This window comes from Pagrus pagrus, assembly GCF_965226575.1.
Source record: "Pagrus pagrus genome assembly, chromosome: 15".
Lineage (NCBI taxonomy): Eukaryota > Metazoa > Chordata > Actinopteri > Spariformes > Sparidae > Pagrus > Pagrus pagrus.
This window is the reverse complement of record NC_140199.1, coordinates 27,079,243-27,223,421: the sequence shown is the minus strand read 5'-3', so window position 1 is coordinate 27,223,421 and position 144,179 is coordinate 27,079,243. Positions and strand designations below refer to the sequence as shown.

The 144,179-nt window shown below is 41.4% G+C and overlaps 4 protein-coding genes and 1 long non-coding RNA gene across 8 annotated transcripts; all 5 read left to right on the top strand.

Moving 5' to 3' along the window:
• Positions 1–4,722: 4,722 nt before the first annotated feature.
• Positions 4,723–50,146, top strand: zswim8 (zinc finger, SWIM-type containing 8). Of its 3 annotated transcripts, none has more exons than XM_084375213.1 (26): positions 4,723–6,408; positions 18,435–18,588; positions 21,442–21,536; positions 21,867–22,039; positions 23,003–23,110; positions 23,235–23,316; positions 23,846–23,966; positions 24,952–25,153; positions 26,792–26,967; positions 27,178–28,477; positions 29,688–29,819; positions 30,129–30,308; positions 30,678–30,861; positions 35,241–35,339; positions 35,540–35,664; positions 35,795–36,116; positions 39,360–39,515; positions 39,759–39,981; positions 43,670–43,959; positions 44,079–44,302; positions 44,493–44,990; positions 45,442–45,619; positions 45,776–45,949; positions 46,049–46,168; positions 46,355–46,533; positions 46,843–50,146. In XM_084375213.1, the coding sequence occupies exons 1-26, from the start codon at positions 6,231–6,233 to the stop codon at positions 47,044–47,046; spliced, it is 5,877 nt and encodes a 1,958-aa protein (XP_084231339.1). In that variant the 5' UTR covers positions 4,723–6,230; the 3' UTR covers positions 47,047–50,146. The 3 variants fall into 3 exon arrangements, with proteins under 3 accessions (XP_084231339.1, XP_084231337.1, XP_084231338.1); XM_084375211.1 differs by having other exon boundaries at positions 44,448–44,990; XM_084375212.1 differs by having other exon boundaries at positions 35,232–35,339.
• A 19,334-nt stretch (positions 50,147–69,480) lies between these two features.
• On the top strand, positions 69,481–111,178 carry ndst2a (N-deacetylase/N-sulfotransferase (heparan glucosaminyl) 2a). The gene is made up of 16 exons (XM_084376076.1): positions 69,481–69,684; positions 86,862–86,923; positions 92,835–92,884; positions 93,172–94,821; positions 95,504–95,591; positions 96,078–96,232; positions 96,628–96,813; positions 99,208–99,336; positions 100,719–100,901; positions 101,179–101,275; positions 101,772–101,895; positions 103,670–103,844; positions 104,611–104,781; positions 105,357–105,466; positions 105,587–105,689; positions 108,486–111,178. The coding sequence occupies exons 4-16, from the start codon at positions 93,748–93,750 to the stop codon at positions 108,609–108,611; spliced, it is 2,721 nt and encodes a 906-aa protein (XP_084232202.1). The 5' UTR covers positions 69,481–69,684; positions 86,862–86,923; positions 92,835–92,884; positions 93,172–93,747; the 3' UTR covers positions 108,612–111,178.
• Positions 111,179–111,893: 715 nt separating this feature from the next.
• Positions 111,894–115,019, top strand: LOC311270427. The gene is made up of 3 exons (XR_014624257.1): positions 111,894–112,061; positions 114,535–114,666; positions 114,765–115,019. It is a non-coding gene; the product is annotated as an uncharacterized lncRNA (long non-coding RNA).
• A 4,111-nt stretch (positions 115,020–119,130) lies between these two features.
• Positions 119,131–126,836, top strand: LOC311270087 (uncharacterized protein). Of its 2 annotated transcripts, XM_084374737.1 has the most exons (3): positions 119,131–119,697; positions 121,636–121,711; positions 122,114–126,836. In XM_084374737.1, exon 3 carries the CDS (start codon positions 122,121–122,123, stop codon positions 123,651–123,653), a length of 1,533 nt encoding a protein of 510 aa, XP_084230863.1. In that variant the 5' UTR covers positions 119,131–119,697; positions 121,636–121,711; positions 122,114–122,120; the 3' UTR covers positions 123,654–126,836. The 2 variants fall into 2 exon arrangements, with proteins under 2 accessions (XP_084230863.1, XP_084230862.1); XM_084374736.1 differs by lacking the exon at positions 121,636–121,711.
• A 4,037-nt stretch (positions 126,837–130,873) lies between these two features.
• polr1c (RNA polymerase I and III subunit C) lies at positions 130,874–143,848 on the top strand. Its single transcript, XM_084375173.1, has 9 exons — positions 130,874–130,987; positions 133,055–133,126; positions 133,768–133,875; positions 134,112–134,244; positions 141,369–141,500; positions 141,678–141,830; positions 142,046–142,195; positions 142,619–142,735; positions 143,445–143,848. The coding sequence occupies exons 1-9, from the start codon at positions 130,916–130,918 to the stop codon at positions 143,561–143,563; spliced, it is 1,056 nt and encodes a 351-aa protein (XP_084231299.1). The 5' UTR covers positions 130,874–130,915; the 3' UTR covers positions 143,564–143,848.
• The last annotated feature ends 331 nt before the right edge of the window (positions 143,849–144,179 follow it).

Here is a 144,179-nt window from a genome sequence, read left to right as displayed (position 1 = left end):
TTACAAAAGACAGTAGTGCCAAGCTCGCCATACAGTCAAACAGGGCAAACAATTAGTTTCTGACCACTAGTTAGTTTCTATATATCTGTCTTTAACACGACCACACAACTGAAGCGCACTGGCAACCATGGTTTAAGCTTGTAAAAAGTGAAATATCAGTTTGTTTGGGCCTATATTATACAGCTCAGCCTTAATATCCATGTACCATTTTAAATTATTTAATGTAGGCGTACACATGAACTAATTTCATGTTAAATTGAAAACTGACACGTATACTCACTTATCCAATTTATAGTGTGCACACACTCACAATTCCAACATGTTCAGCAACAGTGTAGCCTGTCATTACAGTAGGCTTGTAAAATGAATCCTCCACACCGCTGTTACTCTGGAAGTGGCCGCATGCAAAACAGAAGACGGCATCCTTTCACATTATATTCCAGCCAAGACTACTTGTAATCAATTTTGAGGGGTATTCAGATAAAGCTTGCTGCTTGGGACTGCAGTGTTTTTCACCAAGATCATAATTTATCACTAGTGGCTCTGTTGTAGAGCTAACTGACGGCCCCAGCAGCAGTGGTGGCTCTGGACTGAGCTGACGACTGTGGTATCCTAACATTTACACTGTTAAATCCTAATTATAATATATTTCAATTATAAAATTACCCGGATCTTCCACGTTGTGTGGCTCATAGAGTGTGCACACAAGACTTCCGCTGACCAACCTGGCTAACTTCCGATTTAGCGCCCTGCTAACTTGAATAGAGATAAAATGACTTGATCTTGTGGCTCTTTTAGACTTTACAAATTTGATTGGACCGAATGATTCAAATTATGACAATCAAACAAGTAATTTCACAGGGTTGTGCCTGTTAAGGAATGTCAATAAGTTAAGTCTTGTAGGGTAGGGGTAGGCAGATCAATCCAAAAATATCGATACTACCAATACTACGTACTCCTTTTGTAGATGGATTCAAGCGTCGATTGGATCGATACAAAGGGATCAGTTTCACTTTTCTGCGTTGTGCTCATTTATTTATATTTCATCAACAAGTAGAGCTGCCTTTATACGTTCCTCCGCGTGAACATGTAAGCTTTCTCTTTGCTCCACTGCTCCGCTGTCGTCCTGTTGTGTCTTTTCAGAGAGGCAGGGAATAACAGGCATATACAGTAAAATAAATGTTTTAGTCAAACTGCTTAAAAATAGCATACAATGTTCAGACGTCCAAATAATATATTGAGCCCATTGGAACTTGTTATCCAAATGAATTGTTTTAATGAAATTGAAAAAATAATATATATCTCAAACCTAAAGTATGAAAATGGCTGAATATAGTAACCTTTTTAAATACAGTATAAAACCTTTTTTGTATGTATGCACTTTCACTTTACTAAACTAAATTTTGTTATTTGCCCTTAAAAACTGTCCTGTTTTCATAATAAAACGTATTTGTATCGGTATCAGCGATATTGGATTTGAATCACTTGCCATTGGAACACAACAAAATTTTGTGGTATCACCCACCCCATTGTAGTGGCATAGTCATAAATTTGCCTATATACTCCGCTCACCCAGGAGGTAGAGTTGCCCTGAGTTGACAGTGAGCAGCTGTAGAGATAAGATGCTGCCTCCCAGACAACCAAGGTCACATTCTGTTCCTTTAGCATTTTAGTCTTCACTATATCTCATACGAGAGACACACTGGCGCCAAGATAGAACATACTTGATATTCTCCATCAAATGCAATGTGACTTAGGTAAGCATGTTTCCGTAGCAGGTTAAATAGTCACAGACCAGGAAGTGTCCTTCAGCAAGCATTCCATTGTGACTACATGTACTCTTGAGCTATGTTCTCCTCCTCATCGAGCTTCATTAAATACTTCAACGTAAGGCATCACGTCTCCTGATTTACTTTTGCTCTGTTTATTCTAAAACATTCCCTTGCCTCCTCCCTCAAATATATTCTAAAAGTTAAGGAAACGATTCATATATTTCTTGGGAATAACAAACGACCCCGGTTGCGCTTATCCCTGCTGTACTTGTGACAGAGCGGGGCTCATCAGACCTTGCACAGCAAGAAAAGCACTGTTCAACATTTGGATTACAACCTTCTCCTGCTTTGCTCATCAGCCAAGGAACTCACCAGTACCTTTCCTTCAAAGACTGGTAACACTGAACCGGGCCTAGATAGCACACAGCATAGCATGGCACGGCTAAGCACAGGACTTTTTAACTCTGGTTGATGTAATGCACATGTGTTCAAGTTATGTTTTTGTTCACTGTTTGGGTGTTATTGTGATCTCAGGTCAGGTTATTGGTAGTTTGCTTTGCTACACGGCTAATCTAACATTAGTTGAAGTATGCTTCACACAGACTCATGGTCTTTGCATGCAGCTAACCATCTTCTCTAACCTGGCAGCACATCACACACACACACTCCTTCAGCATGGACCTTATCACACCTACGTGTGATATCAGTGAGCTAATGGTGTGAGCACCACCATTGTTTCTTTGTTTCTTTCCTATCAAAGCAACAAGTGGTGATCCACCATCTTGGACCTGAGTCCAACCTTTCGATCAGCCATCTTGTTGTCCCCTTTTGATCAGACATTTTGTTTGTAGTCTTTCTTTGTCCATGCCAGGTGATGTGGCACTTTGAACCCTAGCTACCATTTTGGTTCTGTTCTTCCACACACACACACACACACACACACACACACACCCACACACACACACACACACATCTGTATATAGTACGTTAGTTAGATTACGTGTACTCGTTTTGTGTTAAATAAGACTTTTGAACCTACATGCGGTCTATTTAATATTGTACAAGACTGAATGTCGCCAACCTCTACTCTCAAGGACTCCAAATTCCTTCAACCATTACTAGCTGTTATGGTAATTTTGGTGTAGTTATTAAGTTAATAAGTTAGTTACAAACTGACAGTTTAGTACCTTTTTATGAAACTGATCTGTTCCCTTCTTCAAGGGTGGTGCCCCTGAGGTGATCTAATGTAAATTGGATCTTATTATTTATCATAATTTATAATTGATTGATCATTCAGTCCATTGATCATTAATTATTATTGATAGCTGAATTTAACCCAAAATTCACTATTGATGATGCATGAAGCACTAAATCTTCAAAATCTCCATTACAAAAAAAATGTCTCAAGGGGCTGCACAGGGAAAAAAAACAATAGCTAGATTTTATGACCTTCTTGTATCTGGTCCCTTGAAACAGGAAGGAATTTCACTTACTGAGTGGCAGGATGCTTGTAGGAAAGCTCATAACATCAAAAGCAAATACCTAACTCAAGCTTCTACAATTTTAATTGGCTTATGCGCACAGTATATTACTCCAGAAAAGTTGAACACATTTAATAGTAATATACCTGACCTGTGTTTCAGGGGGACTTTTTTCCATTGTGTTTGGGAATGTAATGATATAAGAAAATTTTGGGGAGAGGTAAAATATATGATGGAAGAAATTGTATCTATACAAATAACTTTGGAACCCATGCTTTTCTTATTAGGGTGTTAACCAAAAGCACATAATTTTAGGAAAAATGAGCAAATCTGTTTAACTTTATGTTTGCCATAGGCAAAACGGATGATAGCACTATCATGGAAAAATTTGAATAAATCAAGAATGGGAAATGGTTAACAGAGCTGTCAACATGTATATCCTTAAAAAAGATTACGTATTCTCTTAAAGGCAAATAGATATTTTTTTTAAAGTCTGGGGCCCTGTTATTCATTATCTTGAGCATTCAGACCTGCAAAGTATTTTGGGCCATCAGTGTGAACCTGAAGATGACTGAAATGCCTCTCTGTTAGAATGCAAGCCTGCCATGCCTGGCATTATAGTGACTTTACTGACAACTATTTTTTTTTAAATAATTATAATTTTCCTATTTCCTGACTATGGAATTTGTAAAAATGTTGTACATGTTTCTTTCTTGAAAAGACAATAAAAAAATAATAATGCAGACATTTGTGTTCACACATACAGCTCCTCTAGGTAAACTTTGGCTAAATCCAGAGTTACAGTGCATGTGAAAGGGCCTTTAGTGGTGTTCTGTCTCTGAGGCTCAAAACAAAGTTAGCCGGTTGGCTATCCTGAGGAAGCTAAGATAAGAAAACAATAGTGCAAATAACATTGGCACGCTAACATTGGCCTGCAAAAAATGAACACTGCTGTCATAAATGTAACCAAGCATCTTAGGTTCACCTTCTTGGGTGGGAATGTTTCCCATAGGCTAAATTTGCAATTCCCATATCCCGTCTTAGGTTTGCCTTACTGGGTAAAGTGACTAGGATGAGCATTCGGTAAGATAATAACAGAAAAAAACACAGACACACATAGTGAACACAGGACAGTCTGTTACTTCACCATGAGTATACCGTTCATGCTGTGTGCTTAAGTAAGTAGCTAGAAGCTCAAATTAACAAAAACAAGGGGGACTTTTGAGGTCAGCTTGGGGCATGTTCATGCAGTAAAATAACATCAGTAAATTAAATGTCAATTCCCAATATGATGTTTGAACAGTTCGTTTGCTCTACATGACAATATGCGTAAGCTAGGTTTGTTGACACATCTCCTGTCTGCGTTCTTCTCCAGCCGAGCACAAGACCATCTGAACCGCTGCCTGTGTGGAGCTGGCAGCCGGAAGCTGTGATCAGCTGATGGAGGAGGTGCTGTTGGAGAGGTGAGCCATCTTCCCCCGGCAGACTGATACTCTGATAGAGCCTGGACGAGAGCGATACGGGGAACATTCTGGGGATCCCGGTGTCATTTGGAAGTAGAGACGATTATAAGACACCAGGACAGCCGTTGTCAGTCGGGAAGGACGATACCTATGGACTGATTCGAATTTCTGCACCAGAGCTGACTGAGGAATATACGAGCTTTTATCGTCAGGCAGAAGGCTCTTATACTAATACAAAGAACGGAAAACATTGAGCTAGGAGCGGGGATTAATATCGAATTATGAACCGTATGTAACCGATGAAAATGTAAAACTCCAGAAGATCTGCGATACAAATGAGCATGTAGTTATTACATTGCGGCAGGTATATGGCTTCACCAGTAAATGTAAACAAACAGCTATTTAAGCTAGTTGAAGTTAGCCGTTTGGAGGTTAGCTTTCTCGTGCTAGTACCTATAGCTAACGTAAGGTAGTTGGACCAGAACTAAGGTAAACCAACGCCTGTCGTCGTGTTCAAAACCAAATTGAACCTTAGTATAATCGTCTGCAACCGATGACAGCTTTTTGTGCTATCTCAGTTTGCAGTTATTAGCATAATTAGCCTTTCAGCTAACGTCGGCTAAATGTTATTTGTACTAGCAGCCCAGCATAATAACATCAAACTAGCACACTAAATGTACAATAAGCAACACATTTGGCAACAGTATGTGTGTATTTGACATCGACTGATTAACAATGTTTTTCTGAGAGAGATTTAACTTTCAGGATTGGGCTAAAGCTACAATAGATGATCGAGATATCGACTATAGTCCAGTTGATTGGCTGAAAAGAGCAGGACGGGATGAAAGAAAACAACTTAATGACTTCTTAAACATTTAATCACATTGGTGCTCCGAACCAGCGTCGTTGCAGAGCAATATGTTTAAGCATTCTTAGTTGCATATTGTAGGCGGAATTTCACAGTTTTGCATTTATACTCTTCGGTTTGTTTGACAGGAACAATACTTAGCTGCTGTGTTTGGCTCGTTCCTCCTCTCAGAGGCAGCAGTCGGCAGTAGTGCATTAAAACAGACGACAGACTTTCTAGTCAAAGTACTGGACTGTAAAGGGAGACACAAGTCAGCCAGGCGGCATGGAGTGGATTGATAAATCGATTTAAATGACCAGTAGTTTGATTTGAATATATTAAACAATACATCTAAAACTCATGCGAATTTAAATATAAACGTTGTGCGATTATAGTTTTGTTGTCTATCTTCTTACAGACTGTTTAAAGGAGAACACAGCCTTGTGAGAGTTTGTATTATGTAGCTGTGTTTGAGGGCCCAGCGGTAAGCCTCTCAGCTGTGTTTTGGTTGCTAGTGGCCTCCCCTCCCCCAGTCTTGAGACTCCCGATTCCTCCCGACTGTTGGACACTGTTCGCCGGGTTTCCTCTTGGTTTGTTAAGACCGAAGAAAGGCCGTGGCCCCGAGTCGCAGTCCTCTGGACTCGGAAGCAGTTAAAAAGTGGATGTAATGGAACTTATGTTTGCCGAGTGGGAGGATGGGGAGAGGTTCTCCTTCGAAGACTCGGACCGGTTCGAGGAAGACTCTCTGTGCTCCTTCATCTCAGAGGCAGAGAGTCTCTGTCAAAACTGGAGGGGATGGAGGAAGCAGTCTGCCGGACCCAACTCCCCAACTGTCAAGATTAAAGGTTGGAGAACACTGACACACACACACACACACACACACTTATTCATACGTTTTCATTCAACATGAATTTCCATAGTGAGTGTGAATGTCTTTACTTTGCTGGATTACAACAATCACCAATATTATCTGTTGCTCTAAAACCTTTTATGTGATATATCTATTATAAAATATACTATTAGTTAGTTTAATGTACACGTAAATTGGAGTGATACATTATAGAAACGTACTTGTTAGTTCAGTGACATTCTAAACACTGTAGCTGTCACTGATATTATTCAGTTAAGTAAGCGAGTCCAGCATCCTGTCAGCTCCACTGGCTCTGCATATACAGGACTAACATATAAGTCACTGATTTTTGTGGATTTAGCAGAAATATAGTGGCAGTTTCTCACAAGTTAGTCAGCAAACTGCTACTTCAGTCATCTCAAAGCCCTTCCGAAGACTGTTTGTACGGTGTATATAAATCATTGTATGGACTGTAATGTGATGGATGTTTCCTGGGAATGTGGCGCTCACTGGCTACAGAACCCACAGCCTGGGTCCAGAGAAGAGCCTACCCTAGATTTCTCTGGGGTTACTCTCCAGAGACTCCTCCATGTTCCTGTTTACAAAAGCCATCAACAAGCAGAAAGCCATGTGCTACAGGAACAACAGTCAGTGCTAGTGAATGACACCAGTTGCCTTCACATGCAGCAGTTTACTTTCAGAGTAAGAGTTTAGTAAGCCTTAAGTGAGTCAGCGAGAGCAAACTGATTTACTCTGAATTTCATTCAATGTATTTGACAGATTGGCTTCAACTTCTCATAATTTGTCCCAAAGATAAAGACGTGTCTTGTTAATTCTTCTCTTATCTGTGCTGTATGTCTTTGCTCGCCCACATGATTTTTAGTGGTTCTCAAAATCCATGTGCCACAAATGGCTTGCCTTCAGTCGTTTCATAACGTTAATGAAAGAGTTTCTTTAAAATATAATGGAACAGTATTCCATTAACAAATGTGCCAAGTGAAGCAGCTCCAGAAGTGGGACCCAAGTGGTTCAAAAGGCTAATAATTATATCCAATATTTTAGAATATGTTTTGCATTGACCTAATGCTCTGTACATTTCTGTAGGTTAACAACTGTTATTGCAATAAATCTGTGTGGTAAGACATTCCAGTTCACCTGCAGTTCTGACTTTGCCCACTGCACCATTATTCTTTCACCTCATCTAACAGATCATTGTGGCTACTTTCTGTTTTAACCTTCTTCCCTGCAATATTTAAAACTCACCCCTGACAGATGTCCTTATCCTTATCCTTATCTTCCTGTTTACACAAGGGAGGGCTGTAAGTTGCCAACCTCTGTGGCAGATAAGGATGTACTTTAAATTTTCTGTTTTTGAGATGGCCATGTGTGTAAAAGTGTCAGGTTTGAGAAGATGGAAACACTGTCTGTTGTAAACACTGCTTTATCCTACACAGGCTGCAGTAATAAAGGCAGATTTGATTGTTCTAAAGCATCACAGCTCTCCTTCTTAATCAAAGCCTTAAAGGGTAATTACAATATTTTAAAACTGAGGCCCTGTATTTACATGTTTTGGTGTGTAAATAAATTATACTTACCAAAAGCTTTAGAATCAATCCAGTAGATTGCGTCTGCTGGCAGCCATGACATGGTCGCAATGTAATCCTTTGGTACAACTCCAACTGTCAAAGTTGCGTCCACTAAAAGTGCTTGTTTTTTCACTGAAAGGTTGAGGTTGTTATTTTATGTGTCTGACAATATTACAGAATCAATTCTTTTTTGTTTAATAATAAGATCCTTTTTATAGAGAGAAACACAAGTCTTCCTTAAGGAGAAGTCTTGCTCTGAAATCGCGCAACATTAGTTGTTGCCTCATCTAGATTGTCAAAATCGGTCAGCCATGATTTCGTGAATAAAGTGTTGCTTGCAGTTCCTCTAGGTAAACTCAAAACCTCCCTCTCCAGCTCTGACCCACCTTTCCACTGTAGTCTTCGTACAACGACTCAGCTTATGAGATTTCAGAGTGAAACTTCTTCTTGAACGATGTAAACATGTAAATATAGGGCCCAAGTTTAAAAATACCAGAATTTCCTTTTAACTTGAGCATAAAACTTTAAGGCAGCTCAGCTCAGGCTTTACCACTGCCTACCAATAAAAGTTCACCAATATATGCACAATAGACAGAAAAAAAAGGGGAGACAGGTAAACATTCACAATGTCTTATTTATATAAACCCGTTTCCATCAGGTTGTAACATGTGATCTGACTGTATCCCGATATCTGATATTGATCAGAAAAAACATCAATGCAGGTGGAAATGCACACAGCAAGCATTGTGGTCTGAATGTGACGGGCTAGGACTTCAGCCTATTATTAAGGCTGATGTCCTAGTAGCCTATAGACGCTGTCTGATGCATGTATTCTCTGTCACATGACCTTCGCTTTCCATGTCGTTGCAGGTACTCTATCAAGAGTATCACGGATCACTTTCCTTGACCTGAAATCTCCTGTCCCTGTTAACAAATGTGCTAGCTACAATCACCATTCGGGATGTGAAAATGAGAACATTTGTTAATCTCAGTCAATCAAGGCGTAAAACTAAAGACTTGTCATTATCAAGATAATGTATCCAGACAGTAATCCTATCACTACCGAAGAAGAATGATTGCTGCAATGCAAGAGCTAATGGGGATCCTAATAAACTAAACTAAACCAGGTGGATGGGCCATTAAGTTGTGGTTGCTAACATGTTAACAGTAGCCTGCTTACACATTTTACAGACACGAGTCAATCTTGTATTCCCATTGGAGAGTCGTGTTTGTGTCCACCTAATGAATTTAAGTTCAATAGCTTTGTTTTTAGCTCTGATTTGGTCTCAACCAACGTGTGACAAAAATATTAAGCTCTTTGGCTTGTAAATGATTCACTGTGTTCACCAGCTAGTAGCTAACATTGTTAGCAGCAGTGGTTTTGTCAGAGTAAAAGCTGCCTGCTGCTGCTAGGAGAAGGGTTGATAACGGCAGAGACTGAATCACACAGTCAGACCAATGGTCTAAAAGAAATGTTTGTGTGTTTGCCCTTTCCATTACATGTAATCATTTGATTCAGTGTTACAACAATATTAGTGAAGTTTGGAGTTATTGTGTCCCTTCGGATATGTGTCAGCCGCAAGCCAGCAACTTACAAGAATAACTATGTTTCTCTGTTTTTCTTCTCGGTGAGTTCCATCAGTCACAAATGCACACACAAAGTCAGCAAAGCCAAATCGAACTTAAGTTTGATCTTCTCAACAGCCAGACATAAAAACATAAAAAAGACAAGAGAATAGTCCCTCCATATGATATGTTTTTGATTCTTATAAAGTATAAGGAGCATAACATGCACAACATAACAGGGACAGGTGTGTGCAAAACCTGTTGACCATCTGCCGAGCAGCTGAAAAAACACTTGGGGGAGGGGAATGGTAACAAGTATGTTATGGGCAGGTACATGATGTGGGTTTTCATCCTGTCAAATGCATTGCATGTTGAAGTAAAGGTTAAAATTAATTGCTCACCGATAAAATTGGTTAACTTCTTGTGTAATTATGTAATATATTTGTGTAATGATTTTCATGTTCACTACTTTTTCAGTTCCAAATTTTGAATCAGTATAGTTTAAGATAGTATGGAGGTCATCATACATTATATTATTATTATTATTATTATTATTATTATTTAAGAAATATAGCCCAGTCATGGATTTTTGAGGCCTGTATTGATATTTGAAAGCTGTATCAAAACAGAACAGTCATTTAAAAGAAAATTAAATAAATAAATAATTTAAATTAAAATACAGTTTGTGTGTGTAGTGGGCACTACATTCTCTTTACAATCTTTCATCCATTCTTTTCAGACTTCCTACTTATTTGTAAAGTAAAGCTTCTTCAAGAGTCTGAATTACAATGTCCTAGAATGTCTGTATTTGTATACATGACCAGAAAATATATGAGTGATTGGCATTAGTCTGACCACATTCAGTACGTTTGCATGCACACACACACTTAAGTCAAGGTACGGTCATAGGCCATTTAATTGGACTGCTGCCATTGTCCCAGTATACAAGCACCAGGAGAGAATCAATTTATTGACAGAAGTATGTCTGACTTCACCACGGTAGGTGGCGGTATGCACCGTTTCAGCTAGTTGCTACTGGACCCTCATCAGGTTGACCTATTACGTCACATACCAAACAAGTTAAGAAGCAGCAAATGGGCTGCACTGCAAATGGTGAAAACATGGATAAAAATGTATTTCTTGCTTTAGCACTTGCCTTGTTGATACCTTCGTTGCCATCGTCTTCTTTTGTTTTTCCCGGCTTCTTGCTATGGAACTATGATTTCCGGGTCAATGCCCAGCGCGGGGAATGTGGTACATGTGCAGAAGGCTGAGGCCAGTTCAGATCCAACTAAGGAGTATACATGAAATGGTAAATTGACTTCCAACCGCATTATCTGGGTTTGTTAGTACAACTTTGAGAAATTTGATTTAATATGATTTCAGTTGGACTAACATGTTTACATGGACTTTAAAAGTCTGGTTTAAATATACAGTTGGGGAAACTGCAGCAATGCTGGAAACAGTCACTACGTTTACTATACTTAAATTGCCCCCCGGGGACAAATAAAGTTTTCTGAATTGAATTGAATTTACATGATGTTAGAAAAAGTCTATTAATCTCGCCTATACACTAAGGGGGTTACTATTTATGTGAGGTGTAACAAAAACAAAAAAATTCTTCCATACGAATTCCCTCCATCTTTTAGAGCTAGTTGAAGACTGCCAGTCACTCTCTGACCGTTTAATTTTCATTTCCTGTTCTCATTTCACTTTTACATAGAGCGAGTTTCTAACATTTAATTTTCCGTAAACTCCTATACACTTTAGAAACAAACTCGAGGGAGTTTGACAAATGTCTTAGTTTGTAAATATCTGAACAGGTCCCCATTTTCTAAATAAAAAAAAAACTGATTGTAGTGATTGCTTAAAATGTCATATGAAGTGAGTGAACCAATCACAAGCCTCCACTGATTATGCATTGTCTCTACTTATGTCCAGTTCAGCATCCAATGCTTTTTTAATGTTCCTCTTAATGTATTAAATGCGTGTTTCTGTGAGTAGATCTCACAAGAAAACATTACCTGTCTTGCATCGAGACGTCTTCTGCTGTGTGCACGCACATCCGGCCTCATATCTTTTTCTTCCATTGAGTTTGTTATGGTGGTCGCATCCATAAATATTGCATTGCCATCTGCTCTACTGTTTCTTGCTCCATCTATTCCGGTATTGCCATGGCATGTGTGAAAAGGCACCAGACAGAAATGTTCCTGAATGTAGCTGCATGTGTGAGTAGTGTAAAATCACCTACAGGCTGCCTAAAAGGTTATCCCAGTAATTTACTGGGAACTGTGTGTGGAATAGTGGGATTGATTGATTGATTGATTGATTGATTGATTGATTGATGGATGGATGAATAGGCAGAATGGTACAGTCAGCAAAACTGCCACACTTATTCAGTGAGCTACTTGTTGCAGTAATTGTTCCAGCTCCACAAGAGAAACAGATAATCCTTCTTATCTTTTCATTTATTTAAATTCACAGAACACTATTAAGATGCACCAGTCAAACTTAATCAAACGAGGATGGCTTTTTTAGAGTGACCAATACCTAACCTGTTTGTAACAGCTGAGGATCCAGTGTGTATAACAGCAGAGGCTTGTAAATAGGGAGGAGAATACTCCACCCGGCGCACCATAGGTGTATGTCAGTGTACTAATGGAGTGCAGTGGAGAGAAATGGACAGAGGGAGGAAATGAGAAAGGCAGTGAGACAACAAGTGACCCAATGAAAACACTGAATCAGTCCTTAGCTCTTCACCAGCTAGCTACAAAGGAACAGCTGTTGAAGCGGCTTCCCTCTGTGCTTGCAGCTGATTGGTGGACAGCTTGCTGTCATTCACCTGCCACAGCCAATGATAGGCTGGCAGCATGAACTCTGTTACTACCCAGCCACCCCCTTCTCTCTGTAGCTCTTTACTGTTGCAGTTGCACCGTCACAGTTTCTTACTATATACTAATACTGTAATGTATGCACAACATGCAGATGTTAATAGCACACTTTACTCATTTTAGATGGATGGTTTTGTAGTAATTAAGACATCTGGTAAATAAATCAGTCAGGCTGCAGTTTTACAAGATTACTTACATTTCAAAAGACCATGACATAATGTAATCCTAAAGATTTAGTAGTTTACCTTTCATTCTTGGGCTTTTGCACCAGTATTTAGTAGAAAGATGAGCAATTATGTAACAGTAATAGTATTATTAATGACATGAGAAGTAATAAAAGTCAGTGGTAGTTTTAGTTTTTAAAAATTTGCATCATTTAAAAAATGCTATTTTGCAAGAAAGTCAATAATTGTTGCAGACTTTTATTTTTTAATTACTTACTGTACATTTTTACTACTTCAGCATTACAAGGATGTAGCACTAATTCTAGTGAGGCTGAAACAGCATTTGCAGCATCATCAGTAATGCTGGACCTGTGACACAAAAACTCAAAAAACACAAGGTCACAGAGTATAAAAAGTTTAACTACCTAATGAGATCATATTATGTGAAAAACTCAAATAAGAACACATACACAAATTGTTTTGAAATGCGACACTTGCTAAATGTTCTGGTGAAAGGCAAGCCATTAGTTTTGCTTGGGACTCACTAAAGTTTGTACTAAAGCTCTTGGAAAAGTGCATCAACAGAATGCCAGTCTGGACTGTCTTTCAGACTGAGCTCTCTCTGACTTCACACAGAATTCTCCTCCTGAATGTCACACTCAGACTTTTCCTCATCCTTGGTTGTTTTGTCACTCAGCCTTCTGCTACTACACTCTTATCACCAAAACATAAAGTTTAAAGTCCTGGCTTTTTAACCTACATTAATTATTGAAAATATGTGTTGAGCTTCTTCCCAGTTTGCATGACACTTCTGACAGGAATCTATGGGGGTCAGTTAATGCCCGAAGTAGTAAGCAAGACGTGATGTAAAAAAATGTGTATTTATCAGCCAGTATATTGATATGGGAATTTTTTACTCCCTTATATCTGTATCTGCATAAATCAGGTATCAGTAGTGCTCTAGTTTTTAACACACAGCACACTGGCCTAATGTTTATCTTTTGATAACAATCTCAAATGTTATGCCCTTGATGTTGTGTAAATTTTCCCCTGTAGTATCAAACATGGTGTTGAATATCAATATTTTTCAAGGTATCGTGTCAAAGTTGGAAATTCCAGTACGGTGACAGCACTACTGTATAGTAGTAATGAATAGTCAACCAGTTCAAAGACAATATTAACATTCAGTAGAACTAGGACTAATGATGCATGAATTAGTTTCTAGACAAGTTCAGAACTTTAATGAGAGCAGTCTCATTACAGTGTTGAAAAGACAAAGAAGAAAGACTAGATTTGCTTGGATACACTCTAATCATTTCTTAATTCACACAGGATCAAATACTAAGCAGCAAATGCTACAATATTTTCATGAAGCAGATTTGTGCTTCAGCTACTTTGTATTCTGTAATAGAATAAAAGGCCAAGTCTGTGACAGTGAATGCACATAATGGTTAAATGTTTATATTTACCTTGGTTCACTTTTGGTGTCCTTGTTCTTAGCAGGATGTCTATTTCTGCATAAGTACATTGAGAGCAGCAGAAAACTGGAGTTAAATTGCTTGCATGTGTTCACATACTAGGCCAATAAAGCTGATTCTGATTTCCACCACCTGGTTTTCAACTTTTCTTTGCTTTTTGTCACACAATGGCTTAGCTCACTGATTTACACCCACATAAGATTTGAGTGATGATAGTCTGCTCATCTTGACGGGGTTCCCATGGCTTGTAACCACGAGCCTCTGAGTTTTTACCCCAAGGATGGCATTATATGAACGGAGTGCTTTCCTCCATATATGGTAAACAGAAGCACAAGCAGTGGCTTGGAAATGAGGTCTGTAATCTGAGACCTATCACTTTTTTTGCTCTCAGTGGCAAACTGTGCTCTCAATAAGACTTCTGTCATTGTGCTTATGCTGCCCTTTCTTCAGAAGACACACACGCAAACACACACACACACTGCTTTGATTCCTTCATTGGTCACAGTTTTTGAATCATCAAAAATATATAAATGAACAAATGATTTGTCATGGCCCTGAGAGTTTGCTAGGCTCATTACACCCCACTCCTGTGAATTTTTGGATAAAAAGAAAACCATACTGATGAGTTTGCTGTTGTTTGGGCCTTGCCAGTATGAGACTAGTTTATCATAGCCCAATGTCATTCTGATAAAATGGGTGGAAAAAATTGATCACTTGGTGAAATCCATCATTGATAAAGTTATGCTCACAGGCTTTCATAGAAGTTTTGTTGCAGTTTGTGCTTTGGTCCACTTCCCCAGCCATCATTTCAAGGTGGGGATTGGTGTAGAAACTTTCAAACTTGATTTGCCATTTTAATGTTTACAATCACATTCAACCAAGGCTGGTCCAAGACGAAGGACTGTGAGTGTCGTTAAAATCGAATGGACGTTTTTCTGAGAGGTCTTCGGACCCAATCTGAAACAGAAATGTGGAAAATCTTTTGTGCATATTAATAAAAACATTTTTATTTTTCTAATCTAGTTTCAAGAAACGCACATTGTTATTGTACTCAATAAACTTTGTCGCAGTCTGCTTGGTAGATTTTAATATTACTTTCTTAGGAGAGGTTCAGCTGCTGGATGTATCATTTTTGCTGACCTCCAGTGGTTTGACTTCTCACCTTGATACAGTTATGTAAAAATCATGGAATCCTTGGTAAATAACCTACTCAAATAATAAAGCATAACTACTAGAGCTCCAGTCTGATTACTTGCCAGTAACAAAAGGTGTTCCACAAGGTTCAGTTTCGGGTCCTCTCCTCTTTCACCACCTACATTAATGACATTGGGCCCTATTTAAACAATCTTTGGTGCATGGTCTAAAGCATGTGACACAACTGTGGTTAGGTGGTGTCCAACTCCCATTTGCTAGTTAAACAGTGGATGATCTGGGCGCAGAATAAGGCACACAGTGCAAAGGGGGCAAATACTCTGAATTAGTCATCGGTGTGTTTTGAGCAAAACATACATTAAACCAATCAGAGTCATCTGCCATTCTCTTTAATAGCCAGGTGTGCCAGGACCTGGAGCATTGCAATTAAACAGTGGCACTCATCTTTACTGAGGGAAAGGTATGTGGTTTGTGGCTGCTGGACCTTCTGCCTCTGACGTTTTACAATCATCTGTGCCATTAACAACTCTCTTTGACTGCATATGAAAAAATACACTGATATTCAACTGAGAAGGAGAAAAATTATAATTTTAAACAATAGCGGCTAGGATACAGGTGGATGAAAGTCTTTAATGAGGAAAATATTACTGACATTGGCCGCGTTTCCCAGATTCGATCGTTCTTAAGGACTTAAGAAGGCTCTTAAGAAGGGTTCGGCTAAGAAGGAGCGCTAAGATACGGGTGTTTCCCAGATGCGTTCTTAACTGCCTTCTTAGGAGAACCTTAAGATCAAGCCAAAGAAGCTTTTGAAGAAGCTCTTAGTGGGAGCTGTCCACCGCGCTGCTGCTGTGCTGAATCAATCGATGCCAGGCAGATCGATCACCCACCTCTTTATCAGCGCATAAGTGCGTGTGTGTGTGCGCATGCTGTCAGACCGGGCTGTCCAGGCAAAGAGATCCAACGGCCGTTGGATCTCCGCACGGGGCAGCCGGTACTTTGCCTGGACAGCCCGGTCTGACAGCACGTCCAGTGGGGAGAAGTGCTGACGCACGTATGCATTTATGTAAACCGTCTGGCTTCGCGCACGGCGACGCTGTTGGTTCACAGCGAGAATGTGCTGTATTGCAGCCGTGGTTTCTCACACGCGCGGACTTTGGCAACGCATTTATATACTGTAGAGTAGCAGGTGAAGCCTCTCTGGATGAGGTTCAGCTGAGTTTAATACACCTGTTCCCTTGATATCTGTGAAATGCCACAGGGTTGTTGTTTTTTTTATGTGTAGCCTAGTACTATAAACTCATATATGCAGATGTTGTGGAAAAGTTAAACGTGTAATTCAATAAAAAGGGTTTTTTTTCATCTACCATTTTCTTATATTTTTTTTCTTGCGCCAGTGGTCCGCAGCTATGAGCGCATTTCAACATTGAGCATTGTTTTATTATTTCGCAGAGTGGAGGATATAAATTTCCCTGACGCGCTTGATCACTGAGCATTTGGTCGCTAAGAAGGCTGTTAAGAGTGGGTCAGCTCGATCTTACATTTCCTTCTTAGTGAAAGATCTTCTTAAGCTAAGAGCGACTCTGGGAAACACATCCTTCTTTCACAGCGTTCTTAAGAGCGCTCCTAAGAAGATCTTAGCACTTAAGAGCTTCTTAACGAATCTGGGAAACGCGGCCATTACCTGCAGTGATCCTCCTGCAGCAGAAACAATGTGCATCTTTCCTAATGGGAACAGCGAGGAACAGTGGATAAACTTCACTATTTAAAACTCGCCAACAGGATCAGTTAATATTTCATGTTAGCTAATGTTCTGTGCTATTCTACACATCAAAAGGTCACACACTGTAAAGATTCATACAGTAAAATAGTTGGCCGTGAATTAGCCGCTCTCCAGATAAATCTTGAGATTCTTTCTAAAAATATGTATTTCAGAAAATAAAAGTTCAATTCTGTTTCCTCTATTACAGTGACATTACTGCATGCATGGAAACATTATCAAGGACTGAAAGTAGCCTCTCTAATCCAAAAATCTGTGTAAACACAAATTGAACCAGCCTGTGTGGTGCATGTTAATCAAAAATAATGCACCCTTTAAATAGCAGCAAACACACTGCGCCATTGACTTTAGACCAGCTCTGTGGTGCAGTCACTTTCTGCTGCCAATGTGTCATCAATGCACCTGACCACACCTCACCAACACGCCCAGAAGTGCACAGGTGGGCACAAGTACATTTGCTATTTACACATATTGGGTGCTGGATGTGAAATGACAACTGCACTGGTCCTAAACTAGTAAAGATACTTGCACTGCGCTGTGCGCCACCTTGCGCCAGATCTAAGATAGAGCCTATATTTCTCTTTATCGTTATGCTGATGACACTTGTGTATTGTATCACTGATTCTGTACAACAAGCCACAGAAAACCTGCAACTTTCCATTAATCCTCTACGAGATGCTCTGATTGATCTTAAACTAGTACTAAATGCAGGTAAAACAAAATTCATGCGAGATGTTTACTGTAGTAATTTGCATACATCCACTACAAATGGATCAAACATTGAGTTACTGGAATATAAATACCTTGGCATCTGGCTTGATGAGAAATTCACATTCAAACAACATATAGACAACAGTGTTTCCAACAAAATCAGACTTTAATTGTGGCGGTGGCTGCCATAGGGCGTGTTCTTCGATTTTAAATAAATGACATTTTGAATGAAGGTGTACTCCAGGTGTGTCAGTTCAAGGTGACATCTGTAGGACTAGCTTGAATGCTTTAAAGTTTCTGTCTCTGCCATGGTAATCAATGTCCACATCTCTATTGTATCTTTTGTTGTTTTTAATTTAAAAGTGGAGGAAGACGTTACAGCTTTCCTTTAGCATTTAAATAGTTTCAAATGGCATGTGATACGCATGCACAGAATAGTATCCACAAGTGGTAAACCATCCTCGTGAGGGAGCATTTGTTTCAGAGGTGAAACAGGTTCCACAGAAGGCTGAGAAACACCCTACTGTTGAGTTACTCTTTAATATTTATGTCAGGTAGTTGTTGTCATTCAGCCTGCAGCTCTCAGTAATGTGATACTAGAGTAAGGGAACAAAAATGCACACACACTATCTAAAGTCTTTCTTCTCCATTCCGACTCACTGAGCTAATCTTCCTCTCTTCTGTGGTCTTCCCCAGATGGCCAGGTGATTCCTCTGGTGGAGTTGTCAGCAAAGCAGGTAGCCTTCCACATCCCGTTTGAGGTTGTGGAGAAGGTTTACCCCCCTGTCCCAGAACAGCTCCAGCTCCGCATTGCCTACTGGAGCTTTCCCGAGAATGAGGAGGACATCAGGTGAGAGTACTGATAACCTGGAATTCTTTTCTTCACCTTTCAGGGATGGATGTGTTGGTAATCCTGTCAGCTACTGACAGTTGAAGACACAAGTGCAATCTGCTGATGTCCTGCCAACTGTGAGATTGTTTCCCCATAAGAGAGTAGGAGTATAATAATAAGAGAAGAGAGCTCTTTTAAAACTTTAAGTCTCCTGTGATAATCAATGGAAAAAAGTCTGCACACTGACTCCAAACCACAAACGTTATATTATTATAGTTGTTATAGTTATATATTTTAAAAAATCTGTTCTCACTTCAGAAGCAGACAGTATGTGGACTGCTATGTAGTCAGTCTGCATTTATTTTCCTGTATCAAGATATGGTTTAAAAAAAAAATAAAGTTGATCTTGTCATAGTTGCAGTTGATTTATGTGATTGTTGAGGCCAATACCAGCAAACCACATGGTGAAAGAACTTGAGATTTTGGAAATGTGCTGTTCATTTTGTCAGTGGGAAACCCCTTATGCAGTGGAATTACTTGAGCTGATTTCCCTACTGTTGGGATCTTAGCAGTAATAAATGTTAAATTAGATATGTATGTGTAGCACAGATGGGAGACACAAGACACAAGAGGTAAGGATCCAGGCATCGCTGTTCAGTGCCATCATTTCTCTTAATAAGTTACATTTTTAGCTTTAATTTGTAACATTTGCAAGTGTCAATACATAGAAACAACTAAAACACATGAAATAATTAAAATCTCTAACCCTAGCTTTTAACTGTTTTAACTTGCAGCCTAATTAATGTTGACAGCAGCCAAAACATAATTTTGCCTCTTGTGAAGTCACTTAAATCATGAATATTTACTAGTGACAACTGGGGATGTCAGCACAAACTAAAACTTAGGAGCCTGATGCGAGTATTTTTTAGGTGTCTGAGCTTATCAAAATGTTTTGCCAAACTGCATTTTCACTGCAGAAAGTACCCCTAAATGCAGGCGGGGTCAATAATGGCCGGGCTTTGGAGTGAACCCCCTTTTACTTTTCTAGCGGTTGGGAAACAACAGAGGAGACTGATCTTGATGCTTGATCAGCTGCTGCCTTCATTAACTGACACACTGTGACCTATTCTCTACATTACTGCCCAATTGGCAACTTATACAAACTGCTAACCTTGATTTCCTTCTTTCCTTCTTTTCTGCTGCTCTCTCTCTCTCTTAAACATGGTCCCTATGCACAACACACATGTTGTGTGTTCTTTCTTCTCAGTTTGTGGTTGCTTGTTATAACAAGGAAACAAACTTTGGGAAAAGCTACAGGCAGCAAGACAAAAGACTGCTAAAAATACATTGGTTTGGGAAATCCTACATTAGAGCAAAGGCGATGAGACAATTCTGGTTGATCCGACTGACCAGTCAGTGGGCTGCAGTGTTTTAACTAAGGCTGCTCCGATTGATAGGCACCGATCGTTATCGACCAAATGTGTTGTAAAAAGTTTGATCGGAGGTCTCTATAGAGCCTGATTAGAATAGCCGATCAGATAAACACACGAGACAGTTTGTCTATCCGCCGCTTAAATGCCACACACAGCGCAGGATTCTGCTGCTTGCCTGCTGCCAACAGCTTACCAGCTATCCTTTTGCCAATATCGATACAGATTTCCGCGCACTCTTGTTTTAAGCAGTGTAATGTAATCGCAAGGCCCCTGCGGGGAATAGGTGGACCGGTACTGGGGAACAACTCTCATAACGTTAGGTCTCATGCTGAGAGGCCAGCCAATGATTATAACTAGTACTGACACAGTGCTGTGAAGAGAGATAACTATGGTAACAGCAGGAGAAGACGCGGCTTGTTGGAGTCAGAAGTAGTCCTTTCAATTTATTATTTGGCATTGTCTGTTTATATTTTCTGTTGTCCTGAGTGGGGGGACAGTGTAACGTCGTTTGTTTTGTGCCCTGCAGCATGAGAGCTAACAGCAACCAGAGCTAACAGCTGACTGAGCTAACAACTTGCAGCTGACAGCAGAGCTAAACACAACAGAACTGTTCAGAGGAACATAAAGTGTTAAACTGTGAACTGTTTGATGTAGTTTAATGTGACAACACAGCAAGGTAACACTAAATAAATGTACTGAAGTACTTTAGCTGAGTACAGTTTGTAGGTGAATGTACTTTGGAGTTACGGACACTTTCCATCTGTGTACATTTTATCAATCTGAATTAACAAGGTACAAGCGGTGACCAGGTGGTGGAGTCGTGGCTTCAGGGCACAAAGACTGAGACAACTGAGACTGCCTTTTTATCACACACACTTGACAGAGTCACAAACCTAGACAGAGTGACTCAATTTTAGAGGTCACCACAGAAAAATTATTGTCAGCACTTGCTGTAGCTTAAAATAGGGTGTTTCAAAAAGTGACAGGTGGAATCTCTAGTTAGGAAGCTGACATTTTTAGATTGTGCAATTGTCCAGAAGTATTATAGGAAGCTTCCACCTTTAGGCCAACTTAGATTGAGGCACACAGTGGTTCCCTAGACAGAGGACATCCTTACAGCATTCACTAACAAGTGGAAGAAGAACATGGATCTCAGTATCTCAGCACCTTGGCATCGTATGTCTTCTTATGTCTTCGTGAAAAAGTTATCTAAAAATTATTTCTGCCTTTTAGAAATAAACTCAACACAGATAGACTCCTGACATGGATGGATGGATAAACAGGACTCACCAGTGTAGATACACTCAGTTTTGTGATTCAGTGATTACTAATTTGTTTCTCTTTATCTTTCTTCTATCATTTTTCCTCTTCTTGTTCTCTTCTTGTCTGACCTCTATGGTTCTTCTGTCCCGTGTCTGTCTCTGTCCTCCTGCTGCAGGTTATATTCCTGCCTGGCTAATGGAAGTCCAGATGAATTCCAACGTGGAGAGCAGCTATACAGGATCCGAGCTGTCAAAGACCCCCTGCAGATTGGTGGGTTGAGTTGTCGCACTTACTATACCGAGACTCAAAGAGGCATTTATCATTCCTATCGTAAACTATAACAGTATGCACTATAGTTTGCGCAGAATGGTATAAAAATCAGCTAGACTTAAGTTTATAATGATGGCATGTACAGCTTGAGTAAACCATGTGATTCTAAGGAACTCCATTCACTTACATTGTCGCTATAAATCACCAAATTATTACATTAAAAATTCCTTTCATAGCTTCACTTTTTAATGAGTGAGTCAGATAAAATATGTATCGTGCTTAGTAATTGTTGTTGTCTCTTGTCCTTCTGTGACTGTCTCCTCTCACCAGGTTTCCATCTCAGTGCTACAGTGGTGTCCAGTCAGGCCGGTCAGTCTAAAGGAGCTTACAACGTGGCGGTCATGTTTGATCGCTGTCGCATCACTTCCTGCAGCTGCACCTGTGGAGCTGGAGCCAAATGGTGTGCTCATGTGGTGGCCCTCTGCCTCTTCAGGATCCATAATGTGAGTTTGTGTGTACCCTAGGGAATTCTATCAAACTGTATCACATCATCAAATCAGTTGGCCTCCTTTTATCAACAGAAAACCAAACAAAAAGTATTCATTCGGGCACGACATCCTTATCAGATGGGGGATGGGGAAGTGGGTCAAACCCAAAATGATTAGTCAAGTCCCAATAATCAGTCTCAACACAAAATTAATTTTTAATTGTTGTTAATTGTAATTAAAAGTTATTTTTTAGGATGAAAAGCAGCATGACATGCAGCAAAGAGCCACAGGTCAGACTCAAAGCCTGGGCCACTGCAGCGAGGGCTTGACTACAGCATTTTTAATGCAAATGCTAAAGATGCTAAAATCATAACAATATCCCATTCATGTATTAATTGTTAGATTTTAACCACAAATCTCTGAAAACTTTTAATTTAATTCTTAATGAAAAACATTAATATTTTTAATAATGTAGCAGGTAAGAGGGTTCCTTGTACTATTTACATCTTTAATACTTTCTTTCATTTAAGAAGCAAATTTGGCACTGTAACTGAATAATCCCTAACTGAATCAACATTGACTTGAATAGGAAATTAAATCAATCGCGACATCAGTGGTGATACCCAGCTGGAGTCAAATACACTACACCTTACCTTCCTGGAAAGGATGTACGATTGGTTGACAGGAAGTTACAGTTTGTACCAACATGATGTAGAGGGGATGCTCAACTAGCAAAATGAATCTTTAGTCTACCTGTCATCAACTGTGTTGTCCTGTGTGCTTTTTAGTACACCATTTGTATCAGGCATTTTAAAATATTTTTTCAACACGTAAAAAAAATGATGTTTCTGGAAATGCGTGTCTTCTGTAATCTAAGGTGTATTTTTAAGTTTGGATTTTGTGAGTGCTACATAGCTTGTTAACTGAGGTTGTTGGGTGTTGGTTTGTCTCTATATATGTGTCTGTGTGTGTCTTCAGGCATCAGCAGTGTGTCTGAGGGCTCCAGTCTCTGAATCTCTGTCAAGGCTGCAGAGGGACCAGCTCCAAAAGTTTGCTCAGTACCTAATCAGTGAGCTGCCTCAGCAGGTAATATCCAGTTCCCAAACCAGTTGTTCTCTATAGAACAAAGTATTGAACAAAATGTATCTCTGCATATGTAATTTATATATGAAAAAGAAAGTTTGGTATTCATTCAGTTTTGTGTCCCCAGATCCTACCAACAGCTCAGCGGCTGCTGGATGAGCTGCTGTCCTCTCAGTCTACTGCCATCAACACTGTGTGTGGAGCTCCAGGTACAGTACAAGAAATGAAAATATAGATTGTTTATAACATACAGTACAGCAAGAGAACAATGTGGAACAGTCCTAATGTGCACTGTCTGATATTCAAACCAGGGGAGAACTTTTAATTGTTTCATTCAACCTTTTGTCTGCATATAATAATGTGAACCAGTTTCAGCCTACATTATCGCAGATTTCTGTAGCCAGATGGCAGTAATGTTACCTATAGCATTGGCTGAGGATATAGGAGATATATCCTGTATGGGGTCTCCCTGAAGTGAAGAGTAGGAGTATTCGTGGACAGAGGAGTGTTTTTGTCACGGAAGAAAGGTTTAAAGGGAATTGTGCTGTCAAACCACAGATGCTCTACATTTTTTTTTCAACTCAGCACTGTAACATAGGAAAAGGAAAGTCCTTAAAATGTAATTTAAAACAGTACAGTTACTGGTCTTTGTAATGCATGACAATTTTCTCTGGGGGGCTTTCTAAGGGAAAGATCAGATTATCTGTATAATGTGTATGTGTGTGTATATGTGTGTAGACCCCACAGCAGGCCCTTCAGCATCTGACCAGAGCACCTGGTATTTGGATGAGTCGACCCTCAGCGACAACATCAAAAAGACTCTGCACAAGTTCTGTGGGCCTTCACCTGTAGTCTTCAGGTACACACTGCTTATCTCACTTAATGGTCCTGAGAGGGGCTGTATGTAAGATATGGCCCCAATATAAAAAACAATCAAGAAATTAACTAACATTATCAACAGAGTGTGAAGTAACAACAGTGTTGATGTTGTATTGTGTTGCAGACATGCTGCTAAGTTAGCATGCTAACCAGCTAGCCCTGACCTTTCCTGTCCCTTGATACCACTTTGTAGTGCAATAGGCCGATAGCACCATAGTTTTTTAGTAGGAAGTTGTATGAGTATCAAGGCCACTGCTCATTAAGAAAATGTCGAGGAGGAGATATTTTGATCAGTATTTTTCTTACTAAACAGAAAAGAAAAAAAAACCCTTCCAAATTCAAATTTCTCTTTTTTAGTGAACTAAGATGAGCTTAATTGCCTCATAAACTCACTGTAAAACTCTTCATTCAAACATTAACAAAATAAAAGTCACCAAAACAGTCTTGGTTTTTCTTTCCACAATCACCTCTGATTTGGTAGAAATAATCCTTAATCTACCAAGTAAGATGTCAAAATATTCTGGCTCTATACGCCGTTTAAGCCCGCTGTTGATGTCCAACTCTTTCTCTGAGTCCTTCACGCCTCCACTGACCTTGTAGTCATAGTACTCCACTTCTCCAACCCTGTTCACACATGCACTTCACTATATAAATGTGGTGCCAATTTTACATTTCAGCTTTTTTTATTTGAAAAAATCACAAATCCAGAATTAACGCAACATGGAAATCTGTTAATTGGACCATGAAACATTTCCTCTTCACTTATCACAGTCTGAATTGAATCTAGTCATATTGAGGGAACACTACTGTAACTAGTAGTGTGTGTGTGTGTGTGTGTGTGTGTGTGTGTGTGTGTGTGTGTGTGTGTGTGTTTGTGTGTGTGTGTGTGTGTGTGTGTGTGTGTGTGTGTGTGTGTGTGTGTGTGTGTGTGTGTGTGTGTGTGTGTGTGTGTGTGTGATCCACAGTGATGTAAACTCCATGTACCTGTCGTCCACTGAGCCACCAGCCGCTGCTGAATGGGCATGTCTGCTGCGACCTCTGAGAGGCCGAGAGCCAGAAGGTATCTGGAACCTCCTGTCCATTGTCAGGGAGATGTTCAAGAGACGAGACAGCAATGCAGCCCCACTGCTTGAGATCCTGACCGAGCAGTGCCTCACCTACGAACAGGTACGTCCTCAACATTGACACAGGCTCCAGGTGCTGAAAGTAAACCAGTGCAAAAATTAAAAACTACACTCATGTGCATGTTAGTGATAATGTTGGAGTTAATAGCCGGGGAAGTCAAAAATGTAAAGGAAATAAAAATGTGCTATCTTTGTTGTGATTTTTTTTCTTTGAGGTAGCTCTCAGAAATCTCAAGGCTGTGGGGAGATATTGCAAATGCTCATAAAACCAAACTAGAGAGTCTTTATGATATTTTGTATCTGCCAATATCACATACTTTGCTAATTTACCCCTCCATCAATGTACTCACTGGCTCAATCCCATTTCCAATTTCTAACCTTACCCCAAGTTTTCAGGTCCCCCCTTACCCCTCAGAACAGAGTTACAAGGGGTAGTAGTTTAAATCTCCACCTATGAAATTTGGATGATCTTTCAAGACCTTCATACATCATCAGTTGTTGTTGATGGCGTTTATTAAGAGACGCAGTGGATATTTCCAATATGCTGTCCAGGCTTGCCTTGGTAGTCTGTGTTCCCTGTGTTACACAGTGTTCAGGCATACACCAATTACACCATACAGCAGGAGTCGCATTCACTTATCACATAACAAGAGTGAGGTGAGTTTACTGACAAGACGATGGAGGATTTGTTGTCGAAGAGACAAGCAAAAGTGCCTATTTTGCAAAATGTCAGATTTAAACTCAATGCTAATAGAGAACCCGATAACGTTAATGAGGGAAAAGGTATTGGTTACCTCAGTGAGAAATTGGAGATGTGCAGCCTGTCACCTGCAGCTCTTCATCTAACTGCTCCTTCTTGTTCAATTACACCCTGACATATTTCAAATTGATCCTCTGTCAAAAAAATTCCAAAATAACTGTTGTTTTGCTCTCTAGATGCATTTTTGATGAACGATAGTGGTGTTCATTCACTGAACACATTGCATTTCCTGTGCGCCTACTTCAAAATAAGTCAACTCGTGTTTAATGCTTTTAATGTGAAGATGCTGCAGTAGGAAATACCAGGTAACACTGGTGTTGTCACAAGCTTATTAGCTGGTAGGAAAATTTGGACACTGCAGCAACCCCAATGCCATTTCCAGCTGTTGTGATTTCTCTTGTGTTGCTGGTATTATCACAATGTTATTTGCAACATTAAAATACATCAAAATTTGGCACCGTCATGCACAAATCAGGAATAAGTTTTAGCTAGCTACCAAGACATCAGCAGTAGTAGTGATTGTTTAATGCTTGTTATAAAGAAAAAGGTGAAACAAAACAGAGGGGTAGGGCTTAGTGTGTTGGGATCAGGCCATTATTCACTCACAAGCCCACTAATTTAAATGCCTTCTTTGATTCCACCAATTATATTTCTGAATGGAAGTATTGATTGAAGGGTTTATTTACAGGGTTAATTCAGTTTGGTCCAGACCACCTGTCACTTACTCAGTTAGTTGTTTTTATGACATTACGGAGAACTTAATGACTTTTATTCATGTTGGTGCGCTGTGCTGGCAATTTTCCAGACCTCTAACCTTTTAATATATATGAAATGCTAAAGATAGACATGAAATTCGTATGTTGACCTTGAATTAAAAAGAAAGTTGAAGTACATGTTGCTCACTGAATTGTGTGTGTTCAGATCATCAGCTGGTGGTACAGTGTTCGGACCTCCGCATCGCACAGCAGTGCCAGTGGCCACACCGGACGCAGCAATGGCCAATCAGAGGTGGCAGCTCACGCCTGTGCCAGTATGTGTGATGAGATGGTGGTGCTATGGCGGCTGGCAGTGCTTGACCCCACTATGAGCCCCTGCAGGTGAGACCATTGGCACCAGGCAACACACTGCTTATAGTCTTGTTAAATTGTCACTGAGTTTGGTCATGAAATATGATATATCCCACGGAGAAGTTGTGTAATATCAGCACACTTTTCACTTAAGGATTGCATCAGACAACATATTTAAGTTGGGGGCAAGTCGTAAATAGGGACCATAATTAACAGCAAACCGTGTATGCTCTCCTCTAGGCGTCTGGAGCTGGCAGGCCAGCTGAAGCAGTGGCACCTGAAAGTGATAGAGATAGTGAAGAGGGGACAGCATCGTAAGTCTCTGGATAAACTGTTCCAGGGCTTCAAGCCCGCTGTGGAGTCCTGCTATTTCAACTGGGAGGTGGCCTACCCACTTGATGGCATCACCTACTGCAGTGCTGATAAGAAGAGTGCCACATTCTGCTGGTCCAGGGCAGTGCAGCTCCAAAGAGGAGCCAAAGCTGCTGCAGGAGGAGGTGGAGAAACTTCCGAAACCGGTGGTGTAGTGCGAGGGGAAAGTGGAGCTGGAGATTTTAAAGGAAGAGGAAGTGGGCACTCATCCCAACAGGAGGTGGCAGTGCGACCCAAGGAAACTATACTGACCAAGAGGAAAGGTCTGTCAGTGAGTGGTGGGGGAGGGATGCTGGTCCGTCTGGGAGGGAGCGTCTCTCTGTCCTTGGAAGATGGAGGAGGGAAGTGCATGTACAAAGGACCGGGCTCCTCCTCTGGAGGTAAGCTGAAACTGACACAGGGAGGTGGGAAGGGGGCAGCTGTAGGAGGTCCTGGAGGAAGTGGAGGGTTAGGAGGGGGTAAGCATGCCAGTGCCAAGAGAAGAACCAGCAGTGAGGACAGCTCCCTGGAGCCGGACCTGGCTGAACTCAGCCTGGACGACGGCTGCAGTCTGGCTCTGGGGGCTGAGGCCAGCAACACTTTTGAGTTTCTCCCCCCACCCCCAGAGATGCTGCCCTCCCCGAGCCCACTGCTTAGAGACTCACGCAAGTACAGCAGCGGCAGCGGAGGGAGCAAGATGTTTGAAACAAAGCGTGTCAGCCAAGCCTCAGCTACACTTCCTGCTGCAGAGCCTGCTCCACCTTGCTTCCCTCCCAAAGAGACTGTGGTGGTTGTTATGGACTTGCCCAATGCTACAGAGAAGGAAGCAGAGCTGGAGGTGGAGCCTGTCCAAAACAGAGATGAAGATGCAGATTCAGCTGGCAGTAACCAGCCTTCCACCTCCACCACAACAGCAAGATCAGGTATCACTGAAAAGGCTGCCAAACCACCACAGGGTGGCAAAGAGGCAGCATTAGCTGGATCAGCTACAGGTGCACAAGCTAACCAGGCAGCAGAAGCAGCAGGTGGAGATGCAGGAGAGGCTGTAGGTGAGGATGACTATCAGGCATACTACCTGAATGTTGCCTCAGAGGAGGGAGCAGACAGACAGCTGGCTGACAACCACCAGGAGGAGGAGCCAGACATCTTTGCAGGGATGAAACCTCTGGAGCAGGAGGGGCGCATGGAGGTGAGGAAGGAGCACAAGTGTTGTGCTGGTTACATTGTTCACAGCCAGAGCTTTACAGGAATGGATGTAAAGATTCAAACACATTCTGACCTCATCCATAAAGGTCACGTCACACACATAACGCACCTTCAAACAATTTGGTCAAAATTGTATTTACCAGAAGACATTTGAATTTGATTATCTTTCAGCTGTAACAGTAACATCTATATTGGTGTTCTCCAGTGGGCATGAATGTTTGGTACACACTGACAGTGTCAATACAGCAGTTTGATTGAGGCAATACCTGTGTGAATGGGCACAAAAAATAGGCCAACCATAGCTGATATTACCTCTATTATTCATCTCAAATCAGAGTAGTGGACACTTACCTGTTGGTAAGCTGTGAGTTAAGTCTGGTCACCTGGCATGACCACATCTGGACCGGTGGAAGAGAGACTGCTCTTTCGCTAGCAGATTACATGCTGCCACAGCTTCCTATCATGGACCACTGACTGACTATAAAATGTGGACTCAGCTTCCGGGTCTGAAAAGTGTTGCCAATGTAGAGGTGCCTTTTACAGTACCTGCGTTGTGTTAATGGCCAGCAGAGGGCAATTCCACTGGTTTAAAAAAAGTCTTACTGTACATGAACGTATGAGAAAATGACCCTGCTTCTCACTTAATTTATAACCTCAGTAAACTGTATTCCTAATGAGCTTATGGTCTCAGTCTTGAACCACACTGCCAGTAAGAACATGGCAATTTGGATTTTCGTTGTTGCCTGCAGCTGCCTTAACTTTCACTTCCAAATAAGTGGTAATTGAGTTAAATGCTATCAGTCTGATAGCGGTCAATCTGGCTGATTGCATGCTGCTTGCTCTTAATTGTGTAAGTGTCCAGCTGTCTTTACAGCACATTGTGAATAAAACGTTATTTTAAGTAATAGAAAGAATTCTCAACTCAATTTCAAAAGTAAGATCTGGGTTGTAAAAAATACAGGAATTTCCATTAGTGAAAAGAATGCATGACTTTCGAATCAAGCTAATGAAGATGTCTTGACCAAAGGAGAATGATTATTTTGCTCATTATTGTTCTACTGGTTGTTTTAATTTTCAGCTGTGTTTACACCTGACTGGACCTAATGCCATTAGACAAAAAACATCCAGACTCAGCGGCATAGATGAGAAAACCCCTGTGCTCCTCTGAATACTGTTGCTGTGTGTGTGTACAGGTGCTGTTTGCATGTGCAGAGGCTCTCCATGCTCATGGATACAGTAATGAGGCGTGCCGGCTTGCTGTGGAGCTGGCCAGAGACCTGTTAGCCAACCCTCCAGACCTGAAAGTGGAACAACCACAGACTAAGGTAAATCCAGTCCTAGCAGTGTCAAAACACATTCTCCTGTGTCCTTTGACTTCTCTTCTCTCCTTTTAGTCAATCTTCCAAACTCATCAGTCATCATCTTAAACTATGTAGCAGGAGGAAAGCAATCAGATTTTTCTAATATCTGTGTTATATTGGCATTGTTACTCTCCCAAATTGTTACTGTGCCAATTTCTAGTCATGCAACAAATATAAACTAGTCATTAAAGTTAGAAAATACAGATGTTGAGTGTGGTAAAGTGTTGTTTCATGTTCTAACATCGTTATTATTTCCCTGGATGTTGGATGTAGGGTAAGAAGAGCAAGGTGTCAACCAGTCGTCAGACGCAGGTAGCCACTAACACGCTGTCAAAAGCTGCCTTCCTCCTCACTGTTCTCAGTGAACGACTGGAGCTACACAACCTAGCCTTCAGCACCGGCATGTTCTCCCTGGAACTCCAGAGACCACCGGCATCTACCAAAGCTCTGGAGGTCTCTCACTCTCACACAAATCACACACAAATCCTGAAAGTTAATACTATTGAATGGTTGTTGAGTTATGTTTATTCAATGTTAACAGTTCCTTTTCCTAAAACACTGTGTTTTAATTATTTATTTATCACATAATCATATCTAGATGAAGCAGGAGTGTGAGTGAAGGAAAGTGAAATCATCTGTATGCCAAACATTGTAAAAGGTTGTACCATCCATTAGCTTCATTAGCATTTAAAGGCAGAAACTGGCTACTTGTCCTTGTATAAACTGTATTGTATATGGTGTCTCCAAACTATGCTTATAGAATGTGGAGACATGAACGTGTATCACACATACTGACAGAGTGTATGTTTGTGTGTTGACCAGGTGAAGCTGGCCTACCAGGAGTCGGAGGTGGTAGCGCTGTTGAAGAAGATTCCGCTGGGCCTGGTGGAGATGTCGGCCATCAGAGAGAGAGGCGAGCAGCTCCGAGACGGAAACTTCTGTGATTACAGACCTGTGCTGCCTCTCATGTTAGCTAGCTTCATCTTTGATGTACTGTGTACCCCAGGTAAGCACCAATTATTGTTTGATTGTTGGACATTTGTATGGTCAGTAGTTTATATTGCTTTTCTTTCAAACAGAACAGAACAAAACAACACAACACATCAGATACAACAAGAGATGAGAGACGGGGCACTTGGAATAGAAACAAGGTTACACAATTATAAGACTGAGCAAAAGACAACACTGTAACTGAGAGTGGATAAACAAAATTCAAATGAACAGAAAATAAATAACTTAATTGGTGAGCACAACACAGATCATTGGAAATTCAGAGTATAAGATTTTAAAAGTTGAACTTGACTTGCTGGATATGTAATTTTTTGCTGTGAGTACTGTGTCTTTTTAAAACAAAAAACATACTTTTAATATTGTTTTTGTCTCACATAGTTCTAGTTTGGTCTGATTGTTGAAATAAGCAAAGCCAACTAGTTTTCTCTTTATAGATATAGAAACATGACATGCCCAGGCTCAATCAGGAGTTTCTGCTCTGACATTTTCAGTGGCAAAAATATTCACAGTGGGTCAAGCATTATGTCAAAAGTAACAGCAGCAGCTTTAAAAAAACCATCAGCTTACCTGCTGCAGTTGTTGTCACCAACTCCAAAAGGTTCCCGCGCCAGGCTTTCCGTGAGGTACACAGTGATGAATATGGAAGCCCATTACTGCCAGTTAAAGAAAAGGATAAGATGAAAACTAAGCTTAATGGAAAAATATTCCCATTTTACGCAAATCATCATTTTCAGAGAAAAAGCAATAACCATGCGATGAGCGAGGTAGAAATTATCAGATACAAAATTATAATAATATGGGACTTTAAAATGTTGGAATGTTGAAATTATGTAAGTATTATGAAGTATGAGTTGAAGTCATAACTATGAGTTTTAAATGTATTAATTTAATTACCGGCCGACCTAAGCCGGCCAAAATGAAAGTCACACACACTGATGTTTCGTTGGACCGCCTTTAACTTTGGCTACGGCACGCATTCGCCAAGATCTTGTATTGATGATGGGAGAGTCTGGCTGCTGTCTCTTCTCCAGCACATCCCAAAGAGTCTCATTGGGGTTCAGGTCTGGACTCTGTGGTGGCCAATCCATGTGTGAAAATGATGTCTCATGCTGGAGTATGCCCATGCCATCAGGGAAGAAAAAGTCTGTTGATGGAAAAACCTGGTCATTCAGTATATTCAGGTAGTCAGCTGACCTCATATTTAGGCCATGTAAAGTTGCTGAACCTAGACCTGACCAACTGAATCAACCCCAGATCATTACACTGCCCCCACAGGCTTGTATGGTAGGCACTAGGCATGATGGCTGCATCACTTCATCCGCTTCTCTTCTTACCCTGATGAACCCATCACTCTGGAACAGGGTAAATCTGGACTCATCAGACCACATGACCTTTTTTCCATTGCTCCAGAGTCTTATCTTTATGCTTGCTGCCAAATTGAAGCCTTATTTCCCGATTAGCCTCACTGATAAGTGGTTTTCTTCAGGCTAAACAGCTGTTTAGTCCCAGTCCCTTGAGTTCTCTTCACATGGTGTGTGTGTGTGAGATGTTCTTACTTTCACTATTAAACATAGCCGTGAGTTCTACTGTTGATTTTTTTACCATTTGATTTCAGCAAACGTTTAAGTGATCTCTGACCACGATCATTCAAGATTTTTTCCAATCACATTTGGTCAGAAGATGATGGTTCACCACTATCCCTCCAGGTTTTAATAATGCGTTGGGCAGTTCTTAACCCAATTTTAGTAGTTTCAGTAATCTCCTTAGTTGTTTTCTTTGCTTGATGCAGGCCAGTAGTTTGACCCTTCTGAAACAGAGTAACATATTTTCTACGACCACAGGATATGTCTTCTGACATGGTTGGTTAAGAAATGAGAAGCTACTCACTGCATCAGTTAGGGTTAAATAAGTTGATAGTATCCAATGGAAGGTGTTTACCTGTTTGCTTAGTTAATTCCAGTTGGTGACACACAGTGCATTCAGAAATTATTCAGACCCCATTGTTAAAATTATTTTTTACCCTTATCAATCTAGACTCAATACACTATAATCAGAAAGCAGAAACCGAATTTTTGTAATTTTTCAAAATGTATTAAAAAAGAAAAAATTGGCATAAGTATTCATTTACTAGGTACTTAGTTGAAGCACCTTTGGCAGCGATTACAGCATTGAGTCTTCTTGGGCATGGCGCGACAAGCTTTGCACACCTGGATTTGGGGATTTTCTGCCATTCTTCTCTGCAGATCATCTCAAGCTCTGTCAGGTTGGACGGGGACTGTGGGTGGACAGTCATTTTCACATCTCTGTGAGATGTTCCATTGGGTTCAAGTCAGGGCTGTGGCTGGGCCACTCAAGAACATTCAGAGTTGTCACTTAGCCACTCCTGTGTTGTTTTGGGTGTGTGCTTAGGGTCATTGTCCTGTTGGAAGGTGAACCTTCCTGAGGTCCTGAGCGCTCTGGACCAGGTTTTCACTAAGAATATCTCTGAACTTTGCTCCGTTCAGCTTTCCCTCAACCCTAACCAGGCGCCCAGTCCCTCCCACTGAAAACACCCCCAAAGCATGATTCTGCCACCACCATGATTCACTGTTGGGATGATACTGGGCAGGTGATGAGCGGCGCCTGGTTTCCTCCAGACATGACACACCAGACAGTTCAATCTTGGTTTCATCAGACCAGAGAATCTTGTTTCTCACAGTCTGAGTGTTCTTTAGGTACTTTTTTACTCCAAGCGGGCTTTCATGTGTATTTCACTGAGGAGAGGCTTCCTTCTGGCTTCTCTGCTGTAAAGCCCAAATCGGTGGAGTGTTGCAGGGATGGTTGTCCTTCTGGAAGTTTCTCCCATCCAGAGTGACCATCCGGGTCTTGGTCACCTCTCTTACTAAAGCCCTTCTGCTCTTGGAGACCTTCAAGGCGGCGGCAAGCAAGAAACTATTCCACTTTAAAAGATGCCGGTAGTCTTTGTGAACTGATTTTCCCCAGTTTATAGCTCAATAACACTAAGTAGTAAGGATGAAGGCAGAAAACTTTCCTTTCATTTTTTGGAATAGCTTAAAAGGTAAAAAGTTCACAATGTTGTTAAAAAAAATAACGTTAACCGTGTGTGTGTGTGCACGCCAGCACGCACCGCATGTGCGCGTGCACACACAAGAGTGCAATCTTTTTTGTTTTGCTTTGTTTTATTTTTTTTAGGATTAGTTTCATGACATTTTTGCTTTTTTTTTGGCAGCTGAGATACAGACAGGAAATGTAGGCACAAGGAGAGGTCTGACATCCAACAGACCCTCAGCCGAAATCAAGCCAGAGACATTACAGTAAATGGTTTGTGTTAAAGACCTATTCAAATGGCGGCCGTGGCCCAAATGTGGCCCTTTAACCAGGACCTCATTCCGGTCTTTTGATCATTTTGTTCGTAGGCTGGTTAGTCCATTCAAAAATTCAAAAATATTCTTATTTCATTAAACCAACACGAATCAGAATAGACTCATTAGATTTTCACTTGGAACGACAAATGAACAAAGCGGAGGAAAAAAAATAGCATTTTTTAAATATGGCCCTTCAAAAAAAATAGTTGAATTAGAGTCCTGCGCCGGAGCCCGAGGCCCGAGGGGCCCGACAGCCCGAGGGCCGGGCTTCGGGCCAATTACCACATCACTACCTCGGACACGGGCCGAGCTTGGGCTTGAACGCAGTTAGACCTGCCGCCCACAATTGCTGCGATATCAGATCAATAATCACTTCAAAAAACAAAATAATCAATTAAACAACCCCAAAAATGCTTCAAACACTTTTCTAAATAATCTTAATATTGAAAGGAAACGAAATATACCCACTTATGCCATTAAAAGTGCTCAGATAAGGTCGGAGGTCTACAACTGCACATATGTATGTGCAGACCTGTAGACCTCCGACCTTATTTCGTTTCCTTTCAATATTAAGATAAAGATATAATGAATATAGCTTAATACCACGCTAGAAACCCCAATTAAACTATTTTAATGTCTGCAACATTAACAGCCTACAGGTTGTTATGGGAGGTTTTTAAAAAAAAAAAAAAGAAAAGTCGGGCTTTTTTTCGGGTCCGGGCCTGAGAATTCTGAAAACCTGTCAGGTCGGGCCGGGCTGGGGCTCCACCCCCTCGGGCCAGGGCCGTCAGGGCACTAAGTTGAATAGGTCTGGTTTAAAATATTATCACTTTCTTGAATAGATTTTTATTTTCTCAGTGTAATACCCAACCATTGTCCACCTCATAATTTAGGAGTTAGAGTGACTGAAGAAGTTCCAGCTTTATTTTTTAAAACCCACGTTAAGTCATTTAAATGGGAACTTCAAGAATTAACATCCCTTTCACTTTTCTCCAAATTGTTTGTGCAGTCGTGTCCCCAACGGGTTCCCGTCCCCCAAGCCGCAACCGCAACAATGAGATGCCTGGTGATGAGGAGCTGGGCTTCGAGGCTGCTGTTGCTGCACTCGGTAAATTCATTCTTGTCCTTTTCCTTCATTTCTGTCTGGATTAGATTCAGTCACCGTTTCTGTTTCTAAACATCTCTTTTTCTCTCCTCACTTCTTCTCTGGCGTCCCCTACCTTTGTGTCCACTGTCCACTTCATCCCGTCTCCCTGTCACTTCCTGCTGTAATCCTTCTATTTGTCTCCGTTCTCTATGTGTCTCCAGGTATGAAGACCACAGTAAGTGAAGCAGAGCATCCTCTGCTATGTGAAGGAACCAGACGAGTGAAAGGTGACCTGGCCCTGGCCCTTATGATCACCTATAAGGATGACCAGAGCAAGCTCAAAAAGGTAGCCATCACTACTGTGACCATTCTCACCATTTGATAAGAAAATGGCACGAATTTCTGATATGCCACAAAACCTTTTCAACAGAGAAAGCCAGCTAATATCTTCCTTTCCTCTGCCCCCAAACCCCCAGATACTGGATAAGTTGTTGGACAGGGAGAGTCAAACCCACAAGCCCCAGACCCTGAGCTCCTTCTACTCCAGCAAGCCAGCAGCTGGCAGCCAGCGCAGCCCGTCAAAGCATACTGCCGCCAGCCACAGTGGGGTGAGTGGGGCCACAGGCGGTGTTTCCAAACATGCACCCTCATCTTCATCTGCAACCAGCGTGGCAGCCTCTTCTTCCAGCTCTTCCTCTGCTGTAGCATTGGCTGGTGAGGAGTTGGCTCATCAGGCTGAACTGAACCCGGTGCAGAACAATTCAGCAGGGGAGAGCACTGCTGAGACCAGGGAGCATGGTGAGAACCTCCACCCCCTCTATGGGTGCCCTATCTTATTGTACTGTAGAGCATCTGCAGCAGCTTCATCTTTAAAAAATAGTAATTGCAATTGCTATGTTTCGCTATACAGTACAATTCTCAAAATAAGTTAGGTAAATTGAGATATGGGTGCATATATTTTGCCAGTGTATACAGTATATATACAGTATATTTGTTGCTTTAATAGTTATAGGAGAGTCATGTGTCAAAAACAAAAAAATGGTTTGGTTTGTTTGTGGAACTGCTTCAGCTCAGTTGTGGCTATAACTTGAATGAGGGGTCAAACTCAAAACTCACACAAATATAGTAGAAGCTGTTATTGAACAAAATGTTTGTTTGGGGGCTATAAAAGGCACTGGATAATGAGTGTGTGTCCATTGTGGCCATTTGAAATTGTCATGGTCAACTGACGTAACCTGACTGAGCAGGAGCGCCACCTGGCTTTGGCCCATATCCAGACAGGGAGTAGGCAAATTGATTTTGCTAATGGACAAGTGTCTCAGTGTCATTAGCAGACTGGTCTCTCAACATCGTAACACCAGTTCAGTGCGTGAAAGGCCTCGTAGTGGTGCCACTACAACACAACTACAAAGACGTTTGAGGGCTATCAGAGGAACCAATGTGTCTGATCAGACCATCCGGAACAGGCTACACCACTATGTACTGAACGCCAAACGACCGTTGCATGTGACACTGTTGAGCACGTCTGCAGTGGGCCAGGCAACATGTTGGTTGGACCATCCAGCAGTTGTTGTCAGTGGTGTCCACTGTTGAGAGCAGGATCACCCTGCATCGGAATGATGGGTGGCAACGCGTTTGGAGGTGTAGAGGTGAGCACTGTGCAGCAGTCAACATGGTCCCCAATCCTTGAGCTGGAGGAGGTGGTGCAACAGTGTTCTGGAAAATCCATGGACAGAAAAACTGATCTGGTGTTTGTCAATGGAACAGTCACAGGTCAGTCATACCTGCTGGACATCATTGAGCCCATCATCATCCCCCAGAGGCGCCAGTACGCCCTGAACTTCGTGTTCATGGATGACACCGCAGCCTGACATTGTGTTCATGTGGTCATCATGCATCTCCAGTAGGCTGGTGTCCCTCACGCAGAATGGCCGGCCATGTCACCCTACCTGAACCCCATAGAGCATCTCTGGGACCGGTTGAAGCATTGCGTCTATGCCCTTGACCCACCACCACGTGACCTCCAGGAAGTCTGAGTTGCTGCAGAATGGAGCGCCATACTGCAAAACAATATTTGACATCTAGTGAGAATTATAAACCAAAGGTGTAAGGCTGTCATCGATGCACATGGTGTGAATACCCGTTCTGACTATGTGCTAATTATCCAGCGTGAGGTATGTGTCCACAGTTGGATAGTAGATGTCTGATAACAGGTAAATGAAATGTGTTGCATTGTTTTGGGGGACCAAAAATATTCCCCAAATAAAAACACTAAAATATCCCAAAATACCTAACTAATATTGAGTGGTGTAATAGGTGTCTCTACACTGCATGTTAAGTCTTTGGTTAAAAACATACAGCATTAATGAAAAACACAATGGAGTTTAAATCCGCAATTTATGTGTATTCACTCAGTTGGGCTTGTGCACTAGTTTAAAGCCATAATGATAGGCCCCACATCCTGGTTAGTTTTTTATGTATTCATTTGTTTATTTTAATCTGTGGATGCGCACTATAGGACCGACATGCCAAATTACAAATCGTACGATGCGTAGCGAAGGCATGACCTGCAGATCTGAGGCAGAGTAGGACAGGTCAGTCGTGGCTTAATGCTACCAGGGGAGCACAGTGAATATTTCTTTGTATGACCTTATGCTTCACTTGTGTTCACTTAACGCAGTCTCTTTTTTTTTACCAGTTTAAAAACCACGTTTATGATAAACAGTCGTGGTCAAAAGTTTACATACACTGTAAAGAACACGTATATCATGGCAGTCTTGAGCTTCAATGATTTCTACAACTCTCATGTTTCTGTGATGGAATGAGTGAACACAAACTACTTGGTTACAAAAACATTCATGAAGTTTAGTTCAATAATAAATTTATTATAGCTCTTTTGTAAATATGACCAAAGCTGTTGGGTCTAAAAAATTTACAAACAGTAATTGTAATATTTGGTTAAATGTCTCTTGGTCATTTTCACCTCAGTTAGGTGCTTTTGATATCCATCGATGTGTGTTTGGGATCATTGTCCTGTTGGAACACCCAACTGCACCCAAGAGCCAATCTTCTGCTGATGATTTTAGGTTTTCCTGAAGAATTTGGAGATAATCCTCCTTCTTCATTATTCCATTTACTTTCTTTAGAGCACAAGATCCACTGGCAGCAAAACAGCCCCACAGCATAATACTACCAGCACCATGCTTGACAGCAGGTATGGTGTTCTTGGGTTTAAAGGCCTCACCTTCTCCCCTCCAACATCATCAGCAAACTTCAGTCAAGCTTTAAGGTGCCTCGTCTGAAGCGAGGGCTTCTTTATTGCACGGCAGCCTCTCAGCCCATGTTGATGTAACTTGACTGTGTGACACCTGTCTTCCAGCAGCTTCTAATCCATTGCAGACTTGCTTTTTGGTGGTTTTTGGTTGATTTTTGACCATCCTGACCAGTTTTCTCTCAGCAGCAGGTGATAGTTTGTGTTTTCTTCCTGATGGTGGCAGTGACACAACTGTGCCATGCACTTTATACTTACAAACAGTTGTTTGCACAGTTGATCTTGGGACCTGTAACTTCTTTGAAATGGCTCCAAGTATTTTAGCAACATACTAGCTCAGGCTTTGTTGGGTACATTAAGTTCACAAAATTATGGAGACACTCCTACACCACCCCACAAGCCTGCAACTCCTGATTCTTTGTGAATACAGCCTAAGGATCTAAGGCTACATTCTGGCTTGTTTGGGAGCAGCACTGGCAATAGGAGCCAGCCCGATAAGTCTTTAAAAGTTCGGTAAAATCTTAAAATCAAATCGAAAATTGACAGGTAATGAGCAAAGAGAGGCCAACACAGGGCTGAAACAATCCTATCTTTTTGAATTTATTAATATCACCTCATGACCAAGATTGCTATTGATTTCTTCCAGCCGAGCAAAATTCCGATTTTTGACATTTCTGAAACCCAGATACTCCGTCCTACCTTACATAAGGCAAATACCATGGTGACACAGTATTCTTTGATGGACCTCTGTTTGTTTTCTCTTTTTGCAGTATCAGATGGGCCTCCACCATCAACTGAGCAGCAGAATGAAACGGCTCCATTTAAACTGGAGGCCACAGTGCCCAGTCGGCTGGCACTCGGGGCACGCTGTGGATACAGCCAACGCTGCTGGGGCTCACCTGTCCGCCAGAAGAAGAAACACACCGGTACAAACTTTTGCATTAATGTCAATATTTTTTACCCAGGATGTCACTCCCTCCAGTCTTTCAGAGAATCAACATAACTTCTATCCACATTGTCAGACAGTGCTGATTTTTAGAGTCATATATGTGGTATATCTGATTGTTTACCTACAGTTTGTATTTAGAAATGAACTAAAACCACTTCAGATCAAAAATAAATTAACAAATATTGGTGATGTGAGTTTGATGTGGATGTTGTTTGGACAGGCATGGCGAGTATCGACAGCAGTGCTCCGGAGACAACCTCAGACAGCTCTCCCACCCTCAGCCGACGGCCACTCCGGGGCAGCTGGGCAGCAACGTCTTGGGGGCGGGGCCAGGACAGTGACAGCATCAGCAGTTCATCGTCTGATTCGCTGGGCTCCTCCTCCTCCAGCGGATCTCGCAGGGCAGGGGGCGGAGCCAGGGCCAAGAGCACCGACACCAGCAGGTAAACAGTCTTCCTCCACATCAGGTCACTAAGGCTATGTTCAGACAGCAGGCAAATCCGATTTGTTTCTCAAATCAGATCTGAAAGACGGATGGATGCCCACAATATCAGGCTTGTTGCAGATTATTGTTGCTCTCCACCGACTGCGAACACCTGGCTGTCACCTGACCTAAAACCTGACTGGTTTAGATTTTGACTCAGCAATGTGACGTTTTATGAGACCTTTTTATTTTTGCTGAATTGAAGAGATTTTTAAGTTATTGGACGGATTTGAAGATTTATTCTGTTAACAGAACACATGTTGTGTGGCTGAGGTTTAGTAGTGTTGTGCTTTTACGCAATTCTTACGAATTTGAGTTAAATTCTCAATAATTATTCATGATTATCAAGGACAATTATTAATCATGATAAATAATAAGATCTAATTTACATTAGATCGTATCAGGAGCACCACCCTTGAAGAAGGGAAACGATAGTCAATTCAATAATTCAGTCTCATAAAAGGTACTAGAATGTCACTTTGTAGCTCTGATTGAGAATTAACTTATAATTAAAAAATATAACCAAAATTACCATAACAGCTGGTAATGGTCCTTGACAGAGTAGAGGTTGGCAACATTAACCCCATTCAAACTGCCCTTTCAAGGCAGGAATCATGTGCCGATACAGATGTGGAGAGGGAGGACAGTTTCGTTCTGCCTCTGATCCGCTACGGGAGGTAGTATCAGAGCTGCAGAGGCGAGACGGCATCTGATGGTGTTTATGTAATTATGTTACTTAGAGCAAATAATGTAACTTTGTCACTTTCCAGGATGTATGGTGGGCAGGATCTCAATCACAACACATTATAACAGCATCCATATGATTATAAACAGACGGCAGATACATGTTTAGATTAACAGGAGGACACCGGGGGAAACACGTTGGAAAAAAAAGACACACAGATGTCAACGTCATGTGTACCGTCACGCGTCTTTTGGTCCGCAATGCCGACATGCTGTATAAATGACACACTGGAGCGGCTTTATGCCGGTGCTACTCGGTTCAGTGTGAACAAACAAAGGCAGCGTAAAGGCAAGCCTTCGTTTCAGCAATGATGCAGAGTGTGTGTCCGGAAGAACCAAGCAAAATTCGTCAAATTGCCATGTAGCAAAGCAAACTACCAATAACCTAACCTGAGATCACAATAACACCCGGACAGTGAACAAACAGATAGATTCAGCACGTGCATTACCTCAACCAGAATTAAACAGTCCTGTGCTTAGCCGTGCTATGCTATGCTGTGTGCTATCTAGGCAGTGAACAGTGCTGAGAAACAATACAACAAGGAGGGCATAACATTTTATATTTTGGATAAAAGATAAATATAACAAGGTTGTAAAATGACAACAAAGTGTGTCTTTACTCGGCTAGTATAGAACAGCAGAGTGAACATTACCAAGAATTGAAATATGTGTACACAAACAAAAACAATATTCTTTTTGAGGTACGTTAAGATTGATTGCATGTCGTTTTCGTTGCAGGTCGACTTTCCTCAGCTTCTCTCTGCTACTATAAGTGAAATATCACACCTTTAGAAGCATTTGTTATTTTCTTTCAGGCCTTTAAAAATAACAACATTTTCTGATTAACTAATCTTAGAAATTAGGTAAAGTTAAAGCCTCCCCAGCTTTCCTCTTAAAGAGAAATATTACACTTACAATGGTTCTTTTCTTTAGATCAGGCCATTTCAAAGAACTCTTGACTCTAAGTAGTCTTACAAATTAACTAAAGTTAATAGTACTGTGAGTGTGTTTTTGTGGTTAAGCACAACTTCCTTGTTCGTTTGCCTAGAATGTGAAGTATTTCCAAACGGCACTCCTGCTGTTTTCTGTCTCAGCCAAAAGTGCTGACGGAGGCTCTGAACTCACCATTTGTGATACGCTAACATCAATGAATTTTTGAAAATGACAGTCTTCATTCTGGTAAAAAATGACTTTGTTAATGACCCGTTATTAATTTGATTACTGTAACCGTTCAGCAGCAGCTATTTAAATGAAAATTTCAACCTAATCCAGTGAAAAATAAGCGATTGGTGAGGTTTACAATTCACATACAGGGAATCACTAAAATGCTGAAATTTAGCTCAGAGGGCCAAACTTTAAAAATTCAAAACTTAAAAAGTATTTGTACAGTTATAGGATTTTGCAAGATCCCATGTATTTAATAGACGTTTTTTCAAGAAAATCCATGACATGAAAATGGTTGATCCATGAAGAGAAATAACAGATCGCCTGTGTAGCGTTTTAATGGGCTACCCTGTCATAATTAACAACAATCAAAGAGTGCGTTCAAACTGATAATGGAGTCTGAACATGTTTGTTTCTGTGACTTCCTGTACCGACTGAAGGCTGCTGGAAAAACTGTCAAACCACCTACAAATATAGTTTGGATCTGATTAGCAAGAATCACATTTCATGTGGTTTTATGCTGTTCAGACCTTTTAAAATGAATCTGGATACTATTTGGATATGCCTAAAACCAGATTTGGATAGTTGCGTGAACATAGCCATAGACAAGTATAAGGACAGTAGCTAGATTATTGAAAGACTAAAAAATAAGATGAGTTCACAACAAAACAGCCTGTTATCAAGTTTGATATCGAGTGGGCTATGAATGTACTTACAGAACAAGAGTCACATCCAGGTTACTTTCTCCTTGTCTCATTACTGCTTTCTTTCACTGTGATAGAGAGCAGGGGTCTCAGTGAGAAGAATGGGAAATGTGATGGAATTGTATTATTTAAAAGTGTGTTAGTTACTGAAAAAGAAAATATAACTGGGCTTTTTTCAACTTCCTTAACATTGTCTTGATTCTCAACATCTCCTCCAGCCTCAAAAACTTGACACAGAACACAGAAATAGCCCAAGCTGAGCAGTCACAGCTCTGTTTGTATCTGTTTGCAGTTGCCTGCAACAAAAGCTTGATTCAGTACAGTCAGATGGCTAAGGTCATTACTGTTCTGAATGCAATAACCAAGAATATAATAAATCACCAGTCATTGCTAAAAGAAATTGGAAGCTTAGCATCAAAATGCCTAACAGTGGTTCCAAAACTTTTTCTGCGGGGAAAAGTTGTGTTGGTTGCTTGGTTGATCCGCAAGTAAACTGGTTCATGGCGCTAATTCAGAACTGTATAAACAGTCGAGATAACTACATGTTAACAAACAGGTGTCAGATCACGTCAGTTCACAATGAAGGCACACATTAAACATTTATTATCAAAGAGAAACTGATAGTAACATGATGTGCTGCTATACAAGTGACTTTCATATGATGAAAATTATTTGAAATAAAAATTGGCAGTCTGATGCTCTTATACTTTCAGTAAATCGTTGAATTTGATGTCCAGTTATTTACCTGAAATCTAAAAGGAGAGCAAATGAAAATACTACTTTTTCTTACCAATCAAAAGACACAGATAATGTAACAAACGAGAGGGCCACAGAATATACAAACTGTACAGTTTAATCAGAGTATAGATCAAAGATGGCGTAAAGCTGAGTTATGTAGGACCAGACATGCCTGGAGAGATCATTATACTTTGTTGAATGGATTTTTTCTTGAAAACAAACCAGACTGACAGTAACTCTGTTTGTGTCTTCATTCTAACTTATTCTAATTAGCATGTTGTGTGTCCCTGTGTTCAGGTACAAAGGGCGACGTCCAGAGTGCCATGCGCCCCATGTGCCCAACCAGCCATCGGAGGCAGCAGCTCATTTTTACTTTGAACTGGCCAAGACGGTGCTGATCAAAGCTGGAGGAAACTCCTCCACCTCCATTTTCACCCAGCCCTCAGCCAGCGGGGGCCACCAGGGGCCCCACAGAAACCTGCACCTGTGTGCCTTTGAGATTGGCCTGTATGCTCTTGGCCTTCACAACTTTGTCTCACCCAACTGGCTGTCCAGGACCTACTCCTCCCATGTATCCTGGATCACTGGTGAGGGGGATTGTTGTGTGAAAAACAATTCGACAGAAACATAAAGATTTTTAAATCCAGTGTTGTTATTCGTTACTTGTCTTCCTGCCCAAATACTTCATCCTCTCTCTTTGTCTCAGGTCAGGCCATGGAGATCGGCAGCGCTGCCCTAAACATTCTGGTGGAGTGTTGGGACGGTCACCTCACCCCTCCAGAGGTGGCATCCTTGGCTGACCGAGCGTCTCGAGCAAGGGACCCCAACATGGTGAGAGCGGCGGCAGAGCTGGCCCTGAGCTGCCTGCCTCACGCTCATGCCCTCAATCCTAATGAGATCCAGAGAGCCCTGGTGCAGTGCAAAGAGCAGGTACTGTACAGTTCAGAGTGACCTGTTGTTCATTGTCTTGAGATCAGTGAAAGTAAAAAAAAGACAAAACAGTGAATAAAAACCATACATGATGTATTGTGGTAAATAAATCCATCCATAGTTATCTCCTCTTTGCTCCTCATAGATTCTCCCTTACCATCGGTCCCCATCTGTCACTGTCTTTCTTCAGGACAATGTAATGCTGGAGAAGGCCTGCATTGCAGTAGAGGAAGCAGCCAAGGGTGGAGGTGTTTACCCTGAGGTTCTCTTTGAGGTGGCTCACCAGTGGTACTGGCTGTATGAGCAGTCAGTGGGTGGGGGCTCAGGCCAGCTTAGAGAGACCTCTGGGCGCTGCGGGGCCAACGGGGGTTCGGGCAGGAGGCCCCCAGAGACCAGCTGTGTTGTCCTCGACACAGGAGCCAACATGGAGTCTCAGGGGATGGCAGCCGTCACAGCCTCAGTCACTGCAGCAGCCGTCGTACCTGTCATCTCTGTGGGCTCCACCATTTACCAGTCCCACGCATTGCCAGGGCAGGCCATGGCTCACCCCCACAGCCAAGGCCTCCACCCCTACACCACCATCCAGGCCCATCTCCCCACCGTCTGCACCCCACAGTATCTGGGACATCCTCTGCAACACGTCCCCCGACCCACAGTCTTCCCTGTGTCTGGAGCTGCATATCCACAGGTCAGAACTTTCCCTTATACAATCAGTGGACTTTTGGTAAAGTATAGTTTTGATGTTGTTTTTACATGAACATGCAAAACTACAAAGGTGGCTGCAGGCACTTAGTGTACATATCACGTATATGTAAAGCCAGACTCGCTTGTTAAGAGAATGTAAGTAAGGCTTGTCTGACCATCGTTAAATACGCCCCGACACATTGGCAGCCCTGAAGTGCTTGCAGTTTTAATTATATATTTCTCTTTTTTGTGATTAACAACCCTCACACAGTAGAGAAAAAGTCACTGAACACACACCAACACATTTGTACTAATGTTAATATCTGTGCAGCCTTGGGTTGAAAATGTGATTGTAGATCTGTTCTGTCAGTTTTTCAGTACTTTTGAATGTGGATACCATGTCGTCTTAAACACATGATATCGAACAAGTATCTAAACTTTTGACAACCTTACAGGGAATGCACCCAGCTTTCATTGGTGCCCAGTACCCATTCTCAGTGGCCACTGGCCCCCAGCCCCCTATGGCAGCCACAGCTGTGACCTTCCCTGGTGTCCCTGTACCGTCCATGACTCAGATCGCCGTCCATCCCTACCACACTGAGACCGGCCTGCCGCTGAGCACCACTGTAGCAGGTCAGGACTATACACTGTGTGTTGTCTGTGTTTGAACCCAGCAACTACAGCAATTTTCTTCTAAATTTAGGCAACATTATTGTACATTGGTCAATGTGATAATGCCATGGGATGGGTTAATGCTCAACAGTATGATGTCCCCGTCATGTTTTACAGTAGGCAGTGTCCACTCGGGCCCCACCATCCAGGCCATACAGGGAGCATCTCTCCCCTCCCTGTCCTCCCAGCCTGGCTCATTGGTCAGCACTCCATTCCCAGCAGAGGACGAGCAGCACAACCAGCCAATCAGCCAACAGGGCCTGCACTACCTGCACTCTGCCTACAGAGTTGGTCAGTAGTTTGGGTCGTATGATTATATTTTACTAAGTAGTGTCCATACAGTACAGCTATAGTATAGTTAACTGAGTAAATGTGATCTTTGGTTTGAAGGCATGCTGGCATTGGAGATGCTGGGCAGGAGGGCTCACAACGACCACCCCAACAACTTCTCCAGGAGCCCACCATACACTGAGGACGTCAAATGGCTGCTGGGACTGGCTGCAAGACTAGGTGAGTCTGCACAGGAATTAATGGACAAAAATGAGGGATGATTTGGCTGATGTTCATTATTTTGTTTAGTGATGTATGGATTGTTTAGGCATCATATTTGAGTATGCAAGCACACAACAGCAGCTTGGCAAATTTGTCTTTTCCTTTTCTACATATTCAATCTGTTTTCTCCTCTCTTCCTGACAGGAGTCAACTATGTGTACCAGTTCTGTGTTGGAGCAGCAAAAGGTGTCCTCAGTCCATTTGTCCTGCAGGAGATCATCATGGAGGCTCTGCAGAGGCTGAACCCCGCCCACATCCATGCCCACCTCCGAACACCTGCGTTCCATCAGCTCGTCCAGCGCTGCCAACAGGCCTACCTGCAGGTACAACACATCAACATTCATACTGCAGCCGCAGCTGCAATATGATCTGCAGAAGAATGTCAGTAAATAGTTATTCCTGGTTTACATTCCAGCAGTTGCAGTGAGTTGGTCAGAATAGGTGCTTTGTGCATCTACTCAGGGATGAGAGGCTAGCTAGCTAACATTACTGTTCAGCTGAGGAGGACACCGTTAATGTTTACATCCCGCACTGTTATGAGCACAAGCTTCTTGTCTATGTTGCTATCTCAGAATCTCTGAATTGTCCATCAGACTGCCTGTAGAATCAGACCTCCCTCTGTCTCTCTGCAGTACATCCACCATCGGCTCATCCACCTGACCCCTGCCGACTACGATGACTTTGTCAACATCATCCGCAGTGCTCGAGGTGCTTTCTGCCTGACCCCCGTGGGTATGATGCAGTTCAATGACGTGCTGCAGAACCTGAAGAGAGGCAAGCAGACCAAGGAGCTGTGGCAGCGCATCTCCCTGGAGATGGCAACCTTCTCCCCCTGAGCGGGCTGCTCAGTGGGGAGCATGCTGGCTCTGGGCCTGGACTTCAGGAATCCCATCCAGCGGCTCTTAAGCCTCCAGCATTGCTACTGCCATTGCACTGAGCTGGCCACATTCATGCTGTCTGGTTCTATCAGGGACCCTGCTCCCTGCTATGTGGACTCACAAACAAACACAGCACACTGGCAGTACAATCAGCTCCGGTACCCCTGACCCAGACCTCAGAGGAGACGCCAGGTCCACCTCCTGCTCTCCTCTGTTCTTGACAGACTCCTCACTCTTGTTTTATCATGGTTCATGTTTGTGTAACTGTGGAATTAAAGTGTACTCCTTCCTTTCTTCATCTAACCTGTCTCTTCCATTTCCCCTAAACTGAAGACATTGACGGGGATCTCTCAGCCTCCATCCTCACTTCATTTCCAGTGTTTTGTAGTTTTGTTTCATTCTGTTTTGAGTGAAACCACTAAGTGTGGCTCATTTTCATGCTGCAACATTCCTGTCCAGAGTGGTAGGTGCTGCAAGGCATCGTTTGCCAAAAGCTTGTCACTATGGATCTGAATCTTTGCAGAGTGGGAGACGAGGAAGATTTGCAAGGAAAAAAAAGGTTTAATATGAGAAATTATATTGTGAGTACGAGTGGGGATTTTTCAGTATTTTGTTTCATTTTTTATATATATTTTGTATAGAATATAACATGTATGCAGAGAGGAATGGGAAGAGAATGAGAGAATGTTAAAGGTGCTGTTGTTGTTGTGTGGGATCCATATTTACATTTCAGCCTGCCTGAGGAGTGATTCGAACACAGCTCCAGACCAAAACCAGAGGCCACCTAACCACTGCTCCAAGCACTGAGTGTGCAGCAGTCACTACATCTGGATCAGTCCTGTGTTATAACTTGTCAATAAGGCTGGGTATCATTTACATTTTTTGATTTGGACCTTCTTAAGACTCAAAACATCTTTTCTCCAAGCAGATTGTGGTGCTCACCAAAGTCTCTGTGGTGGTTTCTGCTCATGTCCAATTAGAGGCTCCACAGATTTTTATTAGGTGACAAATATGTTTTTTGATGCCTTTTATGCTAAATATAAATATGCTTTTCTACAAAATATTTCTAGACATTAAACAAAATAAGCTAAATTCTCTCTGCAATGCTGTCTAAACACAATTGAGCTAAATCTAATCTAAAATCAAATCCAGTACAAAACTAAATTAGGAATTACATTAAAGACAAGTGTAACTTACAAGACACCAAGCATTCAGTGCCATCAGTTGTTAATACTCAGTAATACACACACTAATCAGTGTGTACTCAAAAAGTATTGAGATTCCATACCCAGCCTTTCTTTTCAACATCCTAATCACTGACTAATTCAAATGCATCAACAGTCTCAGATGCTTCCATTGAAAAGTTTAGAAAGCAGCTGTGAACTGCCCTGTATTGGACATGGTGAAATTCCCCAGATGTACATTTGCCAAACTAGTTAAAGTGCTGGTGCTCATCTTTGTGTTTTCAAGTTTTCCTTCTTGTAAGCCCAAAACAGAGTCTGAAAACATGACAGACAGGCTACACAAAGAACAGATATTAATGTATTATCAAAGTACAATGTTGGGTGCAGTGTCTTCTTCAGTTCATTCTGGTATAGGCATGGGATGATATGACAATATCATATCTTGATTATCCTGGCCAAAATAATTCACAGTATTGTCTTGATAATCATCAAAATATACTAAAAACTCTTCAAATGGCAGCAAAACATACTGCAATCACTTGACCATGCATTTTGTTAGGAAACAAATATTTGTATTACACCGCAGATAGGACACACAGTGATAGTGAACATCCTTTATAGTGAAAAACAATCCAACTTAAATAAGGTAATCATAAATCATAAGGTCCCCCTTCATAAATAAAGAATAAATAAATGTTAGGGACCTCATCCACCTGTCTTTCTTTTAGTTTGGAATCCATAGCCTTTACTCACACCTGACATAACAGTTTTTCCACTAGAAAGATGCAGGTTGTGGCGATATTATTTAAATATAGGACTGCACGCCATTGAGCAAGTCAGCTATTTCACTGATGTGAGCAAATTCACCATGATCAACTTATCTTCAGTGTTTTTACTGTGATCCATGATAAAATCTTTCCTCCCATCCCTGTTCTGGTGCACCGAACAAGAATGAGCTTACTGCCCTTTCTGTTAGACACTACCACTTGTTGTTTTATCCCCAATCAGTCACAGGGGTCAGTAATGACACCATTCTGGCCACACTCTCAAAACAAACTTGAACAAGCTGCGTTAAGCTGGGATTTAGGTTTGACTGGAAGTGTTTTCAACGAGTATACATTGTTTTTCCAAGATAGATAATTGAGAGTTTAGTAGTTGGTTTGGCAAATGTGTGTTTTCAATGGGAAGCATGTCACACATTGGGTAAGACTGTCCCATACAGGGCCCAGACAGTGGCTGTGTCTCATTTTCACCATCTTCTTCTATTGAATTTGGACGCTCCTTGAGGTTTTTACTATTCCAAAATTCACTGTGTGTCGCTCACTTGTCTTTATAAGGCTACAGCTGTAATTTTGCAATACCTTCATAATGTTTCCTCTGTAGACTATCTAACACAGGGATACCTCCAAAGCCACACCTTCAGAGACCATAACAGCCCTATAAATGAGACCCAGCCATTGTTTGGCCCTGAAAAGCCCTTCTTCACTGAGCTGTGTAATGCACACAAGTCCAAACACTGACCCGGAGCTGTTGGAAATCAGACACATGAGTGTGTTTGAGTGGCCCTTTTCTTCAATGTGGTTAGCTCATAGACCATGGTGCTGTTACTTTAAAACATGTTGACGTTCCATCTCCGTCTAGGCAGCTGCTGTGGTTCTGAACCTGCCTCTCTGATTGGCTCTGGACCTCACAGGTGAAGGTGACTTAGTAGAAAATGTACTGTGATATTTTTGTATTCCTCAAAAAGTGTAGCTTGATTGAAAAATTCTATATGTGCTGATTGCAAAAGGTTCTAATTTAGTGAAAAGAATAAAAAAAAAGATAAAAGCAATACTAAAAGTGTAGAGTTTACTTAATAAAGATAATTCAAAACACTAGCGTGCTGTGAGTGGTGTGTGGGGTTTAGTAGGAGTTCTCGGTCATCTCCCTACAGAGGTGAAACACATTGTGCTCCTGACGCTGCCTGCACACTCAGCAATGGCCACAAGAGGGAGCAGTAGCATAATTTATAAGATCATCAGACAGGAATAAAATTGTCCTTTTTTCCCCCAGCAGTACACAAGACATTTCCACATTTCCATTCATCCTTAAAAATATGTTTTTTATTATAGCAGCAAGGCCAGCACTTTCTCTCTCTCTCCCCCTCTCTCCTGATGCATGACCAATCAGGGAGAGAGTGAGCACCGAATCGGCCCTCTCGCTCAGCACATGCACTCAGGCAGCTAGACAGGAGGATTGCAACAGCCATGAATGGACTTTTGACATTGGTATTTTCCTTTAAGTTGAGTGTGTAAACCAGGAAACAATCACATATAACTTCCTGGACTGTACAATCAGACACCTCTTGTTAAGTTGGACACCCTGCAGTGGGCAAGTTACAATAGTTTTTTCATGGTCCTTCATGCCTACTCCAGGGCCTACTGCTGTACAAGATGTCAACCACCCAGGATAGGGAACTACTAGTGCAAGCCAGGAGGCTGACAACTCTATCTGCACACCGTCAGGACGAAGACCTTATTGGCCCAGGCAACTGGAGCCCACCAGTGACATCAGCAAATGATGATGAGCAGCCCATCTCTCTAGACCAGCACGTTCCTCCCTCTAGCGGTCCAGTGGTGCAACTGCACAATGACCCAGAGGGGCTGCGAAAGCAGAACCGGGACCTGATGCAAAAACATGACACCCTTCTAGCTGCAATGGAACTTAAAGCTGTGCAACTAATATCTCAACCTTAAGACCTGGCAGAGTGAATACAGGCTGGGACAACTGAGGGAGTATGATGGAGACGGATCAACTCAGCACGCAGATCAAACACCTGGGAGAAGTAATTCAGAAGCTTTACACATGTTCATCCATCCTCAGCATGTCTCCATCCCTACCCTCCTTGTCTGACTGGCTGAAATTTGAGATCCAGGTGCAGGCTGACACCTCAAGGTTCAGCTCCTGCAAAGAGACCAGCACTAAGAGGGAGCCATGTAGACCTGCCAAGCCCTCTTGGAAATCAGCTATAATTCTGCTTGGTACTGAGCACCCCCTCCCCCACAGCCAGACTCCTGACATTTTTGGTAAATATTAGAACTTTTTCAATCAACCCCAGATATGGTTAGGTTAGGTTACATACACACGATACCGAACTGGTTCATTCCCGTACCGACAGTTTGGAAGATGACATGAACAAAGGCAAATCCGGTAGAAATCAAATCAAATCAATTTTATTTATATAGCCCAAAATCACAATCACATTGCCTCAGTGGGATTTGCAATCTGTACAGTGAACAACATCCTCTGTCCTCAGACCCTTGATTCGAGTGAGGAAAAACTTGTCATATTGAGAAAAAAAAGCTTTTAACAGGAAAAAAAGGTGGAAGAAACCTCAGGAAGAGCCACAGAGAAGGGATCCCTCTCCCAGGACGGACAGACATGCAATAGATGTCGCATGTACAGAAAAGAAGAACAAAACAACCTCCTGTCCACCATGGTGACCTGGAAGGGGGCAGGCCACACAGTATAATTAGCAGTAAAAGAGAAAAGATCAGAATGAAGAGGCATCGTTGAAGATGATGAACAGGTTGGTAAAACAGAGGTGAAAGCTAACCCTCAACCGCCACCACAGCAGGCTTCACCTTCACCTAACGTGAAACACAATGTTCAGCCAGCAATGCCTCAAAGAGCGCGCCAGTATTAAACTTGGAACGCGAAGACAGACTAGGGTTTGACAATTTATGCAAGGCCATCATCCAAGATGCCTTGTGAAGAATCAACCTTTGGATGAAGAAGGTCTCCATACCTTGTTGTGTGAAGCTAAGGCCATCATTAACAGCAGGCCTATCACAAAGGCATCTTCAGACCTCAATCATTTAGAGGCCTGAACACTGAACCACCTGTTGTTACTCATAGTCACGCCCGAGTTACCACCAGGAGTATTTAACAAAGATGACCAATACACCAACAGAAGATGGAGACAAGTTCAGTAACTCACTGACTTCTTCTGGAAACGTTGGTGCAAAGAATACCTCACGCATCCCGAAGAACGCCAGCGATACGCCCAATAACAAAGTTATGTCTTCTTAGGACAACGTGATAAGGATGGTGATGGACTCGAGCTGAAGGGCTTACTTGTTTACGATGGGGTGATGAATTCCAAGATTTCCCCAAAGATGGTTTAAGTTTAAGATAGCATGTAGGCTCCATTATATTACAATTTTGAGTAATTGTTTCAAGGACATTGATAACAATTAGAGGCGTTAATGTAGGAGCCTAAATGCAGACTATTTGATGTTTCAGTAATTTACATTTAACACACACATTTTGATCGAGCCTCTTGCTTTAGCTCTAGGGCAGAAGATGGTATCTCCCAGGGTGGTAAATCTCATAAGGTATCACTTTATGTGGACGACTTTTTATTACAGTCAGTTATTACAGTGATATCCATCCACAAGCTTCTGGTCGTCCTCTGGATACATTTTTAACCACTCCCCTTGACAGAATCAGTGTTCAACTAAATTTGTTGGCTTCCTGACACAGACTTGTTTCTTCAGCACAGTCCACATGTTCTCGATGGGGTTCAAGTCAGGACTTTGTGAAGGCCATTCCAAAACCTCAGTTCTAGCCTGATTGATCCATTCCTTTACCACTTTTGATGTGTGTTTGGGATCATTGTCCTGTTGGAACACCCAACTGCACCCAAGAGCCAATCTTCTGCTGATGATTTTAGGTTTTCCTGAAGAATTTGGAGATAATCCTCCTTCTTCATTATTCCACTTACTTTCTTTAGAGCAGCAAATCCACTTGCAGCAAAACAGCCCCACAGCATAATACTACCAGCACCATGCTTGACAGCAGGTATGGTGTTCTTGGGCTTAAAGGCCTCACCTTCTCCCCTCCAAACATCTCCACCCATGTTGATGCAAAACACACTTGACTGTGGACACTGACACCTGTCTTCCAGCAGCTTCTCTAATCCATTAAACTCTCAAGTCTTTGAATGCCTAAAGATAACATATTTAACAAACCCACCCAACCTCCCTCCAAGGAAAAAAAAACACCATTACACAGTCATTTGTTCCTTATCCACATACTGAAATACCCATTATATTGAACTAACTCATACAAATTCAACATAGCCCTTGTAACCATGAGCCATCCCATTATGCATCACAACTAAAACATGCAACATCACACAAACCTGCAATAATACAAATGAAACGGGTAAGTAAGCTGATAATACTGATAATTTCATTGTCTCATGTTAAAGGCTAGGTCATATCTCCCTTGCTGCTGCAGCTGAGAAAGAAGTGAGTTATATTTCAGAAAATGAAAGAAAAACATCTCCTGAGACATGAATGCCCCCTGAAAAATGCTACAAAGTGTACAGAAGAAAAGAAGAAGCAGTGGATGTTGTGAGAGAGTCTCTAAAGACCTTACAGGGAGTCTGTGCAGCTGGCGACCTGAAACCGATGAGACGGTGCAGGCTGAAACCTTTTAAAATGGGGCCACACACAACGTGCACCGGCTCCCTGCCTGACTTGCGCTCTGTGCTCCGTTTAAATAGACCAACTTCTCAGACTGCAAACACAGTTGGAGGCTCAGAAATACAGTTTAACTCCACTGCTAAATACAATGTGCTACCTAGTCTGACACTAACAAGCTAACAATAGCATTAGTATTAGCGGCCAACAGAAATCTTTATCAGCTGACCTTGCAACTGATTAACTACACTAAACTTCAGGTAAATACAGTAGGAGTTTCTGTCACGTTTTTTAAATAATTCACTATTACTGAATTCTTACACAGTTCAACGTGTGCCCGTCTCCATCCTGTGTGTCCTCAGTACATCCTGATATGTACATGAACATGACGTCTTTCTTGTTTTGAGCCTTGCCCACCATTGTCCACTGGCCAATGTGACATAAAAATGGCAAATAGGCAGATGAAACACATTCTATATTCTAATTAAATCTCACTATAACCAACTGGAAACCAGTTGTAAGTGCTTGTTGTTTGCATACCATCCCCAACAATTATTAAGGGAACTTTCTCCTAAAAAGTCCTATTTCATTCCTATCATTGATGCCTTCCTGTAAATTCAGGATTAAATACATTAAGATGTCTCTTTCCTTGTAAAACGTGTCAGTTTATCATGGCATGACTGTCTGTTTTTTGTGTTTATCTTGCATCCTGTCTGTTTCTGTAGCCTATCTAAAGTGTGTCTTACCTCCCAGCAGCTGTTTGAACACTGTTTCAACTGATTTCACCATTTACACCAAATTGATTAAAGAATATAACATGCATATGTTATACTTGATGCATGTCAAATCTTACAAATACAGTTAAAAGTAAATAATATAGGCTACTTCTTTGGAGAAAAAAGAGAGTGGAGAAAATCAGCAGATTCCCTGAAAAAAAAAAAAAGCTCAACTATGGTGACTGTGATGGCTGTCTACAGAGCAATCTTAATTATTTGGGCCTTCTTGTTATTTCAGCAAATGTTATACATGAATATATATTTCTTTTTTTGTGTAATTAACGTATCAGTTTCTCCTAGTTTTGTAGGTGTAGGTATGTTTGCATAGAGAATGGGGAAGTGAGATCAGATCTCAGGTGGTAACAAGTCGCATGTCTACGTGTTTATGGTCAGGTGTGAATTGACGGGCCTGAAGCTGTCCACTTATGATCAGATCATTCAGGACAAAGGGTAAAACCAAACATAAACAGTCTCTTTCTCAGAACACACCTGTTTGGCCCATTTATTTATCTGCTCCTTAAACGCTAGCTAGGGTCAGGGTTAGTTTATTTAGAGACCCCCACAAAGCTCAGATTATGGACCTGGACCTTATTTCTAGCATAAAATATGATCATTTACTCACCCAGGTGGAGTCGTTCGGACGAAATTAGATCCAGTGTAGCGCCGCGTATATCATAACAGACAAGCCCGGACTCAGAGGGGAATAGCACTAGCATATCATAACAAAATATTGGTGAAATGAACTAGGTTCGCGCCAGATAATGCTCATAGAGGCTGCGCTTCAGTGCCCCGAACACTCGCATTATATGGATATACGCGGCGCTCCACTGGATCTAATTTCGTCTGAACGACGCCAAATGACACCAAAGTTATCTGGGTGAGTAAAGCCTCGTATTTTATGCTAGAAATAAGGTCCAGGTTGTAAAAAACGGTAGTTCCCCTTTAAAATGGTGAAATTCTGTTGTGCTTTGACAAGTTAGTTAGTGTGTTTGTTTATTCAGTTTATTCAGACATGAAAATCAATAAGTGAAGATTTTTCGCTTCTGTTAACATTTCTTCCTTGAAACTTCATAGAGCACCTTTAAAGTGTGCTGTTTAAGTGTATTGATATATGTGTAAGTGTCACCAGAGGAATGTGCAGTGTGTACAAGGAAAAAACAAATACTGTATTTGTGCACATGCGCTCACATAAGTATATAATATAATAATTCTAATGGTAATAACAAAACCATGGGTTTTGCAGGAGTGCATGGAAGCCTGGTAGGTTAGACCTTTGATGCTGCAAAAGAAAATAAACGATTTTATATAGTGGAGTGCGGGGCATTACAGGTGCAGTTGGTAAGTCTTATAAAAGTAACTTTTTGTCATATTTGCTAAAACTGTCATTATGTAAAGACAGCATTACATGAAACTAGTAATCTGTAAAAAAACAAACAAAAAAAAAACAGGCTCATTTAGCCCCACCCACTGCTCCTAAGTCCCGCCCCTTCTGGTGGACCCCCATGGGACCTTCGGGATCGTAAAATATGCATGGGATTCAATGGACAGAAAGTAATTATTTTCTGGTCCCAGTCGTTATATACCTTGGATTACACAAATGTTGTTTGTGGGTTTAAATGATATTTTTTCATGTCAAGAGTTTGTCAGTTTATTGTGCAATTGTTCAGTTAAAGGCTGTAGAGAAAAAAACACAATGAGAAAGACTACATGTCGCGTATGTGACGTCACGTCATCACCCTTTCCCTCTGCTTCTCCATTCACAGTGCCGATCACATCAGATCAAGATGCCGGTGTGTTTTGTGCCTGAATGTCCCCATTCCAGCAGGAACGGCTGTTCTTTCTTTCCCGTCTGATGTAAAGACTAGGAATCGCTAGCTCAAACTGATCAGGTAAGAGATATGTGTATGCGAATTTAGCAAAGATAACATTAACTTTAACATTAAGTTTAGCCTTGATTTTCATAGTTTCAATACATCCATATCCTTATTATTATACACAGTTGGAAGGAAAAGAGTGGACCTTCTGGAATCGTGTGGATTTCTGCATGGTATGATGGTGCAGGTGTTTTATGCATGATTGCTCCTACAATGTGACATGTTATTAGCACAAGAGAAAATTGTCCCGCTTAAATTGTCTTCATTGAAAACCCTCAAGCCAGTGCTCCTGATGACAATCAGATATCCACAGGTCACATTTTTATGACCAATCAGTGCAGAAAACCACACATTTCCAACGGGTGCACATACTTTGATAGCCATACGTTTCATCTGACTGTGTAAGAGTAATTTGGCTTCAGAGTAGTGATGAAGGTTGTGAGAAAAGATAGTGAGCAACATGTAATGATGAAAAACATGTTTTTCTTTCCTTTTTAATCCACTCTTGTAATCTTACATAATCTTGTAAATAAAATAAACAAAATCAAAATCAAAATCAGACAGATCAGGGAGAGTCGAAAGGGACCAGCAGCCAGCCTTGCATGAAATTCTTCTGGATTGTTTGTTGCTTTGAGGGGTGAGTTAGGGCAATAACATACACAAATAATTACTGCAACCGTGTATGAATCAGTCTTTAAATAAGTAATTAATAAAAGGGATTTACTCTTTCCTTCATCAGACTTCATGTTCAGCTTTGTTCCCTTTCTCTCTTTTCGCAGGAACAGCTAAAGCCCCCAACCAGGACTGACAGACACAGGAATTTTCAGGTCAAGTGTTTTATTAATTCTACTGCATCACAGTTAGCAGTGTCAGCATACACAGCAGTATTTAAAACTTAACGGTGACCAACTGGGCACTTAACTTGTCTCCTAGACCCCATCCCAACTAGGTTGCTGAAAGAAACTTTACCTTTAATTAGCACATCTCTACTAGAAATGATCAACCTGTCTCTATTAACAGGATACGTACCACATCCTTTAAACTAGCTGTAATTAGACCGCTTCTTAAAAAGCCTAATCTTGATCCAGAAGCTTTAGCCAACTATAGACCTATATCCAACCTCCCTTTCCTCTCCAAGATCCTTGAGAAAGCAGTCGCCAACCAGCTATGTGACTTTCTTCAAAAAAATAGTTTATATGAGGATTTTCAATCAGGTTTTAGAGCACATCATAGCACAGAGACGGCACTGGTGAAAGTTACAAATGACCTCCTAATCGCTTCTGACAAAGGACTTGTCTCTGTCCTGGTCTTACTAGATCTTAGTGCTGTATTTGATACCATTGATCATCACATTCTACTACAGAGACTGGAACACTTAATTGGCATTAAAGGACCCGCATTAAACTGGTTTAAGTCCTATTTATCGGATCGATTTCAGTTTGTACATGTTAATGATGAGTCATCCCTGTATACCAAGGTTAGTCATGGTGTTCCTCAAGGCTCCGTGCTTGGACCCATACTATTCACCTTATATATGCTCCCTCTAGGAAATATAATTCGAAAACACTCCATAAACTTTCATTGTTATGCAGATGATACACAGTTATACCTATCAATAAAGCCAAATTAAACTAATCAGCTAACTTAACTCCATGCATGTCTCAAGGACATTAAGACCTGGATGACCTGCAATTTTCTGCTGTTAAACTCAGATAAAACCGAAGTTATAGTACTTGGTCCTAAACACCTTAGAGATGCATTATCTAATGATATAGCGAGTTTGGATGGCATTGACTTGGCCTCCAGCACCACCGTCAGGAATCTGGGAGTTATCTTTGATCAAGATATGTCCTTCAACTCCCACATAAAACAAATTTCAAGGTCTGCATTTTTTCATCTACGTAACATTGCAAAAATCAGGCCCATCCTGTCTCAAAAAGACGCAGAAAAGCTAGTCCATGCATTTGTTACTTCCAGGCTGGACTATTGTAATTCTCTATTATCAGGCTGCCCTAACAAGTCTCTAAAGAGTCTCCAGCTGGTCCAGAATGCTGCAGCACGTGTACTGACAGGAACTAAGAAAAGAGATCATATTACTCCTGTATTGGCCTCTCTGCACTGGCTCCCTGTAAAATCAAGAATAGAGTTTAAAATCCTTCTCCTAACTTACAAAGCTGTTAATGTTCAGGCACCATCATATCTCCAGGAGCTCATACTACCCTATCACCCAACTAGAGCATTACGCTCCCAGAACGCAGGATTACTTGTAGTTCCTAAAGTCTCCAAAAGTAGAATGGGAGCCAGAGCCTTCAGCTATCAAGCTCCTCTTCTGTGGAACCATCTTCCTGTTTTGGTCCGGGAGGCGGACACCCTCTCTACCTTTAAGAGTAGACTTAAGACCTTCCTTTTCGATAGAGCTTATAGTTAGAGCTGGTCCAGGACAGGCAGCTCTTAGTTATGCTGCTATAGGCCTAGTCCGGGGGACAATGACACACTGAGCTTCTCTCTCCTCCCCTCTCCTCTCCTCTCCATCTGTATACATTATGCCTGTATACATGCCCCATCTCTGCATGTCACTGACTTACTTCTTCCCCGGAGTCCTTGTGCTTTCTAGTCCTACAGGCTCCCATGGATCCTGGCCGCGCCCGGGTCGTGGATCGTGGATGCGCCCACTGCTATGGCCCTGCCTGATCGTGGATGCGCCCACTGCTATGGCCCTGCCTGATCGTGGATGCGCCTACTGCTATGGCCCTGCCTGATCGTGGATGCGCCTACTGCTATGACCCTGCCGGATCGTGGATGCGCCTACTGCCATGACCCTGCCTGACACCCACCACTACTGTCGCTAATATTAGTCACATCTGTTACATACGTTCCACTACTATTATTCAAATCAAATCAAATCAAATCAAATTTTATTTGTATAGCCCAAATTCACAAATCACAGTTTGCCTCAGAGGGCTTTACAATCTGTACAGAGACGACACCCTCTGTCCTTCGACCCTCGATTCGAGTGAGGAAAAACTTGCCCCAAAAAAGGCCCTTTAAACAGGGAAAAAAAAATGCGGAAGAAACCTCAGGGAGAGCCACAGAGGAGGGATCCCTCTCCCAGGACGGACAGACGTGCAATAGATGTCGCATGTACAGAGCAGATCAACGAGATCACAATGTATTCAATTATAAGCGATGGTTGACAGGAGTGAAAGTACACAAAGATGTATTACAGCAATAATGATGAAATGCACATGGAAATGTGATTACTAGTGATAACAGTGGTAGTGATCAATGGTAAGGATGGTATGTAGCAATGCAGTACGATAATAGTAGTGGAACGTATGTAACAGAGATGTGACTAATATTAGCGACAGTAGTGGTGGGTGTCAGGCAGGGTCATGGCAGTAGGTGCATCCACGATCAGGCAGGGCCATAGCAGTAGGCGCATCCACGATCAGGCAGGGCCATAGCAGTGGGCGCATCCACGATCAGGCAGGGCCATAGCAGTGGGCGCATCCACGATCCACGACCCGGGTGCGGCCAGGATCCAAGGGAGCCTGTAGGACTAGAAAGCACAAGGACTCCGGGGAAGAAGTAAGTCAGTGACATGCAGAGATGGGGCATGTATACAGGCATAATGTATACAGATGGAGAGGAGAGGAGAGGGGAGGAGAGAGAAGCTCAGTGTGTCATTGTCCCCCGGACTAGGCCTATAGCAGCATAACTAAGAGCTCGTCCAGGACAGGCCTGGGCCTGTCCTGGACCAGCCCTAACTATAAGCTCTATCGAAGAGGAAGGTCTTAAGTCTACTCTTAAAGGTAGAGAGGGTGTCCGCCTCCCGGACCAAAACAGGAAGATGGTTCCACAGAAGAGGAGCTTGATAACTGAAGGCTCTGGCTCCCATTCTACTTTTGGAGACTTTAGGAACTACAAGTAATCCTGCGTTCTGGGAGCGTAATGCTCTAGTTGGGTGATAGGGTAATATGAGCTCCTGGAGATATGATGGTGCCTGACCATTGACAGCTTTGTAAGTGAGGAGAAGGATTTTAAACTCTATTCTTGATTTTACAGGGAGCCAGTGCAGAGAGGCCAGTACAGGAGTAATATGATCTCTTTTCTTAGTTCCTGTCAGTACACGTGCTGCAGCATTCTGGACCAGCTGGAGACTCTTTAGAGACTTGTTAGGGCAGCCTGATAATAGAGAATTACAATAGTCCAGTCTGGAAGTAACAAATGCATGGACTAGCTTTTCTGCGTCTTTTTGAGACAGGATGGGCCTGATTTTTGCAATGTTACGTAGATGAAAAAATGCAGACCTTGAAATTTGTTTTATGTGGGAGTTGAAGGACATATCTTGATCAAAGATAACCCCCAGATTCCTGACGGTGGTGCTGGAGGCCAAGTTAATGCCATCCAAACTCGCTATATCATTAGATAATGCATCTCTAAGGTGTTTAGGACCAAGTACTATAACTTCGGTTTTATCTGAGTTTAACAGCAGAAAATTGCAGGTCATCCAGGTCTTAATGTCCTTGAGACATGCATGGAGTTTAGTAAGCTGATTAGTTTCATTTGGCTTTATTGATAGGTATAACTGTGTATCATCTGCATAACAATGAAAGTTTATGGAGTGTTTCCGAATTATATTTCCTAGAGGGAGCATGTATAAGGTGAATAGTATGGGTCCAAGCACGGAGCCTTGAGGAACACCATGACTAACCTTGGTATACAGGGATGACTCATCATTAACATGTACAAACTGAAGTCGATCCGATAAATAGGACTTAAACCAGTTTAATGCGGGTCCTTTAATGCCAATTAAGTGTTCCAGTCTCTGTAGTAGAATATGATGATCAATGGTATCAAATGCAGCACTAAGATCTAGTAAGACCAGGACAGAGACAAGTCCTTTGTCAGAAGCGATTAGGAGGTCATTTGTAACTTTCACCAGTGCCGTCTCTGTGCTATGATGTGCTCTAAAACCTGATTGAAAATCCTCATATAAACTATTTTTATGAAGAAAGTCACATAGCTGGTTGGCGACTGCTTTCTCAAGGATCTTGGAGAGGAAAGGGAGGTTGGATATAGGTCTATAGTTGGCTAAAGTTTCTGGATCAAGATTAGGCTTTTTAAGGAGCGGTCTAATTACAGCTAGTTTAAAGGACTGTGGTACGTATCCTGTTAATAGAGACAGGTTGATCATTTCTAGTAAAGATGTGCTAATTAAAGGTAAAGTTTCTTTCAGCAACCTAGTTGGGATGGGGTCTAGGAGACAAGTTGTTGGTCTAGATGAAGAAACCATCGAAGTTAGTTGGTGGAGGTCAATGGGAGAGAAGCAGTCTAAATATAAGTCAGAATTTACAACTGTTTCTGAGGTTCCTGTGTTTAAAGATACAATAGTGCCAGTTGAGGGCAAGCGATGATGGATTTTGTCTCTAATAGTTAAAATTTTATCATTAAAGATTACATTATTGTAATGCATTACTACATACTATCCTTACCATTAATCACTACTACTGTTATCACTAGTAATCACATTTCCATGTGCATTTCATTATTATTGCTGTAATACATCTTTATGTACTTTCACTCCTGTCAACCATCGCTTATAATTGAATACATTGTGATCTCGTTGATCTGCTCTGTACATGCGACATCTATTGCACGTCTGTCCGTCCTGGGAGAGGGATCCCTCCTCTGTGGCTCTCCCTGAGGTTTCTTCCGCATTTTTTTCCCTGTTAAAAGGGCCTTTTTTGGGGCAAGTTTTTCCTCACTCGAATCGAGGGTCGAAGGACAGAGGGTGTCGTCTCTGTACAGATTGTAAAGCCCTCTGAGGCAAACTGTGATTTGTGAATTTGGGCTATACAAATAAAATTTGATTTGATTTGATTTGATTTAACAACCACGAACATGTCCACAAGTCTCGCAGTCACACAAATTGTGCACAATGCACCACCCCATGTCAATCATATTACACGCAATATGAGGGATGTGGGATGGTGCCTTGTGCATATGTGCATATGTCAAATAAAAATTTGAGGGTGTGTGGCTGCCATTTCCCAAATGGCAAGGAAAAGGGCCCATGTCTTTTCCGGTGGTCCAAGACTACCCCCAGCCATCCAACCCAACCATCCAAACAGTCCCCTGACCACACCGACCACACATACTGCGAGGTGGCAGGATACGAGACTGCAGCGGAGCCCAACCCAGGACCCGACGGAGGTGAAATGGAGGAGCCAGAAGTCGTCGTCTGCCAAGAATCTAGGCCTGTCATTGGAAACTCTACCGTTGACTCTCCTGCAGGTCTGACAGACGAGGTCATAGGGATTGAGACTGGCCTACCAGATAAGGCCATGTTCAGAAGGGTGGTGGGGCTAGTGCAGCGCTATTAGGGCTCCATCGTCTATGCAGCTGGCTGGAGGGTTGAAGAAATGGTGATGAACACCTGGCACTCCAGGTGTTCATGACGCTCATGAAGGTTCACCAAATCTACACCCACCTGCACCTCGCCCAGCTGTTCTCCTGCAGCACTGCAACAATAGAAAATGTGGTGAAGACATTTTTATCCATTTGCTACATCACCTACTGTTCAGGACCATGATGGCAGCTGTGCCCAGTCGTCAGAAAAACAGGGAGAGCATGCCTGCATCCTTTCTGCCCTCTGCCAGAAACTGCAGGATCATAATTGACTGCACAGACATCCAAGTTGCTGCTCCAAAGGAAATGGACAAGGCCAAAATGGTCTATTCGGCCTACAGAGAGATGCACTCCTTTAAAGTGCTGAAAAAAAATTGAGTCTGACTGAATCACTGAATCACTGACTGACCACACCATTGTACCTTAATGTTACATTTCGTTGTTATAATGTAATGTAAATGTAATGTAAAGGTTAATAACTATTTCCAATGTTTTCTTTTTTTCACATATTCCAACAGATTTTAGTTTACGAGACCTATAGTTTGTATCTGGATCATTAGCTTCCATGCTTATTAAATAGGTACTGACAGGAAACGCGACGGGAACGCTGATCCACTGTCTCCCAAAATGATTGAAACATGAACAAAAGAACTGTTTGAATATAAAAAACTATGTACATATTATTTACAGATATAGTCATCTCTACTGACCAACACTGGGAGAATGTGCTGCCGATAGAACTCCTCAAGAATGAGGAGGTGTTGTCCCCACGCAGGGTCTTTGGAGATGGGGTTGACCACTGCCTCCTTCGTGGTCCACACCACAAAGTGGTAAAGTGGTCTTGAGTGCAAAACCCTGCCCCTCCACACAGAGGCAAGAAAGCGGAGACTCGTCAGCCTCAGCGATGGTGGAGTTGCGCTGGCTGTACGGGCACTTCACCTCGAGCAGATGGTCCAACAAGACCATCAGGTGACACTCCCAGGATGCCTGATTTGCTCAAAAAGAGTCCACAATCAAGCACCTCCACCTGACAAGCCTGTTGAAAGGCTTTCACCCCCTCTTGCGCATTCATAACCCCCCAGTTCACAGCAAGCACGGCATCCAAATTCTGTCCCCCAAGCAGCCTCTTCATGAGGGATGGACAGGGAGAAGCAGACTGCCGTGAAAGAACAGCTCCAAAATTGCTCGCTGTCAACCGTCCCTGTCTGTGCCGCTGCCATTGGGGATTTGCCCATTGCTCCACGGTGGCTGTCTGGATGGCCAGACATTGCTCCTCAGTGAGCTCCAACAAAGCAAGGACTCCCTCTAGCCCCTGACCCTTGAACTCCCTCACCGGCTCAGGCACAGTGGGTAGAACCTGATGCTGGGGCTCTGGTTACAACAGCCATGCCATCCCGCACTGCGTCCCCTGGAGCTCTGACCTGAACCAGGCCACATCCTCCATATTGATGTCTCTGGCTAGAGGGTTGAAGGTCTCCTCCACCTGGGGATACAGCTCAGACACCGGCTGTGTCACTTTGGCGGTGGCAGTCTTTTTCCACCGACACTCCACGTCCGTCACACTGAGCTCCCGCATGGCAAAAATTGCAATTGCCACTGCATGGCTGCATTTAAAATCCCCCACTGAGCACTCACAGGAGGACCTCAAAATGCTGCCATCGTCACGCAGGGAGATCTGTTAAAACAAGACAGATGTTAGGTGGATCGCAATATGCAACTTGTGTTTAAAAACCCATTGAAAACATCTTAGATGATGGACAATACCAGCGTGATTAGATGGTTCATAGCCTGTTAAAGCGTGCACTTTGTTATGTGGATAATGCAGTGTGGTTTTGGATATACTGTGACTTGCGTTTTTCTGCTGGGAACAACACATAGACTCAAGGGAAGGTTTAACGTTGCGTTTGATGCATACTCATATCGGGAGCTTCATTTAGCTACTAGAGCAACAGCAGTTAGCTGGCTAGCAAAATATTTGAGATGATGCAAGTGGGTTTGAATATATTTGGACTTACATTTTCTGCTGGGTATAACAGTAAACAGACTCTAAAGGAATGGCTAACTTTGCGTTTGGTGCATACAATCTTATTGAGAGCTTAAGTTAGCCACTACACTGCAGCACTTGCAATTGGCTAGCTAGTTAGCTAGTGGAGTCCTAACACTCACCGAAACCTTGTAACGTTGCTCCCTGCGACTCGCATGGACAAGACCGACCATCTCCCCATCGGCATAGCTGAAGCTCTCTACATGCCCCGACTTATAATGATTTTCGCCTCTTTCTAGGCTCTTATCCTCCCCTTGGAAGAAGGCGGTGAAGTGGAGCAGAGAAATCGCCATGTCTGTTCCAGAGTTCCAGGTGCAGGTGGTGACGTATATCATTCGCGTCGAGAGCAGCGAAGAGCTCTAGTTTACAAAATGGCCTCACACAAAACCTAACATTATCAAACTTCTTCGGGCTAAATTGTAGTCTTCTTTGCATGGAAACTTATCTTTAAAAACCACAAACAACTTATGTGAAATTCATGGCACAATTCAAACGCGACCAGAAAATATTTTTTATCTCTCCATTGAATCTCATTCATAATAATTCGCGTCTGAGGTACCATGTACCAGAAACAGAAGGGCGGGACTTCGCCACTCTTTTGCCAGAATCCACTGCGACCGAACAAAAAGAACCAATCGGAGCCGGGATGGTGTCTGATGGAGTGTCTGACAGCTGTCAATCACTGCTCACGCACACACTGCGGACAGCCCCCTCCCCCTTCCTCCTCAGCTCATGCTAGCACTCGGTCAAGCTCATATCTCCGAGAGCGGCTTCAGGAGCTTGGAGAAAGTAATGGCGCAGCAACAACCATCAGCGAGGAAAAAACTACCGATACCTCCGTTACCAACAACAGCACACGGCAAAGACGAGTAAAAAGAGGAAGCCAGAGCCGGAGCCACTACTCCGTAGTGCATGTGATGTTACTGTGATGTTGCAGTTGGGCTAACGTTAGCTTGTTTCCGATGCTAGGGCTAACATTACTGGTTGGTGTTGTTTTATTAGAAAGTATCAGAAAATATCTTTATGAAGTGACCTGGCAGTCTTATCGGTTTTGTTTTTGTCCTCAAAATTATGTGGAACGTTTCTGTGCTCTCACAGATAAATGTTGTCATACATGGGTTACTGGCCATTTTGCAATATTCACAACAGTTTCGGTTATAAAAAAAACATCAAAGTAACTTACTGAAATCAGTGTATGCTGGGTTTTTACTGAATACATATTACTGTAGATTACTTTTCATGTCGACATGATTTATTTCTGCTCGTTTGTTGGCCAGCAATGTTGACTATTCACAACAGTAATATCTAACGTCACGTGCACGCCACATCGCGCGCACGCCAGCCTCCTGGGGAGGGACTTTGGAGGCAGGGCAGGAGTGCAGCGGAAAGGGAGGGGGAGAGATCTGAAAGTTGTACTTCAAATTTCTTGTAATTTCAAATGTAATGCTAAGTCCTCTCTCTCCTCAAAGTTACCAACTGCACCTTTAATTGAGGAGTCTCACAGCCTGAGAAATGAAGCTGCTCTGTAGTCTGGTGGTACAGCAGCAGATATTTATGTATATTTTGCCAGATGGCAAAGTATAGTAGTATCTATCTCATAGTATCTTTTGGGTTCTGTGACATCTCACTTCACTGATATCACTGATGCTCTGTAAATGGGTATCAGTGATGTTCTGGGAGGTTTTAATCACCCGCTGCAGAGCCTTCCTGTCCTGGGACATGCACAAACCATGCCAGTTTGTGACCATTGCCCCCTTTCTTCTAAAATCAACAATCAGCTCCTTGGTTTTGCTGATGTTGAGCAATAGATTTCACCCCGATATGGACTTTCATTGTAATCTGGCCGATGATGGTGATGTGGTCCACATACTTAACAATAGGTAAAAAGTAAACAGGAGGAGGCTGAGCACACAGCCCTGGGGCGCTCCAGTGTTGAGCACCAACAGAGAGGAGGTGTGACTGCCAATCCGTACACTCTGGGGTCTGCTTGTGAGGAAGTCCAATATGCAGTTGCAGAGTGTTGTAAACATCAGTTTCATGGGTGAGACTTCACTGAATGCTGAGCTGAAATTCAATCATTATTTTGTTGTTTTTTCTTTTCTTAGTAGTTGTTGTGTCATTTGAGAGGCATGTCACCCCATGCCAGTCTAATTTATCAGAGTCCTTGTCATGACATCAGCCACCTGTTGCAGAACCAACCACTCCCTTCTGACCCATTTCAAGCCATTCCCATCCATACCTGACTATCTTCGCCTTTTACTCACCTGTTCCTTATTTGCCTGATTAGTATAGCATTATACCAGTCCATTTCCACTCTGTCTTTGCGAAATTGTCTCGTTTGCATTCACTGAGATTCAACCTTCATTCTGCATGCCTGATCCATTGTTTGATTGTTCTCTACCTTGCATCTTACTGGATAAGTTTTCCTGACTTGTCTACCTGGTTTTGACCCTTTTCTGCTTTTGACTCAAGTAAACTTGAACTTTTATCCTTACCTGTCTGCCTGTGAGTCATGCGTTTGGGTTCTAAGTTGTCTTGTTTCTGAGCCATTACAGCCAAATATGTAATCAAATATAATGAAGGTAGACAAAATGATGCAAAGAAAGGGAAAATTGTAATGATGAATGAAGTAAAAATGAATTACTAAATTATAAACAACAAAGAAATGCAGTAGAGTAGGGAAGTGTTGTAGTCATATTTAGAAAAATGGTTAGAAAAACATGTCAGGGTCCAAATTGGACAGTATTTTATTTAAGCTGAAGATTTTAAATAAACATATCTCAGACCTGTTTTATCTAAATTCCACCAGCATGTCCACAGCCCTGCCAGGCGAAACAATGGACCATAACAAACATTCCTGGCAGCTACAAAGCCCTCCCCTGTCCTCACACCATATTTCACTACTTCTCCTGCCAGTTTACTGTAAGCTGAAAACACGGGTCAAACCCTCAGAAAAACAGTTTAGTTCAGGTGTAGACGGATGAGGCTACAGCTACTGACGGCACAACATCAGTCCAAGGGTACTCAAAATGTCTGCTGGGCAGCTTGCAGCAGCTTCCCAGCAGCTTCCCAGCACCTCCTTAATCTTTCCCTGTGGGTCAGGACCTCATGGACTACCTCACGGGCCAGCCATAGCATGCCAGAGTGATGCTGTGCATCAGTGCACCTCAAGAAACTGTACTGGCACCAATCATCTTCACTACACCTCAGATGTCTGCATTAACTCTGGTTCCTGCCACCTACAAAAGTTCTGTGAAGACCTCCCCATTGTTGGATGCATCAAAGACATAAAGGAGGAATACAGAGGACTGGGAGACCCCCTAGCCTGGTTGTCATCCAGGGGGAAGAAGTGGAGAGGGTGGACCACATGTACGTACCTTGAGGTCCAAATCAACAATATATGATAATATGCTCAGAGATTTTTGCATTGTTTTTATTGTATTTGAATTACATCTCTATATTTACAGACACTAAGTAACATGACTTCATCATATCATACATTAGTCTTGTATAAACTGTTAACATATACTGTTGAATCTGCTGCTATTAATTACACCACTGTCCCTTCACCTATAAGTTTGTCTCAAATACTCACGTAGAGTTTACATAGTTCAGCCTTATTTATCTGTTTAGTTATTTCAGTTTTATATACCTCTTATTATTTTTTATACCTTATACTTTTTCTAGTTAACTGGAGTTATTGCTGTCCCGTTGCTTGCATATCATGTAACAACCAAATTTCAATGCTGGTAATCATTAAGCTGTTCTGATCTTATCTGTATGTAGTTTGTTGTATTTTTTTAAATTCTACTTTCAACATTTGAATATATGTTTATACATTTGCTTTGTGTGTAGCATAGAGGAGGCTACATCTGCATGTCATTATGCATAAATGTATGTATAATAACAAATAAAACCTTGAACCTTGAGATCTAACAAAATGATACATCACTTTGGCATTGATTTAAACAAATATTTTACATGATAACATATGAATATATATTTTAAACATATTGTAGATGTCAAACACTATATATGAGGGTTGGTTAAATAACAATAATGTAATAGAATTCCATTCAACAGCACCACAATGTATATCCTCCAAAATGATCATACAGTTGAATCAACACCTCTCTAAAACAGTTTCGACTAAAGGTGACGTTGTAACCTTCATGACAGGAGGACTTATTGCAGGACTGTTGTATAAGACTGCATCAGTTTTATCTAGTTGGACTTAATAAACAGGCAACTGAGTATACTCACCATTTTAATGGCTCTAAACAAAACGTATATTGTTCACTGCTACCAATCTTTTTGTGACAAAAAAAATAAATGTAAGGATGAGACTGATAAATAGCCTGCAACTGCATGTCCGACACATGCATCGTTATTTTCTGCTGACATTCAAAGGCGCATGTTAAGTTTTTTGCACTGCACATCTGTAAAAAAAAAAAAAAAAAAAGAAAGAAAAAAAATACACACGAGTTTTAAAAGACTTTACTAGCCACTGTGGTTTCAGGGGTTATCAATCAGTAATATGAGGTAAGAGAAGAAGTATGTCAACAATACTACTGACATTCCTTCAATCTTTCCAGGATAACAGTGAATACCATGTCTTCCTTTGGACCTTGGTCTGTGAAAACAAACGTTAGATAAATAATTTGGGGGGTTAAATTTTAAACCCTCCCCGGTTATAGTTTGGTTGAGTCCAGAGTTCCAGTAGATCCAAGATGGCGGACTAAGCAGCGACGTGCAGAAGTTCACTTTTAACTCTAAACCCTGAAGCTTCTCATCCTCCCGTTCTCTTGTCGGATTGTTATTTATTGAGAACGAACGCTGGTAAGTCCCAAATCACTTAGAGCTTCCGTATTGTGTGACACTGTCTCGAAGTTGAAGCCCGTTTTATCTTCGGAGTTTTGTGAGTAGATGCCGTAGCTTCAGCAGCTAGCCGTAACGTTATTCCAGGTTCCAGTTATCCCAGTGGTTACGGGGCTGGGGTTCGTACTGGGAACCTTTCTCACTGGCTGGAAAACACATGGATATGCCAGCTTTATAGAGGGGTTGAAGCATGAAGTAGAGAGTCCTCAGGTCACAGGATTGTTCATAGGTGCAGGTTTCAGTATCACACTGAGCCACTGAAAGCTGACGTTAGCCATGCTAACATTAGCGACAGTCTGGTGAGACTGTTGCTTATAGAGCTAGCTAGCTGCGAACATGCTAGCTGGAATTTACGAAGGACTGCTGGCTTTTAAAATAAAGTTTTCTCCTAATCGTTTCTTGCTGCTTTTCAGATCTTCCTCTTCTTCATTTAATGACACGTTTGAATGATAACAACGATATGCTTGTGCTTTCACTATGCGCAACTGTTTAATTTATCATTGTGGAGCACCACATCAGTGTAATGGGTAAACTGAGGTATTGTTTTGGTATTTGACGTTAACGAAGATTTGGAGCTGTTTTGGAGCTGCCGTGCTCTAGCTAAGATATTTTTTCCCCTCTGGATGTCCACTTAAATCAATGCTGATCTTCAACACAAATCAATTTACAAGTTATTAGTAGCCTATATCTTCGGTTTACCGCTCTGTGTTGCTATTAGTGCGCAATTTGAGTAATGAATGAAGCCAACTATTGATGTTATGTGTATGTGGATCACTGTGAACTATTGTGAAACAACTGAAAAATGACTCTTTGAAAGAGGCTTGGAGTAAAAGTGTTAGGAGCTAAGTTGCAGTTTTATTACTGATGCAAGAAGAATCATTGTTTACTCCTTCAGTGAATATCACAATTAACAGCAGTTAATGATGTCATAGTTGTGGGTGTTAAAATAGGGCTGCAAAATTATTCAAAACATAATCGAAATTGAAATATGGCTAAGTGCAACATTAAAATTGCAGAAACTGCAATATTTTGATAATGTGTGAGATGTGTGACAAACAGAGAGCTGCAGAGAGGCCTAAGCCTACAAATGTTGTTCACCAGGGTAAGAAAATATTGTTTGGTAATTTCACATATCAGGATTTAATAGTTTTTTTGTGTGTGTTAAAATGTTCCCGCTAATTGTGAATAATATTGTAATCATAATATCTGTCAATAATAATGGCAATATGATTGTTTTCCATATCGTGCAGCCCTACTGTGGAACCTCAATCCTTGAACAGTGTTTGTATTTAGACCCCCTCCTATGAGTATTGGAAATGTTCAGTTCCTAAAGTTGACCATTTGTGCTTGGCCAGATTCTTTGCAATCAGGGTTTTTATGGGTGCTTGAAATCCTTGAAAATGCTTACATTTTAATGTTGTGTTTTCAAGTTTTGAAAAGTGCTTGAAAATACTTCAAATTGTAACTGTATTTCTTTCACGACAAATCGCTATCTGACAGAATAGTTCGCTTATTAGATGGAGAAATAAAATAAGTCGGAGAACCTAAAGTGAAGACTGCTCCGCCTGGGCCTCGCTTGCGTCTCTGGTCCTTTTCACACAGAGACTCCGCAGCGGTGGTTCGCCATTTCTCCGCCTTTGTTTGTTCACACAGAACCAAGCAGCTCCGGCGTAAAGCCACACCAGTGTGTAATTCACACAGAAAGCCGGAGCTGTGGATCCAAAAGAGGCGTGACAGTACACGTCATGATGATGACATCTGTGTGTTTTTTTTTCAACGTGTTTCCCCCGGTGTCCTCCTGTTAATTTAAACATGTACCTGCTGACTGTTCATAATCATGTGGATGCTGTTATAATGTGTTGTGATTGAGATCCTGACCCACCAAACATCCTGAAAAGTGACAAAGTTAAGTTTTTCACTCTAAATTACATAATAATCTCTATCAGTAAACAGGACGCTGTCTGACTCTCTCACTCGCTGGGAAGGATGCTGTTTTCTGGGGGAAAGTTCACTGAAGTCTTGGTTGGGAGGGCTGACCGTGGCAGTGATTTTTTTCAAGACAGTAACTACAACAACACAATAGTGAAGGACACAAACACTTTAACTGAGTTAAAGTATTTTACTGGGGACTGACGCTGTTTTAGGGGAAGAAATGTGACGAAGAGTCAGTAGGACAGACTTGATGACAGACATGATGACAGACACTTCTCCACGTATAACTACAATATTTTTTTCCTCATAAGTTGCCAAAGACGCTACCAGTTACCACGTTACTGTTGTTTGGTCCTGTAACATTACTTTGTGTGGCATTTCTCTTTATTTTGATGAGTTAAGGATCTGTTTAGTTAAATCAGACAGTGAACACCATCAGACCGACACGCCCCGCTCCGCGCTGCCGGCCAATCCATTCACACAGGTTTGGTTTGCCTCTGATACTACCTCCGGAGGTGCATCAGAGGCGCAGCGAAATTTCACCCCTCGCCACATCTGAAACTTTCACACAGAGGAGGATGCAGAGAATTGGCGCAGGATCCCTCAACTCAAAGGGCAGTGTGAATGGGGCTAGTGAGTGGGAGATGACAGCATGCTGGGAGGTTGCTGTTTTAATGAGCGTTGGCTAGAAAACGACAAATACAAACCGTGGATAAGATGAGGACCAAATCCATGAGTAGCCTCCTGCGAAAGTCTGCAAAAAGGACGTGCAGCTTTTCACAGTGGGAGAGTCTGCGCTCTAGAGTCACATGAAAGGTAAGTCATAGAAGAGAATATTCGAGTAACATTAGGCCACCGTTACACGTTGACGCTAATGTGTTTACGTTATCTGCATGTTTATACAAGGGAGAAGAACAATATATTATAATTGTAAATAATAATAGTAATAATAATCGTAGATAAAATAATTGTAGATTATTTCAATTTCTCTTAAGAAGAATATCAGACATGTTCTTGTGCACTGTCAAAGTCTTCTGACTTTAAATGTCAAAGTTTCCTACTCAGTGTTACTCTCCCTGCCTGTCTTACTGTATGTCATATTATTACCATGAAGAGATTAAGCACTTTAAAGGCGATAATTTAGGACTTCTACAATAACACATACAGCAACATAGTTGCTTGACATATATCATTTTCAACATCTTACTGATAATTGTATTGATAATAAACATTTTGTTTTAAAAAAAATAATATTTTCCTCCTATTTTTGGTGTTATATAGGAAAGAAGCATTGAGATCTGATGAGAAGACTTCTAAATCCAGGTCCTGCTTTTCAACAGAAGGGGATAAAGGCCACTTACCTCAGCTTAGGTGGATTGGTTTTGATTTGCACAACATCTTGCTAAGTTAATGTGAAGTGAAATATGCATTTTGAATTTCTGCAGTATACGTATGCATCTAATGCAACTTTTGTCCTAACCTTGGTTAGCCCTATATTTTTGTGTTGTTAATGCTGTTTGTTTTTTCAAATCAGAACAATATTGTGTAAAAAAGTCGATGAGCTGATTGACTGCCTATCTCAAAGAAAAATGTTCTTATTTTTCACATTTTCAGTAAAGAATTTATTGAAAGTGAAGTTATTTGTCGAGTGATTTTTGGGGTAATTGTTTATATTGACTCAGCCAGGTTGGATAGCAAGCAAAGTCTACTTAAGGGTTTTCCTTTTAATTTCTTATCGTTTTGCTATTACAACCACAGTTTTGGTTGTGTTAGCATAGCATAATACCATCTCTTTTAATATGATAAAGAAGTGAAAAAATAATTTTGAGTATATTTGTTTAAATGTCATTTACCACAGCTGTAAGGTGCTGGAAAAGCTTGAAAATTGACCCTGAAAGGTGCTTGAATTTGACCTTGGAAAAGGTGTATGAATCCTGTGCAATGTTCACCTAACTTTTGATTCATCTCTGCATTGTTGCTGTTTCTCGCCAAACAAGATGTGAATTGTGTTAATGCAGCCGTTCAAACTGAGCTGAATTCTAGTTTAGATTGTTTGTCTTAAACCTTTGCAGCCAGGGTTTAAGTTAGGTTGGATGCTGCCAGGCTTTGGTGAGCTGTTGTCTTTATAAGGGATGGACATTTCTAAAGCCACGCAGGTTTTTTAAAGACAGGCAAGCCCGCTGGAAATAGAAACATTTCTTGTGTGTCACAATTTTCATCACAGCACTGGAAACAGAACAGTAGAAAGCAGCAGATCATTTACCTAATCAGACTGCATCAAGAAGACGTTAAACTTGTTTTAAAGTCTTGATCTATAAAATTCTGAATTAGACACATCTTTTTTTCTGGAGCTGATCATGGAAGTAGCTAAGAAGGCAAACATCTCACTTCTTTCTCATCTCTGTGGTGCAAGCTGGAGCGGATAAACCCCCCTTGGCTACAGTCATTTGACATCGAAATGAATGCCAATTGTACCCATTCGCATTGAAGACAAACACCAGATGTTTGTAGATGTTGTACAACATGAACAGGATAATTCTCTAGTTAACCTGATGATCACAAGACAGAGGATACTACTTGTCCTGGTGAGAATCCTCCAGAGTTCATATAAACCACTGCAGTGTTTTGATGAATTCAAACTGGGCTTCCAGATAGTGTTGCAGTCTTTTTTTTTTATTTCAATGCAGTGCTGTATTTAGTGTAAATACCTGGAAAGGGTCTCACATCTGTTTATGTCGCAGATTTATTGTTCAAGTTTTTCTCAGCAAAATTATCCAGAGAACTCGGTGCACCTGCATCTCGGAACAGGCCTGTTGATAAAGAAAAGCAAAAACCATGTTCATTGCTATCCACTTATTTTTCTGTCTGTAATGTGCCTGTGCTCTGTGGATTCCATGCCAGACTGCCCATTAGATTTAAAGATACTTTGTCATGGATGAATGTGTTGGTATGGGGAATATTTTACTTTATGACCACTCAAAGAAAAGTCACCAAGATCATTCATCTACTGGAGAACATGACTTTAAGACTAAATTTTATGACAGTCTGGTCAATAGTTATTGAGATATCTTGCTCCTGTACAAAGTCTGTCTGCTCTTGACAGACTGAAGTTGCCATCCATGGAAACCCACACTGAGCACAGAAAAACAAACGCATTCAAATCAGTCTGTGTTGTTGCATGAAGAATCAGCCATCAGAGAGGAGGTCTGTGATTACAGGTTTAGTAAATATTGTCTTGGATTGATCAGCTTGCCTAACATATTGATGTATGTAAGTGCTGTATCGTAGGCAACTGGACATGTTTCAGTTTCTTGAAACTTCAAGAAACTGAAACGCCAAACTCCAACCAAATACATCAGGCCAGCAATAAATCTTTTGTAAAGCTTATAAATTCCAGTTTTAATTGAGACCAGGTGTCAGTTCGAGTCAGTTTAGAGGCCAAAATTGTTGTGTTAGAGACAACAATTTGGTGTGTTGGTGTGTGTTGGCAAAGAGAGGGAGAATATCCCAGGCTTCATATCATCCTGTACAGTATCAAAAATGGAATCTCTTTAAAATTTTAACTTAGGCTAGGTTGCGACAACAAGGACTAATTTAATCAAAGATTAGCTCTAATCAGAGTATAGTAAAACTAGGTTTAAAATGAGTAAATCCAGATTAAAATGAAGCAGAGCTCTGTTGCACCATTAAAAATTAATCTCTGCTTAGTGTAGCACAGTTTATTTATGTAAGCCAAAGTTAAACAGAGTAAATCAATGTGGAGATGCTACCCAAATTGAAATAAATTATAAATATAATCAATTTGTGTGTGCTGTCAGGACCTAGAAAGTATTAAGGAAGGGGAAAACCGTTAACTTTCACCGCTAGTCACAGCCATGGACCAGCCCGTTGCTTTCGAATGTCTTTTACTCAACACAAGTGTTAAAGAACACATCCCTGTTGTAATGGAGTTATAAATCCCAGCTCCTCTGGGCTGATGTGCTCAGTCAAGCCAAGCAAGCACATGTGGAAATGCCATATTAACCAGCCGCATCTCTAGCCCCTTTCACACTGCCCTTTCAGTGGGGGGAATCGTGCGCCAATACTCGGCCTCGCTGTCTGTGTGAAAGTTACACAGGGACGGTTTCACTCCGACTCTGATCTGCCTCCAGAGGTAGTATCAGAGCCGCAGCAGAGGTGAGCTGGCATCTGTGTGAATTGAAAAGCCGGCAGTGCGGAACGGGTGTGTCGGTCTGATGGTGTTCACAGTCTGATAACTAAACAGATCCTTCACTCATCAAATAAAAGACAAATGAAACACACTTCGACCCACAAAGCAACGTTACAGGACCAGACGACAGTAATGTGGTAACTGTCTTTGCCAACTTATATGAGGAAAAAAATACCGCATCCATACGTGGAAAAGCCTCTGTCATCCTGTCTGTCCTACCGACTCTTCGTCACATTTCTGCCTGAAAACAGCGTCTGTCACCGGCAACGGAGCCAGACGGCTCCTGCAGTTGAATGGTTGCTTTGTTGCTTTCCATTATATCCATTGTGTTGTTGTAGTTACTGTCTCTGGAAACTTATATTGAAAAAAATCACTGCGACAGTCAGCCCTCCTGATTGAGACTTCAGTTAACTTTCCCCCAGAAAACAGCATCCCTCCCCGTGAGTGAGAGTCAGACAGGGTCCTCTATTTACTGATGGTGATTTTGTAATTATGTCATTTAGAGCAAAAAACGTATTTGTCACTTTCCAGGATGCATGGTGGGTCAGGATCTCAGTCACAACACATTACAACTGCATCCATATGACTATAAACAGTATTCGATAAGATTATTTTTAGGTGTTGTAAAACCATGACCTAATGGTAGCTGAATGTGCAAAGCACTGTGGTGCTACATCAAAGGGATTTTGGGATATTTAAAGTGTTACCAGTAAGCTTAGTGAATCTGAACACTGAAGTTGGTCAGCAGTAGCATGTAAGCTGCAACAGTGGTTTCAGGGCATTATCGGGGGTGTCTGTGGAAAGTGTGTACCTGGAGGGTGATGTGGGAAGTTGTGTTAAAACATGTTAAGACATGACAGGCAGGCTGTAATGAATAGTTTGTGCAGGAAACTTTGCTCATTCCCACTCCCTTACCCTGTGCTCCTTTAGTGAGCAGGCCTTACAGGGAAGAAGGAAGGTGTTACACTAAATGCCTCCTTGTAGAGGGATTCATTTTTCAATGTCTCGAAGAATGAAGTAATTGAAATTTAACTAGTGATGTGCTCGTTTGATAGTTGCTGTTTGGCACAGATTAGGGGGCGGCAGTAGCTCAGCATGTAGGGACCTTGCTTGGGGACTGGAGGGTTGCTGGTTCTAGACCCCCTTGGACCAGTCTTTACAGAGTGTGGACTGGTAGCTGGAGAGGTGCCAGTTCACCTCCAGAGCACCTCTGAGGGGCCCTTGAGCAAGACACCAAAACCCTAACTGCTCCTGAGATGTACTGCTCCTTGTGCCTCATAGGGCTTCAGGAGTCCTGTTTGTGCAAGTGTGAACGCTTTCTTAGCCCAGGGCTTACTTTAGCCAGCTCCCCCTCCTGAGCTGCCTTAGCCTTAGCAGATATAACCTGGATATAACAGCTCCCTTTTGTGCTGCATACCCTTAGCCCAGAACTACCCTAAGCCCAGGGCTATACGATTCACACTACACTTCTACTAGCCCTGGGTAAAGCACATAAATACTTTGAAGGTCAGCTGAACATTCTCAAATGTTGTCTTACTACGCCTTTTATCTTTAGTTCCATGTTACACTGGCACCTCTTAAGGTGCGTTCACACCGGACCTTTTATTTTTGTCGCTGTCGCTCCAAAAAAGTCGCTCTGTTGCTCAGCTGCAGTCGCTCATCGGCACAATTCAACAGATCGCTCTGATAACGTCATTCAAGCGATTCCAGTGAATTTCACGTCTCTCAGAGGCGCTCATTTCTTCCCGTTTTCAATGGTAGCCTATACGCGGCTGACAACGGCCCAGTTTGACGAGCTGTTGGTGAGAATCGGAGGCAGGATTGCCCGGTTGGACACCAACTACAGGCGCTCCATCCCAGCTGAGGAGCGCCTGGCCATTTGTCGTGTGTGTGTGTGTGTGTGTGTGTGTGTGTGTCCGTGTGTGTGTGTGTGTGTCCGTGTGTGTGTGTGTGTGTGTGTGTGTGTGTGTGTCAACGTAAATGCCGGCTTTGCTCTTCCGGACCGGCGGAGTTGTATTACGTTTCCATGGTTTCAGTAGTTGTCATAGTTACACATAGATTACGGCAGCCAATCAGCGCTGAGCGACAAGCGTCTGACGGCCAGAGACTTGGGGTTTCTCATCTCGAGCGACAGAGCGATTGAGCGTTTTTTCGCTCCGTCGCTCGGACGCTGTCGCTCAGAGCCCCAGCGACATTTCGCCTGAGCGATTAACCGCTCAGTCGCTCGTTTGCATTGACTTAATATGTAAACTTGTCGCCAGCAACAAAAATAAAAGGTCCGGTGTGAACGCACCTTTAGCCCCAGGCCCACTTTGGAATGTGCTAGTGTGAATGCTTTCTTTGCCAGGGCCTAAGCTCAGTTTGAAAAGCACTACGCTGACTCCTAATTCTTGACGTTACACTGTTTTATCTTCATACAATGGAATAATGACTTATCGTTATTGTACCGTTGGTTTTTGCCTTGGTGCCCTACATTTTGGCAGCAATGCTCCAATACATTTGTATTAAAGGCTTTGCCCAGAAAATGACTGAATGTTAGACCTGATTAAACATCTTCACTAATGGATGCAACCTTATTTTGTTCTCTCAGTTTACATAGGATATCAGGAATGTGCTCTATTAATCACAATGAATCCATATTCAGCTGCTAAAGCAGCACACCTAGATATGCAGTTCCTACTGATTCATTATCTGGTTCTAATTTTATTTCTTAATTAATAATTAGTAAAATAATAAAATAATTTTATCAGTGATTAATCTATTAAAAAACGTTTTCAATTATTATCTAAAATACTATTCTAATTAGAAAGGTCATTTTGTTGAATCATTTCATCATGGCTTTCAAGGCTAAATATTGTATAATCATGATTTTAATTCCATATTTCCTAACCTTATTTCCAAACTCTTAGCTGTAGTAAACTGGTATGTAGCATTCAACTTACCTCTGCCTGTTCATTGTTGCTGACATTGTTTCTGTCATATATAACAGTCTGTCAGTGTAACTGAATTCATTACCTCACCAAAAATATTGATAATATGAATGCTTTTATGGTCTGAGATCAGTTCCAGTTCAACTGTGGTAAGTTTATTCACTATCTGTACTCCCTGTAGGAAGAAAATTCATGTGAATAAAATAAAGTGATGACATTTTATTTCTAAAAGGTCAAAGATCAACTTAACTGTGATATCATAATATTCTGCACAAAACACTTCTCTGGCCATTATTTAACACCATAACTCAGGAGAGGTAGGCAGATTGTGACCACAGTGTTTCCCCCAGGATGGAGTTGTAGCAGTGGAGGTACATGCGCAAAGTGAGCTGTAGTTCATATGAGGTGTGATAAAACAGTGTTTTTAACTCATTTGAAAATTAAAACCTGTAGGGGCGAAAAATCACATATCAACCTTGGAGGGCACGACTTCATGTGTTTCTGAGTTGGACACCCGAGTAAGTACTGTAACTCTGCTAATGAACACTCCGTTACACTGATATACTGGTCATGGATCGTGGCCCCCCTGAGATTAATGCCTATGAGATTTGACAAATAAGATATTATTTTATGTGTCACCCCTTACACCCACTGATTGACCATTTACACGTGGCTGCTGTGTCTTGTGATCTAGAGATTGGAAGTTTCGCTGACACGCACGTGGTTCTTGGCAAAAATAGTCCCGAAAATGACCTGTAGACAGTCCTTCCTCATCATCAGCCACCAGCATTTTACTACAATTTTAATGTCTGTATGTGTAGAATATGTCATAGACATGAAGAGAATACACACAAGTAAGGGGCATTTTCTTTCCTGTGCACTAGCTTTCTTTCACTTTGACTTTTCTTTCTCTTTCTCTCCCTCCCTTCCTCTCTTTCTCGCTCGTGCTTTCTTGCTCATTCAAAGTGTGTAAAGGAAAATCACGTCATCATATTTATTGATAATTTTCAAAGGCAAACTCCATGTAAACCGATGGGGCAGGTAGGAGCCGTGCGGCAGTAGCAACGCAGCCTATATGAACTCAAACACGTGAGTGAGCAGCAGCAGCTTAGCACTGCAGCCGCCACACAGTACACAGGCATCAGTTAGAGGTGTGAATCTTCACTGGCGTCATAATTTGATTACGATAAAACTGTCAACGATTCGAATGCAAAACAATTCTCGATGCACCTCAGTGTATGGCATTCTCAATGATCCCCTTTTATTCAGAAAGTCCTTCCTACAGCAGTCTACAAAATAAAAGCTGTATATTTTCAATACATAAACATTACAAAAACAAAACATTTATCTATCTGCACCTTATTCATCCATTCATCCATACATTATCCATTTCACCAAAACGTACACTTATTACCATTTGTTAAATGCCTTCAGAGTATTCATTACATATATTAAAGGTGACATATTATGCTCATTTCTGCTTGTTGACATGGGTCCTTGGTGTCTAAATGGATTGTTAGTAACATGCTTTGGTCGAAAAAGGATTGAGCACAGCAGGGTTGTTTACACACCAGTTTCACAGCCCTGCTCTAAGCGGCCGGTTTGAGTGCCTTTCCCTTTTATGCTAATGAGCTACTGCGTGCGCCGCCCACCTCTTCCTGCCGGGCGGAAGACGTGAGGACGGCATCGCGTGACCAAAGCAACAAGCGATACACAGCAACTTTCAATAAAGTTTGTAAAGCATTGTACTGACCCTGGTTGCTGAAACAGTCCGGCGTGAAGTGACTGGCACAGACCATAACGCTTTTGCTCACTGAAGCTGGGACATTTCCCTGATAAATAAAATGTAGCCACTTAGCTCTGATATCCTCTTTGGTAGGGAGGCGATGTAGCGAAACATGAGGATCCGTGCATTCGACGACAGAGCAGCAGTGCTTGGCTTTCGGGTTGTACATGGTAGCGGTCAGGCTGTCGCGTACAAGCGAAGCGAGAACGAGAAAATGGCGGATCCTCGTTCAGGTAGCTGGCGTAGTGTGGGAGGAGATACCCAGCGCGAGGGCCGGAGTATTCAAATGATCGGACTGTTACGTAACAATCCGGTCGAAATCCAAATGGCTCGTTTATAGACTCATTTCCTGACTCCGGTAGTTTACAAAACATTGACTTAGTTGTCGAAAATCACGCTTAAGGGGTGGGGAGGCACTCCTGATACACAAATATACATACTAAAGCAAGGAAAAAGTGAGTTTTGCATAATATGTCCCCTTTAAAGGAGTCTGGACAGAAATCGATGTAAACTTGCAACTTGACTGGTGTGCGGAGGCATAAAACCACATGGTGATTATTCTAGTTTTCCCCAGTGGAAGAGGCATGTTTTGCATTTAACCTCTTTGTCACCATATGCATGGCCACACTACTAACATTTCTTCCAGCACTGATGTCGCCATTGTTAAGACCATCAAGTCCTGATTTGTAAAAATAAACATATCATTGTGTTTATGCCCTGACAATTAACATTATCAAATTCTCCTTTAAAAGATAAAGGCTATCAAGGGGAATATAATAGCTGTATTTTTTAGAGAATGTACCAGACAAAAGCCATATAGCTAAAATTTTGATTTAAAAAATAATACTAAACAACCAGGATGCAAGGAACTCGTTATAGTCTGTTTTAAACTGGTGCACAAGAACAAATGGTTGAATACAAGTGAAACATTACGCTTGTGTTCCCCCTCATGAAAAAACACATTTACTTTCAATAAATAACCAGAATGCGAGACGACAGCATGTGAATCATAATGTCACACTACATTGTGGTTTTTGGTTATTTATGCTTCTAGTTTTGCGAGCCATGCTGATCGTCAGCTAGGGATGTGTTTCTCCAAAGTTTTTTCGGTTTCAATATTTTTGCCACAGCTGTCTGTGTCTTTTTCAGCACCACTTGTAGTCCGTTCCGCCACAGCCCAAACACACCACCCATGTTCAAATGAATGGGGGGACGTGTTTTTGCTGCAACTCCCAATTTGACGACATAGCAATCTGAGGTGGAAAAAACACAATAGAGAGCAGACATTTGGTTTGTTTTAACGTTAAAAAAAGCCTCCTTGCATCAGCTCCAACAACAATAGCATATCTCATTCTGTTACGTGACAGATTTGTGTTTGGTAGATACAGATGATGTTGATTGAATTGACATCAATTAAATTCAACTTAAGCTTTATTTCAGACTCACAGAGTTTATAGAAATGAAATGAAAGAGAAATAAAACCAAACAAGATAAATCCACAACCATTCATCATTTAGTTTAAGAACAGTTCAGTAGGCTATCTCACCACTGTTTTCTAAAGGTGCACTCACACTTGTCCCAGTTGTCCCTCCTCCCCAGTCCCCCGCTGGCCTGCACTCACATTGCTCCGGCCACAACCGAGCTTGAGCACAGTTACCTCTTGTACATACATCATCACGTTGCAGCGTGGTCACAGCACAATTGAGAACAACACAGAGAACATGACTTTACTGTCTTCTTTTGTGGCTTATTTTGTGTCATTTTGGTCATAGACTGCCATCTCATGTTCCTTGATTATGTAAGGCGGGTAATACGCGTGATTATACTTCATGTTCATGTTGCACACCAGTGCTTGTGCTCGTGTATAAGCAACGTACCGTGCCAAAGCACACCTCTTCCAACCGTGACAGGACCAAGAAAGTGTACCATGCTTAAGCTCAGTACAGAGCGCTCACACTAGTCAAACAAACTGGACTTTGGGGGTCAAATGAGCTTGGGCACAGTACGGATTGCCTAGTGTGAGTGTGCCCTATGATGCTGTTTTCAGACATATCCAGGCAACACATAAAATTATACATCAGATGTCTTAAAAGAGCCGCACATATAGGAACACCAATGGACACAAACAGTTGAGTGGCAGTGTACCATCTGGGAACCTAAAGCAGCAGCCTCATTGTATCATTGTAAGCCACTATCCGCCTCCTTCTACTGCTCTTCCTGTAACTACACCACAGATGAGCTGTATACATGGTTGTACAGGAAGCTCGAAATAAAGAACATTTTACATGGACAGAACACATTCTAAACTTGCGAAGCAACATGTTGGCCTGAGCATAAAGTTAACATCTGTCGATAAATTCCTCTCTCGTCACTCAAATCATCAGTAAGAAAATCACCATGCTTTTTTAATTCATCCTATTTTGTTTGTGCGCATGTGCATCCGGATGCGCGCAATACTTGGCTAGTGCTGGATGGACATTTTCCACAAAAAAGGGGCTTGCTGGCCAAGTTGTCCCTCTGTGCTCCCTTTGCGAGCACAAGTTGAGAGCATAAGTCAGTACTGGCTGAGTTCCCCTCTGAATTGTCTGGAATTATGCAACAGAGTTCCTTTTCCTCAACCACCACTACACAGAGCACTGCTGGTAGAGAATCCCTTAACTACAAATTGGGATTGAGGAGCAAATGGTTCTGAGCACCATGTGGCTGGCACTGTCACACAGGCTGAAGTGAAGTGGTTTGCTAATGAGCAGCTTGCAGTGTGGAGTTGAGTGTTAATCAGTGTTGAGCTGGAGCAGAGCAGCTGAGGGGATGTGTTTCCCTGCAGGCTGATGAACTGCAGGATCGATTGTCTTTAGTCAAAATGCAACATCAAAGTGAGGAGACACCCAGGGACAGAAAACAATATAGGGTTGGGGTTTTTTTTGCATTGGTGTCACGTTTTCACACAACAGTCCCAAAACTCAGAGGTGCTTATAAGTTAGCAAAACTACAAATTTGACATGACTGCAGTACAAAGATGAAAACGAATGATGAAAAAACTAATGGCCGCAGGACTCAACCAAGTCTGAGAACAAAAGGGATGTCCCCAATCTCATTCAGAGTCCTTGAATATAGTGCTGATACTGAGTCCCATCTGGTAGATATATGCTTTAATGTTGATTAAAAATGTGACACATTGTTTAACATGTACCCTTCTAAATTTGGCGCACCTTATTTTTTTCACACTACCAAATCCAAAAACTGAGGGTCCTGATTCAAGTTAATAAGCTTAAATTATTGATAAATGAATGAAAATTTAACTGCAGGAATGTAACTGAGAGTAGACATGTCACTCTATTGGAGTTGGGACTATAGAAACAGTCCAGAGACACCAGCTTTTTGATCTCCCATCAAGATATATACTGCAGATCAAGGATACGCACTTAATACCACCTACACACACAGAGCCTAAGTTCCTACCATGAAGGTCTGCGCAGTGTAAACTGCATGAATCATTGACTATGAAAATTCATACATGACTCCGAAACAGTACAAAAATATAAACTCCACCTACAAGCTCTTTTTTTAGAGATTTCAAAGTCTGAGTCAGCAGATGGCACATCCTGTTGTCATGTGGCCGGATTTTCCTACCCAGCTTAGTTTTGACTTATGTCTTATTCACAACTGACTATAGGAATACTGTGAAATATAGTTGGAATCTCAAGAAAGGCTAATAAGTGGGCCTTTAGTTAAGATCATTTTGTCAAACGATATTAATAGTTGATTGACAATAACTTTGGCAGTCACTCGGCAGGCAGCTCACATTAAATATAGTGTTTTGGGTTATACTGATCCTCAGTTTCTCACTGTAATTCATCCATCCATCCACCCACATCCATCCATGTCACAGTGGCATCAGGCTCAGTGGGGTATTCTGTAGGTCCCTCTCCCCACATTTTCCAGCTCCTCCTGGGAGATTCCGAGGCGTTTCTGGGCCAGATGAAATATATAGGTACATCTCAAAAAAATTAGAATATCATGGAAAAGCTCTTTTCTCCTGTAATTTAATTCAAAAAGTGAAACTTTCATATATTCTAGATACATTAACATAAAGTGAAATTTTTCAAGCCTTTTTTTGTTTTAATTCTAATGATTACAGGTTACAGTTAATGAAAATCAAAAATCCAGTGTCTCAAAATATTAATATGTTATTAAGACCAATCAAAAAAAGGATTTATAATACAGAAATGTTGAACTTCTGAAAAGTATGTTAATTTATTTACTTGGTCAGGGCTCCTTTTGCAAGAATTACTGCATCAATGTAGCGTGGCATGGAGGCAATCAGTCTGTAGCACTGCTTAGTGTTATGGAAGTCCAGGTTGCTTTGATAGCAGCCCTCAGCTCGTCTGTATTGATGGGTCTGGTGTCTCTAATCTTCCTCTTGACAATAACCCATAGATTCTCTGTGGGGTTCAGGTCAGGCCAGTTGGCTGGCCAATCAAGCACAGTAATACCATGGTCAGCAAACCAGCCACAGTCTGCTTCTTTGTGTTTCTAATAGTGAATTGTTAAGAACAAATTATAATTGAGGATAATTAGCTTTTTATCTGAATATAGTTTTTAGCTTTGAGTCCAACCAGCAGCTCGTCAGTCAAAGGGTTTCTGGGAACCATTAAATATATAACAAAATGAAATGTCTTCAATGAAATAAAATGTCAAATGTCTGCATTAAAATGTCTAAAAACAGCAAGACCTCTAATATATCTTGTATGAGTTGTGTATTTACATTATCCCAAATGTTTTTAGTGATATTCAAAATCAGAGAAATCTGTGTCTGAAGTCAGGTCAGCCTCTCACTAAACGCAGTACTCACCAATGCTGTTTTTCCCATTACATCTGCCAGCCTGGCTCTACTCGGTTTGACTCGGTGCAGCAGCACGGCATGGCCAGGATAGAAGAGACCTGGTAGAACTCGAAGTGGCGATGAGGTCTTAAAATATATGGAAAGGGTCTTAAAAAAGGTCTTTAAAGGTATTAAATGTAACTTCAGGATTCCTGATTATACCCTGCTATTGCTATCCATGCTAAACTATTAACCACGCCTCTGTTGTCTATTTGAAAGAGAACGTTAACTGTGTAAAGGAAGTAACACTGGAGTTGAACTAATCCTACATCTAACTAATCATTAAACTAATTCACAAAATTGTGAAGTGGAAAATAAATGTATTTTCTAAATTAACAAATAGGGATGTCCAGATCAGGGTTTTTTTTAACCCCAATCCCCATCCCGATCCGAGTCATTTAATATTTAGTATCTGCCGATACTGAGTCCCGATCCGATACTTAGCCCTACCTGATATTTTCCTAGATAATACAGCTGCATTAACAAAATTACCTGCATCCAAGCTGTTCCTTAATAGGTTGTTTTATTTTGTTGAAACAAAGTAAATACGTTCATATTGCTCTTTCTTATTATGCATATCCTATTGCAACATTGATTTATTTGTTTCTTGTTTTTTTACAAAAACAACCAAGTAAACAAAGTCAGTAACTAAACCCTGATCCTCTGCCACGGAGATGGGCTGGTTATCCAGAGCGATGAATTCAATGACCTTCTCTGTAATATTTTTGGCCATGTCGCTGCCTCGAGGATATTTCTCTTTCCTTTTGAAAGTATCCACGAGTGTTTGTTGCTTTGGTGCCTTTGTCTGTATTGCTTGAGTGAACTTGTTGTATTCCTTTGAGTGTTTGTTTATTATGTGCTACATCAAATGTGTAGTATTAAATGCAGCTCTTTTGTTACCAGCTCGCGAAACGGTTGTATTGCAGATGTCACATGTCGCCGCTGGACTGCTTTCACTTTCTAATTTAAAATATTTCCACAGGTTTGCCAGAGTAACGTTACACGCTCGTCTGAGTTCTGCCACAAATTGTGCTCCGTTTACAGCTGACGTAAAAATAATCGGGCTTGAGTCCACGTTCAAAATTGCCGATCCCAATCAGTGAAACAATGCCCATATCGGCCCCGATCCCGCAGATCGGCTCGGGACATCCCTATTAACAAGTTTATCTTTCTACAACATTAGTGTTTGGAGAGTCTGCATAAAGAACACTTTCTTGATGTTTTATACTTATTTGAAATAATTAATACCAGATCATATCTCCTTATTGGCAAGGATGTGTAGGCTACAAAAAACATTAAAATGACTTAACATTCTGTTGGACCAATTAATGGATTTTAAAAGCCCTTGGACTCCATTGTAACATAAACCCTAACCCCTTTGTCTTCTTACTTTTTCAGATATTCACAGCAATGTTGAGTTGAAGATCTCGTGACAGTGGAGGGAAAGCAAGTCCAAGCAAGTCAGTACACTTTCATGAATTTCATGAGCTGGGGTAACTTGATCTGACACCTCTGTGTTGGCTAGTTATATTTGTGTGGATTAAAAACTTCATAACCATTTATATTGTTGTCAGCTGTTTATATGGATGAAGTGTCTTAAATAGTAGACCACTTGGTTGTCTGATTTGTTGCTTTCAGTTGGGGTAAGAGGATTCTGTGTTGTCATTCTTACTTTTCACACTTAAAATGAGGACGTCATATGATATTCTAGTAAACAAAAATACTACTTTGTAAATAAACATTCATGAAGTTTGTTTCCATAATGAATTTATTATGGGTCTTCTGAAATTTGTGACCAAATCTGATGGCTCAAAAATATAAATACAGCAACTTAAACGATCAATTTTGATGATGATAGAAAGATGTGTAAAAAAAAAAAATCTTTGTAGCATAGCCTCTTAACTTTAGCACTACAGTGGAAAAGTCTAAGGAGCTCAGCATTGATCTGAAAGAGCAAGAGAAGAGAAAAATTATTGATTTGAACAAGTCAGGAAAGTCACTTTGAGCCATTTCAAAGCAGTGACAGGTCCCAAGATCAACTGCACTAACAACTGTAATTATAAATTGCATGGCACAGTTGTGTCACTGCCACGATCAGGAAGAAAACACAAACTATCACCTGCTGCTGAGAGAAAACTGGTCAGGATGGTCAAGAGTCAACCAAAACCACCAAAAAGCAAGTCTGCAATGAATTAGAAGCTGCTGGAAGACAGGTGTCAGTGTCCACAGTGTGCTTTGCATCTTCTGCTTTGCTGCTGATCACAAAAAGCCTTGAAAACTCTGGTCACATGAAACAAACATTGAGCTGTTGGACCACAATGACAAGCAATAGGAGGTGAGTTTAGAGGTGTGAAGATGAGGCCTTTAGAAGGTGAGGATTATCTCCAAATTCTTCAGGAAAACCTAAAATCATCAGCAGAAGATTGGGTCTTGGGTGCAGTTGGGTGTTCCAAAAAGACAATGATCCCAAACACTCATCAAAAGTGGTAAAGGAATGGATCAATCAGGCTAGAATTGAGGTTTTTGTATGGCCTTCCAAAGTCCTGAACCATATCGACCATTGTATATTATGAAACTTATTACCACAACAGGCACACTTACAGCCCTCTGTCAGCAATGGGTACTCTGATGTTCTACTGACTTCATACGACTGCAGCTCGCTGCACTGTGCGCAGTTAATTCATCCATAAATATTAGCGGTTAGTGCGACTTGAAAGCCATACTCCTGCTACTTCAAATAAAGTCATGCGGAGGCGTGGCTTGAGGCCTAGTGTTTGGCTGCACTGTCAAGAAAGAGTCCACAATTCCATTTTACCTATTTCGACACGCTCTAAGAACCTGGCCAGCTGAGCTGAAAGTGTGTGCACTAGATGGTCTCTTGGTGGATCCCGCAGATTATGGGTGGACCTGCTCATCACTGCTGTACTCTGTCGCTTGTTTACATTTTTCGCTCACCATTATGTCACACCTTTTCCTGTTCTGATTGGTTCTAAGTAGGAATGGGAGTATATATGATTTTAACGTGGCTCACGATTCAAACACTAAGAATAAGTTGATCGTTAGCTTGATGACGTAGAGACCTACATTGGGTTACATTTTATCACATGATTTTGAATTGCTGCTAGAGGGAGCATGCATCCCCCAGGCTATCAACTTAAGTTTCACAAAATCACATTCTACCTTTCACAACAGGCATTTCTCCTTGTTGTGTATGCTCACATCTTATTTCTAACAACATACTACAGGGGTCGACAATATAAATGGCCCGGTGGCCTGGACGTACTTTTAAAACCGTCAGGGCCACCAGAACGTTCCAAGCACTGGCCCGGTGGGGCCAGCATGGATTAAAGTTCTCCGTCGCTACGACGGATTTCCGTCATTCAAACTTCACAGAGGCAACTTGTGAGATCAATGTAGATCGGAGGAGAACTGTTGGCTGATGTTTATTGACAGATTGTCACACTCTACAGACAATGGTATTGATAACAGCGTGTGCGCGCCTGACCAATGACAGTGTAGTGACCCACACAGGGCGGGATCTCAACACGGAGCGGCGCTAAAGTTTAGCTGCTTAGCTAGCAAGGACTCGTCGCGCTGCTACGTTATCAGTTGAGTTTAGTCAGCACGTGAGAACTCGTCTGACACGGAGAGTCTCCTGTTGTGTGCTACATGTGTGAAACAACAACTATAGTCTGGACTTTGTCTGCAGTGCATCTGTGTAAACAGCTTCATTCAGCGTCTCTCCCTCCCCTCTGGCACCGTGAGTTACCATGGTTACAGGAACGCCCTGAAACTTTATAATGATGATCAATAAGAAGCTTTTGGTTAGTTTGACTGTACAAAATCATGAATGTTGCCTGACTGTAGCTCAATGCTGAAATCTTGTATTATAACATATAGAACAAAGCCTCAGAGCTTCTTTGATTATTAACAGTATGTTAGTGATGACAGAAAGTGATAACTCGCCATCAGACTGACAAGGCTGCAAAAGTTGCTGCTTGTATGATGTATTTTTCTGTTAAACGATAAGAGGCTCACTTTAAACAATATTATTAATAATAATAATAATTAATTATAATGATGATGAGAAGAAGAAGTAGAAAAATAGCGTACTGAAAAGTTCTGTAGATGGTTGATTATTTGAAAGAGTAAAACTTGAGAGAAGCTTGGAATAAAAAAGGGACAGATTGATTTCATAGGTTGAAAATTACATTGAAAAGACAAAAAACATTTTAAGTGTGAATAGAACAGCTGTTCAGATCATCATCCTGTAAAACACTGTTGGTCAAATATTTAAACTTGATGTCTGCATTAGAGAACATGGTGTGGGTTGAGGCTGTAAATCTTATCTTATTTTTTTAGCATGTGTCAAGTAAAACGCCCTGTAACATGGAGGGGGGCTCAAAAATCAACCAACTGAGGAGGGGATGGAGGAAGAACTGATTGTGCTTGAGTAATGCAGCACTGTTTGCACTTTTGATTTATGTATTTGCACTTCTTGACCTCAGAACTGCAGTATTAAAATAAATGTTATTAAATCAGGCCTCCGGGCCAGTGGCAAATTTCCCTTATTGTCTACCCCTGTACTAGTTACTCTTCCAAGCATTAGTCCTGGTAGCAGGCATTTAAATCTCAGATGTTGAATTAATCTTGAAGGCTCTGAAGTGAGTTTTTTAAAACTTTCCCAACTCAAATGCAATACCTAACTATGATTAGATAATGGACTTCCCTTTCCATGTCGTTTACATTTATTTTCACACACACAATTCATGTGCTTATGACCCTTAACACAAGCACTACTATTACTAACAATTAAATGTGTTAGAGAGATATGTTTTAAAATAGTTTGTCTAACCTCCTCTTCAACCGAAACATTGATAGAGATCTTCAGTGTCCAGCTGGCATTTGTGTGTGTCTCACTTCCATCCAATTAAGTTTTATCCATCACCTCAGCCTTTTGCAAACATTAGCTATTCAATCTGGTGTCTGTTCACATACAATCAGGCAGACAAATAATGAGCTTTAAGACCACGACAGAACCTGAATTGAAGTCCAAACAGTGTGGACCCTCTGCTGACTGTGGTATTGTCTGCTCTGTGTGTGTGATGCCTCACAGTATTCATGGCCTCCAATTGCTGTGGGAAGCTCCTTTAATTAGCACTGTGAGCCAAAAGAATCAAGGCATGCATGTGCACACATCTACAGGCATGGTTACTATACTCATACAAAGGCAACACATTCTTTGTCTCTCATTCATACCAGTCTGACAGTGGTTGTTCTAAGGACCACACATATATAATTATATGGGGTACTTCGTCAGGGTCATTGGGAAGGCAACTGTGTTTGAAGCTTTAACTAATAAATTGCATTTGCACTATGAATGTGTGGCTACTTTATCACAAACTATGGTTAACAATCCCAAGTGCATTCATAAGTACATTGGTCTTTAGACTTCTGAGTCATTTTAAGCATCTATATTGATGTTCTTACTTCACCATTAGTTAAATGTTGGTCAGTACTGTAGACGGACTGTCTCTGTATGTTTAGTATTTGTCCCCACTATAAATTCTTCTTTTAACATGGAAACATGGAGTCTCCTGGAATATTTAACCATTCCATAAGGTTTATGTTCTGGCCATCAATTTCAATTATTTGCATGTTTTCATTGCGTGTTTGTTTTGTAAGGCAACAGGTTCTTATCCTTCTCTTGAGTCTAGCTATGGAAAAGAAGTCTGCCAGGCACTAACCTAAAAGTGAAATGATTTATACTGCTGAATGTTTTGTCAGATTTCTACAAAATGTAATCTTAGGCTTCTGTTAAGCGTTTTAAGCTTGGAGGTTGGATGTTTCCCACTGTAATGCACTTGGGACATAAAAAGGATCCATCATGTCCATCTAAGCCTTGAAGTGCTCCACCTCTCTCTCTTTGCTTCAGTGCAGAAAATAAATATGACTTTTTTTCTCTCCTCTTCTTGAAAGTATTTAAGGGAAAAAGCCTTCTTTGTCTTTATTTCATGTTTAAAGTCTGTATTTTGCTCAGACTGTATGAAGTTATTGGGTCATTCCATGCCAACTCAGCCAGAATTCAGAACTTCTTGCTGTTCAAATCATTTCGAGAAACAAAAAATTGAGTTCATGGGATCTTGCAAAATCCTATAGCTTTACTCCAAATACTTTTTTGTTAGGAAGTTTTCAACTTTGGCCCTAAATTTGCCTGCCTGCTATTCTCTGTCAGTGCTTGAAGTGCTCGGTTTGTATGACACACTAAGTAAGTTAGCACAGTGTCTAAAGATGCACACATGCCAACATGGTCGGACTGGCCATCGGGAGCCCCAATGGCCTGTCCAAAACTGCTGGGGGGTTTTTCTGCTTCAAGCACTGCACATCCGCTAGATTATTCCTCTTCCTGACAGAGACACTTGAGACTAGGTCTATGTTAGACCACAAACTGCTGATAGACTGTATAATGCATTCTGATGAGGAGGAAACCTGGTCTATTCTCCTCCACTGACCAAAATGCACTGGCAGCTCAGAGACAAACTTGCTGTGCCTGGTGAGCCTGCATGACACTCACTAGCAACAAATTGTGTATCCAAAAACCCATAAATCGGAGTAAATTAATAACATAATTTCAGAAAGATCAGACAGACTTCTCTTGTAGACAAGTTATGGAAAATGAGAACTGCATGGGTTTTCCTTTTGTATCAAGCAGCAAAAAAGCTTTAGCAGGACGATTTGAGATATTTTGCTGACATTGCACATCATGTATATCGCAATGTTGATGCTGAAACAATATATCATGGACTAAACAACCTCTTAGATGTGATAGAACTTTATTAATATTACACATAATCAAATTTGGTTGTAACAAAGTGGAAACTAGTGATCATTTTTTTAAATGAAAGATTCTTCAGAAATTTGACTGTAAACACTCTGCAACAACTATTTAGATGAATAGATGGGGGTTTTCTTGGATGCTCAGGACAAATTTCAACCCTGTCCAGTCAAAAATAAGCAGTAAGTAGAATAGCTTAGAATACACATACAAATAATCACAAAAATGATGAAATTTAGGTCTGAGGGCCAAACATTATAAAATAATTTTTCATAAAAAATATTTGAAGTACAATAATGGGTTTCTGCAAGATTCCATGGATTAAATAGATGTTTTTTAAATGATTTTTTCAAGAAAATCCTTGTCATGAACTGGGAAGGGCCTAGGTGAGTTGGTGTGGAATGACCCTACTTAGATTTGTTGATTAAATCAAACAGAGCTTAGACTTGTTTTTGTCTTCGTAAAAGTATACGTTTTAAATTTTCTCTCTTTCTCTTCCCTATCCACCTTCTCTTTCTGTATCTCTCTCCTTCAAGGCTCTTTCAGATTTGGATTAGAAGGTTTACAGAGCTGCAGTACTTTTCAGGTAAGAATTATTATGACAATAGATCTATCCAATAACTGATTTGTCAAAAAGTTCTTTCTCTAGGAGGAGAAACCTTTTCTTTGGATTATTGAGTATTCCTTTAGCAGAATACATTCTTAACATTCAAACATTACCTCTCACTGAGTTGCAGGCATGCCAGAATTGTACAGAACAGCTATGATGATTGAATGTTCATTGAAAATGTACTACTTCCCTGAAAGTGTAGGAGGTTGCTTCACTTCCTTTTCTTCTCACCTTCTTCACCTTCACCTGTCTTTATCTTCTAGCTGTCTTTTTCTGGGATGTCCAGGCTTGGTGGCCTGAGGGGGTCCAGCCCCGAAGCACAGGCCACCAGCGCAGACACAGTACACAAGCATCCACAGATGGACACATCCACGTGTAGAGAAACCTGCACAGCTGTTTGAAAGAGAGAACTGACCAAGCAGCGGGAAGGCTGAACTCGGGACCTAATACTATGGACCCAACTGGTCCTCAGAGAGATCATCTTCGTTGGTGCCAGCTTTGATTCGTCCAACTTAAATTCCTCCGTCTTTATTTGACATTGGGCATTCTATTTTACATTCCATCCATCAAATAATCATCTGTCCTTCCCTCTGTTTATTCAGTCGATTGAGATTGTTTGTTGCGCTGCAGAGCAAGAAGTGGAGGGCAGGTAATGGATGATGCTGGCCATGGTGACCTAGTGTAAATGGCTATTCCTCAGCACAGCTCAGTGCCAGTATCTACTGCTCGATCTTCCACCTCCATTCCCTCCTCCTCTCACTCCTCCTTCACCTTTCTCCCCTCCATCCCTGTTCACTGCTGCTGGTTGCTGCCCATTCCTGCCTCTCCCCTCCAAAACCATGGTAGGTGCCGGCTTGGGTGTGTGGAAGCTAATGAGAGGTGTCCGCCAGCTGGAGCTTCACCGCCTCATCCTGGCACTGATCATCTTCTGCTTGCTATCTATGGCCTTCTTGGCTTACTATGTCTCCAACAGCCCGAAAATCAAGGAGGCCCCCCCTTTACCCTTCAGTGACTGTGGTGGAGGAGGGGGGATATCACCTGGAGCGAGTACTGGAGCGGCTGGAGCAGGGCCGGGTGTCCAGAGGGCACCACTCTTCCTTCCCTCACGCCAGGGCCGACTTCGACAGGTGAAGGCGATGGACAATTCCAGGACACAGCCTGTAGTTTTGGTGTTTGTGGAGAGCATATACTCCCAGCTGGGCCAGGAGATTGTAGCCATATTAGAGTCTAGCCGATTCCACTACCGGACAGAGATTGCTCCTGGTAAAGGTGACATGCCCACATTGACGGAGCATAACCGTGGACGCTACACACTGATCATCTATGAAAATGTGTTGAAATATGTCAATCTGGATGCTTGGAACCGTGACTTGCTAGACAAGTACTGTGCTGAGTATGGGGTAGGTGTCATTGGCTTCTTCAAAGCTAATGAAAACTCTCTTCTCAGCGCACAGCTCAAAGGTTTCCCCCTTTTTCTACACTCACACCTGGGACTCAGGGATTACCGCATAAACCCCAATGCCCCTCTACTTTACATCACCAAGCCCAACCAGGTTGAGCAAGGCTCTTTACCAGGGGATGACTGGACCATTTTCCAGTCCAACCACTCTACCTATGAACCAGTGCTTCTGGCCAGCACCAAGTCCTCTGAGGTACTGGCACATTTTGGACCCAGCCCCCTGCGGGCCCTCCACGCCACAGTGGTCCAGGACTTGGGGCTCCACGATGGCATTCAAAGAGTTCTATTTGGGAACAATCTCAACTATTGGCTTCACAAACTAGTGTTTGTGGATGCCATTGCCTATCTGACAGGAAAGAGACTGTGTTTGTCCTTGGACCGCCACATCCTGGTTGACGTGGATGATATATTTGTTGGCAAAGAGGGAACCCGTATGAAGGTTTCAGATGTGGAGGTGAGTGAGCCTTGTCATCTATAGTAACACAAGAGACCACGAATGATCAGACATTAATTGTACTTGCCTCTCATATTGCCCAGTAGTTTTGTTTCCTCATAGGCCACACACTGTGTCTGTTAGTGAGAGAAAGAGAGAATATTATGGCTGTGTCGAAAATCACTTACTTCTTACAATAAAGTGGACTATATAGTGAGTTTGCCATTTTCTAGCTTTGTCCAAATGTGTAGTGGGAAATGTTATACCCTATATAGTATCCCGCAATGCATTGTGAAAAGTAGTTTACAACTGGTGGTCACTAACCAAGGATTATATACCTTATGCATAGTGTTCAAGGGGGAAAAAGGTGGTGTGAAAAGTGTTTTTTCATTTTACCGATGAGCCCATTATGTAGTCCTCCCTATAGGACTACTTTAAAATGTAAGAGCTGTTGCAGGTTAAATACTCCTATCGTCTGTGTTTTAAAGGATTGTAAGGCAGTGTTGAAAAAAGCTTAAAGCAACTACAAGGTTCTGTTTGATTATTTTTGCGGCCCCTGTTGAAAAAAATGTTAGTTTTTCCAGAAATGAAGACTGCAATTCCCATGAGCACCACTGCCTCATGTTGTAAAGAAAATGAATAATAAGATAATGTTGTCATCAAGTGAGTGTTAACGTAGGGTGTATTTTTCCTCCTTTTACAGGCGTTGCTCAACACTCAAAACAAGCTGAGAGCTCTGGTCCCTAATTTCACCTTCAATTTGGGATTTTCTGGAAAGTTTTATCACACAGGTATGGCATATCTGACAGTGTTGTATCAGCACAGCTTTCTGGTTAAACACATTCTCTCATGGCACAGCTTTGGATCTTTGCCTTAGTTTTTGTAACAAGCAAAGTTAAAAAAAAAATACAACACTATTGGCATGAATGAACTAGCATGTGTTAACCTTTGCAAAATCTTTCATGGGAATATGTAATGTTGTGTAAGAATCGGTGATTTTTTTAATAATATATTTTACATTCATCCACTGAAATGTTTTATTACAGTTTTACTCTTAGCAGAACTAAAAACAAATCAAGGTCATTATGTTATTGTGACCAATTCCAATTCAACTCTGTCATCTCAGGGTATCTGCCAGTACTGAGTACCAATCTGACAGCAGTACTATTGTCTTTCACAGACTCAATACCTTGTCGCTCACAAAGAGACAGTGTTTAATGTAGATCAGGCCACAATAGTTTTGCCTAAACTGTGTGTGTATGTGTGTGCGTGCGCAGGAACTGATGAGGAGGATCGGGGAGACGACATGCTGCTGCAACACAGGATGGATTTCTGGTGGTTTCCTCACATGTGGAGTCACATGCAGCCTCACCTCTTTCACAACGTCAGCGTCTTGGCTGAGCAAATGAGGCTGAACAAGATCTTTGCTCAGGTTAGCACCACTAATACACATCAGACATGACCAGCACCACTAAGTGTAGTTACATGACTTGTATAAAGCTACATGGAGATTGGAAGGCGTATGTGGCTATGTGGTTATATGATCAATAGCTTGTAGTAAGAGGATTTGTGTGTTGTGGTTACGAGTAGTGTCGGAGTATTCTGATCCCTTCTCTTTTTTGTTTTTTTTCTTGTGCAATAGACCTCTTACAGTCATTTGTGTTAACAGCTGTGGAAGTGAAAGTTTTTAGAAATGTTGGTCATTTATACGAGCATTACACACCTGCATGGGGGTTGGGAATCAGCTTTCTTGCCTGTTTGCTCTTTCTCTCCTGACCTCCACATTTGCCCACATCCCGTCTTCTCTCCACACTTCCCTCTCTCCAGGAGCATGGCATCCCCACAGATATGGGCTATGCAGTGGCCCCGCACCATTCTGGGGTTTACCCAGTTCACAGTCAGCTCTATGAGGCCTGGAAGTCTGTGTGGGGCATCAAGGTGACCAGCACTGAGGAATACCCTCATCTGAGGCCAGCTCGTTACCGCCGTGGCTTCATCCACAATGGGATCCAGGTCAGTCTACAGTCCTTGTTCAATACTTGCATTGCAATAATGTTCCCATCAATAAATGCCTTTCCACACTGACGCACTTTTTAGAAAAATAAGGGTAAATGTGGAAGTGATAATGAAACCTAGCAGCTCAGCAGCTTAGATGTCCTTTTCTATGCAGCTGTGTGGAGACAGTTAAGCAGAAAATAGTTCTGTGAAAACGTTGCACAGCAGGGTTTGTGGCTTAAGCTGAATACACAATAACATAATATGCCTTCTGTCACATACACATCAGAGTCACAAATAAATAAAAATAGAACTTAGGTAAACAGAGAAACCTGCACATTCACATGTACAGGAGCATGGTGTACAGGTGCAGCAGTACAAGGTTCTGCAAAAGGTTCAGTCCTTTTGCAGAAGGAAAAAGCTGTCCTTCAAGCGAAATGTTTTGTTGGACAAAGACCTGTGGACAGACATGGAACAGATAGTGAGCAATGCCATATATGATTTTCAACTGCCTTTGTGTTGCACTGTGGAGGTAAAACAAAGATTCAGTAAGCACCCTCCAGTCTATTCTGGACGAAAGTATTAGAGGGTCATGAATATTGCAGTAAACGCATTCTGATTACAGTTACCCATCTTGACAAATACTGTGTGGATCAAAGCTAAATGCTTCACTGGTCATGATCCAACACTTTTATTTATGAAAAGACACCAAATAAGATCTACACCATATAGACTAAAGGGTAATCTGCTGTTGACATGTCTGATTTGATTTGTATTTTTAATTTGTTGTATATTTAATACATGTTATATAATACATGTTTATACATAGTACAGCTGCAGAGTGAGCACAAAGCCTCCAGTAACCCTGCATAATAAATAAAGCAATTTAAATGTCCTGCATTACAAAAATACACTGCTTTCCGTTAGCTCTCCAATAATATTCTATATGTTGTCCTATAGTATTTTGTTTTCAAGGAAGAGGAATATCTTCAAAAAACAAAGCCTGCGCAGTTGTACCGTTTCAAGTGCAATTTGGCATTTGAAAGCTAGGGATTCCCCCCTAGGGCCACATGGTGGGAAGAAAAAATGGATGTGGATTCCATGGAAATGGATTTCTAAACCGTGCTCTCACATTCACAGTCAGTGCGCACTTTTTTTTAAATCCATGCTCTTGGATTAACAATCCGTGCCCACAGATTTTGCCCTCTTCGCATTGATTAGCTGGAGGCACCATGGATACAAGCAACCCAGCACAGCTACTGACAGTCCTGTCTTTCTGCATGGAGTTTGCCTTTGACAATGATCAATAATCAATAAAGATGATGACAGCAACTCTGTTTGACTGTATGTGAGCAACACACTCTATTTAACTGGAGGAGGAGGAGCGCTGCGGTGCGTCTCTGTGTGAGTAATGTGATGTGTGGATCTCAGTCCTCTGATCAACCGGACAGGTCATAAGAACTATCATTCTGATTAATAGGGGATGGGGTGTGGGTGGGTGAAATAATTAATCTTTGATGAGGAACATATTAATGACATAACCTGCAATGGACTCCAGCAGCAGAAACAGTTTAACTTCACTGATTATTGAAATCTCCCGACTCCTGAGCTCCATCACTGCTGTTTCCTCTGGAGAGTATCCTCTGTACTGTCCTGTTTATAACTACAGATTTAGTTTTGCTGCTTAAAAGAGCCATGGAGTTTGCTACAGTGACATTACTACGTGCATGGAAAGGAAACGTTTAGATGACTGAAAGCAGCCTCTAATTATTAGAGCACAGTGTACATGCCTTGTGAACCTACCTATGAAGGTGCATCTTACTATATGAACACTGAACCCTCCATGTAGCAGGTAAAACACTGTGACATTGACTTTAGATCAAGGGTCCATGTTATTACTGCAAATGCTTTCTGTTGCTCAGAGATGCGCCAGCAAAGCACCTGATCACACCTCATTTTATTATTGATCACTATCAAAGGCAAACTCCACATCAAAAGACAGGATTGTCCGTAGGTGTGCTGGATTGCTTGTATACATGGTGCCTCCAGCTGATCAAGAACAAGAAGGCAAATCTAATTATTAATCCGTTCCCACAAATTTCCACATCCATTATTTTTTTCACCCATTTGGCCTAAGGGGTGCTCCGTAGAAAGCGGTACTAATAAACCAACAAATAACCAAAAATGAATCAGGCGTTATAGCTGTACCTATTGATCAAAAAATGCCCAGATCAACCACAGTTGTGATCCTGCGGCTCAGCCCAGGCTAAACTAAAACAGCAGTAACAACAGTTAAAATGTCACCAGTGTGTAACAGTTTATAAACATGTGCACAAAGATAGACAACAAAGAACACATACTCGGTCATACAAATATACACCAAACAACTCATGATCTCCTTGTGTGTTTTAGGTGTTGCCCAGGCAGACCTGTGGGCTGTTCACCCATACGATATTCTACAATGAATACCCAGGAGGCTCGAAGGAGCTGGACAAGAGCATCAGAGGAGGAGAACTCTTCCTCACTGTCCTCCTAAACCCTGTATGGAAACCACTCCCCATACATACACCAGAGCTGTAGTCTTGAGACTTGGACTCAAAAATTGAGGACTTTGACTTGACTTGGACTCATCTGCCATGAGACTTGAATGCAGAGAGAGAGAGAGAGAGAGGTCATGTATTCAGTTAAATGGCTGCTTGCCGATTGGGGCTGAAGCGACGCAAAATATAAATGACACATCCCCTCCTTAGATTTAAAACAAGTGTGTGTTGTGTGGCTTACTGGCCCAGGCGAGTGGGCTGCCCGCAATTGGTTAATGCCAGCGAATTACTTTTGGACCAGTCCATTTTAAAGGGGAGGCCCTGTTGCTTTTCCATTTTTGTTAGATGGATACATTTAAAACATTTGAATAATTAGTGCAATGTAGCAAGATGGACAAAAAGAAAGAGAAAAAAAATATAAAGGTTGTGCAGAAAAGCTGAGAGAGAAGAGGTTGAAGTGAGGTCTTCAGGCTGATACAGCCAAATGTTTTAAAATAAAATATTACTCATTTGCTGCCTTTACCAGTCAGCTGTCTGAACCTAGCGAGACTGAAGTCACTGGCAGTATAGACGAGATGGGAGAGATCATAATCAATATTTTATAGAACAACAGAAAATTTGTTCAAAAGCATCTCACCTTTAAACACTATTAGCCTTGAGTATTTAAAGAAATGTTGCTTAAAGCCTTTTACAACTTGATGGCTGCATAGGAGAACAGCTGCAGTGGTTAGTTGGAGGTTGGTGCTGAATCTTCATAATTTTACATATTGGGCTACTTGTTTAGCAGGTGTGGGTCGATGACTAATGTGGGGGCCTCTTCTTTAACTGATCCTGGTTTTAATTGTACAGTGACAACTTCATTGAGAGTGTTTTCACTGAGATATTGGACACACACAGATGCTTTGATTCATTACTTGCAACTGGACGTTAAATGCTCCGTTTCCATATAAGTATTTTCTGTGATTTTGGACGAATGTTATAGTAATTTTCATCCTAAGCATTGATGGACCAGAAGCTGCTTCTTGACTTACAAGTCTCAAAGACTTTAGACTTGACTGAAGACTTAAAAACAGCTCTTGTGTACACACATACACGCACGCATAAAATCATGTTGAATAGATAGAGCATTTTTGCTTATGGTATGCAATCTTCTTTTGAGTTTCTTTATTTTTTGTGTGACTAACTTTATGATAATTATTCTGCTCAAATTATATATTTGCAACACCAAGAAGTCCTGATCGTTTTCAAACTTAAAAGCTGTTGGTCATTATCTAGCTAATTTTGTCTCAGCCTGCTGGTTTGAGCTGAGGATCTTACTGCTCTGACAACAGCTCCAGGTAAATATTAAACTAACTTTCAAAATACATTGTGCTCTCAATCCAGATCAGTATCTTCATGACCCACCTGTCTAACTATGGCAACGATCGGCTGGGTCTGTACACCTTTGAGTCCTTGGTGAAGTTTGTCCAGTGTTGGACAAACCTCAAGCTGCAGACGTTGCCCCCGGTCCAGCTCGCTGAGAAATACTTCCAGATCTTCCCTGAGGAGAGAGACCCACTCTGGCAGGTCAGTATTTTCATGTTGTTTTTGGAAATCATAATTTCATCACAGTACATCTAATTTATTGTTAAAAAGCTTTTATTCACGCTCACAGTTCAGATTAAAGGGGACATCTGACTGTTTGAGTGACAGAAGTTGCTAATACTGATAAGCAAGGCGATCTTGTGCACAGCATAAGCAAATGTTGTAGGAACACTGGAATTAAAGCATAGTTTTGAATGTATTTTGTTTCTTAAAAAGTGCAATGAGCCAGATTCATTTTTTTATCTTTATTTTTTTCCAGAACCCTTGTCATGACAAGAGACACAAAGATATCTGGTCTAAAGAAAAGACTTGCGACAGACTCCCCAAGTTCCTTGTCATTGGACCACAGAAAACAGGTATCTGTGTGTGTGTGTGTGTGTGTGTGTGTGTGTGTGTGTGTGTGTGTGTGTGTGTGTGTGTGTGTGTGTACACTATCGGTCAAAAGTTTGGACACACCTTCTCATTCAATGTTTTTTATTTATTTGTATTATTATCAATACTGAAGACATCCAAACTATGAAGGAACACGTGGAATTATGTAGTAAACAAAAGTGTAGCCACCTTTTGCTTTGACAGCTTTGCACACTTCTGGCATTCTCTCAATCAGATTCATGAGGTAGTCACCTTGAATGGTTTTCAATTAACATCTGTGCCTTGTCAAGAGTTAATTTGTGGAATTTCTTGCCTTCTTGATGTGTTTGAGACCATCAAGATCAGGATCAAGATCAATACGTGCGCGTGTATGTAGTTTGTGTGTGACCGCCCTTATATATACATACATATACATATACATTTTGAGTAGTGTATACATATCTCTCTTTATTTTTATAAATGTCTTGTTTTTTCTATAAGGCACTACAGCGCTTCATTCATTCCTGAGCCTCCATCCAGCAGTCACCAGCTCCTTCCCCAGCACAACCACCTTTGAGGAGATCCAGTTCTTCAGTGGAGCAAACTATGACAATGGGATTGACTGGTAAAGATAACACTACCGCATACTGGACTCTGCCCTCAAATAGTCTTTAATACATAGTTACAGCCCCAACACAGCATGCCTTAAAATATTTTTTTTTTTGTTTTTTTCTACTTCTTGTTCTTTTCATTGGATGTTATTTTTGCAAGCAAAAATTGGAACAGCCTGGCTACTGTCCACAGAAAAAAATACTGTAAGATTCCCAATTTGATCTCAGCGCTATGAAAAGTTGTATTAATAAGTAGGCAGATTTTGTTACTTTCTAATCTAGAATGCCCGTTTTGAACTGTCTCAAGTACTGGAGCAACATATCAACGGGAAAACAGACTTTTACACAACACAGACGCTCTCCATCGAGTAAATGCCCGTCTGTTCACTCTTGTTTTTTATGCGCATATATATATATATATATATATATATATATATATATATATATATATATATATATTAGGGCCCGACCGATATGGATTTTTTGGGGCTGATGCCGATACCGATTATTAGGGGTGAAAAAATCTGATAACCGATTAATCGGCCGATTTTTTATTTTTTTTTATAAAGTTTTAAAATTTTATTAATTTAAGTAATATATCTACATATTTACTTTTTTTTTTTTAAGAAATGGCTGCTTTTGAGCCTTTCAGACACTTCTACAAAGAATTAAAGGCAGAAAAATAATTTCAAATCCTTTTTATTGCTGAGTCAAGCAGCATATTAACATGACAACCATCCAACATTAGGCCTACAACAAGGCACCATTAGCTACTGCTCTTCACGCCGACAGGAAGACCGACTGATCATCTCAGTAATATACCACGGATTTATCATGAATCAAACTCGGACCAGAAAAGCGTTTTCAACTACTCCCCCCTCCCTCCCCTCCGCTGGTCGGTACCTCCCGTCTTAACTCACGTTACTCATTTTGCTCCGGTCTTATCTGGAGACATGCAGCTGCCTCAGTGAGAGAAGTAGCTAGTCGATTACGTAATGTGTACTTTTATGTTTATTCTACCGTTAATGGCACGGCTAATATGTGTAGCAAGGCTAATAGCAGATGCTAATTCTAACTTTAGCTAGCATATTACATAGTGCTTAAACGTTAACATCGGCGTGATCGAGACCAACACAGCGGGGAACATCGTGAAGTGGGTTGAATTGAAACTTGTTGACTTATTGTTTATTTCACAAACTTGTTAATTTACCGTTGAGGCGGACCGCTCTCCTCCGTGCGTCCCTGCCGCTGCCTGCTCCAGATCAGTCACTCTGCAGTGTTGTGAGGTGGTTAGTGGATAGTGGATGGAGTTTGTCATGAGGTCGGTGCACCCTCTACAGGATAAATAGCCTAATGTCGGGGGATCTTTTCAAATGGGGGAACATTTTCAAAGTGAAACCAAGTCTTATTCCCTGCATTTTATTTCTGAAAATATCGGCGACAATCGGCGAGTTTTGGCCGATTACCGATTAGTCTCAAACGGGCTATAATCGGCCGATAAATCGGTCGGGCCCTAATATATATATATATATATATATATATATATATATATATATACAAGAGGTAACTATGCTCAGGCCCGGTTGCGACCAGAGCAATGTGAGTGCAGGCCAGCGGGGGACTGGGGAGGAGGGACAATCGTGCTTACAATCGTTCACGATACGGAGCAACTGAGCCAAGTGTGAGTGTGCCCTTAGATGGAAACACAATAAAATGAAATGGGCTGGGTTTGAATACTTTTTTAGGCACTAGCCTAACAAGCACTTGCTTTATCTGTGTTCTCCTCAGGTACATGGACTTCTTCCCATTCCCTTCTAATGTCAGCACAGACTTCATGTTTGAAAAGAGTGCCAACTACTTTGACACAGAGGTGGCTCCTAAGAGAGCTGCTGCCCTGCTACCCAGAGCCAAAATCCTGGCAGTGCTCATTAACCCATCTGATAGAGCGTACTCCTGGTACCAGGTGAGAACCAGCACACACTCTACAAAACTGTACACACTGGAGGTGTGAATCTTCACTGGCCTCACAATTCGATTCAATTATGATTCATCCGTAATGATTCGAATGCAAAACAATTCTCAATGCAGCTCAGTGTATGGCATCCTCAATGATCAAACATCAAAACATAAACATTACCAAAACAAAACATTTATCCACCTGCAGTGCCTTATACGATTGTTTTAATCTACAATAATATTGTTTTCACATGGCAGCTTTAAGATAAGGCATCTATTGACTCTGCTGTACACACCTCTCTCAGAGGTGGACAGCAAGGTTGACCGCGCCTCCTCAGATCTCGGCTGATTAGCTGGGCTTGCTGTAACGGCTATTATTTATGGCTGCAGACGTTAGCTTCAGGTGAAAATGGCTAAAATGATTAGTAATTGTTGTGAGGCAGAAGTCACGCTCAGCATGGGTCTCGTCCAGTTCGTGCTTCCCAGCAAGTTTATAAGGTCCGACATGTGCCCCGAGATGTCCATTTAAAAAAAAATACTAGGTGAATAATTTTTTTATCACTCGCAGATGATTTCTGCCTCCCTCTGACATACCTCCTACATAATTAACATTAGCCTAATGTCTGGCCACTATTTCAAGCATGGGAGCAACGTCACAGCTTAACTTCTGTGTCAGGCTGTACAGGTTCCTCACAGCAGTTGTAACGCTCTTCACTGTTACGTGTGTGTGTGTGTCTGTGTGTCTGTGTGTCTGTGTGTGTTGATGACCACAGCACCAGAGGGCCCACCAGGACCCTGCAGCCCTCAACAACACTTTCCATGCTGTGGTGACTGCAGGCCTCTCAGCCCCCAGGGACCTGCAGGCCCTTCAGAGGCGCTGCCTTCATCCCGGGATCTACGCTACTCACTTGGAGCGCTGGCTGCAACACTACCAGCCCAGCCAGGTAACAAACACTGGAGCAGGTGGACATTAGTGTGGTCCTATATACTTCAATGTCACGGTCAGCAGCTGGTTTACTCGTTTCCATCCAGATATTTTGACACAGAAATGATACAATATTATGATCGCTTCACTTCACAAAGCATTCATGCTCAGTTGACTGTGTTTTCACTTTGTGGATGGGTTCCCGCCTAAATGGAAATGCTTTTATCGAGGTTACACTTACTATTTTAGGCTTGGCTTTACAAATTGTTTGCTTCATTGCAAAGTGTTTTTAAGCTGTCTTATATACTCATGAAACGTCTGGAAGAAGAAAAACATAACTAGTCAATATGGGTGTAAGGGTGCACTAAGGTCACTGTTCTGGACATACCTGGGTTTTGGGTCACAGTTTAGTCAGGTCTGGTTCAGTGGGGGAAAAACAACAAAAAATCCCAAATGAATTTGGAAATTTGTAAGAAGAGGAAACTCATCAACTTTTGCATTACATGGAAGCAGCAGTTGTTCATCTTAAGGAAATATCATCAACAATTGTGCAGATACGAGTGATGTATGATACTGAGTATGTGTGTGTTGTAGTTGCATATCGTGGATGGGGCCTTGCTGCGGTCCAACCCAGCACTAGTGATGGAGGGAATCCAGAGGTTTCTCGGTGTTACTCCCATCTTCAATTACACCCAGGCTCTAATGTTTGTAACACACGCACGCACTACTAAAAGAAATACAAATAAATACAGAGAAATGAACCCAGCTATGATTCCATGTATCACATGTGAAAGGTGTATTAATGTATTATAATGTTTCTGCAGGTATGATGACAGCAAAGGTTTCTGGTGTCAGCGGGTGGAAGGAGGTCGAGCCAAATGTCTGGGGAAGAGTAAAGGCAGGAAGTACCCAGAGATGAGTTCTGAGGTACATCTACACCTCATCAACTCACTTCACTCACTGACCAGCATGTGCAAGCACTAAAACTTGAAGGATAATTCTGGTTTACCAAAACTTTCCAAGTTACAGATTTTATTAAAGAGTAACTAAACCCCAGAGGTGCCTCTACCCTGGAAATTAAAAAAATGCCTCAACATGGGCAGGGATGGCAGGGGGTGGCATGACATGCCCATATACTCCCCCTCTTCACAACCACACGTACACACATATACACATAATACACACACACATACACACCAACCTGCTATTAGCTAGCATATTAGCAAGGGTTTGTCACCACAAAACACGTTGAATGTCATGATGTCGTGACTTCCTGGACTCCCTGTCTGTTAGCAAAGACATTTTTATGTAACTACTCAATCACTTCTTCACTGATGCTCTCCCAAAGTCTATTCAATCATGAGACATTGATTTTATAGGAGGGGACACAGAGGGAGGAAATCGGTCGCCTATGATCCGCTAACAGCAAAATTCAATTGCAAAAGCCAGATTGTAACCTGAAGAGGGAAGTCACTATGCATATTTATAACACAATATGTCGAATTCAAATACTAATATAAGGTATGCTAATAAGGTGTGGACCTGAATCAGTCAATCAACACTACTAAACACCCATATACTGTACATTGTTTTTCAGCTGAAAAGGGGTGTAGTTACTCTTTAAGAGCTAGGCAAGTTCTGCCTGTTTACATCTGGTCATATTCTATATTTTTCCTCTTGTCAACACATCCCATGAAGTATCCTACTAACAAACTACACTGTTGCACTGGGTGACATGTTCATTCAATACCATGAACACACATTATTTATTCACAAACACTGTCTTACTGCCCCACTTACTCAGAATACATGTGTGAACTGCAGCACCTCACCACAGTGGTTTGAAAAAAAAAAAATGTAATTGAAGGAAAATTTTAAAATTGAAAGACAATAAAAACAAAAGGCAAAAATAAGCAAATGAAAAGTTAGTTTAAAGAGTGCATAGAGCACAGAAACTAAAAGCTGTGCACCTTGCTTGGTTTTGATCCTGGGAACACTGATTTTGCCACCAGCCGTGACGATTTGCTTTTCCTTTACCAGTTTTACTGCACTGAGTTGCAGCGATGGACCAGCTCCAGAGTAGGGTCAAGCTGTGCTCGCTCGCCTCCAAGTTGCCCGCGGTGACAGTTAACAACTGTGGCCAACCTATATTAAGCACCCGTCTCCCCCTAAAATCGATACTCAACTCATGTCTGTGTCAGCTCTCAGTGCCCTGTAGCTTCTAACCGAATCTCTCTAGTTTCTCTCGTCCTGTTTGTACTTTCAAACATCTGCTGTGTTTTACTGTTTCGTCCTGTTCACTTTCAGCTGTTTCCAGAGTTATGTTTAGTTACTCGTGGTGAAAACACGTTTCCTGTGATGCTGCTTCATAATAAAAGCTTTAACTGACTAAATAACAGGGGGCTTTTATTGTGAAGTTATAAGAAATATAACGTGTTTGTAACTGTACTATAACCGATAGTACTGCGGCGATTGGGACAAATGTCATTGGTTTAAGACACACCTTCAAGTAGGTCGCCCAGTTGGGGTGGAAATGCAAATCCCTGTTGCGCCAGGCTGCCACACCAAGTCAAACCGACTAGAGCCAGGCCGGCAGATGTGATGGAAAAACGGCATGAGTAAAGGTGTCCCAGATGATCTGCTCTGATTGTTGGCACACATTTAGGTGTATGCAACATTTAAAAAGATTGTAAGGTGTTTAAATGGATTTTAATGCACGGTGTTATGATTTGAATGGAGACTTAAGCGTACATAAACTACAGGTCTGAGTCCCCAGACAAGGGATTCCTTGTCTTGTTTTTCATGTAGACCCGGGATGAGAAAAGTTACGACCACTTATGTGACATTCGGATCGGCAGCAACACACTGAATGTCAGTGATGAATATCTGTGTTCAACAAACAGCCAAAACCTGTCCATTAAGTCCTAAACTGAGTAGTTCTCACCATGTACTCTTATCAGCATGTCGTGGTTTCTCTGTCACTATGACAACACTGGAAACTCTGAGCTGTGGCATACTACATATTAACAGAGTTTTGATAAGGTGGCTCTGATGTTTATTGCCCTTCTCTTTGTTTTTCATATATTGGAAAACATCAGATAAAAATAAGTAAATGGTGCATTTTTTTCTGATGTAGTGAAACATTATTAAATTGTAAAATTAAAATGGATATGATCAGATTTTGTGGCATCTTGGCCGGTTCTAAGGCACAGCAGGGGGGCTGCAGCACCCACTTCAGGAAGCAACAGAGCAACAAATGTGGATTAAACACGCTGCTGAAAATCGTCCTCAATAAATGCTCTACTTCCTCCTGTTTGAGTAATGTTTGTCCAAACAACAGTGTCCAGCTGTTTTAGAAAATAACTGAGCCTTTTAAAAAAATGTAATGGTAGATTTGTGATCAATTTTGAAAGATCCTCTGTCAGAATTAATGGACTTGTAGCTGAGAGCCACAGACAGGGCAGAACTCACATAGTGTTGGTTTGAATGAGCTTTACTGACAATAAAATGTAATAACACAATGTTATCCTTTAAAACGTCAGTAACAGAGGAGACTCTGGTCATATCAACAACACTGGAGGATCCCCACAATTATATTGAGGTTATTTTATGCAAAGAGACAGAAGAAGATCATTGTACGTTTAATTTCTGTATGTTATAACAAGTCATTTTTCTTTTGTATTTCTGATCTCTGACCAACATATTTTTTTTGTGTGTGTGCAGTCACGTGCCTTCCTGGCAGAGTACTACCGTGAGCACAACATGGAGCTGCTGCATCTGCTGAATCGGTTGGGCCAACCGCTTCCGTCCTGGCTTCGCCAAGAACTCCAGAGCACAAGCTGGAGCTGAGGCCACATGCTGACACACACACAGACACACCACAGAAAAGCAAGCCGGGACTGGAGTCTGTGGGTGAGCCAACACGTGGCTCTTGATTAGACTGGACTACCTGATCTGAAACCTACAGCAGCACACACTAAAAGAGCTACAGCCGATGTTACTGGTGCTCCTGTTCCACTATAACATGAGACCCTCTCTAATTGTTGGTCACTACTGGAGAAGGTTACCACTGGACTGCTGATTTGTTGCCAATCTTCCTCGAGCACTGGACAGCCTTCAGCCTCACTGGTGACGGACAGGGGCTGACACTGTATTCATCAGTTTGCTGTGGATCCAGAGGACTGGGTGACCAGCAGGTGTGAGGCATAAAGAACAGGTCAGACAGCCTTAATATGAGGAGAGAAACTCACAGGATGAGACTGTGTGGATGTAAGTGTATGACTGGATACAGGACTAACATGCACAATCAAACAGACACACACAGAAACCTCATCTGTACACAAGAATGATTGTAAAGCAATCGATTTTCAAAAGAAGTTGTATATGTTAGGTTTGATGCAGAGATGGGAAACAAAATGGCTGTGAGCGTGAAGCAGACAGTACAGACAGACAGCCCATATCCTGGTCCACATTTCTCTGTTACTCACACATATACCTGCAGGTGTAGCCAACAGTTGAGGTGGTGCTATCCCCTTCATCCTCACAGTATTCAACTCTGTTCACTGTAATGAATTGAATATGAAGATAGGTCAATGTAAATATCATGTGTGTAAGTACATGACTGAAGCCCAGGAGTGGTCCAGGCTCTGCCCACACTGACATCCTATCAAGGAAACAGCTTTATGACTATTATTATTCACTGAGGTAAAGATGGTTTGTAAATGATCATTGACTGAACTCCACATTTGCAAAGGTCTCCCTCCATTCTCCTTTTTTAAATTTAGATTGCTTATATACCTGCTTTTAGCCAGGGGTGTCATTATTTCCATTCTAAATCAAAAATGGATCGAAACGAACTTTTAATTTCGAACCAGATCTGCAATTATCCCAGTACTATTTTTCTCTCCACCCCCACCTTCTTTCATGCGTCCAAAGAAAACAAAGCAAAACTTCAGAGGCGACACAGCTAGCATAGCAGTAGCCTGCGGCTACACTTTCAGACACTTATCCTGTGTGCACAAAGACAATCAACTGACTGCCGCGAAGGTAACTCGTTGGGTTTAGTTTCTTTCTCCGAGATCCTTTATTGATTTATTTTCAGGGCTTGCTTAGGACAGATTTTAGAAAATGAACTTTGTAACAAACTGAATTTCTTTTCCTTTATTTTATTGCAGAATCCCCAAATTGCTGCATTTTTGTTGTGCTTTGGAATCTTTGTCGAACTCAAAAAAAAACCCCACCAGGATAAAGTCAAGCTGCTTCTGTAAAATACCCCTATCTTGGGCTTAAAACCAATGATCTGTTGACCTTAGCAAATCCAGATGCAATAGTCTAACAAAGGCATAGCCGTCAGTGCTGAAAAATATGTTTAAATCAAAAATCAATCAATTGAGGATTTGGAGAATCATGACATCCCTACTGTTAACCCTAATCACATAGCTGATTCTTTTTTTTTATAATCCATGTTTCCACATATGGAGTGAACCAAACAACACACTTGTTGGGCAAAGGTTGTGTTGTAGGACTGGATTTTTACTTAGTCAGCAAAAAAAGCTGAAATATGTACAACTGATGTGTACATATTTAGTGATGACCATTTGTATTCCAAGAAATGGTCTGCTGTACATTTACAAATTAAATTTGTCTGTAGAGACAAATGTGAGCCTAAAGTGAAATTCTAATGATGTAGTATTGCAGAGACAGATTTTAGAAACTGTGGTTGATAAGCTGATACCCTTCCTGCCAGGTAAATATCTTTCAGTCACCTCTGAAGTTTGGGACTTCTCCTTTCTGTTTATAGTCTGATGACATCATTATGACATCATCAGGGTTGTTTTCTCAGACTTGACGAAGAAACTCAGAACCACAGAAAACATACAAATGTTTTCACAGACACAGGACCAACCATGACTAGTAAATTGACTTGTGTAATGTAAAGTGACCTTAACCAGCTGCTAACAGTATTGTTTGGTATAAAATGTGCTTTGTAATTGTTTGTCATCAATCAAAAGTGTTTTCACCATTTTAACAGTGATAAATATTTAAACAGCTGTATACAGTGATCCTGACATGATGTCGTCATGCAATACAGCCCTGGACCAGAGATAGTTAAAACCCAGTGTGGGTTGAGTTTTACTGTGAGAAGGGGATCAGCACCTCAGTCAGTTAGAGCGCTACACTCTCAGAAAGAAAAAAAAGACACAGTACATGTCAAGTATCTTCTGTTAAAACTGTCACCGGACACACTCACGCTCTTGTCCATCTGAGGACAGTCACCCACAAATTGGACAGGAGAACAGACATTGGAGCCAGTATGGAGATGAACGAGCTGCTGTCTTGTTTTCTGTTTGTTTTGTATAAATGTCAAAAAGGCCAACACTGTATCATCTCTAATAAATGCATAGGGAGGTTGGAAATGATGGCTCCCGTGTCTTTTTTACCCCAACCTTCATGTTACGTGATTGTAGAAATAGTTGACCATAAGTCTTATGGTCAACTACTACAGTAGAGAGCCAATAGCCTCTTCAAAACCATATCCAGGAAAGGGACACAACAGGTGAATAGGGTAAATTTTTTACAATATTTCCAGGTTCAAAATTCTTGTTTAAATTCTGAAGATATTTTAGAGAAGTTTTGTTTTTACATTTATCTCATTTCATCACTCCATAATTCAGAACACTTTTTTTTATTTATTTTTTTTAGAATAAAATGTTCTATAAATGAGGTTATGATGTTAGTGCTACTGACAGAGATTTCTGGCTCAATGTAGGAGAAAAATAAACTCATTTTGAGAAAACAGCCTTTAAATGTATGTATTGTAAGGCCACACATGATGATACTTATTATTTTCACCCTAACTTCCCCACATGATTTCTTACATAAGACACTTATTTTTTGTATTACCGACCAGCAAAAGGAATAGAAAAAAACATGAATCCCTGTGGCTATTTTTCCTACTTCTATTCAGTTCAATATCACTTGTAGCAGACTGGACTGCTCCTTTCCTCTCCCCACAGCAGAGATTGCTGTGGGGAGAGGAGGGGCTGTGGTAGAGTGGGTGTGGCAAACGTTATATAGTGAGTGCACACCTGTGGGTGAAAAAAACCAGGAGAGTGTCTGTGAGGACAAGCAGAGACTGGGAGCAGAAGCAGAGGAAGAGGGTCTGGAAAGGGAGGAGTGTTGGGAGATAACCACTGGAGAGACCAAGTCTGAGGACCAAGGTTCACCTATCATCAGAGCGGGTTTGGGAAAGTTTACCTTTTTTGCTGCTGAGGCAGGTGTGAACTACAGCTCCTGACTGTGAGTTTTTAACAGTGGATCATTACTCTTCATTTGGACACTTAGTATTTCCTTTTTGCCCAGAGACTGCCTTCACTGAATTCAACCACTGCTCCCCCACCCCATCCCATTTCACACCAGCCCACATCCCTTTACCCTTTCACAAACCTGGGAAATCTCCACATCTCCCAAGTTGGACTCTCCCTTCCCCTTCCTGTCCCAGTCATACCACATGGACTGAACACACACACACACCCACACACACATTCCGATTCACCCTACATTGCTGGACATTTATCAATTCACATTATTTTAATGCCTTTAAAGCCCAAGAAGGAGATTTAATTTGGACGAAGTGAATTATGTTATTTCTGGTATGTTTTCTGGTATGATCCAGGACCAATTATGAACTGTGTTGAAGTATGTTGGTTATGTTAACAAGAGTCAAATTTATTTCGTCCTGAAATTTGGATTTGATTAATAATTACTGAAAGTTAAACTGGAAGTGGACATTCTTTTGATTATTATTTAACCCTCTTGTTTGGACCTTTCTTGGTGTGTTCACTTATTGAGGCCGAAAACCCTGAGGTATATTTTATAAATTTGATATAATTAATGTTATATCTGGCGCCTTAATTATGATACTTGTAGGCCTTCTTAAGTTACGCTACACACTACATAATCCGTTATAGGGATTCTGTGCACACTTATTTGGTGGAATGGAAACACACTCAGGTGTTGAGGTCACTCAGTGTGGATGTTGGTACAGACTCACTGAACAGGAGAAGCGACTGCTGGCTAATGCTGAGGTTTAATCAGTGATGATTGGATAGGGAAGTAAATCTAACCAGCAGATTTGGTCACACTTTCAGAAGACTTATAATAAATTCATTACTGAACCAAACTTAATGAATGTTTTTTTGTGACAAAGTAGTTTGTGTTCCACTCATTCCATCACAGAGAAATAAGCGCTGTAGAAATCATTGGAACTGAAGACTGCCATGTTATACATTTTTAACTTTTTTACTTCAAAAAGGTGAAACTTTTATATATTCTAGATTCGCCTCCATGCCACGCAGCATTGATGCAGTAATTCGTGCAAAAGGAGCCCAGACCAAGTATTGAGTGCATAAATGAACATACTTTTCAGAAGTTCAACATTTCTGTATTATAAATCCTTTTTTGATTGGTCTTATGTAATATTCTAATATTTTGAGATATAGAATATATGAAAGTTTCACTTTATGAATTAAATCACAGGAAAAAAATGGGCTTGATATTCCATGATATGTTTTTTTGAGATGCACCTGTACATGTTCTTTACAAGTGTATGCTAACTTTTGACCATGACTGTATGTAAGTATGTAGAGATGGAACAGACGGATCCCCTGGTTAGCTGGAGAAAAGGGCGAGGAAGAATATTTGGTAGCTCTCAATTTATGTTATGCATTTTGTATAAGGAATGTAGAATTATTGACTTCATAGTAACAGTCTTCAAAGTACAACCCAGACTCCCAGACATGTGTATTAGTCAGTAATTTGTATCAGTCTCAATTAACAATCTACTGCTGGCCTGATCGATTTCACCATCACTGGATCCAACATAAAGGAATTTCCCTTAACAGTGAAGCCTGAGCCTCACAGTGACAGTGACAGCAGTGATCACACAGTGCTATGGAGACTTGGACATAATGAAAGAAACACTCTGAGAAAATAACTAAACACATGCACTCCAAATGCAGAAATATACTTTAATACTTTGAACACTCATGAGCTGCAAGCAAATAGCATTGTAATGAAATACACACACACAGAGCTAGAGCTGCTCCAAGAAAATCTTAGCCTTAATCTGTGCACAGCTGTCAGCCCACCCCCCACCCCCAACTCAAACACACGGATACTTACAGAACCAAAGAACTCTTATTCTCTGCTGGTGTCACTGGGGTCATGAATGATGCTTCAAAGATAATTCACAGTGACAAGTGTTCTAAACACTAAACAGCCCCTCCACACATGTGCTAAGACTTACATAAACAAATCTCTCGTGTGTCTGGCTTTTGCAGAAAATTCCAGAATATAACCTCAAAATAGTGCTAATATTAGTTGGACATGGTTGTTGTTCCTGATAATTCAACTGTAGTTTGGCAGAGCAAGTTATATGTGGTTTATGTAGTTTGGAAATACACACTCATCTTGGATTTTTATGGTTTTTAAAGGGGAATTCTGGCACTTTTAAACCTGGGCCCTATATTTACATGTTTTGGTGTGTAAATACTTACCAGAAGTTTCGGAAACGGTCCAGTAGATTGCATCAGCTGGCAATGGCTGCCAAGAAATCCTTTGGGTCAACTCTAACTGTAAGTTTTAGTTTTGTCCACTAAAAGTGCTTGTTTTTGCCACTGACGGGCGTCAGGAGTGACAGGAGTGTCATGATTTTGGTTTTTGGTGTGGACTTTTTTCATGTTTGGTGTGTACTTCTGCTTGTGAGTTTCAGAGGTGCGTCTTAGGCTGAGGCATGGTTTACCTGGAGGGCTGAACTGGAGCTGGACACACATACCTGCAGTGAGCCTCCTCATCACCCCTTGGTCAACTCCATTCGCTGCCAGATTGTTTCTGACACCACACCGTGGAAGTTACTTTGAAGCTAAGATCTGAGTGTTATTTCCTAGTGCTACTTTGTCTCTCTACCTGCTTTAATGCTGTTCTTCTCCTCATCCTCCCCAGTGTTGGCTTCTCGACGCTCTCCACCAACCAGCCTCCTGCCAGTGCACCTCTGCCACCTGCCACACTCCCCCCAAGACTCCCCGAACCGAGACACTCTCAGGACCCGGTCTACTCACTGGTAACCTTTCACCGGAACCCAGCCAGCCACTACGCTTCTCTGCATGCTTTGGAGCTTCATGACCTCAATAACCCCTCTACTCACTGAGCTCTCTTCACCTGCTTCAACGAGCTACCCCTGAACTGCACTAATATTCACTGATTGTTGAATAAATCATCTTATAACCTTCTCCTGTCTGATTGTCCGCTTTTGGGTCCATCTACAAACCCCCAAACTGTCACGCTGAGGTTGTTTTTGTAAGTGTCTGACAGCATTACAAAAATGATTCCTATGGAGAGAGACCTTTTTGTTAAATCAGATCCTTTTGTAACCAGAACGTCTTGCTCTGAGGTGAGTTCTTACAGCTGGTGCCTCACCTAGATCAGCTAAATAAGTAAACTCTTAAGATTTAGGTAAACCTATATCTGACTCACATTTCTACAGTCATCTCCTGGCAACAACTCACCTATCGCAAGATTTCAGAGCGAGACTTCTTGAGCAAGATTTGGGTCCAATGGGCTGGGCCAATTTAGGAACAGGAAACTATGTAAATCCAGTTTTACACAGCAGACAGACCTATAATTTAATTATTTGGGGATGATCATCTGCCTTTACAGACACATACAGCAGAGAATAATCAGTGTAACGCTGAAAGTAATTCCATGAATATTTAATTTGGTTAAATAAGAAACAAAAGCAGAGGGCCGAGAACCGAGCCCTGAGGTACTCAGCATTTTACATTTCTAAATTTTGATGTAGTTAACAACACGAGAGCAGGGCCTGAAATACCAAATTGATTTTCCATTTAGTTTAGTATACAGTGATCAAAGGTGTCAAAAGCCATGCTGACATCTAGTGATCAAAGTTGCGAGGTGTAGTCCAGGAGATACTGTGGGCCAAATCTGAGGTGAATTGTTCACCTTTTCATAAAAGCATGAAACTTGATAAAGTTGTGCAGTTTGGGGTCTTGAACATTTTCAGATATGAAGCCATTGCAAAAATGCTATGAAGCGGCCATTTTACTTACTGCCATAACTGAATTATATATTTTGCATCATATCTCCTGAACCAAACATGAAAACACAGATGAGGTGATATCTACCCCCATGTTTTGATGGTTGAGGATTACAATGAATGAATGCTCTCTTTTTCAGGAACGCCCTGATCACATTCACAGTTACCCATTCACACCTGGAAGCTGCTCAGTACAACCACAGTCTAATCTGCCAGCCACTGAAGCAGTTGGGGTTAAGGGCCTTGCTTAAGGGCACCTCATGGGTGATAATGGGGGAGGGGCAAGCACTTCTGATCCGGGGATTAGGCTACCACTGCCTCCAATGACCATAGCAACTTAGACTAAAAGGAATTTCTGGACAGATTTTGTCAACGTGATAATGTCCCAATCCTGCTAGATGCAGGCATGAAACTAAAGATGAGGTTCAGTGAAACTGGAGACCATCTTTCAATGGGATCACACCTGCTGTGATATGCATGGTGCAGTGTACCAGATGACATCAGAGAAGTGAGTTTGGTGAAACAGGTGAACTATACCATGTTTAATGCCATACATTCCTTGTTCTGGTGTGATCTCATCACAAGATGATCTCTAGTTGTTTGGTGAAAGAGTTGTAAACCTCTCCTGAATCAGCCCTCTTCTTCCTGGACAAGGATGTGATCAGGAATGTTGACTACTTCAGCTTTTAAACAAAAGTTTAATTATAATAACCAATATTATATTCTGCAGTCATATACTGTATGTTAGTCTCACGCAGCCACAGATACATTACAAGCTACATTACCTCAGTGATATGCATTCGGCAAACAGCTGTGTTTAAAAAAACAGTATTAACAATATTCATTGGTTCTAGCCAGATCAAGATCTTTACGACATGAGGAGGGGGGACTTGAACAACCACAGAGGCCAGAATCAACAAAAAAATAAAAGTTGTTTGTAGCTGCTTTCAGCTAAGTTGCCAAGTTCATACTGAATATTAAATGGGTATTAAATGTATATCACAGTCACTGTATTATCAGGGTTGATTCACAAAACATTCTACACAACTTGCATGCAGATATGATATTATTAGAAAGTCTGCCCAAGGTTCTCGAATACTGTGAATGCACACTGTGTGTGTGTGTGTGTGTGTGTGTGTGTGTGTGTGTGTGTGTGTGTGTGTGTGTGTGTGTGTGTGTGTGTGTGTGTGTGTGTGTGTGATCATGGCAAATGTGGTTCTGGTGACTCCTACTGTAGTGGACACCAGGCTGCAAGATGCAGTCATGAAACTTTACAGAGTTTGAAGATGGGTGTGCTCTGACCAATGACTACTGAGTACTCATGGGTCAACATGTTAATGGCCATCCTGGCTTGTGTGTTCCCATTTCAAAATGGTCCTCAGTTTACTTCTCACAACGTACCTGAATTCAGTATTAACTGTTCGTCCGAACAATATATGATGTAATATACGGTATCATTGTAACCATTGATCAAAACGTAGGGGTGGACATCACCTCATCTGTGTTATCACGTTTGGTTAGGAGATATGATGCAAAATATATAATTCAGTTATGGCAGTAAGTAAAATGGCTGCTATGGCCGCCACGTGGCATTTTTGCGATGGCTCCATCTCTGAAAATGTGTTGGTCCTCAAACTCTACAAGTGTACCAAGCTCCATGCTTTTATGAAAAAGTAATTGATTTTATACACATATCACCTGCACTAGTGGAATATTTAAAAGTTTTAGCTGCTAGTGTCTTGGAATCAGTGCGTCAGACATTTCAAGAGGGATAGACTCAAAATGAGTATGGACAGGAGTAAGACGGTTTCAGCGTATGAACATTGCACTACCGATTTAGCGGGAGATAATTTAACAAATTAATTTTGCATCCTAATCCTAAACCTAAAAATCATCATTTAGGAAGGGTGAGCAGTTAAGAGACATTTGGGAATAATGACCAGGTGGTCTTCAGAGTACCACAAGGGGGAATCTGAGTCTATTGCCCAGGACAAAACAATTCATAGTTGATGGAGATGGTATTGATACAAGAGCCAAGTATGGAGGTAAAATTAAAACACTGACTTCTAGATTAAGATGATAAGGCAGTGTCCCTACTTTGTTTAGTAGTCTGAGCAACATGGGCATTGTCAGTCAGGTGGGGAAGCTTCATATAATGGTAAGGACAGCTCAGTTAACAAGAAATTGGGAATGAATGCCGAAAATCAGCCCTTTAGTCTCTCCTACTGAAAATGTAAATGCTGAAACTGCTGAGGTGCAAATGCTGTGGGTGTTTGGTGGTTGAGAGGCCCTTAAAAAGAGGTGAGTCACGACTCAGAGTCAGGAGTGGATGCTCGACATTTGAGAAACCACAACATGACTTTGGTGTTTTAAAGGATCAGTTCAGATTCCAGCGCCAAACTAGCAACTCCAAGATTCTGCAAGGTAGCCTAAAATTACTACTTTTAAACCTTACAAATGACCTACTTCTATGGATAAGTATGTCATACAAACTATCTGGCACATCAGGTTGCAGACAAGCAGTATCCCCCTTTTTGCTGCTTTTGTTATTTCACCTGCAGTCATAAAACAAATCAATAACCAAACAGCATTTCCTGGGGCGTCCACTAGCTCAGTTGGTAGAAGCATCCCATGTACAGAGGCCTTGTCCTCGCTGCAGCGGCTCAGGGTTCCAGTCCGACCTGTGTCCCTCTGCTGCATGTCAAAGGAGAATTTGTGACTCACCCAGTTACACATTTAAATTAATTGCATATGATTGGCTGTATCCCAACCGATTAGCCTACATTTAGCCATGGCAGTTAACACTAGCTAATTCAAGCTCCACCCAGGCTTCCCCTGTTTTGACCAAATTTAGATTTTCCTGCTCCAATAAAGCAGCTTCATGAAGCCCCATCACAAACCTGTCAGTGACATCACAGGAACTACGTCCAGATTCTCTATGGTCTCTGCATGACACCATCATTTGTGTCCTCCATGGTTTCTGACATATATAGAAATGAGAAGCGATGAGTTAAAATTTGAAACTGACTGACTCAACCATAAACATGAGCAGTTCCCAGCTGATTTGTTTTGGCTGTCTGTCTCATTGCCGACTGAGAAAAAACACACAGGCCCATTCAGTATTGCAGTTTCCATAGCAACAGGGATAGTGATGAGAGTGGGTTGGTGTTGGTGGGAGGGTTACAGAGAGGTTGAGCAAGAGAACCACTGAGTGTGAAACTAAACCAGTAACTGAGTTCAGAGCGGAGCTGAAGATTAAAAAGGAGAATGGAGACGAAGGAAGAGAAACAAAGGATGTCTTCTTTATTTTCTCTCTAGTGCGCACATTCATTGATGCATCAGCCCTGCTCCCCCTGCCCAGGTGGAGCGACAATGACGCTGGATGCCTGACTATCTCCTCTCATTATCATTCCCCCACCCCCTCCATCCGTCTCCCACTACAGCTGCGTAAGCCAACCGCTAACCGGCTGGACTCTCTCTTACAGAGCAGGGATTTGAAGATTGCATCCTCACATTTGTAATCAGATGTAGGAAAGGATTATCTCAAGGTCTCCTCCATCTTGTGCACAGCCCGGGGGCTGCTGAGACAAAGGAGGGAGAGTAGTGGGGGGGAGAGCAGAGAGGGATCACAGGCAGCTCAGTGAATGGAGTGGTGTTAACGATAGATAGAGGGAGAGGGAGAGGTCACCTGTGGATGCAAGGAGGAGGAGGAGGAAGAGGATGAAGGCTTTCTAAGGAATAGCACCCATCATCCGATCCATCGGAAAGGGAGAGGAAAGAGGTGAGGATAGAGAATCAGCAGCAAGTATTTCTCTGTGAAAGGTAAGATGGTGGATGAAAATGTTTAAAACCTCTTTTCTGAATACACTGTTCTTGTTTGTGTGTGTGCATGTATTCAATGCTTGCTGCGTCTGTTTCTGTGAGCATGTTTCTTCATGGGTGTGAATGTGGTTGTGACGGTGTGCAGAGGGTTTTAGCACCCAGAGATGCTGCACATTGTTTCGCTGAATGAGTCAGTGCCTGAAAATTTCCCAAGGCTGTTACCTGTGTGTGCCACAGTTTGGTAAAATAGAGACTTGTACATCAGATTTGGAAGTTTAATGTCTTAAAACTAGCTTCTGTAATAACACTTGCAATATATTTACGAAATTCAAGTTTCAATAATGATGGTCCGACATCTATTAAATTAAATTCTTAAGATTCAGATTGAAATCTCAGAGATACTACGTGCAGCTTCAGACTTGATACTGTTAGCAAACACCGACTTGTTGCTGTCTGGATCCTGTAACTTGCTTCATGACGCTTTAAAACACCACACGTTCTCATGACGTAATGTGGGTCCTGTCAGCCATTCACCAGATCAGAATCACCCTGCATCTATCTAAAAAAATAATAGTACATTTATTCGCCTCCTTTTGAGCGTGAGGTGAGAAGAACATTAATCTCATGTCATGTCAAAGGGGCAATGTGTACAAAATGGTCAGAATTGAAGTTTAAAACATTCAAAAACTGAACTGACATTATCAAAACAATGTGAAGAAACAGTGTTGATGTTCTGTCATATTGTTTATGTGCTGTGTTACACAGACGTCTACTGAAGTTTACATTCTAATCAGCTAGCCCAGGCCTGTCCTGTCTCCTAACACCACTTTGTACCTAAAGAGGTGATAGTCTGATAGCCCCGTAGTTTAAGCTGGGAGATGTAAAAGCGTCAAGTTCACTACTTAGTCTAATAAGTGGATAAAATAAACTCACAAACTGTTAAGAAAGGAAATATTTTACACCTATTTTTTTTGCTAAACAGAAAAATGCAACAGTCAAGTTTGTCTCTTTTACTTAAGACGAGCTTAATCGTCTCATTAACTCATCGTAAAACACACTTCATTCAAACTGGACGTAAACTAAACTAACTCACTTAAACAGTCTTGGATTGTCTTTAAACAATCACCTCTGGTTTGGTCAATATAAATCCTCAGTCCTGATTTCTTTTGTCAAAGCACTTTATAAACTCTGTTTTTAAAGGTGCTATATAAATAAATATATAAATTATTACTATTATTATTATAATACCCGCCTGCCGTATCTTCTCATCCCTGAAGTCATTGTCCCGGTCAGAGCCGCTGTAAATCACCTCTGTACTGTATCCCTGTCTTCAAACTGATATCTGTCGTCTCAGAGGCTGTATTCAGTCCCAGTCTGGTGTCCAGCTGTGTTCACTGGAAGACTTGTTGACTGACCCCCATTGCCCGCAGTGACTCTCACCATCATCTGAGGTTGCGGTCCAGGCAAATTCCTCTCAGCTAATGGGCCACTTAGCTCCACAGCTAACTGATCTATGGCAGCCAGTCGTTACAGCCAAAGATAGCTACAGCAAGGAGTATAGTGAGCAGCAGTTAGGGGTTATGCTTCCCCCTTTTGGAGCTACCTTCGAATTCTGGCAATTTCTTATGAACTACACCCCCCAGTACAGACCGGGAGTCGGGACAGGGTTAGCCTACTTCAGCATTAAGACTAGGAGCAGATTAACAGCTAGCTGTTGGCTCTGTCCAGAGTTCAATTATATACCTCTAAAGCTCAGTGATTAACATCTTGTATCTCACTTGTTTAATCTGCACTTAAAGAAAAAGTTGCATTTACATGCTAGAGTTATTTCTTGATGAACAGTCACTGTGGGCAGCTTCCTGAAGTCTTGTCATCAAAGTGAGGTTGCCAGGTTTGGTATTATGTGTATTATTATATTATGTTTTTGTGTCTGTACAGAGACCAAAAGCTGTGCTCACCAATCGCATCAAGCAACCCACGCTATCCAGCAATGCTGCATAGCAGTGCTGGGCAGGTGAGGAGGGATTAGTGTTGGGTGGACAGGTTCATATTCAGTCTAATTTTAGTCTTATTTAGGAGTCGAGCTGCCACCTTTTGAATTAGTTCTAAATTCACAGAGTACAACAATAACCGACTCTAGATCAAATACAACTATATCTTGTCACGTGATTAAAACAGGCCTAATTTAAGTCATATAACATATTGTATTGATTATTGTTTTTATTTACATTACATTATAAAAAATAACCCAGTGTCACTGGAGCAATTCAGTAGGCAAAAGTCATTCTTACAACCTTGATACCAAACGGCTTCAGAATTGATCGATTGTTTATGGGATTTTCATGTTCTGTGTGTTTTGTGTCTGAGCTGATCACATGTGCGACACCCACACTCTGTTATGTATTTGCTCTCAAAGGTGTTCCATGGCAGCGGCCGGGCGTTCTGTGTCCGACCTCTACCCACTGGTGGGAGCTGTTTCCTTGGAATCGCCACACTCTGGTCAGCTGCTCATTGACACTTCCAAGAGCTGCACACAGGCAATATCACCCTCCAGACTGGCTGGAGGACAAGGTCACACCTGCCAGGAGGAGCCAAAGCGGGTGATCAGTGAGATCTTTAAAGAACATTCAGCACCTCCTTCTAAAGGAGCAACTAACCATGGCAGTGTGAGTGAGCCTGGTGAACAGAAACAAACTTCAAGCCGCCCTCATAGTCTGACTGAGGCACATACACCCTCATATCATCAAGAGATAGTCGTGAATGCAATCAGTGCCAACCCTCAGCCTGGCAGAACAGTGCACAGCATGACACCAGCCTCCCTGCCTGTTCAGAGGAGTCACTCAGGCACTTTACCTCTGGTTAAACAGGGAGTGGCCCCCACAGCTCCAGACACTGAGACTTGTGGACTTGCTTACCATGGAGGGGATAGGAGTATCCAAGAGGCTGAGAGTCACTCCATGTTAGCCTGCAAGCAACCCATGCAGCTGCAACAGTGCAACATTATCACCACTATTTGCAGGGGGGCCAGCTGTGGAGATGCCGGTGTACAACAGCCTCCCACCAGGCGTGTGTGTATCTCGTCCCCAAAGACGGCATCAGAAGCGGAGGAAAGAGAGGACCATCTTCCCCCTAATTGTGACAAGGCACTCTGCTATGGTTCTTATATCCATCAAACCAATTTTGAGGACACATTTGCTGCCTACTGCCATCCCCAGCCCATCTCAGCCCCCTCCCAGGTGCTGCCACGCCTCATAGAGTCAAGCTGTGACATCCAGCGTCCAGTGGCACCTCCTTTAGCATTGAACCACCTCACCCTGCCTCGTCTCATCTCCTCCGTCAGTGAGACAGGCCTGGATGCCAAACACCTGTTGCGCTGCTGCAACCTCAACTGCCCTTGGATCGGTACGCTTCCTCCCAGTGCTGGGCCACCATCCCAAAAACACTTTGGTTTAGAGGTGTGTTGCAGCAGTCCTGCTGGCCATTTCAGTACAATGACCCGGGACATGGGGACTATGACCGCCAAAAAAGAGCTAAGAGATGTTGGGGTGCAGACAGGGCAGGCCGCCACACCTCATGTGTTCCCACAGATCTGTCTGGCAGAGGAGAGCAAGAGGGAGACCTCCCACGGCAAAACTCCTAACACTGACAGGGATGGAGGCAAGAAACTGGGTAGTGCTCACAAGTCCCCAGTGAAGGAGGTGAAGTGGGATGCAGAAGGGATGACATGGGAAGTGTATGGCGCCTCTGTGGACCCTGAGGAGCTAGGCCTGGCCATCCAGAAACACCTGGAGCTGCAGATCAAGGAGACAGCAAACCATGCGGCCAAGCTGGCTCAGCAGAAAACAAACACCTCCCAGCAAAGCAGGATCACTGGCCGTCAGAGGAAGAGGAGCAGGATGATGGGCTCCATCCGAACACCGGCCTGTTGCGCTCGCACCACTTCAGCTGTCGACTAACTGACATGCTGACTGATGGACAGGACAGCCTGTCAGCCTGTGAACACTGTGTTCAGTAGCCAGTATGGCTACGCATAGCCTCAGCCTCAAATGTGACCCATCTGATCAGAAGGTCTACAGAAGATAGAATAATCTGCACACTACAGGAATTTTCTGCATACCAGGAAAATCTTCACATGAAATGATAGTTTAGAAATTTGTGTAAGTGCTTCAGAGGAGACTAAAGATGAACAAACCACAGCTTTATGTTTCAACATTTGTTGTCTATGGTTCAATATTTCAGCTACTATAAAAATGATTCCTGCAGCTGTGCACTGCCAGTGTTTTACACCATACAGGTGTGTTTTTATGATAAACTACCTTCAGGACAGAGACACAATGAAATAACACCTAAATTGATATGATACAACAGTCCTGCAATAAATACTACTCTTGTTATAATGAATGTGTGGAGGGGGGAATAAATGTAATTCAATACAGAGAGCTACTACTCCCTCTCCTCCTGGCTGACTGGGCTGTAACAAGAGCACATGTCAGTGGACGCCTGACATTGAAAGCCATTGAGATTTTAACAGCTTCAAAACACATGCACATGAAACTGAAAAAGGAAAAGTGTGTCATATTAATACTGTAAGAACGTTAAAGTAGAGGACAAATTAACTTACACTTATCTGTTTGTTTAAGACAATGAAGATAGATTGCTTTTGAAGGGAGCTCCATACCAAAAAAGATTAACACTCCATCTTTTATATGTGTTTTGGGATTTCAGACTGTGGAAATGTTTCAAGATGATAGTCCTTTATTGAGTAAGTGATAGACATGCCATGGTTATTTAGCGGGTATTTCTATAAACATAGTTTAAGCATTTCCTCCTTTCCTGCATATTTTTTATGAGTTTGCTGAGCAGGCTACAGACTGCTCCATAATGATAAATGTGTTTGTGTTATTATCAAATACTGCATGTATTTGGAAGTATCTGCAAAAGTAACAAAAGAGTGCAAAGTGATATACAGGCAAGCAGAGAAGAGTATGAAGCAGCTGTACTGCATGAAGATCCCAGCATAGACAGAACGCTGCAGCATTTTAGCTCTGTGTCCAGCAGCAGCGTGAAGGGGCCATATGGAAGAGTGAGAGACCGTGTGGGGAAATGTCCTGTTTTGCAGAACTTTGATGATGAGCCGTTAAGCCACCATTTTCACATGTCCAGGTGTACATTTGAGTATGTGTCACAGCTGATTAAACCAGCACTAACACGGAAGATTACACGTCGTCGACTTGCCCACTCACTCGCTGTGAATTCACTCCGGACAGTTGTCTGCTCTGTTCACACCTGGATTGAGGACAAGAGAGCTGGCAGGGTAAAGTCCGGGGCAAATAATGCAGACAGTTACTCCTCTGGGTAAACTCTGGATAAATCCAGTTACAGTGCATGTGTGAAAGGGTTTTGTTTTATGTTTCTGTTGTTTTGTTTGTTTGTTTTTTGCTATTTTGGTTGTGATTAAAATTACATGATGCTTCCTGGATATATTTTCTTCTTGACTGAGGTTGCAGTTTGCAAGCAACAGGATAGCCTCTTTCCCTATGGTGGCCACTAAAAATGTGAAAAATGCAAAAAGAACCCTCTCTAGAGCCGGTGTTTGGTTTGTCCGTTCCGGGCAGCTGTAGAGACATGGCAGTGCTGGAAAGGTTATAAATGACAATTCTGAGGTACTGCAACACAACAATTCATAATTTCTGAATATTATGTTCCATTTCTACCCCTAAATCCTGAAAACAGGACCTTTAATGGCAAAAATTCAAAGTCATTAGTTTCATTATTAGATTTAGCTACTCAAAACAGACAAATGACTTTTTCACTGATAATGAAAATACATTTTGGTTCATGCAACATTTCAAAGACAATTGAGAAATGGTTGCATAGTTTCTATGGTGCAATATTCTTAGTAAAAAAAATAACATGAATAGTTTGCCAAAATTACATTAAAAAAATAATATATATATATATATACGTATATCAGTGGTTTAACTGTGTTTAACTTGTTTCAGTGTGTCGATTCTCAGTGGTATGCTGCTGCTGTGTAAGAAGAGCAGGTGCCACTTTTCACAAACAGGTAAAGTGTCGAACTGATAGCCTCTGCCATAGGACAACCACTTCATCATACTTTGGTATCTACTGGAGAGTGAAATGAACATTGCAGCCTCAAGGGGCCACTGGCAGGTGTTACTGTGTTCTTAGTTAGTGTTATGTTATTATTCTTGGATATAATATTTAGACAATTGAAAGTCATTTATGCTGAAACTATAGGTGATGTATAAACACACCCGATGATAGAGTTATTGCATGCTTAAAAAAAATGTTAATGGCGGTGACAACACAGCAGATTGTCAGGTATTGTCACTTTTTTTATTGGAAGAAATACAACCCTTGAATTATTAACACGTGGAGATTATCAGGTTGTTTCTTGAGAACAGACATCTTACTTATTTCCAGTGAAATGTAAACATTTTCTAGTTTACTATACTGTATATCGAACTACAGTATATACATAAATCATTACACCTATTTAAAATAGACTTCAACTTATGAAAGGGACACTGAATGGATTCCTGTTTTCCTGTTTAGTCATTTTCATCTTCATTATTCATATTTGTTTTCTGTTAGTTTCATCTTGTGTTGTCTTCCCAGAGTGAGCTGAGAGGATGGATATCAGTGTAGTCTTGTTATTTCCAGTACAGAGATAGACAGATCTATGAAGTGTTCAGCATAGCTTCTCGTAAAGACTGGAAGCAGATTGCTAGCTCCGCGCCATCAAAAGAGAAACAACATTTTCAGTGGAGCTGCAGTTATGACCAGTGTAATACTCCAAACAAAACTGTGGTTTGTGGTGTTCCAGGACATACAGAAATGAAACCAATATTAATATTCTTATCTCACAGTGTGTATTTACTCTGACTGCAAAGTAACAAAAGTTGCCAATTGTAGTGGACAACACAATGGTATGGTAAAGAAATGCTGACATATAATATGTCCCACTTTGTGTAAACTCAAACATTTTGAATCAATACCGATGTGAACTTTATCAGTTTGTCAGTTAAAGGTCTTGTTACATGTTGTTTAAACTGTGTGTATACAAGAAGAATGTGCCCAAATCTTGATGCCAGCAATAAAATTATGGAAACTGATTGGAAACTGTGATTTTGTCTTGGTGGATGTTAGGCTGCAAAGACTCGCAAATGCTAAATTGTGAAGTGAAACTTCATGGTGTACTATTATTTTTCAAGTTAACAGTTCACTTAGATAATACAAGCTGTTGTTGCTTTTTGCTACAGAAGAAAATGTATTTTTTTTATGGTGGACGACGGTGGATGAACTGAGGAGTCTCACAGCCTGATGAATGAAGCTGCTCTGTAGTCTGGTGGTACACCAGCCGATACTTCTGTGTCTCTAGTCAGATGGCAGCAGTGTGAACAGACTGTGACTGGCTGGGTGTTGTCTTTTAGTATCTTTGGGCTCTGTGCAGACATCTCACTTCACTGTTGTCACTGATGCTCTGTAGATGGTACCAGTGATGTTCTGGTGGTTTTAAATCACACACTGCAGAGCCTTCCTGTACAAACCATGCCAGTTTGTGATGTTTCCAGTCAGGATGCTTTCTATTGCTCCTCTGAAAAAGTTGACAAGACTTTGGCATGGAAATGTAGCCTTCTTAGGGTTCTCTGTAATGCTGATCCGCAGTACCATAAACCTGCTCCACTGATGTAGACAGGGGTGTGTCTTTACCTCCTTTTTTCTGAAATCAACAATCAGCTCCTTGTCTTTTCTGACATTGAACAGTAGATTGTTTTCTGTGCACCACTCTGCAAAATTTTTGATTTCCTCCAATATGAACCCTTATCATTGTGAGGAACACGGCTGATGATGGTGGTGTCGTCTGGTCTGTTGATAAGGATATCCATTTGTCCAATATCCATTTGCAGAGTCTTGTACTCAAGCCCAGAGTGATAACTTTTCCAATCAGCTTAATCGGTGAGATTGTGTTGAATGCTGAGCTGAAATCAACAAACAGCATCCTGTAGCTGTTCTTATTCTCCAGGTGTGTGAAGACTGAGTGAAGGGCAGTAGATATGGCATCCTCTGTGGATCTGTTGGTTCTGAAAGCATACTGGTGAGAGTCCAGGCTGGCAGGGATGTTGTCTCTGATGTGTTGTACAACAATTTTCTCAAAGCACTTCATCAGGATGGAGGTGAGAGCCACAGGGCGGTAGTCATTAAGACTAGACAAAGCAGACTGTTCAGGTACAGGAACGATGATGGCTGTCTTGAGGCAGGAGGGAACAGTCTCCTATGAGACTGAGATGTTAAAGATGTCGCTAGTAACATCAGCTAGCTGGTTGGCACATGTCTTTAGTACACGGCAGCTATATTACCTGGACCAGCAGCCTCATTTAAATTAACTCTCTGCAGGAATTTCTCTCTCATCCGCTGTGGTTACTGACAGTGGCCGGTCCTCTGGAGGTGGATTAGACTTTCCAGCTGAGTCTTTGTTGAGGAGGTCAAAGCGAGCATAAAATGTGTTCAGCTCATCTGGCAATGTGGCCTCACACATGATGGTGGCACTCCTGCTTTTGTATGATGGTCTGGATCGCCTGCCACAGACGAGCTACCTGTTAGCACGGACCCCTTTTATTTCAAACTGCCAGAGTGACTAGAGCGTCTCACCAGCATGACAAGCGAGGTTGTAGCGGTGCGTCATCTAATGATTCAGACTTGCCTATTTTTATCACATCACGTGTACAATTCTCAGCAAAAAAAAGACCTGAAAATGACCTGTGCACAGTCATATCCACATCATAGCAGTGTTCCACTACAGTTTTAATGTCTGTATCTGTAGAATATGTCACAGACATGAAGAGAATACACACAACAGGTGAAGGGCGTTTTTTTTCCTGTGCACTCTTTTTCTTTCTCTTCCTCTCTTTCCACCTCCCGCTTTCTTGCTCTTTCAATGGCGGTAAATCAGGTCATATTCATTGATAATGATCAAAGGCAAACTCCATGTAACCAGATAGGGCAGGCAGGAGCTGTGCTGCAGCAGCAACGCTGCCTGTGTGGACACACACACGAGTGAGCAGCAGCAGCTCAGCAACGCAGCCACCATGCACTAAACAAGCAGCCAGTGTGATCAAAGCATTAGGATGGCTCTGTTAAATGCTGTGTCCATCACAAATGTCCTTCATTTTGAACAATTTGACAGTCTCCAAAAGTTTTGGATTTTCTGTTTCTAAGTGAGACTTGGCAGAAGGACATGAATTATGTCCACCCAGCTGTACTTTTATCAGCACTCCCAGGACCTCGGGCCGGGCTGGGGGACTGGCGTGGTTTACAGGAGCTGCTTTCCAAATCGAGCAGTGAGCTAGTGCTTTCTCCTCCTGGAACCGCAAATAACCAAAGTTGGTTGTTTAAATCCATTTTATTGTCTTTGAATTAATCGACCCCCTGGTTTTAATAGTTCTTTTATAACTGATTTCAGTGAACCTTTATGCTTTATTATAGAGTCATCTTGGTTGGTGATTTTAATATTAATGCTGATGATGCCTCCTGCACCTTCGCCACTGATTTTTATTAATATCACTGAGTCTTTTAATTTTATTCAGCAGGTGTCTGGCCCTTCACACAGCAGGGGTCACACTGAGGAGCTCCATTCACCGACCATGACTGTGTTTTGTTCAACATGTCTCTTAATTTTGGATCTCTACCTTGCAAACGTGTAAGTTCCTCACGCATCCACATGTCAGTGGAGAGGTTTTCAAGTGCAGTGTTTTCATCACACACTGAGGTTGATGACTGAGACTGTTCCAATCCTTTAACTCATTGTTATGACATATTGAAATAAGTAGAGACGTGTTCCCTCCATCAATTCATTCATTTTCGTTTGCCAGATCGAATGGAATAATGGAATGAATAGGATGATACACGGACAGTCATCATCTTTATTGATTATTGATCACTGTCATCGTGGTTGGCGCACGGATTTCCACAGTCATTTTTTAAAATGTATTTATTTTGCTACCATGTGGCCCTACCGGGGCTCCGTGGTGAAGACATGTCAGGACCAGTGTCATTCCCTCTTCCATTCCCATTTCAGTCTGTCCAACTCAGCAATCCGCCCTAGCAGGGTTTGTAGCTAATTCTGTGGACAGTCCACTGACCAGGGTCATCACCGCAAGAATTCATCGTTGATTTCTAGAAGAAAACTTGCATGACTTCCTGTCTGAATGTCTAAAATGCAGTCACAACATCATCGTGTCACAACATCATCGTGTCACAAAACACAAATATGAGTAATTATTTGGATAATTTGTTCATTTGTAGGTTGAAAATGAGATGATAGTGATTAATGTGGAGGTATTTTTCCGAAGTCATATTGCACCGCCAGGTGAGATGTGGTCTGAACAAAGACATCATGAGCTGCCAAATCTCATGTATTGTGCGTGAGACTCACGCAAATGACCCTTTTCACACTGTAATATTATTTATAACGCTGATAATATGTCTTAATCAGTATTATTAAATGGGCACTGTGTAGTTTTGGAGAAGAAATCCATACTCCAAATTTTAATATTTACAATAATAATGAGGTAATAATACAAACTCAGAAATATATATATATATATATAAACAAAGTCAATCAGTATAAATTGTTGTAAGTTGTTATTTAAGGCTTTAAGGTCAGTTTGTTTATTCAGTTTATGATTTAGTCATGAAAACAAAGAGAGTTTGATTATTTAGTTTGTTTAGGCAGAAGAATATCAGCCAATGCTCATTAACATTTATTCTCTAAAACTACAGAGTGCTCCTTTAATTGTTATCATAATAGAGGATAAAAGCTCTGATCAGTTCTGTATTGTCTCCTGACAATGATGAAGGATGATGCTTTGCCGTTCGGTAGACATTTATTATTTATTTAAATGGTTAAAAACATCAGTTGCAACTCTCTAATGGCCGAATGTTTATAAATGAACGACAGTATTTATTAACCATTTACAAAATATTAATTACATCAATTGCAAACAATAAAAAATAGCTTATAAATAGTTTTAAAATATGTAATTGTTTATTTTAATGATATGAAGATATCAAAGACCCAGAAGAGATACCGGGGGCGTGGCCTCAGTGTCCTGGACGGTCGCGACGGTCCTGAGAACAGCCAATCAAAACTGGAGCGGAAGTGTGGGCGGAGCAAAGCAGACTGCTTGGCAAAATGGCTGCGACCATGAAGAACGTGGAAGAGATTCGGAATAGAGTAATTCTTGGGGAATTTGGTGTGAGGAATGTAAGTACCGTCTTCTTAATGGATTTATGACAACATGATGTGCAGGCTGACAGGTACAGGCCCGCGTCACCGTCACCGCGTGTGTGCAGAGCTGAGCACTAGCTGTCGCACACTTTACAGTGTGTGTGTGTGTGTGTGTGTGTGTGTGTGTTCGTTCAGGTAGGTTTGACATGAACTAACTTAATCAGGTTCATGTCGCTAAATGATTAGCGTCCGTACCTCGTGGGTAAATACACCATGAGTGTAAATACAAGTGTCACTGTAGAAGAGTCAGCAGGGCTGACATGTGTAGCATGACACTAAACTTCCTGCCATATGCTGTCTGGACTTAAAGTACGACATTCTTGTTCATAACATAATTTATATTGTTACAACACCTGTATTCAAAATATTCGTATTGAAACTAATGATTTTGCTCTGGTATAGTCGGCTTCCCAATATTACCCTAATGTTAATATATGACATCAGCCTTTATGTTAAAAATGTGTCCTTTTGTAGCTATTCAGTAGATGGTTAATGAAATCTTTCCTCATGTGATAAGAGTATAATATAATATCATAGTGACTGTTCGTCTGTTCAGAGAGTCTCAGCATGACATGCTGGCCAGTCACATGTACAGTCACAATCACAGGTACAGTCCCAGGTACAGTCCCAGGTACAGTCACAGGTACAGTCCCAGGTACAGTCACAAGTACAGGTACAGTCCCAGTCACAGGTACAGGTACAGTCACAGTCCCAGGTACAGTCACAGTCCCAGGTACAGTCACAGCCACAGGTACAGTCACAGTCCCAGGTACAGTCACAGTCACAGCCACAGGTACAGTCACAGTCCCAGGTACAGTCACAGTCCCAGGTACAGTCACAGCCACAGGTACAGTCACAGTCCCAGTCCCAGGTACAGTCACAGTCCCAGTCACAGGTCCAGTCCCAGGTACAGTCCCAGTCACAGGTACAGTCACAGTCCCAGTCACAGGTACAGTCACAGTCCCAGTCACAGGTACAGTCACAGTCACAGGTACAGGTACAATCACAGTCGCAGGTACAGGTGCAGACTGCAGCAGAATATAGAATATTTTAATATACTCAGCTCTGTTTTTTTTCTAACAGTGGCTGGTCAACTAATAATTTAATCTCAGTTAACTCTAATCAACAAGCTACATAAAAGTTGCATCCAATTTTACATGTCCAGCACCAGTTATGCAGTAGTTTGGCGCTTGTTGACTGTAGGGTCATTCCATGTCTACTCACCCAAAATCCAGAACTTCCCAGTTCACGTCATGGATCCTTGAAACAATGAATATTGAAACTCCCATTAAATTCATAGAAGCCTGAAAAATCCTACAGCTGTACTCCAAATACTTTCTCAGTTATGGATTTTTAAAGTTTGACCCTCTGAGCTATTTTTCAGCATTTTAGTGATTCTTTGTATGTGCATTCTAAACTTCATCAATTGCTTATTTTTACTGGATTCGGTCAAAATCTGTCCTGAACATCCAAGAGACACATGGAAACATGGCAACATTCATTCATTTAAACAATTGTTGCTGAATGGTTACAGTTATCAAATTGATAAAAATTTTTACCAGAACGAAGAATCTGTCACTTTCAAAAATTCAAATCTCCACTAGTTGTTTTTTTCACATATGGAAGTTATTTGGTCCGGCATAGAAATATTGAGTGCCACAGATCTTGTTAAATTTAAATTCAGAGCTGAAAAACCCACTTTTGGGTTTTTATGATTTTCCCAAGAAGGATCATTTTAATTTCCTTGAAACATTTATATTTCAAAGTGTTAATATTCATTGCACATATCAAAAATTCAAAGATGTTATATTACTCCATTTTTAATATTTTGAAATTAGCTAATTTTTCGTATTTTTCACTGGCTGTAATATAACATTCAGTGGTTTTATTTCATAGGTAGATATTTTTACTGTGTTGACTTCAAGGTTTTCTTTCTGTGTGATATCTATTGAGCCTGTTTTTCATTAGGCTCTGGAAATTTTCAAGTTACACCTTGGAGTAACAGCTGGTTGATTTATTTTTTTTTGTGTGTGTTGTTTTTAGGTTCATACATCAGATTTCCCTGGAAACTACCCCGGCTATGATGACACTTGGGACATGCAGAAATTTCAAAAGGTACGTTTCTGTCATTTTACAGCTGAAAGGTGCTTCTGGTGATGGGGAAGTCTTTTGGATCTGTCTGTAAATTCAGTTTTTCCAGACTCCATTCCATCCATCCAAAGTAGTCCAGACGTCCCTTTCCCCAACAGCATTCTCCAGCTCCTCATAGGGGGTCCCATGGTGTTCCCAAGCACGATGAAATATTTTATATGAACCACCTCATCTTGCTCCTTTCAACTTGAAGGAGAAGTAACTTTACCCTGAGCTCCCTCCTAGATGTCTTACCTCATATCTCTACGGGTGAGCCCAGACACAGGGTTTATCAGTGGACAGGGTAGTGAGACCCCTCCAAGTCCACAAGTATGTAGACTGGATGAGCAATAGAAAGGACTTAAGTAACCTTAAGAGAGATGCACGAAATCAGATCTACAAAATATCTCTAAATCTATATCTTAAAAATGTATTTGTACCTATCCATAAGAAGCTTAGGAGGTCAAACTGAAACATAATGTTAAATGACTAACAAGAAATAGTGAATTTACTCTTATTTTCAGTCAAACTTAGTTTAAAGTGTCATGAGTGTTTTGAACCGATGAGTACTCAGACTAATATGTGATTGCACTTCTATTACATGAAGATCTCCTCTCTGTTTGCAGAACTTCAGAATCGACATAGTGCATCTTGATGAGAGCAGTATGGAGTTTGACATGGTGGGGATTGATGCAGCCATTGCCAATGCCTTCAGAAGGATCTTACTAGCAGAGGTGGGAGTCCCATTCAATCAGCTATTTTCAGCTGTGTTATGTCTCATATCTATAAACTAATCAGGTTTTTTAAAGCCATTTTCTACCCAGTTTGTTTTGTAAGTGACATATATGGAACTTGATGTGAAGACATGGTCAATTTTGTGCATCTGGGCAGTTTGTGAGAAAAGTAGTCTAAGTTTTTTTTTATTTTATGGAAGTTTATTATGAGAGCTTTGCATTATCTTTGCTTGTAGGTGCCTACCATGGCTATAGAGAAGGTGTTTATCTATAACAACACATCCATCGTCCAGGATGAAGTCCTGGCCCACAGATTAGGCCTTATCCCCATCAGAGCTGACCCTCGCCTGTTTGAGTACAGGAACACTGGTAAGACTACACAGTGACCCACTCATAATGCAGTAGAACAGCAGCAGCTATGAAATGCTGATTTAACATGTACATGGTACAATGTAATAACAGCTGTAATCTACTGACTTTTACACCTTATTTCTCACCACCTACTTGCTCCAAATAATGGAGGCACTAGGCAGATTTGTTGCATTCATACTATGAGCTGAATTTGTATTTAGAATTTTAGTCTAAAACATTCAAAAAATGAACTTATGTTATCAACAAAAATTGAAGACAACAGTTTAGATGTATTGGCAAAGACGTCTGTGTATAATGTGCTAGAGATGTGTTCTGACGTTTGCATGCTAACCCGCTGTGGTTACTCCCCGCTTCTTTGACAGTGTAAGCTTAGGGGAAAGTCTTTGGGCCTCTGTGCATCACAAAACATTGCAATTACACAGTTGGGCCACTATGTTGAATTGGCTTCAAGGCCCGGTGCTGTTCCTGAGGTTTTGAAAGGGCCATTTAGATCCACAGCTAATTGACTTACTTGCTAACGTCAAGTAGTCACTACAGTCAAAGATATCTACAGGGAGACTGGGTGGCTGCCTAGGCGTGATGCGCGTGTAGTTCTGAGCTCCGTCTCACAAGTCCTATAATACACGAAATATCCTACAATTCAGAAACTATTGTAGTTTAAATTACGTCTAAGTATCGCTACAATATGTCGAGCGGGAGAGGAGCGAAGAATAAATCGTCTACGGACGAGACAGCGGGCAAAAAGAAAGGTTCGGGCCAAGAACCGGAGGATACTTCAAACGCAGCCATCTTGTTAGCATTGCGTGAGCAAGAAGAAAGGCTAACCGGAAAAGTTAAGCTGGCTGTGAGAGAGGCAGTAGAGGAATTGCTTGCCGGTGAAATTCAAACCCTGAAAGCTATGATTGAAGCCTCCAACTCGGCAGTGAACAAACTCAGCGAGGAGATCACACAGCAAGCCGAGGTCGGTAAAAAGCTGCAAGGGAGGCTAGACGCTACATCGGCTAACATCAGAGCGGTGAAACACGATGTCGGTGACCTCCAGAAAGAGCTGCTGAACCTCCGACAGAAAGTAGCTGAGATGGAGGACAGATCACGGAGGTCTAACCTCCGACTTGTCGGCCTGCCAGAGTCAGCGGAGGGTGAAAATGCCATCCAATTCTTACAAGATAACCTGTCCGTGTGGATCCCCTCCCTGGCCGGGGAGAAGATTGAAATTCAACGGGCTCATCGTATATTCACCACCCAGGACAGGACCAACCGTCCGCGGACACTCATCTTCCGGCTACTTCGTTACCAGGACAGGGAGAAAATTCTCAACGGAGCCAGAGCCCTAAACACTGCGCCGATACATCAGACTTCTAGAGAGGGGCGGACATCGACATCCAGGCTGCTGTTTTTTCCTGACTACAGCAACGATACCGCGCAGAGGAGGAAAGCCTTCGATGTGGTGAGAAAACAGCTTGCCAACAGAGGGCTGCGGCCGTTCCTGAGATACCCAGCAACCCTGAAGGTTAGACACAACGGCTCGCTGCACCTTTTGGAAAGTGTGGCGGATGCGGAGACATTTATGGCCATGCTCGACCGCAGCCCTCGCCCTACATCCAGTGAAGCCGGCACCCCCCGCGTCTCTTTCTCCACCATACCTGATGACGAGGGACCCTCAGCGGATACTTCTCCCGCTCCAACTTGACCCAAACAGAGCAATACTGAAGGTGTCATGCTGCTTACCCTCTTCTGGACTGCACTGAGTATTTGACATAAGCCTACTTAAGAGGTAATGTGTATAGGACTTTACTTTACACGTTTATGACCTTATGTTTGAAGTTTTACAAAGGCCATTATAGGACACTGTGGACACTATGATAAACTATAGTTTTGATAGTGGGGATTTGGCACAATTGATGATGAGTGCTTCCTTTTGTTTTCACCCCTCCCTTTTCTGTATCATGACCATTTTTTTAATTTTATACAAGCATACTACCTCTTAATACTGAGTAAGTCACTTTTAAGTATTCAATTCAGGTTAATGTTGACTGATTCTGAGGTGATAACCTTATTAGAACTCAATTTTACTTTGCAAGCTGAAGGATAATGTTTCTGATACCCATACGGACTCGGACAGGAGACGTGTATCGCTGTTGAAAGCCACAGCTAGTCAATAAGAGAGTTCCCCTTTTTTATTCTTTTTTTTAATTGTTTTCTTCTCCATCCTAAGAGACCATTTATCATCTCTTGCGGATGGAATGTTTTGTTGTAATTGTTCTGTGTTTGCTACCAAAGCCTTGCCATTTATGTAGATACTGTTGTACATTTTTTTTTTATCTGTCTGTTTCACGATTGAGGAGTACCATTTTGTGTAGACCTATAGGTGATATCCTCCAGTTGATAAGATGGCACAAACCTGAATAGGAATAACTCCTTTAATGTAATGTCGTGGAATGTACGGGGCCTAAATTCTCCAGTAAAACGCACCAAATGCCTAGAATTCCTTAAACGTAAAGAGATCTCCATTGCTTTGATCCAAGAAACACATCTGAAAACAAATGATATTCATAGGTTTCAGAATAGATTTTACAAGTGTGTTTCTCACTCTTCTGCGACAAGTAGGACAAGGGGAGTGGCAATTTTATTCAGTAGGAAGTTAGGGGTGCGGGTGGAAAAATCCGGCAGTGATGACATTGGTAGACTGACTTATGCCTGTGTTACGATTAACAATACTAAAATTTGTCTTGCATCAATATATGGCCCAAACATCCACGATCCAAACTTCTTAAGCACAATTTCTAATATTCTTTTAGACTTTCCAGGTTATCAGCTTATAGTCGGGGGGGATTTTAACCAGGTGTGTGACACGAACTTAGACAGATCGGTAAATTCAAGTTCAACTCAGGACTCCCCTGGTGGGATTAACACCTTTATTTCTGAGCTTAATATTATTGATCCATGGCGCTTAAGGAACCCTCTAGTTAAGAATTATACCTTTTTCTCAGCCAGACACAAGACATTTTCGAGAATTGATTATATCTTTGTTTCTGCCTCCCTGAATCATTGTATCAATTTCACTGATATACTTCCTATTGTAATATCAGATCATGCCCCTGTACTATATAACTTTAAATTCCTACGGACCCACAGTAAAGATACACACCGGTGGCGTTTCAATACAACATTACTCCAGAATGCAGAATTTTTGGAAAAACTGAGAAATAATTTGAAAGTATTTTTAGAAATTAACTCAGAGACAGCAGCCTCACCCCAAACACTTTGGGAAACAACCAAATGCTTTATAAGGGGAGAGGCCTTGTCGTTTGCCTCCCATCTGAAGGCGACCAGGAGGCGCAGGGTTACGCAATTAGAAGATGAGATACGAACTTTGGAATCGGGCCTAAAACAGCAGTTTTCTGAACAAAAACATTCAGCTCTTTCTGCCCTGAAATTTGAGCTGAATAATTTGCTCAAGGCTAAAGCCGAGTTTATAATTCATCGTACGAGACTCACATATTATGATCAGAGCGAAAGATCAAGCAAGCTTTTAGCTGCCAGATTAAAACAAAATGAATCCTTTTCCACCATTAGTGCAATCCAAACATCATCTGGATCTATTACCTATGACCCGGGTGAAATAAATAATACTTTTGCAGAATTTTATTCCCATCTTTATACAGCGGACCCTGCTCCTGACTTGGCTGACCTTAAATTGTATCTGTCAGAGCTTAAATTGCCATCACTGACTGACAATGATGCAGAATCCCTTGAAACACCACTGACTCTTCTAGAACTTAAAGAGGCATTGAGATCGATGCAAAAAGGGAAATCGCCTGGCCTTGACGGGCTGCCTCCAGAGCTGTTTTTGGAACTGTGGGATATCGTTGGGCCATTGCTTTTAAATTCTCTTAACTATGCTTTAGACATTGGTTTCTTCCATCGTGACCAGAATACATCTCTCATATCAGTACTACTCAAGAAGGATAAACCACCTTTGAGATGCGGCAGTTACAGGCCAATATCACTTATCACAACAGAATTGAAGCTTTTTGCCAAAGTGTTAGTCAGAAGACTTGAGCCATGTGTAGGTAATTTAATTCATTGTGACCAAACAGGTTTTTTAAAGGGGAGACTTGCATCAGACAACGTCCGACGCCTTTTGCATATAATACATGCGTCAGAATCGGATACACACCCCGCAGCTATATTCAGCTTGGATGCACTAAAAGCCTTCGATCGAGTGAGCTGGACATATTTGTGGGAGGTTTTGGAGAATTTTGGATTTGGCAAAAATTTTATATCAATGATCAAAACTTTATACACCAACCCTTGTGCAGTTGTACAAACAAACAATATTCTGTCTAAAACATTCCCTCTGCAGCGTGGAACTCGGCAAGGTTGCCCATTGTCCCCGCTCCTTTTTGCTTTGTCACTCGAACCGTTAGCCCAGATGATTAGATTAGACCCGCACATCTCACCCATCAGTATACAAGGTACACAACATAAAATTTCGCTTTACGCGGACGATGTATTACTCTTTTTTACTGACATTTCTGATTCTCTACCTCAAATACTCAAAGTCTTCATGCGGTTCAGTCTATTTTCTGGTTATAAAATTAATTGGGATAAATCTCTGCTCATTCCTTTAAATGCCCCTGCAAAACACCTCACTTTACCAGTCATTCAACATATTCAATGGCATAACTCCGCATTTACATATCTAGGCATAATTATAACCAATTTCTCAGATATATCACAAGCAAATTACAATAAACTTAAAACAGAGATTGCATCGGACATTCAGAGGTGGTCTGATCTCAAGATGTCACTGCAAGGCAGAATCGCGATATTGAAAATGAATGTACTCGGCCGATTGAATTTCCTGTTCTCTATGATCCCTATGCCTCCGCCACCTAAGTACTTTGAGGAACTACAGTCCCTGACCACTAAATTCATGTGGAATGATAAAAGAGCTCGTATTCGTCTACGCACGTTACAGCGACCAAAACGTTCTGGAGGCTTGGCAGTACCTGATTTTAAATTATACTACTGGGCATTTCAAATAAAGCAATTGACAAATTGGTGCAATGAGAATGTTGTCACACCCTGGCGTCAGATAGAGAAAGAGATGGTAAAACCACATAGGATGATAGATATACTATTTTGTGGGTTTAAATCTAGATTTGTGTGTAGAAAGTTTGGGCCAATCATAGGCAATTCCCTGAAAATTTGGTTTGCTGTTCAGAAACATATGGGATGTAACATAAAGCTCTGTGACCGCTCTCCTGTTTGGTATAACAACAATCTATTACAGCATTCTGGTCCCTATTTTAATGACAGTTGGGCTTCTGGAGGAATTTACACTCTCCAAGACCTGTATGACAGAAATGGTTTGATTTCACTCCAGGAGCTCAAAGAACGTTATTCTCTCCCTGGGTTTCCTTGGTTCTTGTATTTCCAGCTGAGATCTGCAATCCGTGCCCATGGAGTCCCATGGGATTCACCTTTACCCTCTCATCCGTTAGAGACTTGGATTTCCTTTCAAACACCTTCTACTGGATTAGTGTCCGTTATCTACAGTGACCTGCTCTCAAAAGGTGTTAAACCTTTGGGAGTGATCAGTTCTTGGAACCGTGAACTTGAGGATCAGGGTTATGACCTGGACTGGGACAATATTTGGACCAACATACCCATCTCATCAAAGAATCCAGCACATCAACTTATTCATTACAAGTTTGTGCACAAATTTTATGCCACACCATACAGACGTTTTATAATGAAGCTGACAGAAGATCCCAACTGTACAAAATGTGATCAGAATATTGTTGGCACATACCTTCATGTTTTTTGGGAATGCCCCTCTGTGTCTGGCCTCTGGTCTAAGGTGCGTAGTTGCCTTGAAAATATTTTGGGATTTTCCATTCCTATGCACCCCCCCTACTTCTATTCAATGATGACTCCATTCTTAGTGGCAATACCAGATTGGCACATAGGAAAGTCATATTTGCAGGATTGACTGCCGCTAAGAAGACTATAATACATTCATGGTTTTCCCCAGACAGCCCATCGGCAAAAGAATGGCTAAACCATTTTAGAGACATTGCTCTTTTAGAAAGGTCATTGGCTGTTATACATAAAGCGCGAGCATCTACTGTGCAGGCTTGGGATGCTCTTATCGGTTCTCTTTCTGACATAACTTTGCTTGCTCGCATATAAGGTGTTACTGTGAATTATGTTGTCTGACTGCAAGACTCTCCTCACATAGGTCATCTAATGCAATGGGCTCCCACTGGTGGATCCTTTTTTTTTTTTTTTTTTTTTTTTTTTTAATGAATCTTTAATGGCGGGCAATGGCACTATGTTTGTTTGTAATAAAATGTTCAAAATGTTCAATAAAAAGTTTGTCACAAAAAAAAAAAAAAAAGATATCTACAGCAAACAGTTTATAGAGCAGCAGTTAGGGGTTATGCTGCCCCTATAGTTTTGGAGCTACCTTTGAATTCTGGCCATTTCTTACAAATGACCCCTTTTAAGGTATATTGACATGATATGCATAAAGGTTCATGTGATTGATTGACTGATCATCTCATCCATCACCTCAAAATAACATGGTGTTCTGGCGATTGTACAGTGATTATAGAGAGTAGTACATACGTCTCTAACCAACCATGTTTAGTCGGTACAGATGCTGACATGCAGAAAGCACATTAACCATATAACAGACATGTACCCATTTTGGCTTTTGGTCGCGTTACTCAGAGAATTGATTTGAATTAACTCCAGCTGGTAATATCTACCACTAGTGAGCTCAGTAGATCTCGTTTGTCAGCCAATCCAAAATGGAAGCGACTATTGTAACCAAAGCCTAGATATGAGGAACATGATAGCTACTAATGTGTAATACCAAGTTCTCAGATATCAGTATTGTTAAAAAACTGCTATTGTTGTTGTTTTTTACAGTTTTATTTTAGGTTTGTCAAATATCACATCAACATCAACAGTGCATCAAATATTATAAGACAGAAAACATCCAGTGTTAAGCTCTGCCTCTGTCTGTCATCCAGAATTCATAGAACCATAGTTACATACTGTGCGTAAATCTCATTTAACATGTGGGGTTATGCTGTTTATTCCAGGTGAAGAGGCTGCAGAGGAGGAAGGTTCAGAAATAGACACAATTCAACTACAGCTGAAGATTAAATGCAGCAGGAACCCCCGAGCCAGCAAAGACTCCTCTGATCCACGAGAGCTGTATCTGAACCACATGGGTAGGTCTCAGGTGACGCCAAGTGAACCAACGATTGCTGGTGTTGTTTGCAGATACAAACAAATGAGTGATTGTTGAAAATGATCAGTTAGACGAGGGGGAGTGCATATCTATGCAAGAAAGAATATCCCTGGATAAGTTCGAACATCAATGTGACCAACGATCTGTCTCGTCTCAGTTTATTCCAGGGACATAAAGTGGGTCCCCATTGGGAACCAGGCAGATGTGTTTGCAGACTCCAGCATCGGACCGGTACATGATGACATCTTGATAGCTCAGCTACGACCAGGACAGGAGCTGGACATTATCATGCACTGTGTCAAAGGAATTGGTAAGAGCTTTTCAGGGTCTGAATCTCAGCACATTTTGACCTTCATGTTTCTGTAGTTAAATATATATATTTAATATAAATAATAAGAAAGTTACAACTCATCTCAGTGGGATACCTTACTTTTTCATATGCTGCATACTTCGACACATACTACATGTGCTTTGATCATGTTATCAGTCCAGACACCCAGATACTGAAGTGTGTTCTCGGTTCAGGTAAGGACCATGCTAAGTTCTCTCCAGTGGCCACAGCCAGCTACCGCCTCCTCCCAGAGATCACCCTGCTGGAGCAGGTAGAGGGGGAGAAGGCTGAACGCTTAAAACGTTGCTTCTCACGAGGAGTTATCGACCTGGAAGATGTTAATGGTAAGAAAGACCTAATCTGAAATCAAATAGAATCCAACTCTACAGAGGACATGATGAAAAAACTAAATATGTGGACTTTTGGTCTGCAGGCGGTACTCCGCATGTATGTAGCACAATTCCACTTTAGCAGCTGGTAGACTTTTCTTTAATTGAGAGAGAGACTTGATATAACAAACACCCAATTATATAGCAATTTCCGCAAGGGTTCAATGACTTGGGAAATACAGGAAAAAACAGTTTACAATCTTAAATTCGCAACATTCCATCATTTATATGACATAAATATCTTGGTCTGTTTTATTCAGTGATCAAGCAAGAATGGAAAGATTTTAGGATGGCAGTTGAGTTTAATTCTTGTTCAGTCTGCAGTGAGCCGCTGGATCTGTAAATATCACCATTGTATTCTTGTGTCATCCACCTCAGGGAAAAAGGTTGCCAAAGTGGTGAACAGTCGACTGGATACATGCAGCAGGGAAGTCCTCCGACATGATGACTTGAAGAATGTGGTGAAGCTCGGGAGAGTGCGAGACCATTTCATCTGTATGTTCATATATTTAATTACTACTTTAAAGACAGCGTTCAGACTCTGCAGCACTAAAATTCATTAAATCCCTGTAAATTAAACCAGTAATGAGAGTCAGGACTCACCTATAAGGAAAAGTTTTAAGTTGAGAATTTTGAGTGGAGATCAATGCCATTCTAATGAGGGTCATTCCAGACCATCTCACCTAGGTTCATGCATTTTCTTGAAAAAAGTCATGTTGAAACTTCTTTTAATTTCATGTGACCTAGCAAAATCTTATAGCCGTACTCCATATACTTTTTTTAATTGCGAATCTTTGTTTGTTTTGCAACTGAAAACCCCACTTTCTAAGGTATTTTGACTATATATTTTCCCAAGAAGGACTTCTTTAATTGTCTTGAAACTTTTCTGTGAAAGTGTTAATATGCAATGCAAGCTGTAAGGTGTAACTTGCAAATGTCCTGATCCCAAAGAAAAGCAGGCTCAATAGTTCTGTGAAATAACAGCTGGTGCTCCCTTGACTACAATGACTTGTTTCTATTGCTCCACCTGGTCAGTCAGCCAGATAAGAAGAAATGAGTAATGTTGTCATGTGACTCTTCTGGTTCTTCAGTTAAAATCTCTGTTGTGGGGAAGTCAAGTTATATCTTATATTGTAATTTCTTAAATGCATGTCCATAAAGTGATTTGTATTACTTATGTTGATGGATCTGCTTTCTCATACAGTTACTGTGGAGTCGACTGGCATCCTGCCTCCAGATGTCCTGGTCACAGAGGCCATCAAAGTCCTCATGGCCAAGTGTCAGAGGTTTCTCAATGAACTGGACTCTACTGACATGAAGTGAAATAACTGAGCGTGCTCACACCCACCATAAAGGTTCTGACACTGATGTACGCCACAGCCTATCGGGTTGAATTGATGATACTGTGCTCACAGTTGAGTAGCTTTGTCTATAAAACTGACACTGAATAATCAGAATTTGCAAAGCCGATGTTATCATGGTGGGTAGACTTGTTTGTAAGTATGTATATACTGCTGTCTCTAGTTTTTTATATGCCGTTCTTGAGTTGTTGAGCTCAGTTTTCTTTCAAAAGACATGAGGAATTTAATAAAAACATCATCAATAGCATTCCCAAGGCTGTGTGTTTCTCTACAATAAAGCCATTCTCATTTATCCCAATATTCCACAGATTGTATTTTCCTATCATATTTTATTGGGAGCAACACAACATCATGTCATTTCGGTGTATTTGTTGGCTGATAACAAGGAACTGCAGCACAGAAATGTTTGACGTTAGAGACAGAGTCTCCATTTTCTTAAATTGGAGACTTAAATTGCCCCCGAGGACAAATAAAGTATTTAGAATTGAACTGAATTTGCTTTTCCACTGAAAATGTTCCATTTCAACTGTAAAATGTCCTACACAGTGCACTATGGGCCACAGCCAGACGCACAACAC

Excerpts from the sequence above, each read along its gene's own strand:
- zswim8 (XM_084375211.1), top strand. The coding sequence starts at position 6,231 with ATGGAACTTATGTTTGCCGAGTGGGAGGATGGGGAGAGGTTCTCCTTC. Across the intron at positions 35,665-35,794 it reads ACCAGAGCAAGCTCAAAAAG|ATACTGGATAAGTTGTTGGA; the intron begins GTAGCCATCACT and ends CCAAACCCCCAG. Across the intron at positions 44,303-44,447 it reads TGGTGCAGTGCAAAGAGCAG|ATTCTCCCTTACCATCGGTC; the intron begins GTACTGTACAGT and ends TGCTCCTCATAG.
- ndst2a (XM_084376076.1), top strand. The coding sequence starts at position 93,748 with ATGGTAGGTGCCGGCTTGGGTGTGTGGAAGCTAATGAGAGGTGTCCGC. Across the intron at positions 96,233-96,627 it reads TGAACAAGATCTTTGCTCAG|GAGCATGGCATCCCCACAGA; the intron begins GTTAGCACCACT and ends CCCTCTCTCCAG. Across the intron at positions 101,896-103,669 it reads TATGACAATGGGATTGACTG|GTACATGGACTTCTTCCCAT; the intron begins GTAAAGATAACA and ends TGTTCTCCTCAG.
- LOC311270087 (XM_084374736.1), top strand. The coding sequence starts at position 122,121 with ATGGCAGCGGCCGGGCGTTCTGTGTCCGACCTCTACCCACTGGTGGGA.
- polr1c (XM_084375173.1), top strand. The coding sequence starts at position 130,916 with ATGGCTGCGACCATGAAGAACGTGGAAGAGATTCGGAATAGAGTAATT. Across the intron at positions 133,127-133,767 it reads ACATGCAGAAATTTCAAAAG|AACTTCAGAATCGACATAGT; the intron begins GTACGTTTCTGT and ends CTCTGTTTGCAG. Across the intron at positions 141,831-142,045 it reads GCACTGTGTCAAAGGAATTG|GTAAGGACCATGCTAAGTTC; the intron begins GTAAGAGCTTTT and ends TTCTCGGTTCAG.